At 32.6% G+C, this 144,179-nt stretch overlaps 9 protein-coding genes across 14 annotated transcripts; 4 read left to right on the top strand and 5 right to left on the bottom strand.

Moving 5' to 3' along the window:
* Positions 1–2,442: 2,442 nt before the first annotated feature.
* On the bottom strand, positions 2,443–16,301 carry LOC143046309 (D-erythrulose reductase-like). Of its 4 annotated transcripts, none has more exons than XM_076219409.1 (8): positions 16,205–16,301; positions 15,304–15,448; positions 13,738–13,835; positions 12,781–12,935; positions 11,739–11,781; positions 10,654–10,818; positions 3,829–4,046; positions 2,443–2,751 (listed from the first exon to the last, which is right to left on the bottom strand). In XM_076219409.1, exons 2-8 carry the CDS (start codon positions 15,353–15,355, stop codon positions 2,733–2,735), a joined length of 750 nt encoding a protein of 249 aa, XP_076075524.1. In that variant the 5' UTR covers positions 15,356–15,448; positions 16,205–16,301; the 3' UTR covers positions 2,443–2,732. The 4 variants fall into 4 exon arrangements, with proteins under 4 accessions (XP_076075524.1, XP_076075525.1, XP_076075523.1 ...); XM_076219410.1 differs by lacking the exon at positions 16,205–16,301 and adding an exon at positions 15,977–16,077 and having other exon boundaries at positions 3,938–4,046; XM_076219408.1 differs by lacking the exon at positions 16,205–16,301 and adding an exon at positions 15,977–16,077.
* A 9,641-nt stretch (positions 16,302–25,942) lies between these two features.
* Positions 25,943–35,733, bottom strand: LOC143046311 (D-erythrulose reductase-like). 2 transcript variants are annotated; one of them, XM_076219413.1, is made up of 9 exons: positions 35,689–35,733; positions 35,166–35,317; positions 34,050–34,147; positions 33,101–33,255; positions 32,598–32,640; positions 30,223–30,387; positions 26,875–26,983; positions 26,125–26,217; positions 25,943–26,063 (listed from the first exon to the last, which is right to left on the bottom strand). In XM_076219413.1, exons 2-9 carry the CDS (start codon positions 35,215–35,217, stop codon positions 26,053–26,055), a joined length of 726 nt encoding a protein of 241 aa, XP_076075528.1. In that variant the 5' UTR covers positions 35,218–35,317; positions 35,689–35,733; the 3' UTR covers positions 25,943–26,052. The 2 variants fall into 2 exon arrangements, with proteins under 2 accessions (XP_076075528.1, XP_076075527.1); XM_076219412.1 differs by having other exon boundaries at positions 25,943–26,217.
* A 7,475-nt stretch (positions 35,734–43,208) lies between these two features.
* On the bottom strand, positions 43,209–56,372 carry LOC143046312 (D-erythrulose reductase-like). The gene is made up of 8 exons (XM_076219415.1): positions 56,236–56,372; positions 54,002–54,089; positions 51,830–51,927; positions 50,808–50,962; positions 50,075–50,117; positions 49,031–49,195; positions 46,315–46,423; positions 43,209–44,296 (listed from the first exon to the last, which is right to left on the bottom strand). Exons 2-8 carry the CDS (start codon positions 54,051–54,053, stop codon positions 44,193–44,195), a joined length of 726 nt encoding a protein of 241 aa, XP_076075530.1. The 5' UTR covers positions 54,054–54,089; positions 56,236–56,372; the 3' UTR covers positions 43,209–44,192.
* Positions 56,167–58,845, top strand: LOC143046314 (outer membrane lipoprotein Blc-like). The gene is made up of 3 exons (XM_076219417.1): positions 56,167–56,414; positions 57,559–57,720; positions 58,413–58,845. Exons 1-3 carry the CDS (start codon positions 56,216–56,218, stop codon positions 58,652–58,654), a joined length of 603 nt encoding a protein of 200 aa, XP_076075532.1. The 5' UTR covers positions 56,167–56,215; the 3' UTR covers positions 58,655–58,845.
* Positions 58,846–60,763: 1,918 nt separating this feature from the next.
* Positions 60,764–86,326, bottom strand: LOC143046315 (5'-3' DNA helicase ZGRF1-like). Its single transcript, XM_076219418.1, has 23 exons — positions 85,336–86,326; positions 84,334–84,472; positions 83,702–83,794; positions 82,912–83,054; positions 81,379–81,567; positions 79,721–79,826; positions 79,156–79,302; positions 78,689–78,803; positions 77,782–77,866; positions 72,427–72,544; positions 71,703–71,862; positions 70,915–70,992; positions 69,797–69,883; positions 69,466–69,514; positions 68,773–68,850; positions 67,938–68,039; positions 67,460–67,543; positions 66,796–66,924; positions 65,684–65,895; positions 65,205–65,327; positions 64,224–64,333; positions 63,140–63,298; positions 60,764–61,442 (listed from the first exon to the last, which is right to left on the bottom strand). Exons 1-23 carry the CDS (start codon positions 86,062–86,064, stop codon positions 61,192–61,194), a joined length of 3,486 nt encoding a protein of 1,161 aa, XP_076075533.1. The 5' UTR covers positions 86,065–86,326; the 3' UTR covers positions 60,764–61,191.
* A 36-nt stretch (positions 86,327–86,362) lies between these two features.
* On the bottom strand, positions 86,363–106,109 carry LOC143046874 (uncharacterized). The gene is made up of 11 exons (XM_076219934.1): positions 106,055–106,109; positions 104,574–104,651; positions 103,425–103,634; positions 100,908–103,098; positions 99,972–100,367; positions 99,511–99,635; positions 99,221–99,296; positions 98,040–98,137; positions 95,733–95,814; positions 86,565–87,014; positions 86,363–86,385 (listed from the first exon to the last, which is right to left on the bottom strand). The coding sequence occupies exons 1-11, from the start codon at positions 106,064–106,066 to the stop codon at positions 86,363–86,365; spliced, it is 3,741 nt and encodes a 1,246-aa protein (XP_076076049.1). The 5' UTR covers positions 106,067–106,109.
* On the top strand, positions 88,088–89,761 carry LOC143046448 (uncharacterized). Its single transcript, XM_076219610.1, has one exon. The coding sequence runs from the start codon at positions 88,088–88,090 to the stop codon at positions 89,759–89,761; it is 1,674 nt and encodes a 557-aa protein (XP_076075725.1).
* A 970-nt stretch (positions 106,110–107,079) lies between the features above and the next one.
* On the top strand, positions 107,080–120,571 carry LOC143046316 (uncharacterized). Of its 2 annotated transcripts, none has more exons than XM_076219420.1 (6): positions 107,080–107,195; positions 110,449–111,771; positions 112,646–112,837; positions 113,793–113,912; positions 114,404–114,570; positions 114,901–120,571. In XM_076219420.1, exons 1-6 carry the CDS (start codon positions 107,117–107,119, stop codon positions 114,958–114,960), a joined length of 1,941 nt encoding a protein of 646 aa, XP_076075535.1. In that variant the 5' UTR covers positions 107,080–107,116; the 3' UTR covers positions 114,961–120,571. The 2 variants fall into 2 exon arrangements, with proteins under 2 accessions (XP_076075535.1, XP_076075534.1); XM_076219419.1 differs by having other exon boundaries at positions 115,003–120,571.
* Positions 120,572–129,991: 9,420 nt separating this feature from the next.
* Positions 129,992–137,694, top strand: LOC143046318 (L-xylulose reductase-like). Its single transcript, XM_076219423.1, has 7 exons — positions 129,992–130,122; positions 131,625–131,722; positions 133,717–133,871; positions 134,834–134,876; positions 135,498–135,662; positions 136,658–136,766; positions 137,529–137,694. Exons 1-7 carry the CDS (start codon positions 130,071–130,073, stop codon positions 137,630–137,632), a joined length of 726 nt encoding a protein of 241 aa, XP_076075538.1. The 5' UTR covers positions 129,992–130,070; the 3' UTR covers positions 137,633–137,694.
* The last annotated feature ends 6,485 nt before the right edge of the window (positions 137,695–144,179 follow it).

The raw sequence follows: 144,179 nt of genomic DNA on the forward strand, positions 1-144,179 counted from the left end.
TAGTCTTCAATGTTACAATAATAATTTTATTATTCTTACATTTCCATGTAACCATAGCTAGTGCCTAAAAAATATCAAGTTAATCTTAAATAAACTATAACCACAAATGATGTCTACCCCTTGCCTTAAATTAAAAACCATATATGCCTTACATATAAGGTAATATATACTTTGCAATGTAGATAATGTGAGTTCGTGGTCTAGTGGTTAAGACCGATGGCTACAGTGCTGAAGGTCCCGAGTTCGATTCACACTCGGGGTGCTAAAAATATCAGTACATCAGAAGGGTAATTTTCACCCTCTCACACACATCTCTGGTACCCAGACCGGAGTTTAAACTAGAATGGGTATTTTGGGGGCCTCGGTTGGTCAAAGTTGTCCCCTACTTTGACCAGGAGATCAATCTTCTGATATCTCTCTGGTTTGTCTGTTTCCACCGAGTGGCCCGGTGGTTCTCTCCGAGTACTTCGGCTTCCTCCACCATAATAACATTCTTCCCGGTGTCCTAGCACTCCCTTTGTGTTGGGTGGGGATTGATTGTCCTTGTAAAAATAATTGTCGTATAAATATACGTTAGTGACACATCTCCATTAATCCCGTTAGGGAGTGTACATGGATGCCACTATACCCTCGCAGTTTTCGAGGGGTTCTTCGGATATCGGAGGCATTTACCAGTACATACATTGTGTAGATACCTCTAATCTCCGTCTCTTTTCCTATGCTCTGGCATGCATGTCTATTCCTTTTACTTTGGCTGGCTCCCGGGAAAGGCAGAAGTCAGTTCCCGCCGACTTGTTATAAATCAACAAAAAGTTATAACATTAGCTTTCGGTCTAGTTCTGTTTTGATGTGAATTTCATTAACAAGGCAATCATTGTATCAATAAGAATTGATGAAAATCAGTGTTTGTGGTCATAATCTGGAATGCTTTGTTGAACGAAGTTTGCCTCACCACCTTTTGTGTCCAAATCTTTCGTATTTGTGGGTCTTACGGAAATGTAAACAAACATAATCCTTGACCTGACCTAGCATTACAGTTGAATGCAACACATAACACCATAGCCGGCTAAAGTTGTTTACAAGTGTACGTTCATAACAGTATTTCGATACCATTCTAACAAAAGACGCAAAATGGCGTCACAGTGAGAAGGAAATAAAGGGAGATAAACAAGGTCGGTATTTCACGCATTTTTCGACACTGATATTTACTAATTATTTTTAGTACCAGCGAGGTTTGGAATTATTGTATAACGGGAAAGTGTCCCTAGTACACGAATGCTCCATCCGCACTATCAATTCCTATGTTCAGAAGACCGTGAAAATGGGATAAAAACCCTTATTTGGCCTTAAAATTAAAAAGATCTTATCATTAGGAACATGTGTACCACGTTTCAAGTTGATTGGACTTCAACTTCATCAAAAAATACCTCGACCAAAAACTTTAACCTGAAGCGTAACAGACGAATGAATGAACGAACAAAAGGACGAACGAACAGATGAACGGACGCATAGACCAGAAAACATAATGCCCATAAATGGTGCATAAAAATATAATTCAACATTTTAAACCTAAATTCTTGCGATTTTCACCTTTTCCTCATAAAATCTTTTTACTTTTGCATTTCATCTTTAAAGCCTATTGCTATAGCGAAAACCTCTCACTTGTATGATAATAGCATCAAATTCCATTATATTGACAACTATGCGTGAACTAAACATACAGACATAAGAGGTAAAAGTGTCAAAAATACAGCAATCAACATTGTGTTATAATCTTAATAAAAATGAGAATGAAACATATTGAGAAGGATAAAAACAAGAAAACATCTATTTAGAATATCTGATATAATTCTAGTTTTGCGCAGTAGTTTTAACAAGTTCAAGACGTGTTTATCACTAGTATCAGTTCTTTGATGAATTAATGTTTTATATATAGCGGTCTAACTTGTATTGTCAATCTCTGAATTTAAATTGATTTTATGACATATCTGAATTGCTTTCATTGTTGCTTATATGCTTTTTCTATATGTCTTTTGGTGATTTTTCGAAATGTCCGTTTGTTTTGATCACGCATCGTTGTCAATATAATGTAATTTGATGCGACTGTCGTACAAGTGAGAGGTTTAGCTATCTATAAAACAAGGTTCAATCTATTATTTTCTTAATGAGAAAATACCTGTACCAAGTCAGGAATATGACACTTGTTAACTACCCGTTTGATGTGTTTGAGCTTCTGATTTTGCCATTTGATGTGAGGCTTTCTGTTCTGATTTTTTCTAGGAATTCTGTATTTTTGCGATTTTACTTCTTTTTTTTTTTGCATGTTCCGATATCTAATGTTTTTCAACTAACAAATAAAAGATGAAAATTAAAAATTTTGTGTTAAGAAGTTCCTTAAACCAAAAGTTCTCTTACTTTAAAAACAAAACTATGTAAAGCCTATTGCACAACTAGTCTTTACATTTTTTAACATGCTTTATTTGAAGTAATAAGACTATCTGTTTGTATCATATTCTTTTATCTCATTACGTCATAACTAAATTTCATTGATGTTTACTTGTGATTATAATTTAACATTACAGGATCTATGTATGTGACATGTTAATTTTAAGCATTGAATTGACACATGACTACACGTTATCAGTAATTAATGTACACCTAATCCTCCATCAAGTCGGAGACATTCACCAGAAATCATTCCACTCTGATCACTCAGTAAAAACACAACGGCATTAACTACGTCTTCTATCTCTGATGAAAAGTTATTAAACACGACATCAATACAGAAAAAGTGGACGAGAAGCCAGTGGGTTGATTTAAGGTGCGATAATTTTGGGTACAAAACGCGTTTTTTGACGGGTTATGACAAATTTACACTTATTTCGTTGAGTGTGTATCTATTGGTAATTCAATCTTGGAAATATAATTTGTTTATAAGGAGTAGTTGGTTTTTAAATTGGTACTTTATTTTTGTTTTTATGTCCACCTGTTACATCATTGTCCAATGCTAGGTTAGGACTTAAAGTTTATTATTGTTAAGCCCTATACCATTTTAAATATGTCGGTCCGTTCAGAATTCAGCAACTCAGAGGTTGTATATGGTTCCCGTTTGCCGTTGTTTATTTGCGGATAAATAGTTTCATTTTCTTGTTTGTTTCGCCATGCTAGAGCCTTTGATGGCCGCTTTCGCGGTTTGGATTTTGATGATTGTTGAAAGCAATGCAATAATCCTGCCGTCACAACACATAATATTGTTTTTTGCAAACCTCCATCTCCTCTCAAAAAAATTCTGTTGGTTCCTTTTGTGTCTTATCAATTAACTTAACGACACTCCACACCTGTTCCAAGTCAGGAATATGACAGTTCTTGTCCATTCGTTTTTGATGCGTTTTGTATTTTAATTTTGCCATGTCATTATGGACTTTCTGAATTGATTTTCCTCTAAGTTCAGTATTTTTTTGATTTTACTTTTGTCCACATTATAGTGGAATTGATAGTATTTATTCTTACCTGGAAATCTTCCAGTTGGTGTCAATGCAAGCAATGGCATTAATTCTTCCTTGTATTGTCGTGTCATATCTGTCCTCACTATAGAAGGGTAGATCGTATTTATTCTTACCTGGGAATCTTCCCATTGGTGTAAATGCAAGCAATGGCATTAATTCGTTCTTGTTTTTTCGTGTCATATCTGTCCACATCATAGTAGGGTAGATCGTATTTATTCTTACCTAGGAATCCTCCTATTGGTGTAAATGCAAGCAATTCGTTCTTGAATTGTCGTGTCATATCTGTCCACACCATAGTAGGGTATATTGTATGTATTCTTACCTAGGAATCTTCCCATTGGTGTCATTGCAAGGAGTGGCATTAATTCGTTCTTGTAATGTCGTGTCATATCTGTCCACACCATAGTAGGGTAGATTGTATTTATTCTTACCTGGGAATCTTCCCATTGGTGTCAATGCAAGCAATGGCATTAATTCGTTTTGGTATTGTCTTGTCATATCTGTCAACACCACAGTAGGGTTAACTGAATTCACTCTTATCTAAAATAAGAACATCATATTATTACAAAAATCTTAAAATATGCAAGAGCAAATTGCTTACTAAAAACAGTTTTTATTTAATGGCTGATAAAAAGTCAGAAAATATACATAATATTTTATATGAATACCTTTTCGTATTTGAAAAGAGAGAAGTTACTAAGTGGCAGTATAGAATCAAAGAAAAATAATAATAATTAAAAACCAATTGTTCAGAAGAACAATTGAAGGTCTTTCCACCAGTTAATATCTATTTTGATATTAAAATATTAAAAATCAGTCTAAAAAGACAGTTCACATGGCTTTATGATGTATAGATATGAATTTAAACCAAAGGTCAAAATCTAGAACGTCAAATTAACCTATGACCGTGATCTCAATTTCAAGGTCACAAACTGAGGATCTCAAATCTAAAGACCCTAGGTCTCTAATATGTATGGTTAATAAGTTATATCACTTTACACATAATTTTAGATATGATAGGGGCAAAAACTCCCATTCATTGTCTACGCACAATTTCAACTAAAATTATTAAGTTACGACATATCGCAACTAATAATTTAGTCAAAATAATTTGTCGATATCTTATACGGTTTCTGGAAATGAGTGGAAATAAGCTTAATTCAAAAATTAGAATATGACCTTGACCTTTGACCTTGACCTAATTTTCATTTTTTTGGACCAAGGACCTCAAATCAAAAGATCCTAGGTCTCTATCATTTATGGTGTTCCAGTTTAAAATACATTTCAAAATTTCAAATACAAAAGGGGAAATAACTCTCATATGGAGCATTCATATTGCTTCGGTCGAAATTGGACAAATCATGCGAAGGATATAACGAGTAATTTTATAAAATAAATTTGTCGTAATCTTTTATGGTTGCGAAGGAGTCGTGGACACAAGGAAAACAGTGTTTGGGGAGATAACTCCTACAAAGAAAAGTATTCGGTTACGCAGGGTAAATTTGAAAAGCGCATAAACTGTTCGATAAACCAAATATCTAAGCGACATACTGCGAAACAAATATTTATCGCAAGAACAAAATTAGGCGGAAGAAAAAAAAATAATCAGAGGAAAAACAATAGGTCTTTCCACAGAAAAGTGGAAAAACCTAATGATACTTTATTCAGAAGCAATACAGGTTATATGATATACATTTTTTACAATACCTTTTATCGTCACTGATGAGTCTTATGTAGACGAAACGCGTGTCTAGCGTACTAAATTATAATCCTGGTACCTTTGATAAATAATTATATAAAAAAGACTAGAAACGCAGTGGGGCTGATTTTAATAAGACTGAAATACAGGTAACACCATAGTCAATTGGAAATAAGATAAAATATCATTTCACACAGTACTACACAGTTACACCATGATAAAAAAAAAAAACATTTCACCTACAACTACAAAGATAACACTTTTGCAAAAAAAGGAAATATGACAAATGATAACTCACACTACACAACACAACACAGGTAACACCATAAATAAAAGGAAAGTGTTATGTTACCATCGTGAGAGGCCAATTGAATTAATCCATATAATTAATACATGTTTATTATAAGACTACATGATTTAGAACTGCATGTTATAAAACCCCAGTGTGTTATATATAGATAAAGTCAATGAACTTTAAGCACGTGTAACTATTATAATGTCACTCAAGATAAGATAGGCGGAGTCTCTATAAACGTAAACATTGACCAGATGATATAGCAATATCATTACAACCCCCCTCTTGAGACAAGCAATTAATTTAACACAGTTCATTAAGTCACATTGAAAGTCTAGCCAGTTTGTGTTGTATGTTGAATCTAATTAACTACGATAAATATTTACAAACAGCATGCAATTTAACGATCATACGAAATTACTTTAGAAAATCACATGTTGATCAATAAAGAAAATAGAGAAAATGTTTTCTAGAATAAGTAGTAAACGTATACTGAATTAAATAATTTTGATGAACAAATTTGAAGAAATTGTGATTATCTATTTAAAATAATTTCATACAAACGTAAGGTCAGGATAGACTCTCCTGCCTTTTCCTACTCGATAAATCTGAGCAAGGGCATTATTCTGTCCCTTACGGCACTACTCAGATTTCCTTAAGAATTTAACACTCCTCTATTAGTCGAGTAGGTTTTTTGACAGATCTTTCACTTCTTCTAACAGACGATGGTTCTGTAGATTGTTCATCGGTTATATTGTCGTTGTGATTGTTTTCATTTGCTTTTTCTAAAGATGTTTGTTCGATTTTGTCTTCTTTTGTTTTCATTAAATGTTTTCTGTTTCTTTTGAAAATTTGTCCTTCTGGTGTTTCAATCACATATGAGTTCGGAGTGTTATTATTTTTCACAACAGTTCCTTGGTCCCATTTTCCTTTCGGCTTGTGCTGGAATCGAATAGTGTCATTCGGTTGTAATTCAGGTAATGGTTTTGAACTTTTATCGTAATATTGTTTTTGGTTCATTTTTTGTTGTTTCATTTTGGTTTGCGTGTTCTTCAAATTACCGCATTTTGGTTTCAAACGGTTCTTTATTGTCGGAATAGTTGTCCTCAGTCTTCTATTCATTAAAAGTTGAGCTGGTGAGTCAAGATTTTCCAACGGCGTATTTCTGTATTTTAACATGGCAATATACGGATCTTTTCCGTCCTGTTTAGATTTGCTTAACATTTTCTTGACGCTTTGAACGAATCTCTCGGCTAATCCATTGGACTGTTGATAGTGTGGACTAGACACTGTGTGTGTGAATCCCCATGATTCTGCAAATTGTCGAAATTCAGCTGATACGTATTGAGATCCTGAATCACTTCGGACTTTTGTCGGTATGCCGTGTCTCGAAAAAACGGATTTCATGTGTGTTATAACGCATGACGCACGTATGTTCTCTAATTTCGCAATTTCAAAATATCTTGAGTAGTAATCGACAATGATTAGGTAATTGTTATTGTTCCAATAAAAAATATCGGTACCAACTGTCATCCACGGTAGATCCGGACATTCACTTTCTGACATCGGCTCTTTTGAGTTTGATCTTCTGCTTTCTAAGCACACACTGCATTTCGAAATAAAATCAGTAATCTGTGCATTAATTCCTGGCCAAAAGATAGAGTCTCTTGCTAATTTTCGGGTTTTTTCTATTCCCAAATGTCCTTCGTGTAGTTTGTTGAGAATATTCTTTCTCATACTCGCTGGTATAACTATCTTTTCTCCTTTTAGGATAATTCCATTTACGTTTGATAATTCATCCCGGAAATTCCAATATTCAAAAACCTCCTTGGGAACCTCATTTTTCTCATCTGGCCAGCCGTCTATTATTAGCCTGGTCAGTGTTTGTAAGGTACCATCCTTTGAAGTTTCTTCCGTTATTTGTTCAAGATTTCTATCAGACATTGATGTATTTCTTATGACCATGTTCACGAAACACTCTATATCATTTTCCACTTCATTATTTGTGTTGATCTTTATCGGCGCTCGCGATAACATGTCTGGAACTATTAAATCCTTCCCTGGTATGTACTTCAGTGAGAAATCATATTTTTGTAACCTCAGTAACATCCTCTGTAGTCGTGGCGGAGCACACCCTAGAGATTTTCTCACGATCATCTCTAACGGTTTGTGGTCAGATTCAACATTTATGTGTTTACCATACGTGTAATCATTAAATCTTTCCAATCCAAATAGTACACCAAGTAATTCTCTTTCTATGTTGGCATATCTGCTTTCGGCATCTGTCAATGACCTTGATGCATATGCAACAGGTTTATTGTCCTGTATCAACATTGCCCCTAGACCGCATTGCGATGCATCACAACTTACAGTAACTGGTTTTGACACATCATAAAAACTTAATACTGGATTCCTAGTAATAATGTCTTTTAGTTTCTCAAATGCTTGTTGCTGTTCATGTGTCCAAATAAATTCATTTTCTTCTTTTAACAGCTTTCTGATAGGCTCTGTAACTGCTGACATATTCGGAACAAACTTTGCTAAATAATTAATTGTCCCTAGTAGTCTTTGTATTCCTTTTTTGTCTGTTGGAGCCGGCATTTCTTTGATAGCCCGTATCTTTTCCTGATCGGGTCTAACTCCATCTGCGCTTAGAGTATGTCCAATGTACGTCACCTCTTTTACTCGAAACTTGCATTTTTCGGCATTTAACGTAAGTCCAACCTCTTGACATCTATTAAGAACTGAGCGAAGTCTATCATCGTGTTCCTTTCGCGTTGTTCCCCACACTAGAATATCGTCGATATCAGTTTCAACTCCTTTCAAGTTTTCAAACAATTGTGACACTCGTTTTTGAAATACTTCTTGTGCCGATTTAATTCCAAAAGGCATTCGTAAGAAGCAATACCTCCCGAATGGAGAGTTAAACGTAGTAAGGAGCTGGCTCTCTTTATCCATGCGTAACTGCCAATATCCACTATTGCAGTCTAGTTTACTTAGATATTTAGCACCTGTCAGTCGTGTGGTTATGTCCTCTATTGTTGGTAGCGCAAAATGTTCTCTTTTTATCGCTTTATTCAAATTTCTTGGATCTAAACAAATCCTCAACTTTCCTGTTTTCGGCTTTTCTACAACAACCAACGAATTCACCCAGTCTGTCGGTTCGTCGACCTTTCGGATTACTTCTTTGTCTTCCATTTCTTTTAATGTACCTTTGAGCTTTTCTCGAAGCGCGGCGGGTATCTTTCTCGGCGGGTTTATTACAGGATTGACGCTTGAGTCTATTTTGATATGGTACGGTTTTTCTAGACATCCTAAGCCTGTAAAGACTTTCGGAAACGATTTGACAGGATCGTCAACGTCTGCTTGTACCGTCATAATAACATGAATAAGACCTAACTCATTTGACGCCTTGAATCCTAATAGCGGAGATTGATTTGTGTCCGTCACAAAGAATTCACAGTTTTTGTCTTTTAAATACAACGAACATTTTCCTATAACTTTGAGTTTATCTCCTGAATAGCTAGTAAGAGAAGTGGAAGTTTTGCTTAATTTGACGTTTGACAATTTCTTGTAAATTGAAAGCGGTAAGATGTTGACTTGAGCACCAGTATCGATTTTAAATTGTACTGTCTTACCTTGCAATTTGAATGATGTAAAGCAAGCATTTTCTTTGATTTCCGTTTTTCTATTTACTGCTCCTACGAAGTAATTTTCACCGTCCGATTCGCATGAAGAATATTCATCTAATCCGTGAACACTTTTCGAAAACTTTGATTTACAGAACTTCTGATAGTGATTCTGTTTTTTGCATTTATGGCACTTTTTACCGTATGCAGGACAGTTTCTTTTCTCGTGAGTTGTTCCGCACTTTCCACAACTGAAACTCGACCCTCGCTTCTCGTGATCTCGTCTGCTCGGACCTATCTTTGAGTAGCCTTCATTGCGGTTATTTCTTTGGTTTTGAGTTTTCCTCCTCAAAGCGTGTACTTGTTCTTCCTCATTCAACGTTTTCATCTGTTTTCGAGATTCTTCGTCGGCGCGACAAATACCAACAGCTTTGTCCAGTGTCAACCCATCCTCTCGAAGTAAACGTTCTTTTACTCTGGAAGAGTTCGTACCACAAACTATTCTATCACGAATGAGTCCATCTTTTAAGTGTTCAAATTCGCAGTTTTTTGCAATTAACTTCAGGTCTGTTAAATACTGATCAATACTTTCGCTCGAATTTTGAACGCGTGTATTAAAACGATGTCTAATTACCGTTACATTCTTCTTCGGGATGCAATAGTCCTCGAATTTTTTCAACAGTACTGGAAGTTTGTCAGCCTCATGTTCACCGAAATTGAAAGTATTATAAATTTCTCGGCCGTCTAATCCGATAACATATAAAACAGCTCTGCACTGTTCCTTTTCCGTTTTTTCACTCATAGCTACTTCTAGGTATAAGCTCATTGTTTGTTTCCACCTTTTCCATTTCTCGGATAGGTTGTCTTCATGGGAAAAATCCATTTCTGGTGGTTGCTTAAAATGACCATCCATTTTTTCTTTTATCTTTTCCCCACCAAACAATAACGATAGCATTTGCTATTCTAACTTTTGTAAAGTCGTTTTCACATCTGACACCATGTTATGTTACCATCGTGAGAGGCCAATTGAATTAATCCATATAATTAATACATGTTTATTATAAGACTACATGATTTAGAACTGCATGTTATAAAACCCCAGTGTGTTATATATAGATAAAGTCAATGAACTTTAAGCACGTGTAACTATTATAATGTCACTCAAGATAAGATAGGCGGAGTCTCTATAAACGTAAACATTGACCAGATGATATAGCAATATCATTACAGAAAGAAGACGACCAACAATAATTTACACTTCACAGCAGAGATTACACAATGAATAAAAGTAAATAGGACCAACACCATTTTTCGCACTATTTTCAAGACTCAAGATTAAGCAACACATTACTACAAAAAAACTAGATTGACTCAAATGTTTCAGTATGAATAGCAGCTCCTTGGAATTTAATTGCAAAAAAGACTAGGTAATACTAATAGAACAAAGTCCAGGCGTGAGTAGAACGAGTAACACCCTTTTCATTAGTTTCCTGAACGATTAATTCATCAGTGAGCTATACCTACATTATGAGGTCCGAGTTCTAATGCCATACATTTAGTTAACATATCAATGGCTGATTTTGTTGTAGAATAGACACATCCGTCAGTTACTGCTTTTTCAGACATTATACTTGACAAGTTAACTATACTTCCACCTTTTCCTTTGTCTATCATTTTCGTAGCAATAACCTAAAAATAATCCATCTTAAAAAAATCGTCTGCTTTAAACATTACATCGTAAAATCTGTGTCAATCTAACTAGCTTTCTCATTGGTTAGTTTGATTTGTAATGTCTTCATAATGTTTGTTGGTAACAAAAAGTTCAGCAAACTTCCATAATGACAAACTAAGTACATTTTATATGTTTTAGCCTGTCGCACATTTCCTTAACAAAATCTTGTATTTCCCTCGGTTTTAGTTTGTAGCCCAGATTTAATTTTTTTCTCAACCGATTTATGAATTTCAAATAGCGGTATTCTGCTGTTGCCTTCATTTTCTAAAATTTGTAAGTTAAGTCATTCCAATTGATATTTTATAGTGTGTTTTTATAGGTTTTGATGATATACTATTGTTTCAGAAAAGGAAGAAGGTTTGGTACCATCAAAAGGTTTAATCCTGCTCCAATTGTTTGCAACTCTCCTAAGTTTTTATATAGATTATAACTAGAACGTTGGGTTTCCCGTTTGAATGCTTTTAAAATAGTAATTCTTAGGGCCCTTTATAGCTTGCTGTTCGGGATGAGGCAAAGCTCCGTATTGAAAGCCGTACCTTGACCTATAATGGTTTATTTTTATAATTTGTTACTTGGATGGAGAGTTGTCTTATTGGCACTCATACCACATCACTAGGCATATTTTGCATTTAGAGCCATAAAAAAGGTTTTGATATCAATTGCAACATAAATTAATCAATGTATCATTTAAACCATGTTATTGCTGAAGCATTTTAATAGTCATATAAAATAAGCCAGTTTTTATTTAATTTTCGTATTTTGGGCAAATTAAGGTTAAATCTAAAACATACGACAGAACAGATAACACATTCGGCAAATTAGAGAATTTTTCATTTTATGACAAATATCGCTCTTTATTGTTCTCTATTAAATTTACCTGAGACACATTGAAAATTCCTTTAAAGTTGATGTCAAATATCCTGTAATCGAAATTAGAAAAGTAGGATCAGATAATTATAAAGTTTCAATGGGATTTAGTTTATACTGGGCATATAGTACGATACATTGGATAACTCGCCAACATAAGAACTATACAAGCTAATTCATCTTTCTCTCACAACTTTTGTGAAACTTTTTCATGTGATACTTTAGTGTATACAGTGTTCTACAAATACCGAAAGCAATTGTATGTTTTATCCTAAGATAAGAGCCGGAATTTTAATAACTTTTCACATCAAATAATAATGTATTGATTACCTGCTGACATTATGCTAGTATTTTTGTTTCTAACACATCCTGTCTTAACCAACTAGATAAAACATTTGTACATTTCTGACCAATTTTTCATGACTAAGGGACACATATTCGAACGGTATACGAATACTAAGTAATGAAGTTTTTTTTATTATTTAACTATTATTTAAGAAAGCAAGAGGAATTAAAGAAACATTTTGTCTTTTTTCAAACTTAAAAATATCAAAATAAATGCCTAATAAAAAATATCAGATTCCATCAGTAAATAAGACCAGCTTGAATATTACGTTAACAAATAAGTATACTACGCATGAACCGATACAGATTGAATTTAAGCCCTATGATGTATTATCCAACCTGTATCATTTCAATTTATATTACAATGCAATAAAGTCTTTAAATGAAGGCAATAGTAGTATACCGCTGTTCGAAAGTCATAAATCGACTGAGAGAAAACAACTCCGGGTAACAAATTACACTTTAATTAGAAAACAACGAAACAACAGAAACATCAAAGCGTAATAAAAGCAAACGACAAGGCAACACACAGAAACGAACTACGTCATTCATATCATCTTATTCATGTGTTTCGATTCCAAAACTTTAAACCGTAAATTTCCTCAACCTTGAATCGTCATCTTATTAAGTTCTTTGAAATACAAGAATAAAACTTACATTTACAATAATATGTGAAATTTAGTTTAATAGAATACTTAATATCTTACATGTCAATGTTTTCCTTTGGAGTATCGATGAATGATGACTTCTTAAATACACCAGCATTGTTAACCAGTAAGTCTATGTGACCAATCTTACTGACTTCCTCTCTGGTTTTATCCCAATCTTGTAGGTCTACGTTAATAACTTTGATGTTTGGTACCTAAAACAATGAACAACAGTATTATTAACCATAAGGTTTATATGTCTAATCTTACTAGGTTCCTCTCTGGTTTATCCCAGTCTTTCGGGCCCATGTTTACACGTTGATGTTTTGTACCTAAATAAAGACATCATTAGTATACCGCTGTTCAATATTCAAAATTCATGATTAAGCAAACCCAAATCCATCCAGGTCACGAACAAAAAATGAGGAAAACACCTTGACTGTAAGAGGAAACCAACGGAATTATACAACCTCTGAGCTACAACAAAAAATATACTCCAACCTGCATAGGAACGGACTGTCTGATGAAAACTTTCTAACTCTTGACTTGTTACAGGACAGTTTGAGATTGAATGGTGGCTCGAACCTGGTTGTATGGCTAGCCAAACTTCCCGCTTGTATGGCAACGTTTACAAATACCACTAAAATGACAATATTCATGACAGGAATACAGAACAAATAAACGCAAGAGATTGTTCGTATATTAATTGCTATGAAATAACACTATTTTTCGATAGATCTTCTAATTTAATAGAATTGATCCTTTTTGTTTATAAAATGTGCCAGACGATTTATTAATTGGGCGGATTTTCTTCTTATTTCTGTATTTCCAAACGACTGATTAATAAAACTATTAGAAATATTTTTGATTTTTTTTTTTGTCGTTTCAGGTATAAGAAAAATTCTGTTATTTAAGTATAAAAACAAATAATTTCGGAAATTTATTCATATACATTATCTATTGATATTAAGTTACCTCTGAATCTATTTCTAATTATCTTTTCATCTATCTAATTACCTCTGATTTTAAACTATCCAAATCAGCCTGTGTTCTACTAAGTGCAAATGTTTCTGCTCCACATTCTGCTAATTTTTTCGCAATAGCTCGACCAAATCCTAAAATTTATATCGCAGTAGAATGTCATAGGTTTTGAAATAAAATAATATATAAGTTCTTACTGAAGTCTTCAAAATTTTAAAACATCAGATTTCAAATTTATGGACAAAAATAAATTTATCATAGCAACTTAAAAATCACGTGTCCTGTCAACTAATGATGAAACACAATAATGTAATATGGACAGAGCTTTCAAAGGCTGTGCTCAATGCTTTTCGTATCTAACTGAATAAAATAAGTTTAGAATCAAACACAACAGCATACAACTATTGTAATATCACATATATTCATATGAAATATCACATATATGAAATATGAAATATCACATATATGAAATATGAAATATCACATATATGAAATATGAAATATCACATATATGAAATATGAAATATCACATATATGAAATATGTTATCTCTTTTCAGCTCTTTCAGTAAAATATTTCTTATTTCGTCATTCCTTTCTTCATTGATTCTAATTTTAAACTTTACCTGCAGTCACTTTTTTTAAATAAAAGTTTCTAATTTTTCCATGATCGCGACGATTATTATTCGCGTTATTTTTATACTCGCAAAAAAACACGAAAAATGAATCGCTCTTGATTAGTTGATTTACAGTATACTATTGATACTAAGATTTGGCATTGAAAAAGGTCATGACATTCCAAAATCGTTATCAGTTGTAATTATATTTGAACTACCTTTAATAGTGAGCTCTGTAGCTTGTTTTTTTTGTGTCTTTTATTTTTTCTAACGAGTCAAACCGTTTTCAAAAACAATCGCGTTCTGATACCACTGTCTCGGATTTGGTTGAAAATTAAACAGTCGCATGCATGATTATCTCCGCCACATTGTCTTTGCCTATTGAAAGTCAGGAGTGTGAACTATATTTGATTGTTGTTTGTTTTGTATAAATATATTTGTTTCTCTTGTTATTCTGTTCATAAATCATGTTTGTTTAGCATGGCGGGGTAGAGCTTTAAGCTTATACTATCATGTTGAGTGTTAAGTTCATCATAAAAAAAATTACGATGACCTACATTTATGTATACATGCTACCAGTTTAAGCCTCCCGATCCCCATCCCAAATTTATATTAAAAAACACTAAAACAGTAGCGGAACTAAGTTTATGATACGGCAAATATATTTGTTAGGAGAAACCTGTATATAAATATAACAAAATCAAATCAAATCAAATTAAATATATTTTATTGCTAATCAAAGCGCCCCCAAGGAGCAGAACAGTCAATATTAATTACATACAAATGATAACAAGTGATTCAATATGATTAAGACACAATGTTATAAAAAAATATTAATGAAGACAAGCAGAAGAATACAACAAGCACAGTGTTTAGTAATATAACTAGGTTAAGAAAAGGGGAATCACTGGGCATTACTATGTATGACACTTTTTACGTATTTTTTTCGATTTATAGCCTCATCAATAAAGTTCAAAATACACTTACCTTTCCCAGCACCGGTAACGAGAGCTCTCTTCCCATCAAATTGCATCGCCATGTTCTAGTATTAATGTATCTGTTTCACACTTTTTTAACTACAAGAAAGGGATGACCTCAACACACTGTCTTCAAGGAAACCTATCACTTTTATCTACATATAGGGTTAAATAAATGTATGCTTTATTGTCTAACAATTTAATAACAAGTACAATACTAAATATATATATATGTCAACACACACTACATACTAAACTGATGGACGCTAATAAAAAAACCAGTTGTAAGTAGTGTCACCTTCCTTTCAATTTAATAAATCGACATATTTATTTTTTCATCAACGCCTAAAAAAATTTCATCCAGACACATCTAAAGACAAAGGCGATGTGATAAAATAAAATGCCCATAGTTGTAGAACTAATCAAATTCCGGAATCCTCTGAAAATTGTGTTAGTTAATTGTGTGAAATGTTTGTTATGATATGCCTATAATGAACAAGTATAAAATGTATGCACCTCAACTCAAAATTATTCAATACAATATTAATAGTGACCTTGATATTGGATTTTTTTTATTACAAATAACATACCAAAATGAATGAACAAATAAAAAATATAAAAAAATACGTTGAATTTCAAAGTGAAAATTATCTATGTATTATAATCATGCATATACTTATTACCTTGTCGAATACGGATATAACGTTCGTGATACATGTAAATAGTATTGGCAAACTTTTTTTTTATAATTACCACAATCGGAAAACAACGTGTAGTTTTGTCGCCTACTAACCAACTACAAAATGTTTTTTTTATTTTTTTTAATTTTATAAGATAAGATCGTGACACTTCTAATTCTTGATATCTTTTATACACTAGAGAAATCAAATTGAAATAGTTCTACTACTTACAATTGGGATGAATCAGTCCTTTCAAACTTTAATCATTCTTTAAACTAATATGGTCATGATTGTCTTTACTGATATAGTCTTTCATGAAAAAAGATATCTTTAATAATAACTTGTTGTTGTAATTTAATTCTCAAATATTCATACTACATTTAAATCATAGGTTAGTGTGTCACTGGGTGGTTATTGCATTGATGTATGTCTTAAATTCCTTTTAATCTATATTAAAAAGAACTTTTGGGACCATTTCTTCATTTGTTGACACCTCCTTTTATAATGATCTTTTAAACGGAGTCGGAAAATTTTTGAAGAATAAAAAAATTAACTAAACATTCGACTTACTGATGTTAATTTTGATTAATTTATGGAGAACATTAATGAGATCGCTACAATGGGTTGGTCGTACTAATAAGTTCTGCTTCAAGCTCAGTCTGCGTTGTTTCACTGTGCCTTGCATTAGTGAAATAGAAGTTTCATTGACGTATTCGGATTTCTAAAATTTATCAACTATTCATTTCCTTAACTTTGATTGGCTGTCAAAAGGAAAAACATGTGTGTCCGATTCAATACTCAAAGATTTGTTTGCAAATTCGTAATCAATCGGAAATAATTTATACATATGTTTTGAAGAGACCACTTTTACCTGGGTTTTTTTTATGAATAATTTGTCGTTTTCGAGGTTAATGGACTTTATTTCGAAACCCATTCTTTTAAAATCGGGACAAACAAAAATTCAGCAAAACGGTTAGAAGTGGTTGACGACACATTTACAGAAATATGGTCAACGGAAAACAAACGCTAATACAATAAAGGCAACAGTAGTATACCGCTGTTCAAAACTCATAAATCCATGTACAAAAACAAAATCGGAGTAACAAACTAAAACTGAGGGAAACGCATTAAATATAAGAGAACAACGACACACCTTTAAAATGTAACACACACACACACACACACAAACACAGAAACGCACTAAGCATTAGACAAAATTCTTTGAGAATAACAAATATAACATCTAAACAAAATACATGAATTGGGATAGATAAGTACCGTGACCCGTCTTATAGTAATGTGAATTCACACTCAAAAATAAGAGAAAACAAACGACACAACGGAAACACAACGTTAAAATGTAACACACACAGAAACGAACTATAATATAACAATGACCATATTCCTGACTTGGTACAAGACATTTTTAAAGGAAAAAATGGTGGGTTGAACCTGGTTTTGTGGCATGCCAAACCTCCCTCTTTTATGGCCATGTGAAATCTATAATACTAAAATTACGAGGTCCAATTTGTCAGCCGTCATCACGTAAAAACGACGAATCAAAGAATTCAACTTTATATATAGCTAATATAGTACAAAGGTGTAGATTAAAAATTACACCACTCCAGGCCCTTTTGTTTTCCACGTAATTAATATTGCCAATAATTAAGAAGTTCCGGGTCGAGTCCGATACCGATACCAATAGTATATTCACCTGTTACCTATTACCTTACCTGTACGTTCCGCATATCAGGCGCACCACCAAACGGTGTATTCAGGATTAATATGCTATATACACGGGTCATTATCACAGGGTTGACACTACTAAATTGTCAAATTGTAACCTATTGTAGTATTTTAATCAGTAAGATTTTCTAAGATAACAATACGAATATTAAAAATCTGTGACTAAAAATAAGGCGTATAGGTACAGTTTTCAATTTGTTAGCGGGCATGGCGTAAAACAGCGAATCAAAGAATTCAACTTTATTTAGAACCGTTAATAAAGGACAATGCTGTTGATTAAAAAATATTCCATTCCAGGAACTTTTGCTTTCTAAATAATTAATATTACCAATAATTGATAAGTTCCAGTTCGACGGGTTCAAACAGAAAGACTTTGATAGCAGAGAAAACTTTGTATCTTATAATCGGCATGACTTTATCAGTTGACCATTCTAATACTAAAATAAGGCTTGCGCATAGTTATATACTTTAATTCAGTCACGGACCCGCGATATCACGGGTGTGTTCTAGTATAACATTAAAATGACAACACAACATTACAGGACTACAATATCAATAAATAGGATAACACCATTGACAAAGAAACACACGAATAATAGCTAACAAAATATATTTTCTGATCCGTTTAAAAAGTTTAATGAATTTAAATCACATTAACTGCCATTAAAGTAAAACATTTATCAATTAGACATGGAATAACAATTCGACTCATAGCACACTCAAAAGGGTATTAGGAGAATGTACAAGCTTAAACTAGATTTAGGGAACTTCACTTTGACTTACAGAATGCAGATGTCTTTATTCATTAAATTATTCAAGTGGGCATGGATAATAGTTATCAAAGGTATCAGGATTATAATTTAGTACGCAAGACGCGCGTTTCGTCTACACAAGACTCATCACTGACGCTCATATCAAAATACTTATAAAGCTAAACAAGTACGAAGTTGAAGAGCATTGAGGATAAGGTAATCTATGCCATGGATAAGAAAATCCTTGGGTTTTTTTTCTCGAAAAATTCAAAGTTTTGTTAACAGAAAATTTATAAAAATGACTGTATAATTGATATTCATGTCAACATCAAAGTGATGCGGAGTGATTTTAACGGAGTCTTTCGTCAAAGGTAGTCTAATCAATTTCTCTCGAGTTTCATTACTATTTAACTTGTGTCAAATAATATGGGTGTATTAACACACTTAGTCTTTTCGGTGAACTAAAATGTGACTTGCTTTGGAAACAACCAGTATATTCAGCTATTAAAATAATATGGAATGATATGTCAATGAGACAGTAAAGGGGCAATGTCAATTGTTGAAAAGTAATTGAAAAAAATCGTGTCGAGTGAATCTTTGTCAACAATTATGTGCTAAGCATTAGTGGATACACAATAAGGCTGGTCCTGAGCAATAGTAGATATCCAATAAGGCTGGTCCTGAGCAATAGTAGATATGCAATAAAGCTGATCCTGGGCAATAGTATATATGCAATAAGGCTGATCTTGAGCAATAGTAGATATACAATACGTCTGGTACTTAACAATAGTGGATATATCCACAATAAGGCTGGTCCTGAACAATAGTAGATATGCAATAAGGCTCGTACTGAGCAATAGTAGATATGCAATAAGGCTTGTACTGAGCAATAGTATATATGCAATAAGGTTGGTACTGAGCAATAGTAGATATGCAATAAGGCTGGTACTGAGCAATAGCAGATATGCAATAAGGCTGGTTCTGAGCATAGGTGGATACACAATAAAGCTGGTCCTGAGCAATAGTAGATATACAATAAGGCTGGTAATGAGCATCAGAGGATATAAAACAAGGCTGGTCCTGAGCAATAGTAGATATGCAATAAGGCTGGTTCTGAGCATAAGTGGATACACAATAATGCTGGTACTGAGCAATAGTAGATATGCAATAAGGCTGGTACTAAGCAATAATAGATATGCAATAAGGCTGGTACTGAGTAAAAATGGATACACAATCAGGCTGGGTCTGAGCAATAGTAGATATGCAATAAGGCTGGTACTGAGCATAAGTAAATATACAACAAGGCTGGTCCTGAGCAATAGTAGATATGCAATAAGGCTGGTTCTGAGCATAAGTGGATACACAATAAGGCTGGTTCTGGGTATAAGTGGATACGCAATAAGGCTGATAATAAGCATAAATGGATACACAATAAGGCTGGTACTGAGCATTAGTAGATATGCAATCAGACTGGTACTGAGCATTTTTGCATACACAATACGGCTGATCCTACGCAATAGGAATAGTTGATACCCAAATGGCGGGTCCTGAGCGTAAGTTACTACGCAATAAGGCTGGTCATACGCAATAGTGGATACGCAAAAGGCTAGTCCTGAGCATGAATGGATACGCAATAAGACTGGTACTGAGCATAAGTGCCTACACAATAAGGCTTGTACTGAGCAATAGTAGATATGCAATAAGGCTGGTACTGCGCAATAGCAGATATGCAATAAAGCTGGTTCTGAGCATATGTGGATACACAATAACGCTGGTCCTGAACAATAGTAGATATGCAATAAGGCTGGTGTTGAGCAATAGTAGATATGCAATAAGGCTGGTACTAAGCAATAGTAGATACGCAATAAAGCTGGTTCTGATCATAAGTGGATACACAATCAGGCTGGTCCTGAGCAGTAGCAGATATGAAATAAGGCTGGTACTGAGCTTAAGTGGATACACAATAAGGCTGGTCCTGAGCATCAGTAGATATGCAATAAGGCTGGTACTAAGCATAAGTGGATACACAATAAGGCTGGTCCTGAGCATTAGTAGACATGCAATAAGACTGGTACTAAGCATAAGTGCATACACAATACGGCTGGTCCTACACAATAGTGAATACCCAAATGGCTTGTCCTTAGCGTTAATGAATACGCAATAAGACTGGTACTGAACATAAGTGCATACACAATAAGGCTGGTCCTGAGCATTAGTAGATATGCAATAAAACTGGTACTGAGCATAAGTGCATACACAATACGGCTGGTCCTATGCAATAGTGGATACCCAAATGGCTGGTCCTTTGCGTAAGTTACTACGCAATAAGGCTGGTCATACGCAATAGTGGATACGCAAAAGGCTGGTCATGAGCTTGAGTGGATACCCAATATGACTGGTACTGAGCATAAGTGCCTACTCGATCAGACTGGTACTGCGCAATAGTAGATATGCAATAAGGCTGGTACTGAGCAATAGCAGATATGCTATAAGGCTGGTTCTGAGCATAGGGGGATACACAATAACGCTGGTCCTGAGCAATAATAGATACACAATAACCGCTGGTCCTGAGCAATAGTGGATATGCAATAACGCTGGTACTAAGCACAATAAGCAATAGTAGATATTCATTAATTTTTTTTACATAAATAAGGCCGTTAGTTTTCTCGTTTGAATTGTTTTACATTGTCTTATCGGGGCCTTTTATAGCTAACTATGCGGTATGGGCTTTGTTCATTGTTGAAGGCCGTACGGTGACCTAAAGTTGTTAATGTTTGTGTCATTTTGGTCTTTTGTGGATAGTTGTCTCATTGACAATCATACCACATCTTCTTTTTTATATGCAATAAGGCTGGCCCTGATCAATAGTAGATATGCAATAAGGCTGGTACTGAGCAATAACAGATATGCAATAAGCCTGGTACTAAGCAATAGTAGATATGCAATAAGTCTGGTACTAAGCATAAGTGATACACAATGAGGCTGGTCCTGAGGTATAGTAGATATGCAATAAGACTGGTCCTGAGCCTTAGTGGATACGCAATCGTGGAACACGCAATGCGTGGATACGCTGGTCTAGTGCTTTAGTAGATATGCAATAAGGCTGGTCCTGAGCGATAGTAGATACGCAATAAGGCTGGTTCTGAACATTAGCGGATACGCAATAAGGTGGGTGCTGAACATTTGTGGAAACGCAATAAAGCTGGTCCTAATCATTTACGGATACACTGTATGGCTGGTCCTGAGCATTAGTGGATACACTGTATGGCTGGTCCTGAGCATTAATTGGTGCACTGTATGGCTGGTCCTGAGCATTATGGGATACGCAATAAGGCTGGTCCTGAGCATTAGTGGATACGTAATAAGGCTGGTCAAGAGCATCAGTGGATACGCAATAAGGCACTGTAATAAACTATTTTTGAAAGTTATGTATGCAAATATAACGGAACACATTTTGCCATATCTATTTGATCAATACAAGGGGAACTTTAGAACAAGCAGGTCAGGATTATGCCAGTCCGTTGGTTGATTTAGTAGAGAGTTTGTTTGGTTTAATAGATTCTTTTTCGAATTTATATTTAAGTTCGGTATTTTTATCATATCTATTCATTCCTAAACGTATAATGATATTATCTATAATCATGGTAGTTATTCATGTGTAATTTCTTTGAATGTGTACAAAGATGTCATATCCTCTATAATAAATTGGTAAATTAATAATTGCCTTCGTACAGATAACAATTATTTATGACTGAAATTGGTGAACGAATGCGTATATTGGGAGGTTTCCATTCATATTCTCAATATCTGTGTGTGTGGTTTTTTTTTCTCAAAAAAAATAACAACCAATGTTTACATTAAAAAACATGCGTTTGTTATGTATAAACAGATCAATCTAACACAAGAACTTTTTACACACTTAGTTAAATTATAATACGATAATTAAAGAAAGACAATAGTAGAATACCGTAGTCCAATAGTCATAAATCGATTTGCGAGAAAACAAATCCAGGTTACTTTTTAATACTCAGAAAAAATACTTTAACTATACGAGGGAAAAAACGGAATAGAAACACTATTAGCACAGCAAAAATAAACACCAACATACTGCTATGTTCTTGATTTTAAGACAAAATGACGGATGGAACCTGGTTTTGGCCAAATTTACCGCTTATATGTTAGTGTTTAACATATATCGCTAAAATGACAAACTACGTGACAGGAATACTGTACCGCAAGAACACTAACCACTTAGAATCGCATAAATATATGTTACACAGGTATATTACACCATGTAAATCGCAGTATAAAACCGGACATCCTCCTTTCACTACAAACAGAACACCACAAGTCCTGACAGGCATATATATACAGAATGTGGCGGGGTTAAACATGTTATCCTCCCATGACCTGGGACAGTGGTGTAACAGTACAACATATTACAAAGATCAGTTGAAAAAGGCTTGCATGTAACTCATCACATTGAAATGAAAAAGAAATACATTCAACATGTTCAACAGAAACACAGAGAGAACGTGGTCGGGTACTTGAATATACAAAAAAAAAAGACACAAGTACTACCAATACTACCAGCTAGTTCAAAATCAGTAACCACTAAAAAAAGTCTTTAATTTCTTTGAATCCAACTTTTTTGATGGGGTTGTTCATCATTTAAAGCTAGCCATATGGAGTTGGATCATTCTTAAAACCTTCAGACACATTGACTTGATAGTTGTAAACAGTTGTCAAGTTACATGTAATGTATATATATCTCATTCAAAGTTTTATATTGACATGTACATGTACACCAGCTAGGTAAAGTACATTGTTTATCATTTTTGTAATACAATATATGAACATGAATGAAACAGCAACCTATCTAACAGCAACTTATGTTTAAAATATTTTGTTTATTTCTGGTACATTGTACATACATATAGAAAAAGATCAGTGATTGACTTTTTAAACCTACCACTATTTTGTTATCAGTTTTGAAAAACATGAATTCGTTGCCTTTCATTCCTGATTTTATGTTCACCTCCGATTTCAATTACCAGCCTAAAAATACAAGTCAATTGTGGAAGCATAGGATGTTGACACTTGCCAACAGATTAAAACTGGTGGAAACAGTTTGAATTCAGATATTTTGTGAGCATAATTTCGTTCTTATTGGTGACAGTACATGCTCTATTGAACAGTTCGTCAAGTATTGATAAATAGTGCCATTGAATTAGTATTATTTTATTCACGTTTTTCATTCATTTTTCAGCTTGCCTCAATATTCACTATCCCAAATGTTTGAACGTTATTAACCTTTTCTAGTTGTTTTTCGGTAGTCTTTCGAAAAACGGTAAGACATCCTGAATATTAGTTTTATTATAATTATTATTAGCATCGTCTTGTTACTTATATTATCTAGTATATATATTAACTACAGAAGTATTAAGTGTAATAGATCTAGCATTCATTGCAGTGTTTAATGTAACAATAACGCAATGTAACCGTAGACACAAATATTAGTGTTACATTCGTATTTAATCGGTTTCTTCTCAAACGCTGCATTTCTGCTATTAGTCGTCGATGTAACAACAATCTTTTTTTATTATTGTTACATTTTCATGTAACCAGAGCTAGTGTCTAAAAATATCAAGTTAATCTTAAACAACTTATAACCACAAATGATTCCTACCCTGCCTAAAATTAAGAACCATATATGCCTTACTTATAATGAAATATATACTTTGCCATGTAGATACCTCTAATCTCCGTCTCTTTTCCTATGCTCTGGCATGCATGTCTATTCCTTTTACTTAAGCTCGCCCCCAAAAATGGCATAAGTCTGTGTCCGCCACTTGTTATAATTTAATGAAGAAGTTATAACATTTGCTTTCAGTCTTGTTCTGTTTTGATGTGAATTTCATGGACAAGGCAATCATTGTATCAATAACAAATTGATCAAAATCAGTGTTTGGGGTCATAATCTGGAATGCTTCGTTGATCGAAGTTTTGCCTCTTCACTTTTGTGTCCAAATCTTATTTATGGGTCTTTCGGAAATGTAAACAAACATAATCCCCGACCTTACCTAGCATTACAGTTGTATGCAGCACATAACACCATAGCCGGCTAAAGTTGTTTAAAAGTGTACGTTCATAATAGCATTTCAATACCATTGTAACAAAGAACGCAAAATGGCGTCACAGTGAGGAGGAAATAAAGGGAGATAAACAAGGTCGGTATTTCTCGCATTTATTCGACACCAATATTTACTTATTATTTTTTGTACCAGCGAGGTTTGGAATTATTGTATAACAGGAAAGTGTCCCTAGTACACGGATGCCCCATCCGCACTATCATTTTCTGTGTTCAGTAGACCGTGAAAATGGGATAAAAACTCTAACCTGAAGCGGGACAGACGAACGAATGAACAAACGGACGAACAAAAGGATGAACGGACGCACAGACCAGAAACCATAATACCCGTAAATGGAGAATGAAAATAAATTTTAATATTTTAAACATAAATTCTTGCGATTTACACCTTTTCCTCATAAAATATTTTTACCTTTGCATTTCATCTGTAAAGCATATTGCTATTGCGAAACCCTCTCAATTGTTTGATAGTAGCATCAAATTCCATTATATTGACAACGATGCGTGAACAAAACAAACAGACATAGGAGGTAAAAATGTCAAAAAATACAGCAATCAACATTGTGTTATAATCTTAACCACTAAATCAATAAACAAATGTAACAAAGAAGCACAAAATTACATATAGACCAAACTTATCAGCAAATATTAAAGGCAAGAATACACAAATTTACCTTAGTATAATAACACAATGACAGGATGTATAGGTACAGAGCCTTTTGACTTTCAAAACAAACTTAAGAAAGCTTTTGTGATGGACATGTGAAGCATATTGCACAACTCGTCTTTAATTTTTTCAACATGCTTTTATTTGATTATAAGTAATAAGACTATGGGTTGCACTTTGTAAAGACAGGTGTTTCTAAAACCACTTTTGGGGAGATATATAACATTCATTGATATGTTAATTTATTAACGTACTGGTTCTTATTTATAATCTATGTGTTTCATCTATAGAGACATCACTTTGGAATGTAACCAGTATAGAAAAACATGGCAGCGCCTAAATTTGCATTCTTGGGAGGTCCAAAAATAGAGGTAAGAGTAGTGCAGAATTTTAGTGTAAGTTTAAACTCTAAGAGGTTTAGGGCACATACATGTTGAAAAAATGCCACACAGCCCTATACTTTGAACCTTGAATAAAATAGTAGTGCCTTATAAACTTTCCGTTCTGGTATATTATTTTTCATGACACTTCATAGTAAAAGTGTCACAGTTTTAGTCGCAAAGAGAGTTCCTATAGAAAATTTAATTGTATATCTTAACAGAATTGAAACCGATATATGTATCTATTTATATATTTTTTCATTACAGAATAACTGGATTTCAATTAATTTTATTTGTGATTAAGATTTAGCATTACAGGATCTATGTATGTGACATGTTAATTTGAAGCATTAATTTGATACGTGAATACACGTGATCAGTAGTCAATGTACACCTCATCCTCCATCAGCATAATCAACTCGGAGACATTCATGTAATCAGTAGTCAATGTACACCTAATCCTCCATCAAGTCGGAGACATTCACCAGAAATCATTCCACTCTGGTCACTCAGTAAAAACACTACGGCATTAACTACGTCTTCTATCTCTGAAAAAAAGTTATTAAACACGACATTAATACAGAAAAAGTGGACAAAAAGACAGTGGTTTGATCTTGGGTACAATATATTTGGTACATAATGCGTTTTTGACGGGTTATGATATTGTTACACTTATGTCTTTGTGTGTGAATCTATTGGTAATTCAATCTTGGAAATATAATTTTTATATTCGGTGTAGTTGATTTATAAATCGGTTCTTTGTTCTTTGTCCTGATGTTACATCATTGTCCGATGTAAGTTTAAGTTAAGTTAGGATAAGTTTATTATTGTTAAACCCTTGACCATTCTTAATATCGGTCCATTTAGAATTCAGCAACTTAAATGTTGCATTTGGTTCCCGTTTTTGTTTCTTCTTTTTTTAAAGTTAATATGGCCGGTTTATTTTCGGATAAATTGTTCATTTTTTAATTAGTTTTGCCATGCTAGAGCCTTTGATGGCCTTCTTCGCCTTTTGGATTGTGATTATTGATGAAAGCAATACAATGGTGCTGCCGTCGAAACATATGACAGTGTTTCTACAAAGCATAACTGCGTCTCCAGATGATTTCTTTTATGATAAATATTTACTAGAAACTGAATGACATATCTTGTCGTCTTGTACGTTTCGTCTACACCATAATGGGATTGATCGTATTTATTTTTACCTGGGAATCTTCCCATTGGTGTCAATGCAAGCAGTGGCATTAATTCGTCTTTGTATTTCAGCGTCAAATCCGTCCACACCACAGTAGGATTAACTGAATTCACTCTTATCTTAAGAAACAAACAAAACAGTATATCATAACAAAACAATTTAAATATGCAAGAACTTTAAGACTTTTCTCTTATTTTTGAGTGTAAATTCACATTGCGATAAGACGTGTCACGGTACTTGTCTATCCCAAATTCATGCATTTGGTTTTGATGTTATATTTGTTATTCTCGTGGGATTTTGTCTGATGCTTAATCCGTTTCTGTGTGTGTTACATTGTAGTGTTGTGTCGTTGTTCTCCATATATTTAATGCGTTTCCCTCAGTTTTAGTTTGTTATCCCGATTTTGTTTTTTTGTCCATGGATTTATGAGTTTGAACAGCTGTATACTACTGTTGCCTTTATTTGTCGCTTACTAAAATTAATAACTTGCTTATTTAAAAAAAAACAAGTATTTGTTCCAGTGGCTGAAAACAGAGTCAGGCAATATACATAATATTTTGAATACATTTTGTTATTTGAAAGGAGAGACGTTAGCAATCGTTATCAAAGGTACCAGGCTTATAATTTGATACGCCAGACGCGTGTTTCGTCTACACAAGACTCATTAGTTACGCGCAGATCAAAATAAGTACAAAGTTGAAGAGCATTGAGGACCAAAAATTCAAAAACGTTGTGCCAATTACAGCTAAGGTAAATAATGCCTGGGATAAGAAAATCATTAGAATTTCGAAAAATTCATACTTTTGTAAAAGGAAATTTATAAAAACGATTATTAAGATATTTGACCTATCTAACACCAAAGGTGTAAAAATGACCATAGCTAGCTGTTAGTTAACGGAGAGTATTCTCAATTCTGTACCTTGATTTTTTTGTTGTTGTTGAGATGTTCAATACCCGGCCACGTCTATTTGTACTTTTGTCCATCTGATGAGTTAAGCCTTTTTTCAATTAATTTGTATAGTTCGTTTTTATTATATACTGTTATACCACTGTCCAAGATTAGGACATCAATAAGCCGTTAGTTTTCTCGTTTGAAATGTTTTACATTGTAATATCGGGGCCTTTTATAGCTGACTGCGGTATGGGCATTGCTCATTGTATAAAGCCGTAAGGTTACCTATAGTTGTTAATTTCTGTGTCATTTTAGTCTATTGTGGAGAGTTGTCTCATTGGCAATTATACCACATCGTCTTTTTTTATATATATATTTGATATCCATGTCAACATCGAAGTGTTGACTACTGGGCTGGTGATACCCTCATCATCGAAGTGCTGACTACGAGGCTGGTAATACCCTCGGCGACGAATTATCCAACAGCAGTGGCATCCTCCCACCGGTGTTAATAGTATCAAAGGTACCAGGCTTATTATTAAAGACGCAAGACTCGGGATTTTTCTACACAAGACTCACACCAAGTGACAATATAAAATTGTGAGTCAAAGAATAATGATAATAATAATACTTTACTAGTATTCCAAAGCCATACAGCTTATGTAATATACAATCTTTTTTAAATTAGAAAAACAACCCAGATAAGACTATACTCAATAGGAAATAAGAGGAAACAATATTTCACTCATAACTACACAGATAACACCATGAACCAAAGCATTTTAGACGATTTTTATTCCACCCAACACTAAACACAGATTTGAACAAAAGGACATCAGACGATCAACAATATTTCACAAACAAAACACTGATAACACCATGACCAAAAGGAAATAGGAATAACATTTTATACACACTACTTTCCAGACTCAAAATTATGCAACACATTTCTACATCAAAATCCGATTGAACTCAGATGTTTCAGAATGGAATGCAGTTTCTTGGTATTAAATGATAAACAAATATTAGATAAACAAATCAAACAAAGTCCATGCGTGAGCAGAACGATTAATACCCTTTTCAGTAGGTTCCTTAATGACTAATTCATCAGTATAAATGAGCTATACCAACATTATGGGGTCCTAGTTCTAATGACATACATTTAGTTAACATATCAATAGCTGATTTTGTTACCTACATTATGAGGTCCTAGTTCTAATGACATACATTTAGTTAACATAACAATAGCTGATTTTATTACTTACATTATGAGGTCCTAGTTCTAATGACACACATTTAGTTAACATATCAATAGCTAATTTTGTTACCTACATTATAAGGTCCTAGTTCTAATGACATACATTTAGTTAACATAACTATAGATGATTTTGTTACTTACATTATGAGGTCCTAGTTCTAATGCCATACATTTAGTTAACACAAGTACACAGCCGTGATAATATCGCGGGTCCGTGACTGAATTAAAGTATATAACTATGCCTAAGCCTTATTTTAGTGATTGGTATTGTCATCTGATAAAGTCATGTCGATTATAAGATACACAGTTTTCTCTGCTTTCTAATCTTTCTGTTTGAACCCGTCGACCTGGAACTTATCAATTATTGGAAATATTAATTATTTGGAAAACAAAAGGTCCAGGCTATCCAGGAATGGGGTATTTTTTAATCAACAGCATTGTCCTATATTAGTTATCTTAGAAAGTCTTGCTGGTTGCTGAATAAAGCTACAATAGGGAACAATTTGACAATGATTGAATTTAGTAGTGTCAACCCTTTGATTATGACCCGTGTATATAGCAAAATCCTAAATACACCGTTTGGTGGTGCGCCTGTCAAATGCGGAACGTACAGATAAGGTAATAGCTAACAGGTGAATATACTATTGGTATCGGTATCGGATTAGACCCGGAACTTGTTAATTATTGGCAATATTAATTATGTGGAAAACAAAGGGGTCTGGAGTGGTGTAATTTTTAATCTACACCATTGTCCTATATTAGTTATATATAGAGTTGAATTCTTTGATTTGTCGTTTTTACCCGATAACGGCTGACAAATTGGACCTCGTAATTTTAGTATTATAGATATCAATAGCTGATTTTGTTACCTATATTATGAGGTCCTAGTTCTAATGACATACATTTAGTTAACATAACTATAGTTGATTTTGTTAACTTCATTATGAGGTCCTAGTTCTAATGCCATACATTTAGTTAACATAACAAAAGCTGATTTTGTTACTTACATTATGAGGTCCTAGTGCTAATGACATACATTTAGTTAACAAAACTATAGTTCAGTTTGTTTACTTCATTATGAGGTCCTAGTTCTAATGCCATACATTTAGTTAACATATCAACAGCTGATTGTGTTACCTACATTATGAGGTCCTAGTTCTAATGCCAAACATTTAGTTAACATATCAATAGCTGATTGTGTTACCTACATTATGAGGTCCTAGTTCTAATGCCATACATTTAGTTAACATATCAATAGCTGATTTTGTTGTAGAATAGACACATCCGTCAGCTATTGCCTTTTCAGACAAGATACTGGACAAGTTAACTATACTTCCACCTTTTCCACTGTCTATCATTTTCTTAGCAATAACCTACAATGATCATAATATTCCATCTAAAAATAGATCGTCTGCTTTCAAACATTAAATTTTAAAATCTGTGTAAATTCAACTTCGAGATGTCTTCGTAATTTTTATTGGTAACAAAAAGTTGTATGAAAACTTCCATGATGACAAACTAATTACATTTTACATGTTTTAACTAGTTGCACAAATCATTAACATACTCTATATTTGTAAACCATCAGTCATGAGGTAACAAATCTTATCAGTTACATAAATGCTTTCTGTTTAACAAACTAATCATATAAATCGCCGTTGTAAGTCCAGTGCTTGTCTTTTACAAAATCTTAAAACATCAGGCTTTGAATAATTGACTTTCCAGTATAATTTTTTTTTTAAAGAAGTAGATAAACTATTAAGTTACTTTTGTAAAAACCGACAGGACTTTAACAAAACAGACTAATTTTGTGGTACTTGAGGAACTTTTGTTTTTATGCTCTTCAACTTTGTTCTTGTTTTGGCTTTCGAACTTGTTTGATCTGAGCGTCACTGAGTAGTCTTGTGTAGACGAAACGCACTTCTGCCGTATTAAATTATACGCCTGGTACCATTTGATAGCTATTATTTGTGTGTTTCTCTGTCCTAGATGTTCTCCCATTTATATGTATTGTAGTCCTGTCATGTAATGTCATTATTGCCATAAAAGCGGGCGGTTCTGTTAGCCACAAATCCAGGTTCAACCCACCAGTTTCTTTTCATTAAAATGTCCTCTACCAAGTCAGAAAAATGGCCATTGTTATATTTTTGTTTGTTTCTGTGTGTGTTACATTTTAGTGTTGTGTTTCCGATGTGTCGTTGTTCTCCTCTTATATTTGATGTGTTTCTCTCTGTTTTAGTTTGTAGCCCGGATTTGTTTTTACAGTGGTATTCTACTGTTGCCTTTATCTACTACGTTTTTTTGGGTCATTCCAATTGTTATTTTATAGTGTGTCGTTCTATGTTGTGATGTTATACTATTGTTTCAGAAAAGGAAGAAGATTTGGTACCATCAAAACGTTTAATCTCGCTGCAATTGTTTGCACCTGTCCTAAGTCAGGAATCTGACGCTTAGTGGTTGTCGTCTGTTTATGTGGTTTATAAGTGATTCTTGATTTTTCGTATTTATATAGATTATAATTTGACCGCTGGTTTTCCCGTTTGAATGATTTTGTTTTTTGTCCATGGATTTATGAGTTTTGAACAGCGGTATACTACTGTTGCCTTTATTTACACTAGAAATTGTTGGGTCCTTTTTAGCTTGCTGTTCGTTGTGAGCCATAGTGCCGTGTTGAAGGCCGTACCTATAATAATTTATCTTTATCATTTGTTACTTGGACGGAGAGCTGTCTCATTGGCACTCATATCACATTTTTCCTATATCTATAAACCCCACCAGGCAAATTTTGAATTAAGCAAAATATTTTGATATCAATTACAAACCTAAATTGATATATATAACTTTTGGACTATTTTGAATCTCGGTCTATTTCTGAAATTTATTCTTACATACTTTTGACGTTTTAACCCTGTATGCTAATATTGTCTATTTGAAATTAAAATTGTTTGTATGTACATTGAACGACAAATATATGTGACGTATATAATTTTCTGACGTCAGACACGCGAATCAATGAATGTGTTTGTAGATAGATGTTTTTGTGTTCTGTTAAATTGTTCCTTTTAAAATTGTTACACGATGATGACTGCTGTACCCATATTTTGACTATTTTATTTATTGTGTCTGTTTAGTTTAACGAATCATTGTAAATATAACGGAATGTGATGCGGCTGTCATCAAAGTGAGAGGGTTAGTACTATAAAACCAGGTTTAATCCACCATTTGCTACATTTGAAAATGCCTGTACCAAGTCAGGAATATGACAGTTCTTGTCCATCCGTTTTTTATGTGTTTTGATATTTGATTTTGCCATGTGATTATGGACTTTCCGAATTGATTTTCCTCTGAGTTCAGTATTTTTGTGATTTTACTTTTTTTTGATAAATGTATCATTCAAATCATTGACACTGATGAAGCATGTGGAAAGTCATATAAAATAAACGAGCTTTTATTGAAATTTTAGAATTTTCTCAAATTAAGGTTAAATCTAAAACGTACGAAAGAATAGATAATATATTCAGCAATTAGAGAAATTTTCATTTTATGGCAAATATGGATCTTAATTGTTCTCTGTTAAATTTACCTGAGACACGTTGAAAGTTCCTTTAAAGTTGACGTCAAATATCCTGTAATCAAAATTAGAAAAGTAGGATCGGATAATTATAAAGTTTCAATGGGATTTAGTATATACTAGACATTTAGTACGATACATGGGGTAACTCGCCACCATAAGAACTATTCAAGCTAATGCATCTTTCCATCGACAAGTCATAAATCGACTGAGAGAAAACAAATCCGGGTTACAAATTACAATTGAGGGAAACACATCAAACTTTAAGAAGAAAACAACGTAACAACAGAAACACCAAAGCAATATTAAAAAGCAGACGACAAAGCAACACACAGAAACGAACTACGTCATTCATCTCATCTTATTCATGTTATAATAACAGTGTTTCGATTCCAAAACTTTAAACCGTTAATTTCCTCAACCTTGAGTCGTCATCGTATTTTAAAAAGTGATTTGAAATACAAGAATAAAACTAGCATCTACAATAGTATGTGAACTTTAGTTCAATATCTTACATGTCAATGTTTTCTTTTGGAGTATCGATGAATGATGACTTCCCAGATACACCAGCATTGTTGACCAGTAAGTCTATGTGTCCGATTTTACTGACTTCCTCTCTGGTTTTATCCCAATCTAGTAGGTCTACGTTGATAACTTTGATGTCTGGTACCTAAAACAATGAACAGCAGTATTATTAACCATAAGGTTTATGTGTCCAATCTAATTAGGTTCCTCTCTGGTTTTATTCCAGTCTTTCGGACCTATGTTTTAATACGTTCATGTTTTGTACCTAAATAAAGATATCATTAGTATACCGCTGTTAAATAGTCAAAATTCACGATTAAGCAAACCACAATACATCCAAAACTGATGAAAACACCTTGACTATGAGAGATAACCAACGGAATTATAGAAACTCTAAGCTACAACAAAAGTAAACTCCAACCTGCATAGGAACGGACTGTTTGATAAAAACTACCATATTCTTGACTTGGTACAGGACAGTTTGAGATTGGATGGTGGCTCGAACCTGATTGTATGGCTAGCCAAACTTCCCGCTTGTATGGCATCGTTAAAAAATAAAACAAAAATGACGATATTACATGAAAGGAATACAGAACAAATAAACGCAAGAGATTGTTCGTATATTGATTACTATGAAATAACACTGATTTCCGATAGATATTCTTATTTAATAGAATTGATTCGTTTTGTTTATAAGATGTGCAAGACGATTTATTAGATGGGCTGGTTTTCTTCTAATTTCTGTATTTCCAAACGACTGATTAATACAACTTTTCGAAATATTTTGGATGTTTTTTGTCGTTTGGGGTATTAGGAAAATTCTGTTTTTTAAGTATAAAAACAAACAAGTTCAGAAAATTTATTCATATACGTTATCTACTGATATTAAGTTAACTCTGATTCTATTTCTAATAACCTATCTTTTATCTATCTAATTACCTCCGATTTTAAACTATCTAAATCAGCCTGTGTTCTACTAAGTGCAAATGTTTCTGCTCCACATTCTGCTAACTTTTTCGCAATAGCTCGACCAAATCCTATAATTTATATCACAGTAGAATATATCATATCTATTTGCAAGTTTTTACTGAAGTGGTAATAATTTCAAAACATCAGATTTCAAATTTGTGGATAAAAAATTTATCATAGCAAATCAAAAATCATGTGTCCTGTTAACTAATGATAAAACACATGGTAATTTTAGATCCTAGAATTTGTTCAGTTCTTTACATTAATTTTACCGAGTGGTAAAGTTATAGATCGTAGATTTGGTTCTACACTTTGAGTAAAATAATTATAATTTCGTCATTCCTTATTTCTTTGATTCTATTTTTGGACTTAACCTGTCGTCAGTCTTATTGAATAAATATAGATGGATGTAGTTACATTATGTTAGTTTATAATTCTTCCATCATAGCGACAATTTATATTCGCGTTATTTTTATACTCGCGAAACACTCGAAAATAAATCGCTCTCGTAAATTAGTTGCTTTACAGTATACTATTGATACTTACATTTTGGCATTGAAAAAGGTCATGACATTCCCTAACTGTTTATGGCGTCTTTAAAACTATATCATTTGCCGGATTGATACTTTTGACCGGAAAACACGATTAGTTTATCAGTTGAAAATTAAACAGTCGCAAGCATGATTATCTCCGGCACATTGTCTTTGTCCATTGCAAGTCAGGAGTGTGAAATTTGGTGATTGTTGTTTGCTTTGTATATATATATATATGTTTCTTTTGTTGTTCTGTTCATACATCGGACTGTTTGTTTAGCATGGAAGGGATGAGCTTTAAGCTTATACTATCATGTGAGTGTTGTTCATTATTAAAAAAATAACGATGACTTAACATGCTACCAGTGTAGACCTAACCGATCCCCATCCCAAATATATATATTAAAATACACAAAAACAGCAGCGGAACTAAATAAAAGATACAGCAAATGCTTTTGTTAGGAGAAACCTGTATATAATTATTACATTGTATTACTTTATACGTTTTATTTCCGATTTATAGCATCATCAATAAAGTTCAAAATACACTTACCTTTCCCAGCACCGGTAACAAGAGCTCTCTTTCCATCAAATTGCATCGCCATGTTCTAGTATTAATGTATACTGTTTCACACTTTTTAACTACAGGAAAGGGATGACCTCAACACACTGTCTGTTCACCTCAAGGCAACCTATCACTTTTATCTACATATAGGGTTAAATAAATGTATGCTTTGTTGTCTGACGATTTAATAAGAATTTAAGTACAATAATTGTCATGATTCGTGTGTACTTCATATTAACTGATTGACGCTTATACAAAAATCATTTGTGAAAAGGGTCTTCTTTCTTAAAACTGTTTAAATCGACACGTTTATTTTTCTATCATCGCCTTAAATAGTTTTATCTGGACAAATGTAAAAACAAAGGCGATGTGATAAAATAAATTTCCCATTGAAATTGTAGTATTATTTTAATTTAAATCTTCATACAAAATGAATGAACAAATGAATAAATAAAAATTGATTTTAAACAGAACATTATCTATATATTATAATTATGCGTATAATTATTACCGTGTCGAATACGGATATAACGTTCGTGAAACACACATGTAAATAGTATTGGCAAACTTTTTTTTATAATTACCACAATCGGAAAACAACGTGTATTTTTGTCGCCTACTAATTAACTATAAAACGATTATTTTATTTTAAAATTTATAAGATAAGATCATTGAAAGTCTTTATTTGGATAAATCAGTCCTTTCGCACTTTAATCATTCTTTAGATTAACATGGTCATGGGTGTCTTTACTGATATAGTCTTTCATGAAAATAGATATCTTTAATAATAACATTGTGTTGTAATTTAATTCTGAGATATGCATACTACATTTAAATCATAGGTTAATGTGTCACTGGATGGTCATTGCATTGATGCATGTCTTAAATTCCTTTTAATCTATATTAAAAAGAAATCCTTCGGGACCATTTCTTCACTTGTTCACATCTCCTTTTATGATGATCTTTTAAACGGAGAAAACATTTTGAAGAATAAAAAAAGTAACTAAAAATTTGACTCACTGATGTCGATTTCGATTAATTTATGCACATAAATAATGAGATCGCTACAATGGTTCGTCGTACTAATAAGTTTTGTTTGTTCATACTCAGCCTGAGTTGTTTCACTGTGCCTCGCATTAGTGAAATAGAAGTTTCATTGACGTATTCGGATTTCTAAAACAGATCAACTATTCATTTCTTTAACTTTGATTGTCTGTCAAAAGGAAAAATATGTGTGTCCGATTCAATACTCAAGATTTTTTTGTAAATTCGTAATCATCAGGCCGGAAATAATTGATACATATATTTTGAAGGGACAACTTTTACCTGTTTCTGTATTCTTTATTTTTTCTTTTGCGAGGTCAATGGACTTTATTTCAGGAGCACATTCTTCTAAATTTGGAAAAAAAACTTCAGCAAAACGGTTAGGATTGGTTGACGACACATTTACAGAAATATGATCAACGGAAAACAAACGCTAATACAAAACATATTCGCTGAACCGTTTACAAAATTATTTAATTGAAACCACATTAATTGTCATTAAAGTAAAACATATAGCAATTGAACGTGTCAAAACAATTCAGCTCATAGTACAATTGATAGTGTATTAGGAGAATGTAGAAAAAGAGGAACGACAGATACCAAAGGGAAAGTCAAACTCATAAATCTAAAACAAACTGACAACGCCATGGCTAAAAACGAAAAAGACAAAGAGACAAACAATAACACACATGCCACAACATAGAAAACTAAAGAATAAACAACACGGACCCCACCAAAAAATAGGGATGATCTCAGGTGCTCCGGAAGAGTAAGCAGATCCTGCTCCACATGTGGCACCCGTCGTGTTGCTTATGTGATAACAAATCCGGTAAATAGTCTAATTCGGTAGGCCACATTCATGAAAGGGAAGGGGATTGTAGTTACGACGTAAGGAAAATATCCGATATCATTTGTGAAACGGTTATTCCATAACGGTCAACCAACTCGTGATATCGTCCGTAAAATTAACGATGGTATGATTTCAACTTCACCAATAGTTGATACGCAGTAAGACTGGTCCTGAGCATTAGCGGAAATGCAATAAGGCTGGTCCTGAGCATTAGTTGATACGCAATAAGGCTGGTCCTGAGTATTAGTTGATACACAATAAGGCTGGTCCTGAGCTTTAGTGGATAGACTATAAGGCTTGTCGTCAGCTTTTGTGGATAGGCGATAACACTAGTCCTGAGCATTAAGGCTGGTCCTGAGCTTTAGTGGATATATTATAAGGCTTGTCGTGATCTTTAGTGGATAGGCAAAAACACTAGTCCTGAGCATTATTGTTACACAATAAGGCTGGTACTGAATATTAGTGGATACACAATAAGACTGGTCCTGAGCATTAGCGGATATGAAATAAGGCCTGGTCCTGAGCATTAGTAGATACGCAATTAGGCTTGTCCTGAGCTTTAGTGGATAGGCAATTATACTAATCCTGAACATTAGTAGTTACACAATAAGGCTGGTACTGAACATAAGTGGACACACAATAAGGCCTGGTCCTAAGCATTTGTGGATACGCAATGAGGCTTGTCCCGAGCTTTAGTTCATAGGCAATAATAATCACATTCATGAAAGGAAAGGGGATTGTAGTTACCATGTAAGGAACATATCCGATATCATTTGTGAAACGGTTATTCCATAACGGTCAACCAACTCGTGATGGCGTCCGTAAAATTTACGATGGGATGATTTCAACTTCACCAATAGTGGATACGCAATCAGACTGGTCCTGAGAATTAGCGGAAATGCAATAAGGCTCGTCCTGAGCATTAGCGGATAGGCAATAAAGCTGGTCCTGAGCATTAGTGGATCCACAATAAGGCTCGTCCTGGGCATTAGCAAATAGGCAATAAGGATGGTCCTGGACATTAGTGGATACGCAATAAGGCTGGTCCTGAGCTTTAGTGGATAGATTATAAGGCTTGTCGTGAGCTTTAGTGGATAGGCAATAACACTAGTCTCGAGAATTAGTAGTTACACAATAAGGCTGGTACTGAACATTAGTGGATACACAATAAGACTGGTCCTGAGCATTAGCGGATATGAAATTAGGCCTGGTCCTGAGCATAAGTAGATACGCAATAATACTAGTCCTGAGCATTAGTAGTTACACAATAATGCTGGTATTGAACATAAGTGGATACACAATAATGCTGGTATTGAACATAAGTGGATACACAATAATGCTGGTATTGAACATAAGCGGACACACAATAATGCTGGTATTGAACATAAGCGGACACACAATAATGCTGGTATTGAACATAAGCGGACACACAATAATGCTGGTTCTGAGCATTAGTAGACCAGCAATAAAGCTGGTTCTGAGCTTTAGTGGATATGCAATAAACTTGTCCTGAGTCTTAGTGGATACACAATAAAGCTGGTCCTACGCATAAGTGGATAAGCAATAAAGCTGGTCCAACGCAAAAATGGATAAGCATTAAGACTGGTACTACGCATAAATGGATACACAATAAGGCAGGTCCTGAGCATGAATGGATACACAATAAGGCTGGTCATGAGCATTAGCGGATAGGCAATAAAGCTTCTCCTGAGCATTAGTGTATACGCAATAAGACTGGTCCTAAGCATGAGTGGATACAACATGAGGCTGGTACTGACCATTAGCGGATAGGCAATAAGGTTGGAAATGAGCATAAGTGTAAACACAGTAAGGCTGGTTCTGAGCATGAATGAATACAGAATAAGACTGGTCCTGAGCATTAATGGATACACAATAAGGCTGGTCCTGAGCATTAGCGGATAGGCAATAAGGCTGGTCCTGAGCATTAGTGGATACACAATAAGGTTGGTCCTGGGCATATGTAGATACACAATAAGGCTGGTCATAGCATTAGCGGATAGGCAATAAGGCTGGTTTTGAGCTTTAGTAGATACGCAATTAGGCTGGTCCTCAGAATAAGCGGATACGCAATAAGGCTGGTCCTGATCCATAGTGGATACGCAATAAGGCACTGTAATAACCATTAAGGAAAGTAATGTATGCGAATATAACGGAACACATTTGGCCATGCTGTGTCTGATGTCTTTTTGATAAATATACAAGGAGAACTTTAGAACAAGCAGGTCAGGATTATTACAGTCCGTTGGTAGATAGTGGATAGTTTAATCTTTGTTTGATTTAATGGAATTTATTTTTAAGTTCGGTATTTTTATCATATTTATTCATTCCTTAGAGTATAATGATATAAAATGTGACAATTTACATCTGTTATCCGTAAACATGGTATTTATTTAAGATGTGTATTCTCTTTGAATGTCTACAGAGGTGTCATATCCTCCTTAATAAATCCGTAAATTAATTTTAACCTTCTTACAGATAACAATGTTTTTAACTGAAATTGGTGAACGAATCCATATATTGGGTGGCTTCCATTCATATTCTGAATATCTGTGTGTGGTTTTTTTTTCTTCAGAAAATTAACAACCAGTGTTTACATCAAAACACACATCGTTTAGTCATAAAAAGATAAATTTAGCTCAAGAACTTTTCGCAAACTTAGTTATAGTAGTAATACGATAATTGCAGAAAATCCAATAGTAGAATACCGCAGTTCAATAGTCATTAATCGATTGCGAGAAAACAAATCTAGATTAAAAATTAAAACAGAGAAAAATACTTTAACTATACGAGGAAAAAACGGAATGAAAACACCAGAGTACAGCAAAAATTAAACACCAACATACTGCAATATTCTAGATTTTAAAACAAAATGACGGATGGAACCTGGTTTTAGCCAAATCTCCCGCTTATATGGCAGTGTTAAACATATATCGATAAAATGACAAGCTACGTGACAGGAATATAGTACCGCCAAGAACACTAAGCACAGAAAATCACATAAATATATGATATAAAAGTATATTACACAATTTAAATCGCAGTATAAAAACGGACATCCTCCTTTTTCAACAAACAGAACATAACAAACCATGCATGGCGCATATATTATCCCGAAATTCACACAATTAGAGGGACCGAAATTAAAAAATTCACAAGTACTTCCACCGTACAAGTTAAAAGTAATTATCAGTATTATGACAATCTCGAATGCTATTTTAAATCATTGTTGTGACTACGTCATAATTATTTAGACTTACGCAACACTTTATCCATGTAAATGAGAGTTCAATCGACTATATTTACAAGAAGAAAAATGTGAAAGGTACCAAAATAAATAATTAAAACTACAAACGATAGGAAATATCACAATATTCAACTGAACACACAAGGAAACCTCATGACTAAGCACATGAATGTGATGTACAATTACCGAGACACGTCGTATAGCAATGGAAATTCACACTCGGCAAAACAGTCATTGTGTTTACATGTATTTTGATTTAGTTAAGCCTTCCAATTGATATCTTATATTCGATACCTCTGCTGGTGGACTAGTAGTCCCCGAGGGTAGCATCTTCTCAGTAGTCAGTGCTTCGGTACTGACATGATTTAACAAACTTACTAAATTGTCCGTTTATAAATTTTGAAATTATTATTAAACTAAGGTTTCAACTCCCCCAGGCAAAGATGACTTTAGATGACTTTGGCCTTTTATTTAAGGTACTTTTGACATATAGCTCTTCAACGATTTTCGCTACTTATCCATCTTCGAATTTCAAATGTTTGGCTTTGAGCGTTCCGGATTAAGGTAAATCCAGAAAAGCGCTTCGGACGCAATTAATTATTAAACGTGTTGTTTTCCATTTTATTTTTTATAGTGTGTCTTTCTATGTTGTGATGTAAACTATTGTTTCAGAAAAGGGAGAAGGTTTGGAAACATTAAAACGTTGAATCCCGATGCAATTGTTTGCACTTGTCCTAAGTCAGAAATCTGATGTTCAGTGGGTGTCGTCTGTTTATATGGTTCATAAATGTTACTCGTTTCTCGTTTTAATTTGATACTGGTATCTATGATGAGTTTTTTAATATAGATTAGACAGTTGGTTTTCCTGTTTGAATGGTTTGACACTAGTAAATTTGGGAGCCCTGTATGGCTTGCTGTTCGGTGTGAGCCAATGCTCCGTGTTGAAGACCGTTTACTTTTATAAATTGTTACTTAGATGGAGAGTTGACTCATTGGAAGTAATACCACATCTTATATCTATGTAAGACATAAACAAATGACAACCATTGAATTACAGGCTCCTGTTAGTTGAATTCCAACCCTTCTCTAACCTCGGCCAGTGGTGTAACAGTACAACAAAAGGACGAACTATACAAACCAGTTGAAAAAGGCTTGCATGTAACTCATCATAAGGAATAAAATAGAAATACATTTATTTAACAGAGTGGACCTGGCCGGGTTCTTGTATATCTCAATCAAAAAAAATTACAAGTACTCACAGTTACTGCAAGCGATTTCAAAGCCAGTAATAACTAAAAAAAAGTCTTTAATTTCTTTGAATCCAATTATCTTTTTTCTTTCTTTCTTTATCTTCTTTTTATTTTATTGGATGGTGTGGGGGTGTTCATTAGTACTCCTCTTAAATTTGATGCGTTTTACTCAGTTTTAGTTTGTAACCCGGATTTGTTTTTTTTTTTTTTCTCAATCGATATATGAGTTTCGAACAGCGGTATACTACTGTTGCCCTTATTTAAAGCTTGCGGTATGGCGTTGGCTCATTCTAAAAACCTTCAGACACATTGACTTGATAGTTGTATACAGCCTTGTTGTTTTGTTTCTGTAAATGTTGATCTTCTTTTCCTATGCTATACCATGCATGTATATTCCTTTTAGTTTAAACATATTTAATTATAGTACATTGGGAAACAAGTTTTGCTACTTATATTAATCCCTTTCCACTTTGAGTGTGCTGGTGCTGCCTTGTAGCGGCATTAGCCTACTCTTTTTCGAAATCTACAAGGGTGCCTTTAACGTGCAAGAGAATTGGCTCTCTCTTAACACGGGTCAGCCATTTATCGTCCCCTCCGACAGACTATCATCGTATCCTCAAGACCATACTCGCAAATGGTGTCAAGGAAGAGTCGATAATCAGTCCCTAAAATTTTCATCCCAGAACGGGAATCGAACCAGGAACCTTTGTGTTAGTATTCCTTTTACTTTGGCTGGTTGCCATGAAGGTCAGAAGTCTGTAGCCGCCAATTTGTTATAATTAAACAAAGAAGATATAACATTTGCTTTCAGTCTTTTTTCTGTTTTTCATGTGAATTTCATGGACAAGGCAATCATTGTATCAATAACAGATTGATCAAAATCAGTTTTTGGGGTCATAATCTGGATGCTTTGTTTAACTAAGTGTTGCCTCTTCATCTTTTGTGTCCAAATCTTTCGTATTTGTGTGTCTTTCGGAAGTGTAAACAAACATAATCCCTTATTACCTGACCTAGTATTACAGTTGTATCAACACATAATACCATAGCCTGTTAAAGATTTTTACAAGTTTATGTTCTAAGAGTATTTCGATACCATTGTAACAAAGGACTCAAATTACATCACAGCGAGAAGGAAATAAAGGAAGATAAACAAGGTCGGTATTTCCCGCATTTTTCGACATCAATATTTATTTTTAGTACCAGCGAGGTTTGGAATTATTGTATAAAATTAAATTTGAAAATTTAAACATAAATTCTTGCGATTTAAACCTTTTCCTTATAAAAAATTCTACCTTTGCATTTCACATTGAAAGGATATTGCTATAGCGGAAACCTCTCACTTGTATGAAAGTAGCATCGAATTCCATTATATTGACAACGATGCGTGAATAAAACAACTAGGCATAAGAGGTAAAACTGTCCAAAATACAGCAATCAACATTGTGTTATAATCTTAATCACTAAAAACGTAAACAAATATGTAACAAAGAAGCACAAAATGGCATATAGACCAAGCCTATTAAAATATTAAAAGCAAACACAAATTTACCATAGTACAATAACGCAATGACGGGATGTACAAGTACAGAGCCACGTCATATATGTAACAAAGAAACACAAAAAGGCATATGGACGAACTTTTTCATTTATTGCTTATAGTTTGAGAATAAAACATGTTGAGCAGGATAAAAACAAGAAAACATCGAATATCTGATATAATTTTAGTTTCGCGCAATAGTTTCAACATGTTCAAGGTTTCCGTGTTTATCAATAGTACCAGTTCATTTATTTTTTTTATATGTAGCGTTCTAACTTGTATTGTCAATCTGTGAAATTCCTATTATCTAAATGACATGTTCCGGTATTTGATGCTTTTCAACGCACAAATAGGAAAAAATAAAAAAGAGATGAAAATTTAAAAAATAAATAACATAGTTCTTTTACTATAAAAACAAACTTAAGAATGCTTTGTGACGTCTATGTGTAGCATATTGCACAACTGGTCTTTAATTTGTTTATTATGCTTTTATTGATTATTGATTTCTAAAACCACGCCTCTTTTGTGGAGATATTAATATTCATAGATATGTTAGTTTGTTAACGTACTGGTTCCCATTTATGATCTCTGTGTTATATCGCATAGAGACATCACTTGGGAATGTAACCAGTAAAGAAAAACATGGTTGCGCCTAAATTTTAATTTTAAGAAGGTCCAAAAATAGAGATATGGGTAGTACAGAATTTTAGTATAAGTTTAAACTCTTTAAAAAAGTTGAAAATATGCCGCACAGCCCTATATTTTGAACATTGAATAAAATAGTAGTGCAAATATAAACTTTCCGTTCTGGTATATTATATTTCATTAAACTTCATAGTAAAAGTGTTACAGTTTTAGTCGCAAAAGGAGGTCATATAGGAAATTGCATTGTCTATCTTTACAGAATTGCAACCTATATATGTATCTATTCATATCATGTATTGCTCATTACAGAATAACTGGAGTTTTTTATTTTATTTGTGATTAAGATTAGGGCATTACAGGTTCTATGTATGTGTCATGTTAATTTGAAGCATTTATTTAATACGTGAATACACGTGATCATTTGTCAATGTACACCTAATCCTCCATCAAGTCGGAGACATTCACCAGAAATCATTCTACTCTGGTCACTCAGTAAAAACACAACGGCATTAACTACGTCTTCTATCTCTGAAAAATAGTTTTTCTACTAGTACAATTAAGTATTAATTAGTAGTATAATTTTCACTGTTATTAATATAAGTTAAATAAGCATGCAAATCTAATCTTGAATTTCCTCCAAATTCTTTCTTAATTTTTGGAACACGTTTAGAAATTTACATGTGACGTCACTTTGGTCGTTGCATTGACTATGACTAACAGGGCTGTGATTCTGTAATGTATTCTTTTTTATTCTATAGCTAGTCACCACTTCAGTTTAATCATGTATATCTATTATATAGTCATTTTATAAAATTTACTGTTTGCAACACTATGTATTATTCTTGATAATAATGATGTTTTTGTCCCAAGCGGATAACCCTGGCCTCACAATTTTTTGGCGATCTTCAACTTTGTAGTTGTTATGGCTTTCAAACTTTTTACATCTGAGCATAGTTTTGTGTGGACGTAGCGCACGTCTGGCGTATAAAAATATTTGTTGACCTGTTACCTTTTGATGGCTATTATTCGTTTGTTTCTCTGGCCTATATTTTCTCACATTTATTTGTTTAGTTATTGTAACCCTGTCTTGTAATGTTGTGTAATGTTGTCATTTTAATGTTATAATTAACACTGCCATTAAAGCGGGAGGTTTGGCATGCCACAAACCAGGATCAACCCACCATTTTTTTCATAAAATGCCCTGTACCAAGTCTGAAAAATGGCCATTGTTACATTATAGTTCGTTTCTGTGTGTGTTACATTTCGGTGTTGTGTCTCTGTTATGTCGTAGTTCTCTTATATTTGATACGTTTCCCTCAGTTTTAGTTTGTAATCAAGATTTGTTTTTTTCTCTATCGATTTATGAACTTTGAACAGCGGTATACTACTGTTGCCTTTATTTTTCTAATATGACGTGCTTCTTTCGCTTTGTGAATAAACCCATGCTCTAAATCAAATAAAACTTGTTTGCACATGCGTATATTAACCACTGCAGAATAATGAATATTATCAAATTAGTATGCACTTGATATATTTCTTGATATATATCTCTTGAATGATGCACATGTTGTTACTAATTCATTTATTATGACTGTTATGTGTTGCCTTCCGAAATTGACATACATGTATTGACCTAGATACGACAACCTTTCATGCAGGCTGTTCAAAACTCCTCCTATTGAAAATTCACAGTGCTCGCCGTTTTCTTCTTTACACACAAAAAAGGGAAAATCATGAAAGAGCCTACACAAAGCTCTACACTTATACAGATCGGACATAGCAATTACCTGAATTGTTCTTATCAGAATCGAAATAATTTATGCAACCTATACTTTATTGTAGTTTTAACATGGTCACGCATTATATTCGTGTTATTTTAGCCCCACTATCGCTCGGGCAAATATAATCACGAATATAATGCCTACCCATGTTCAAACTACAATAAAGTATACCTTGCATCAATTATTTCTTAATTACGTCAAAACAGAAAATGTGGACGAGTAGCCAGTGATTCGATTTTAGGTGCGATGATTTTGGGTACATAATGTTTTTTTTTCTCGCTTTGTGACATGTTTACATTATTCCTTTGAGTGCGTACATATTTGTAATTTAATCGTGGAATTATAATTTGTTTGTTAGGTGTAGTTGGGTTTAAACTAGCTTTCCGTAACTGTGGGTAAATCGGTGTTTGTTACATCATTGTTCTATGTTAGGTTAGGATTGAGCCCCAACCTATTCTTAATGTGTCGGTATATACAGAAGTCAGCAAGTCAGAAGATGCATTTGGTTCCCGTTTTTCTTTCTTCATTTTTTAAGTAAATATGGCCGGTTTAATATCGGACCTACTTCGCGGTTTGGATTTTGATTATTGATGAAATCAACAAAATGGTTCTGCCGTCAAAACACATAACATTGTTTCAACAAAACAGACTCCGTCTCATGATGATGTCTTTTATGATAAATATTTACTAGAAACTGAATGACATATCTTGTTGTCTTGTACGTTTCGTCCACACCATAGTGGGATTGATCGTATTTATTTTTACCTGGAAATCTTCCCATTGGTGTCAATGCAAGCAGTGGCATTAACTCGTCCTTGTATTGCAATGTCAAATCCGTCCACACCACAGTAGGATTAATTGCATTCACTCTAATCTAAAGTATCAAACAAAATAATACATCATAACAAAAAATTTAAAATATGCAAGAATCTGCCGCTTACTACAAATCATAACTTGCTTATTTAAAAAAACAGTATTTTTTCCAGTGGCTGAAAACAGGGTCAGACAATATACATACTATTTTATATGAATACATTTTGTTATTTGAAAGGAGAGACGTTACAAATAGGTATCAAAGGTACCAGGCTTATAATTTAATTAATACGCCACACACGCGTTTCATCTACAAAAGAATCATCAGTGACGCTCAGGTCAAAATAAATATAAAGTTGAGGAGCATTGAGGACAAAAAATCCCAAAACGTTGTGCCAATTACGGCTAAGGTAAATAATGCCTGGGATAAGAAAATCCTTAGAATTTCGACAAATTCATACTTTTGTAAACAGGAAATTTATTAAAATTACCATAGTTAGCTGTCAGTTAACTGCGAGTACTCTCAGATCTGTACCTAGTGTGTTTTGGTTTGTTGTTGGAATGTACAAGTAACCGGCCACGTCCACTTGTTTTTTTGTCCATCTGATGAGTAAAGCTTTTTTTTAATTGAATTTTATAGTTCGTTCTCATGTTGTACTGTTATACCACTGTCCCAGGTTAGGAGAGGGTTCGGATCCCAATAACATGTTTAACCCCGCCAAATATGTATGAATGTATGTACCTGTCCCAAGTCAGTAGCCTGTAATTCAATGGTTGTCGTTTGTTTATGTGTTTCATTTTTGTTTTTCGTTTATTTTTCGTACATCGATAAGGCTGTTAATTTTCTCGTTAGAAATGTTTTACATTGTAATTTCGGGTCTTTGTTAGCTGACCATGCGGAATTGGATTTACTCATTATTGTAGGCCGAACGGTTACCTATATTTGTTAATTTCTGTGTCATTTTGGTCTATTGTGGAGAGTTGGCAATCATACCACATCTTCTTTATATATATATATATTATTGATATTTATGTCAACACCGAATGTTGACTACGAGGCTGTTGGTATCCTCGGGGACGAAACATCCACCAGCAGTGGCATCCACCCACCGGTGTTAATAGTATCAAAGGTACCAAGGCTTATAATTAAAGACGCCAGACGCGCGTTTCGGCTACACAAGACTCATACCAATGGAAAATAAAATCGTGAGTCAAAGAATAATAATAATACTTTACTAGTATTCTAAAGCAATACAGCTTACATAACATACATTTTTACAAAAAAAAAAAAATAATAAAAAAGGTAACACTAAAGTAAAAAGGAAATATGAGGAAACATTTCACTACACAGATAACACTTTGACAATACAAAGAAAATAAGACAAATGATATTCAATGATAATTCACACAACACTACACAAATAACAACATAAACAAAAGGAAATAACTCGATTTTTATTCCAACAAACACTACACAGATTTGAACAAAATGAAATAAGACGACCAACAATATTTCCCAAACAAAACACAGATAACACCATGACCAAAAAGAAATAGGAACAACATGTTGTACACACTATTTTCCAGACTCAAGATTATGCAACACATTTCTACACCAAAACCCAATTGAGCTCAGATGTTTCAGAATGGAATGCATTTCCTTGGTATTAAATGGCAAAAACATATTATATAAAACTAATCAAACAAAGTCCATGCGTGAGGACTTCGATTAATAACCATTTCAGTAGGTTTTTGAATGAATTATTCATCAGTATAATTAGTTATCAAAGGTACCAGGATTATAATTTAGTACGCCAGACGCGCGTTTCGTCTACATAAGACTCATCAGTGACGCTCATATCAAAATATTTATAAAGCCAAACAATTACAAAGTTGAAGAGCATTGAGGATCCAACATTCCAAAAAAGTTGTGCCAAATACGGCTAAGGAAATCTATGCCTGAAATTAGAAAATCCTTAGTTTTTTCGAAAAATTTAAACTTTTGTTAACAGGAAATTTATAAAAAAAAAAATGACCACATTATTGATATTCATGTCAACACCGAAGTGGTGTTGACTACTGGGCTGGTGATACCCTCGGGGACGAAAAGTCCACCAGCAGTGGCATCGACCCAGTGGTGTAAATAGTTATCAAAGGTACCAGGATTATAATTTAGTGCGCCAGACGCGCGTTTCGTCTACATAAGACTCATCAGTGACGCTCATATCAAAATATTTATAAAGCCAAACAATTACAAATTTGAAGAGCATTGAGGATCCAAAATTCCAAAAAGTTGTGCCAAATACAGCGAAGAAAATCTATGTCTGAAATTAGAAAATCCTTAGTTTTTCGAAAAATTTAAACTTTTGTTAATAGGAAATTTATAAAAAAAAAAAATGACCACATTATTGATATTCATGTCAACACCGAAGTGGTGTTGAATACTGGGCTTGTGATACCCTCGTGGACGAAACGTCCACCAGCAGTGGCATCGACCGAGTGGTGTAAATAGTTATCAAAGGTACCAGGATTATAATTTAGTACGCCAGACGCGCGTTTCGTCTACATAAGACTCATCAGTGACGCTCATATCAAAATATTTATTAAGCCAAACAATTACAAAGTTGAAGAGCATTGCGGATCCAAAATTCAAATGAGCTATACCTACATTATGAGGTCCTAGTTCTAATGCCATACATTTAGTTAACATATCAACAGCTGATTTTGTTGTAGAATAGACACATCCATTAGCTAAAGCTTTTTCAGACATGGTACTGGACAAGTTAACTATACTTCCACCTTTTCCACTGTCTATCATTTTCTTAGCAATAACCTAAATAATCAAAATATTCCATATAAAAAAATCGTCTGCTTTCAAACATTATATCGTAAAATCTGTGTTAACCTTTTCATTGGATAGTTTGATTTGTGATGTCTTCATAATTTTTATTAGTAACAAAAAGTTGTATGCAAACTTCCATGATGACAAACTAAGTACATTCTACCTGTTTTAATTTGTGGCACAGTTTATTAACAAACTCTATATTTGTAATATATATCAGTCCTGATGTTACAAATCGTATCAGTTAAATAAATGATTTCTTTAGTTAAACTAATCATATTAATCCGTTGTAAGTCCCATGCTGGTCTACAAAATATCCAAGCCACGAGACCTCATTTCATTGTTTTTTGTTTTTTTTTATAAAATGCCATTTGTTGTCACAAATAATACTAAGTTACAGTGGCTACATTATAGTCAATCATCGAATCTTAGCTACAAATAAATTGCTTCATAAAAATTAAGATTTATGATAATCCAAATTGTACATTTTGTAAAAGAGAGATTGAAACATTAGACCATTTATTTTGGTAATATGAACATACCTAATTATCATTAGAACAGATGGAAAATTGGTTTCTGAACAACGGAATTAGTGTTCTTTTTACAAAAGAAGTTTTTTTGTTTGGAAACATTGCAAAAATATCAAAAGGCAATGCAGGAAATACTCCTTTTTCTTACTATAAAAAAAACTCTCTCTCTCTCTCTCTCTCTCTCTCTCTCTCTCTCTCTCTCTCAAAAAGACGCAAAAAGAAAGTTATATTGATAAGATAATACCAATAGATTTATTTATTATATGTTGCTATTATATTTGTGTATATTATATTGTAAATTAGCAGTTATAAATAATAAAAATTTAAAATAAAACTTTACCTGAGACACGTTGAAAGTTCCTTTAAAGTTGACGTCAAACATCCTGTAATCGAAATAAGAAAAGTAAGATCACATATTATAAAGCATCAATGGGATTTAGTTTATACTGGGCAAATAGTACGACTAAAAATAAACAATAAATGATTTATTGATTAACTACTGATAGTATGAAAGGATTGGTACATTTGTGATCAAGTAATCCTGATCCAGGGAAACATAATTTTTATTTCGAAATACAATTCAAAATGTATACGAATACTAACTAAAAAGAAAAAAAATATATCTTATATCTTCTCAACTATTTGTATATAACATGAAAGCAACAGTAATTAAAGAAACATTATGTCTTGTTTCAAACTTGCAAATACCCAAAAGTAAATGGCGTATCAAAAAGTTCAGATGCCATCATTGAATAAATATAAGGTTTAGAAATACGTCTACTCCTCGTGAACCGATTGAATTAAAGACCTACAATGTATTACACATCATGTAACAATTACATTGATATTACAATAATTTAATTTTGGAAGTAAGGCTTCTTCTGATTGGCTGACGTTATTTTGTTATCAACCCATAGACATAATTTTGTCATGTGACCGTGACGTCGTCAACGTTTTTTCATGGTTTTCTACGGTTTAAAATGGAATTTAGAATTAAATTATAAGAAATGACTTCTTAAATGTAATACAAAATTTATTTATTCTTTAAACGTCATTCATGTTTGATATCTTACATGTCAATGTTTTCTTTTGGAGTATTGATGAATGATGACTTCTTAGATACACCAGCATTGTTGACCAGTAGGTCTATGTGTCCGATCTTACTGACCTCCTCTCTTGTTTTATCCCAGTCTAGTAGGTCTACATTAAGTATGTTGATAGTTGGTACCTAAAACAGAAAACACCAGTACCATGAGCGAGTAGATATATGTGACCGATCTTACTGACTTCATATCTGGTTTCATTCCAGTCTTGTAAGACTACGTTAATAATGTTGATATGTTATGTGACACCTAAAACAGTTAACACCAGTATTATAAAACATTAGGTATATGTGGCTGATCTTACTGACTTCATCTCTTGATTTATCCTAATCTTTTGGGTTCATGTTAATGACGTTGATGTTTTGTACCTTATTAAAGGCAACAGTAGCAGACCGCTGTTCAATAGTTATAATTCTAAAACAAATCCGGGTCACATACCAAAACTGAATGACACACATCAACTGTAAGAGAAAGCTAACGCAACAACAGACTAAACTGAACTACAACAAAACCAAGCGCAAACATATATAGGGACGGACTATTTTACAACTTCCATATTCCTGACTAAGTTCAGGACATTTTGAGAAAAAAATGTGGGTTGAACCTGGTTTTATGTCTAGCCAAAATTCCCGCTTTTATGACAAAGTTACAAATACCGCAAAAATGACAACATTACGTAGCAGAAATACAATACACAACTGCTCCTATACCAATTGCTAAGAAATAACCCCAATTTCCCTTTTCTTTTCTTATTCAATTGATTTTACCTGTTTTACGGTATGCAAGATGTTTGTTAGCTGTTGATTGCATTTCTTATTCCCAACAAATAATAAAAAAGATGAACTTATTTGTATATGAGGTATTGAGATATTTCTATTATTTAAGTATAAAAACAAATACTTCCTGAAAATGTACTCGTATACATCATATGTTAACATTAAGTTACGTCTAGTTCTATTTTTAATTATCTGCCGTTTAATCTATATATTTACCTCCAATTTTAAACTATCCAAATCAGCCTGTGTTCTACTAAGTGCAAATGTTTCTGCTCCACATTCTGCTAACTTTTTCGCAATAGCTCGACCAAATCCTAAAATTTATATTGCAGTACAATTTCATCTGTTTTTGAAACGAAATTAAAATTGTGTTCATAAATTTTAAATCTGATGTTTGAAACTTCTTAAGACTTCAGTATGAACTTAAATATAATTTCGGTTCAAAAACAGATGAAATTGTACTGCAATATAAATTCTAGGATTTTAAGTTAACGAATCGAGATGACGTTTGAATATATGTGATATTACGATACAGTATAATATGTTGTATTAAATGAGTTTATCCTAGCATGCAACTAAAAAATCAGGTGTCATGTTAAAAAAAATGATAAAATACAACATATTATACTGTATCGTAATATCACATATATTCAAACGTCATCTCGATTCGTTAACTTAAAATCCTAGAATTTGTTCAATGCTTTACATAGATTATACCGAGAGGTAAAGACATATCAGTGTCATCGATCTTAGATTTGGTTCCACTTTTTGGGTAAAATATTCATAATTTCGTCATTCCTTACCTCTTTGATTCTATTTTTGGAGTTGACGAGTAGTATGTAAACGTATCGATCATTTGATTAAATTTGACTAATACGTTAACATTTAATACTGGTATACGCTCTTTGAATAGTGCTTCGGTATTATCATTAATTATAAATAAATCATAACATAACTACATATGCATTCCTATAGTTATGAACACTTGTGATAATTATATTTGGCATTGAAAAAGGTCATGAAATGTCAAAAAAAAGTTATCAAAGGTACCAGGCTTATAATTTAGTACGCCAGACGCGCTTTTCGTCTACGCAAGTCTAAAAACTGTTTATGGCGACTTTAAAACTATTTCATTTGCCGGAGAAATACTTTAGTACAGAAAACACGATTTGTGTATCAGTTTTTGTTGGATTTAAACTAGCTTCGAGCTGCGAGCTCTTTTAGCTTGGTATTTTGTGTCTTTTGTCTATAGTAAGCTTTTTTTTCTTATGAGTCAAACTATTTTCAACATCGTTTTACAGTTTTTTCTACGATTGTGTTATGATACACAAAGGCAACAGTAGTATACCACTGTTCAAAAAGTCATAAACCGGGTTACAAACTAAAACCGAGGGAAACACATCAACTTTACCACTGTTCCGGATTCGGTTGATGATTGAGCAGTCGCATGTATGATTATCTCCGCCACATTGTCTTTGCATATTCCAAGTCAGGAGTCTGAAATTTAGCGATTGTGGTTTTATATATATATCTAAATTTGTTTATCTCCTTATTTTGTTCATAAATCAGGCTGTGTGTTTAGCATGGCGGGATAGAGCTGTAAGCTCATTCTGTCAGGTTGAGTGTTGTTCATTATTCCAAAAAATACGATGACCTTAACATGCAATCGGTTTAGCCCTACCCGATCCCCATTCCAAATATCTATTAAAAACCACTAAAACAGCAGCGGACATAAATTGATGATACAGCAAATATATTTGTTAGGAGAAACCTGATGTATTTATCGATCAATGTTATAAAAATCGCGTGTATTTGTTATGACATTTGTCGCATAAATAGATATACCGGTTTAAGGTATACTCTAGAGTAATGAGTATTTCACGAGCTAATATAAGCGGGAAAAATTGTAACGGTAAATCTGTGTGTAATTATGTGTGATTCGCTTGCATTTCGGACAGTTCAGTCTGGTCATTTACATGAAGCCAACCACCCACCCACCCACTTTTTATTTTGTCAATACTTCAAATTGATGTATTCATGCTTATGATTGATGGGGATGATTTTTAAGATTAAACATGCTTGAAAAGATTGTTAACAAAGATGTTTTTTTTGTAGATTGTGTATAATTGAAAAATGATATGTTGAAGCAGCAGCTACGGGCGTGCAGACAAATATTCATATATTGTAAATAAAATGAATAAAAATGCTTAACTGTACTGTTCAGTCGAGCTGATATCCCAAATAGTGTTTGGTTTTCTATTTATAAATATTTTATGTTCGTTTGAGTTGACGAACAAGAACATAATATATAATTATTACATTGTATTACTTTACACCTATTTTTTTTCTGATTTATAGCACCATCAATACAAATCCAAATACACTTACCTTTTCCAGCACCGGTAACGAGAGCTCTCTTCCCATCAAATTGCATCGCCATTTTCTAGTATTAATGTACTGTTTCACACTTTTTTAACTACAAGAAAGAGATGACATCAACACACTGTCTGTTCAAGGCAACTTATCACTTTTATCTACATATAGGGTTGAATAAATGTATGCTTTATTGTCTTACGATTTAATAACAAGTAGAATAATAAATATTCATATACTTACATATATATACAATCACAGAAATATGGTCAACAGAAAACAAACACTAATACAAAATACATTCGCTGAAGCGTTTAAAAAGTTTATTGAATTTAAACCACATTAACTGTTATTGAAGTAATATATATATATAAATAGGAAGTGTAAAAACAATTTAGCCTAATGTACAATCGATAGCGTTTTGGGATAAAGTAGAAGCTTCTTCAAGATTTGGGGAACTTCACTTTAACCTACAGAATGCAGATGTCGTTATTCATTAGATTATTCAAGTGGCAATAGTGTGAATTCAACCGAGTCTTTTGACAAAGGTCGTGTAATCGGTTACTCTCGAGTTTTATTGTTATTCACCTTGGGTCAATTGATGTGGGTGTATTGACACACTTTTCGATGAACTAGAATGTGACCTTCTTTACATCCATTAAATCCAGCCTTTGGAATACTATGGTATGATATATTAGTAAGACCGTCTTAGGCCAATTTTATAATCCTGGTACCTTTGATAACTATTGTTTTGACACTTCCAATTGATATATGTATTACTTCAATAATAGTAAATGAATATATATATGTTGAAAAGCTATTGAAAGGGCTAGTCATCCACTGAATCTCTGAAACTCAACACTATTTACATTCGTACTTTATTTGGTCTTTTTAACCTTTTTTGATTTGAGCCTCACTGATGAGTCTTTTGTAGACGAAACGATTGTCTGACTCAAATACAAAATCTCAATCCTGGTATCTACGTTGAGTTTAATAGGGGTGCCTGATTTATTCCGATTTTCCAGTACTCCACAAGGTCAGTGATGAACTTCGAGTTTCTCACATGCACTCGTTTTTTTATGATTGAATGGTGTTTGCACGTACTATTTATATATCTTGGTCTTGTCTTATCCTTCTATAATTCGATTAATGACATGTACCGGTATTTGAACTAACAAATAAACAAATTTAAATAAACAATCTAAAATAAATTATATTTTTTTAAGTTTCAAGTATAACGAAATCTATAACTTTAAGAACAAATCATGTGAAGCATATCAAATCATATCAGACTGTTATTGTCCATTCGTTTCGTGTGTTTGAGTTTTTGATTTTGCCATTAATTAGGGACTTTCCGTTTTCAATTTTTCTCAGAGTTTGGTATTTTTGTGATATTACTTTTTGCAACGCTCTAGGTAAAAAAGGCATTTGAAAACTGACTTTAATTTAAATATCATTTTATTTCACTAACAATTAAAACCATTCTGTCCATTTAATCACATCTCAATCTTAAAATAATGCATTGATAGACATGTTCAAAACATGCCTTTTATACATGTCACAAGTTAAGAACGATGCCGTTTTTCGTTTATCGGCTGTTTAACTTCATAAAAGGTTATCAAAGGTACCATGATTTATATTTTAATAAACCAGACGAGTGTTTCGTATACATGAGACTCATCAGTGACGCTCAGATCAAAATAGTTATAAAGCCAAAGTACAAAGTTGAAGAGCATTGAGGACCTAAACTTCAAAAAAGTTGTGCCAAATACAAGTTTTTTTTAAACAGGAGACCATATAATTGATAAGAGTGATATTGATTTAACCCAACGAAAGCTTATTTATTTAATTTCAGTCTGCCTTATAATCATGGGTGTGGATCGAGTAAATGCTGCATTCCATTTCTTACCTTTCTGATTAATTTATTGCATAAAACCAGCCGGCAACGGTTTGGCAGAAAAGGGAATAAATAAATGTGTAAAAACACGAACATCCTCTGATATTATCAAAACTCGTATATTTCTATAGCTGATCGTTTTCGCTAACTGTAATGACATCTTACTATTATTGTATTTCACAATTTTCCAAACATTTATGTAAGTTTACAATTCTTATCATCACGTTGTCAAAGACCTGTTAAAGACTCGTGTCAGGTGACATGACCCGTCCAGTTATTACACAACCAATACTATAAAACCAAACTGTTATACAAGACCCACACAGAACAAAATGTATACCATTCTACTTACAACTGTGTTATTGCCTGTAGTGTCAGGTTTCCTGCTGGGTTCGTTTGGATTAGGCTCTGCAGTAACTACGGTGACACAACTGGACGTGAACAAATATTTAGGAAGATGGTTCCAAATGTACGCTAGCCAATCTGTTTATGCTACATTCGAAAGAAAAGCCGTGTGTGTAACTGCGGATTGTAAGTTTTATTTTAGTTAATTGTTGTTTATTAAGCCTTTTCTTTTGTTTAAAATGGAAAAAAAAATATTTCCGTCAAAAATTTAATCTTATAAGAATTTATATCCGTTTTGAAAATACATTAATCCCAAGTTCTATTGTTATACTTTTTCTGAAACATTGAATAGATCTATTGTTTTGAATAACAATGGTTTTTTTTACCGCAGGGTGTTACGTGCAGCGTTTCTGGAAACCACTGCTTCTACCATGTCTACATCCTAAACATATTGTTCATTGTTATTCATAACAATAGAAATTGATTATTTTTAAAATAACATGTACACAAGAAATAACTTAAAGTGTTCACTACAAGTTTGTTTAGGATATAAAAAAAACCACATAAAGTAAATTCAAATAGCGGAAAAATATTAAGCATCTATTTTCAATTAAAAAAAAAAACACTTTGAATACTCCTTTGATTTGAGGTAAATTTTTTATCCTAGACATATGTCTCTTTTCTAAGGCATTGATCTAAAAAACAAAAGGGGGGATCCTAACTTTCCATCCTTCTTGATTGCCCCCCAAAAGTGAGTTCTTAAATATTCAAACTTTATTTTTGTATGTTGAGCGTGTCCGGTATAAGTGTTTCTAATCCAGACACACCTATTTTCAATTAAAAAAAAACACTTTGAATACTCCTTTGATTTGAGGTAAATTTTTTATCCTAGTCATATGTCTCTTTTCTAAGGCATTGATCTAAAAAAACAAACGGGGGGATCCTAACTTTCCCTCCTTCTTGATTGCCCCCCAAAAGTGAGTTCTTAAATATTCAAACTTTATTTTTGTATGTTGAGCATGTCCGGTATTCGGGTTTCTAATCCAGACACACCTATCCCTCGGTATGTCATAAAAAGAATGTTTATTTATTCTTGAGAAGTGAAGGGGGCTTGTAGTAAAACCGTAACATATAAAATACAGTTATTATTACCTTCATTAAACTGATACAGGAAAGTACTGTATATAACAATCCAAATCACCCAAAAAAAGATCTATGCTCCTATCGGCGTCAGTGGCTCAAAATTCGAATTAATACAAATTTTTGATCACACTTTTAATTTTTTCATACATGTAAAAGTAGCCTACACATTGTATTTATGTTTCTTCAGATACAATGTCAACAGATGGAAGTGGACATATTAATGTCCTTAACTCTGAGAGACTCAGTGAAGCTAAGGGAGACCTGAAAGTTATACATGGATATGCTACACCCACCAAAGATGTCGGAAAATTAACCGTCCATCTAGAAACAGTAGGATTTAATGCACCTTGTAAGTAGAATATATAATAACAACTGCAGCTATTATGATTGTTCTGCTTTAAAATGTCCATATTCAATGTTTCCGTTGAAGCAATACCACTTCTTATCTTCATTCGTGATTTGACAAATATTTGCACGTAGATAAATCATTGTCTATGAACTATCCTTCAGACCAACAATTGGTCACTAAACTGCTCAACAATAGATAAAACCCGTATTTTGATTTGTGATAATTTGCAGAGAGGTGGCACAAGAACATTAAGGGAGCTGGCTTCTCAGTTTCAAAGTAATTAACTTTTCAAAACACTAGCATATATTGATATGGGATTAATAAAGGAATCAAAAGAGCAAAAAAAATATATAGGTCCTCTCTTGACTTTTCATAGCATAATCATTGACAAGTTTAAGTCCTCAAAAATTATTAAAAAGTAATTAAAATTTTATAAGACTTTAACAGACAGCTTATCATAATACGTGTAAAAGAATTATAAAAAGAAAAATGGGGGTCACCGGGCAAATTTTGTTCAGGCATTCAAATGGATAAAACCAGAGGATTCCGAAAATCTTACCAAAATTCCAAAAGCTTCCTTAAGTAATTTTCAGTGAATCACCAATTTCTTATTCGATACAATACGGGACTCGACATGTGCATCTTTTTTATATTATCATTTAATTAAAACTAAACTGTTGCACTTGTTTCAGACTGGGTGATGAAACTTGGACCTGCAACGTTTGGACCAGACAACAAATATCAATACGCTCTAGTGTCTGACAATTTGAAGGCCACTTTATTTGTTCTAGCACGTGACCCCGTCGTCTTCAAACGAGATTATGAGGCAGAGGTTATGCAGTTTCTGAAAAGTGAAGGATTTACTTCCATTATAAACAAACCTATTAGTACTTACCATGGGGCGGACTGTACCTATAATAGTGATCACGTCTAGAACAATTTCACAATTATCATCATACTTCACATATGTGTTGAGCCAGCAAATGACTCGCGGTTATAAACTATAATGCTTACATGTATCAAAGCTTAATGTTTATTTGCGGCTTTACAGATTTTGTGGTGATGAAATCATTTCTGATCAAGATCAACTCTTCAGTATAAGTGTAATAAATAATATTTTTTATATTTTAATTCTATTTTATACTTGATCAAAAATTAGGTGAAGATGAAACATACCAGTCAGACATGTACACCTTACCATTACTACATACACCAGATATAGTGGTCATATTATTTAAAGTATCCAAGAACCAGACCAAACCACACAAATTTAACATTGAGCAATAAACAAAACAAAAGTCCAATGTCATACAGAAACTGCTAGACAGACATTTACACTAGAAAATCATACCATGCATGAACTATGGTTAAAGAACTGCTTAGTGTCTGATAAAAGAGGGGCGAAAGATACCACAGGGACATTCAAACTCACTAGACAGAAAATAAACTGACAACGCCATGGCTAAAAAAGAAAAAGACAAACGGACAAATTATAGAACAGACCAAAACTTGGAAAACTAAAGACTAAGCAATACAAACCCCACCAGAAACTGGGGATTATCTCAGGTGCTCTAGAAGATACTTTGCCCTACATAAGGCACCCCTCGTGTTGCTCATGTTATTACAACCCGGTAAATAGTCTAATTCGGTAGGTCACATTCGTGAAAATGGAACAGGATTGCAGTTATGACGTAAGGGACATATCCGATATCATGATCCTTGAAACGGATATTCCATAACGGTCAACCAACTCATGATGGCGTCCATAAAATAAACGAACAGCAGATTTCAACTTCACCATTTGTTTTAATAGCTTCTACGTGTGTAGCAACCCCTATCAAGGAAATCATGATAGGAAAAATAATAAAATATCGTATCAATTGGCAGATATATATTTCATATGCAGGCGCTGCTTGAATGCTACTACTTAGAAATTGAAAGTTCACAATTGGGTACCTGAAATCATCTCTTTGTCGTAAAGTTTTGTTTTCAACCGACCCTCATTGTCAATTTCTAGTTGTAAGTCAAGATATGATACAGACTTAAAGAATCTGCTTGCTCTACAGATGATTACTGAATGTATGTTTCAGACAAAGTTAAATAAAAGTATCATATCAATTTGACATTATCAATGATCAATATATGGACACATGCCAGAAGAACAGAAATGCACACATTCGAATTATTTCAAACACTCAATACACTTTAACTTCTGCTAAAAGTATCAAGGACGCAAACTTAACCAAAAAACTTCATTGTAACTAAACCATAAAAATTAATTTACGGTCAGATGATCAGTCATGAACACCATACATTATATATAGTTAACATGTTGCTTATATAATCTGTTTTGTTCACACATCATTGTCAATATAATGAAACATGATGCGACTGTGGGAGGTTTAGCTAGCTATAAAACCAGGTATAATCCAATAAATTTACAACTTAAGACGTTGCCTGTACTAAGACAGGAATAAAACAGTTGTTATGCATTAGTTTGGTATGTTTGAGCTTTTGATTTTTACATTTGCTTAGGGACTTTCCATTTAGAATTTTTCTCAGAGCTCTGTGTTTTTGATATTTTACTTTCTATTACTCATCAGATAAATTCACTTTCCGAAAAAACATAATTTAAGCAGTCACTGAAATATGAAAATGAGATGAAAGCTAATGGACATGTAACAGATGAAAACTGTGTCAAATAAGGTGACTGTTTTTCAAGGATATAATGCATCAATTTTTTCAACCTTCTGGAGTATAAAGGCTTTATTATATACATAGTAAACACCATTGTCATGGAATTCATGCTATAGTGGGAGAAACTAATGAATCAACATTATTTGATGGAAATCATCAGAAGAATGAAAAATACAAACAGATGCTGACAGCACTAACTGTACCTTGGCCAATACCAAATCCTCGTATTCAAATTTAATTTAATTCTTTTTTTGGCCATTTTAACTGTTTTTTTAATTGAAGCGTCACTGATGAGTCTTTTGTAGTTGAAACGCATGTTTGGCGCAAATACCAAATCTCAATCCTGGTATCTTTGATGAGTTTATTTTCTCCAAAATAACAATATGTCAACTGATTCAATTCAACTGTTCATTAAATTCAACTTGAAATTGGAATCTGGTTTATTTCTGAGCATTTGGGACTAAACAAAATGAAAAATATAAATATTGTAGATTTTTTTCAGAATCAAAATTATACTTTTCTATAACAACAGACTCATAATTTAATCTTATACAACAATAATCCATTTAAAACAACATAAATGTACGATTATCCTAATAAATATCTCTTATACAAAACTTCATATGTATAAGATATGACCTTTATGGAGCTCAATCTCAAATTTCATAACCAACCTGGCTTATAATACAAAATATCTGTGTACAAAGTATGTACTGTCTACCCTGTATTTCTAGACTAAACAACATGTACTGTTCAATAGAGAATTTAGTTTCGTCAGGAATTAAATACATTAGGCAGTTCTTCATCATCACTGTTAATGTTTTCATCCTCCTCCAACAAAGACGGGTCTATTTTTCTCCTCTTTCTCCTTTGTCTAAGACCAGCAGTACCTGGTACCCGATAAGTCAGATCTTTCTGAAAGTCCATCTCTTCTGACCAATGGTCCCCTTTCTCTAATGATACAGATTCAGGGACCAGTTGCTGTATATTAGGACTATCTGTCGATAATGATGATTTACAGGAATCTATAAAATACACAAAAATACTGAACTCCAAGGAATATTCAAAATGGAAAGTCCTTATCAATTAATATAATATTTAACAGAGGGAAAAATAACAAGAGACAAAACCTATGAACTATTGTTTTTGTTAACCCTAGTACTGCAGGACGTCGATATAGTGACGACCTGTTTAACTTTACTATACTGCCGGTCGTCGATATATATTGATAACTTCCGGTAGTTTCATTAATTGCCGGTCGTCGATATATTGACTTTCTATACAAGGTAAAAGAGGGACGAAAGATACCAAAGGGACAGTCAAACTCATAAATCTAAAACAAACTGACAACGCCATGGCTAAAAATGAAAAAGACAAACAGAAAAACAATAGTACACATGACACAACATAGAAAACTAAAAAATAAACAACACGAACCCCACCAAAAACTAGGGGTGATCTCAGGTGCTCCGGAAGGGTAAGCAGATCCTGCTCCACATGCGGCACCCGTCGTGTTGCTTATGTGATAACAAATCCGGTAAATAGTCTAATTCGGTAGGTCACATTCAGGAAAGGGAAGGGGATTGTAGTTACGACGTAAGGTTTCGAGTTCTAGCCAATCAAATCACGCAGCTATTCTTATTTTTAGTCAATATTACATCAGGAGAAGGATTTCCCCGTAGAAAGATGTTTTCATTGGTTGCTTCCAGCATTCCATTCTAAAATTATTTTGATGACAAAATTGACCTGTAGTTTGTTTACATTCGAGTTTGAAACAATGGAAGTTGTCAAAGAAGTAGCGGATGGAGATGCGTTTTTATAGCAAGTAGACCCTGAAAATTGTAATTTTGTTGAAGAAATAATTCTAAATGATGATTGTAATAAAGGATTTTTATGTTTTGATGAGGATGATCTAGAAAATGATGAAAAAATAGCGATGTTTAACACGTGGAAACCTGGATACACGTGGTCTCGCTTTTGATTCTGTAAAGAAGTTAAAACTCTGCCGTTTGACAAAATCCAGTGATGATAGATTTCTTTAGTTTAATTATTGATTAAAATTTCATAAATAAGTTAGTTGAAGAAACAAACCGATACACTATAAACTTTTTTTTTCGTCAGAAAGGACAATAACATTGAAACCACACTCGTGGTTCATATTCAAATTACCAAGGTTGACATGAAGTCGTGTTTCACGAAATAATGAAAATATAATATTGAAACAGCTATTTGACTTTTAAGTGCTAATTAAATAAGATAAACAAATATGTTTAATGATCAAATAAATAAAAACATAATTTTTCTACTTTTATTTGATTTAACTAAATAATTTCATAATCCACTGTCACTTATTTTACACTATGAAATTCTGCATTCAATTCTGCAAAACAAATACATTCAATGCTATTTTCTAAAATGTTCAGAAATCAAAGAAAATTAACAAAACAATAACATTAGCATTAGGCTAATTAGCATCATGGCACTGCAGTGAACTGATAATCTATTTATAGCTGGCAGTACTAGGGTTAATAGGAAACAAACAGTATTTAAAGCAACAGAGAACATAAAACACTTCTGGATAACAGCAGTAAGCATATTTTCATAATACGTCTGTCGTTTCAAAATGATGGTAGTTGGTAACTGGCTCTTGACTAGGACTGAAATATAAACAAATTTCACTTCCCATTAATAAACTCAATGAAGTAGCATTCTAAATATATACCTGTAAGAGACATTGGTGGACTACTGGAAGCATCATCTGTTAACATTTCTTGGTTGTTATGGTTACGTTTTTTCTTCTGTGAACTTTCCGTTGGTTTAGGTTCTAATTTGAATCTTTCTCGTATAGTATCTGCACTCTGTAATCCTTGGAGACTGGAATCTATTAAAAATAAAGTTTGTCAAGTTTTTAAATATGTTTGATGGCCTATTTAATGTAAACAGGCTGCAATATAAAGACAATACATGTTTTGGCATTGATATTGATGTTCTGTCAGGGGTTAGAAGTGAAGGACTTCCTGAGAGGGACTTTCTGAAAACAACCTAAACAACTGCTGGGTCTGTTTGTCTCCAATAGAGTATTGTCTGATTAAAAATTATTCAACATCTTATTTTTTTTATTTAATTGGAGAGTTTTGACAATAGCAATCATTGCACATCTTCTAGCTTTTATACAAATGGTATCCAAACTATTGTTCAAAATCAGGTTGAGCATGCCCCCAGAAAAAATCACCCATGCTAAAATGATTTAGACAGCTATAACGAATCTGGACCCTTTATATTTTCATGTCATGGAAATAGAAATGCTTCTGACAATAACATATATTTTTGGAAACAATAAATGTTTTATATTCAAAATTTTTCAATTGATTGTATATAGCTCTGAAAGTATGAATGCTCCATTTATCAATTTTCAATTTCTAGATGCATTTCAAACTTTTAAAGGCATACAAATTTTCAGATAAATGCGGGCCAACTACCATTACTTAGCCTGGATTAAAAAAAACTTTTGTGAGCATCATCATATATCCCATCCCATCTCCCAACATTCTCCCTTGGTAAACAAAATCTTACTTAGATTCCTAAGTTCAAAGTCTTATAACTCCTACAAAAGACAAACTGTGCCATATAGATATATTTAAATATTTAAAAGGTGACCCATTCCAGTGGCACGTCTGTGTACACCTTCACCAAAAGAAATCCCTCCCTTTCTGATACTGGTATCTGTATGTGTGTACCTTCATATGTAGGTTTTTGTGTATAAGTGTTTGTTTACGTAACAAACACAGCTGTACAGTGTATCTTACCTTTACATTGCTGTATAATTTGATGCCACAATTTATTCTTGGTCAGGTTATTTTCATTACCAACAATCAACAGATGATGTTTGGCTCTAGTCAAGGCAACATTGGTTCTCCTGTGAAATCATAGTATCTCATAGAACATTTAAATTTATTTTGTGTTACAAATAAAACTTCTGTATATGGTCATGATTTTTTCTTCATTTTAATATCTTTAAAAAATATTTTCTTCATTTTAATATCTTTAAAAAATATAAACTGTTAACACAGATTTATATCTTGTCTTTTTGTTATTAGATGGTAAAATGCAAATGTTGAAATTAAAATAACAATATGATCAAGTTATGCAAAATATTTAAAGTCAATGAACCATAACTAAAGGAACCAGGCCAAACAATCTCCATGGAAATGAAATGCATCAATGCTAAAACAACTACATTCCAAATTTCATTGAACAAACACTAGTGGATTCTAATAAAGTTGAACTGACCTAATCACAAACCTATACATGTAAAGTTCATCAAGGCAAGATGAAATGCGGTCATCTCAACCGTACATAATTAATCCTTATAACTTATTTATACAGATTTACATGAAGGATCACAGAATATAAAGAGGATTTGCTCCTTCACAATATGTCTTATCCTACCCTTACCAACAACTTAAACTGAATTTAAATATTCAAATTATTACATGCTTTATGTGAAAAAGAAGATGTGGTATTATAGCAATTAAGACAACTCTTCACATGAGACCAAATGATAGAGAAATTTTCAACTATAGGTCACCGTACAGCTTTCAACAATGAACAAAGTCAATACCATAGTCAGCTATAAAAGGCGACGAAATAACAAGTGTAAAACAATTCAAACGAGATAACAAATGGCCTAATGAATTGATATCTGTTTTCACCGGACTGGTTTTAGGCAAAATGGTTTAAAAATTTCAACTGATAAAATGATTAAATATTGTTGGAATCCAGCATACTTTTCATTATCAATAAATCCCACATTTCTGGTTCTGACACAAGACAGGAGGATCACATCTCTCTCTCCTCCTTGGAAAGCATCAACTGTAGAAACCATTACACCCTTCAACTCTTTACAGTTTCTGTCAAAATAACAAGTTAATTCACAAATCATAGAAAGGTATCACAAATGCATTAACTTTGTCCATGTGGATTGACAACAGCTTTTCTTAATTTTGAATCCTTGTCACTTTGTATGTTAGCTAGTAGTTACTGCAAATGTCAGCTTAGCAAACCTATACTGAGACAAATCTTATAACTTTTGTAGCTTTCACTTACTACCAGTATAAGTCACTGATATGAATTGTTTTCAATTTATTTTGTTCGTTAGTTAAGTCTTATGTTTGATTTTGTTCCTTTTTATGGACTCCTTCTTTTTTTCAATACTTTTGTAATACCATTTTTCAGCAGTCTAAGTAAAGGTTTATTTTATACTTACTTATTGCTGCCTAGCAAGTTTGTAATTTTATACATCTGAGATTTATAGAGGGAGATAACTCCAATCCTGACAGGATCTACATCTCGGTCAACCAGTACCTCAATCAGAAACATTATAAACTGGGCCTCTTTGTCATTGTAAAAGCTGCCATCTCTGTCATTGATTTCTAGGCCATCACATACATCATAAAAGCAAAGGGCAGGTAACTCATCCTTAAAAAGGTATAGTAATCATTCAACATTGAATTTTAAAAATTTCAAAGTGACTTTTTGTCCCTAGTTAACATGGCTATATAGGTTTTATAAGTATAAAGAAGCAAATAAGCAACATTAAAATATATTTGAAGGTCCCCTAAAGGTTTTGTAGGACTATGAGAGCCATATTGCACATAAAACCTCCATGTCCATTTTAAACTGTTGGCAGGTATTGACCTATTTTTGTGTCATTTGGTCATATCTTCTTTTATTCAGATTCATAAACTAAACATAGAAAAATTTTGTAGTCTATAATTTTGATTAATTTTGATATTAAGGGGGCTTGCGGGTATAAATCATTTTTTTTTTGTAATATAGGATTTCGCTATATTTTTTCAAAAATAAACTTTATCATATACTAATAGGAAAATGAAATATAAAAATGGGGTCACCTTTCATTTAAGCTCACAATCTGCCTCCAAAAGAAGCATACATTTTTGTTAATGTCCTTTTTTTCTGTAGAACTAATAGGAGAAATAAAGGTAATATTGAAATAAAAAAAGAACTAAATTACAGAAATTGCTTAAATTTTACAATTATTTAGTTTATGTAAAGCTTATTTGAAAACAATAATAAAAAATATAGGTCACCGATGAGTTAAAGAAGATATTTCAATTCTAATGCCAAAAAATGGCATTTTTGTACAAAAGGGAGATAATTTGGAGCTTTTTCAATAATATAAACATTTTAAAAGTCATCTGGGGCCAAACTGAATCTATTTTTTAGATGATTTTAGTACCATATCATAAAGTAATAACTAATAGTGTAATAAATAAAATTTGTAATAAAAACACAAATGTTTAATTTTTTGCCGACATTTTTGTACCGACGAGCCTCCTTCAGTATACATATACTAACCATGACTGGGTCCCTGTCCTCCACAGATATCCCATTCCTCAATACATTATCATAAAATAGAGAGTTGGAGACTTGACTGATATATGGATGACATCTGTACTGTGTGTGTAACATAACAGGACTATGACCCTACAAAATATTCCTTATATATTCCCTCACATGAAATTCAAGGCAAGTTATTTTTATGAGTAGCAAATATATCTATTCCCTCACATGAAATTCAAGGCAAGTTATTTTTATGAGTAGCAAATATATCTATTCCCTCACATGAAATTCAAGGCAAGTTATTTTTATGAGTAGCAAATATATCAATTTTCACAGGATCAAATATTTGGGGTTTTAATGCAACCATTTTTTTTTAATTATCAACTTCGATGGAAACAGATATCAAATAAACCTTTCTATACTCATGATACTGTTTTATAAGTTACAAACATTAAAAAGAATTTGCATGCAATCTCATGCTAGCATACTCCCACTGGTAATTCAGTATTGACAAACAAGAAGTATATAGATTTGAGTAACACTCACATGTTGCATCTCATTATAGTTAAGCTGTTGACCAAATACAAAGTCATTTTTTTAAAGTTTGAAAATTAGGTTATTGCAATTTAGTCTAACTTCTTAAAAGGAACAAACTTAAAAAAAAAAACCCAGTAATTACCATTAGTGTAATTCTATCAAAGAGGGTCTGTTCCAGTCCATGTACTGTTGATGATTCACTGCCTTGTATTGTAGGATCTAGTTGCTGGAAAAAAACTTCCATTTGAATGGGTACAATATAGGCCATTTGGAATTGATAACATACACATGCAAAATTTGCTCACATGAATTTCACATGAATCTCACATGAAATTCACATGAAAAATTTCACGTGAGATTCACCTCAATCGAGCTTATACATGAAAATCACGTGAAAATTTTGAGATTCACATGAATTTGATGTGAAATTTTTCAAATTTTTTTATTATTGTTATTTGAAATACTATTTTTTTTAAATTCATGTGATTTCTAATTATTGCAATACTCAACCAGTTGCATTATTCAGATTAAGAAAAACCTTACAATAATTTTAATGAATTCACAGTATTACAAATGTTATAGAAGATTGTATATGAAGTTTTATGATTGAAATTATCTACCTTAGGGTCACCAACTAAAACCAATTTCTGACATTTGAACTTTGCCACAGGTAACATAGAGGCTGGCTCAGTCATCTGTGAACATTCATCTAACAACACTATCTAGAAATAAAAATAATTATCAAATACATATTTTTTTGTGGCTTCTTTTTCATTTTAAAGTTACTAGTCCTAAAAAAATGTAAATTAATACACGTCTAACCAACAAATAAAATGTGACAGTGGCTATGAGTTACAACTTCTCAGAACAAGTACAGGACACAATATATTTTCACATTTGTTATCTCATGTCTTGAAGTTAATGTAAAAGCAGTTAAACAATAATAAGGTTAAGGTGGTACCCAACACTTTCACTAAAATTAATTTGGCTCGTTTAATTTTCATAAAATTTGGACAATGTATTTACTTTGACCCTCTAACAAAAATATAAAAATTTCAACAATTTTGAACCAACCGTTTTGTCAGAAAAATTACACTGGTTATATAGCAGTTTGACAAACACCTATTTTGATCATTGAGAAGCTTAACATTCCCTATATAACACAACATAATTAAAACCTTTAGCTGACTTTACAGAGTTATCTCCCTGTAGTGTTAGGTACCACCTTAAATGATGATTTAATTTTTTTTAATATTTTTCTCTTTTTTTGTTTGTTTTTGAAGATATCAGTGTGTATCAGAAGAACTTATAGGATATGTCAATGAAACAGAATAATTTTATCCTTTCTACATACAAACTGATATATCGTTTTACAATTTTCATGTTAGATATAGAAATACAACTTGTATGAACCGTGTGATTATTCCTGTATATTAAAAGATTTAACAGACTTACAGGAAACTTCATATCTTTGAGAGTATTAGCTGAACAGGAAGCACATGTTACTCCAACCACCCGCACTTTACTCAGTTTCTGTGAAACAGAATACAATGGATTAAATGAACCTCTTTTATCTGCTGGTTTCAAAAATTCTTTACTATTAATGGTACTTTTCATATCGTTTCACAAACCCCTTATCACTGTTTGGAGATTTGAGCCTGTTGACGAGAGAATCTGCACCAGTTGAACTTTTGACGTCATATAAAAATCACTCTTCAATTGTGGTGTCAGATATTTTCTATTGGGACATCAACATTTGTGATGTCCAGTAATGGCTGACAAATAGCGATAAAGTGTATTTGTCACTATGGCAATTTATCACTGAATGCTTTACCTCTATTCTATTTTTGACAAATATTTATGTCACAGAAAAAATATATCTGAGATTCATCAATTAAGTAAAAAAACAAAAATTTTCCTAGTCTTATCATTTTAATATGTACACAATATAAAAATAAGGAGATGCAATAAGCTACCTACTAAAGTTTAAATGAAGTTGATGTAAGCAATCATAGCTATAGGCAACAGTACAAATTTCACAATTTTTACTTAGGACAATAAAAAATTACTTACAGCTCTGGACACCATTGGTGTGTAGGCACTAGGGCAGCAACAAACTTATTTCAAAAGTAACAAAGATTAAAATACCTTTTTATTTTCTCCAAGTTTGTGTTTCTCGATACTTTGTTTTACATGTCTGGAAAAAAATATTTATAAGAAATAAATCATTTATGAATCTGCATTAGTCATTATAACCTCACTGGGGTAAATGTGATATCTTCAACTGTTACACTGAAGAATGTAATATTATGTACCAACAAATTTTTAACACCTCTTTACAAAATACTAAGATTAATACAACAAATAAAAATTCAGTGATTATTCTTCCCTAAATATTCTTTGCTTGGTTATCCACTGCTTTAAAGCTACAGAAATTATTAATGTTTCACTCTATGACTGTAAAATCCTATTTACTCACTGTTTCTCTGTGGTGGTAAGTTCACCACTACGTAACATCATTTGTAAATCTTTCAGTTCCTGACTGTCTGACCCTGTAGCATGTACACTATAATGTAAAATAATTATATGTACACTATAATGTAAAATATTTATATGTAACGTGACGGTACCCAAATTGCACCTATTTTGACAGTTTTTTCATCTACGTTTTTTTATGATGAAAACAAAAATGTCCATTCTGTGTTTATTTTGTAGCTCTATCCTTCTTTATTATAAAGGTACACCAATTTGATTTTTATTCCATATGGAATCATAGAAAAATTGGTCTAAACTGACCTCCAAACCATCAATGATTCTGAAATGAGGAGTACCCAAATTGCTTCCATGCTTAAATTCACATAGTCAAAAGTCTAATAACAGAGCTTTTGTTTAATTTCTTTAAATATTTTGAACAACTGGATATTAGTCCATGCTTACTCTTCATTATTTTTTAAATGGATACTTGTAACATATTGTATTTGCTCATTTTAAAAAGATGACGTTTTGATGACGTCGCATGGCGACGTTTCAGTACATTTTGCTTTTTCAGTAAATACTTCATCTGTTGATAGATACTGTGAACGTTTTGTGCATATCTAAATAGTTTTACCCATGTTGAAAGATGTGCTTAGTATCAAATCATATAAAAACAAATTGTTTAGTCTCTAGAAAATCTTGTAAGATTTTCGCTGCTAGTTTGCTAAATAGGTGCAATTTGGGTACTCGGTGCAATTTGGGTACCGTTACGTTACACTATAATGTAAATGTTTATATGTATGTGTGCACTATTATGTAAAATGTTCATAATTATAATCTTCTAAAACTTCTGGCAACACGGCATCATTACTAGACAAAAAATCTTGAAAATGAAGAGGTATCGTTCCCATGTTTTTGAATAGTGTTGTATGCACCAATAATATTTCTACTTGCAAATAAATGGAATGAAGAATAGATCTAACACAATGGCTTGCTTTAAAACAATTAAAATATAAAAAAGAAAATCATACTTCAATTAATGTATTTTACACAATAAAATTTATGTTTTACTTTTTTCTACTTTTTTATAATGTGAAATTGAAAATTATGAAGATTACTTACCTGAAGGGTAATATAGGTTTGGATATTTTTTTAACACTACCAACTCTTACAAACTCCTCAAATCCTATGGCTAATAACCTATAAATATATTGTACGTTTTAGTACATTATCACAATAAACTAGGCAAAGTGATAAAAATCAAAACCTCATGTACACCTTAAAATTATGTACAAACAGCTCAACTATCTCCCAAAAGGCAAATATTAATAAAAATTAAAATCCTGACCACAATGCACACCTTTAATTAATGTACAAGCAGCCAGCAAAGAGAAAACTTCCTAGCATACAAACTGTAGGAGGAGTTATGCAAAATAACTATATACCTATAATTGGACAGACGGATGGAAGGACAGACAGATGGAGGGACAGAGGGATGGATGGACAGGGGTAAAACAATATGTGCCCCAACTTTTTGTTGCTGGGGTATAAAAATGTTGAAGTTATAACAATTTTCTGTAGCATGAGTTCTAATTCTGGCCAGGGAGGAACAAAATTTGCTTCCACAAATTTACACATCTTACATTGTTGGGCTGATATTTAGACGAAACTATATATACAGAATGTGTTTTCAGCCTTGTATCACAATCACTGATGATCCAATGGATAAAACCTATCGTAGAGTTATCACTGGTTCACCATACTTATTATATATTCTATATACAACATTACTTTTCTGAGACAATTTATGAAAAAAAATTTGAATTATAATCGTAATGTTTTTTTCTACAATAAATTGACTTAAAACTTGACAACTAAGTAGTAAACTTGAGAACTAAGGAACTTCTTACCCATTCAGAATTCTGTCTACAGCAACATTAGTGGTGGAGGCTATTAAAAGTTTCCATGGAAAGGGAACTCCAGGGGTGTATGTATCATTCCTCTCAAACAACCAAACTAAAAATACTACGACTACTGACAATAGAAAACTTTTACCGGCTCCAAACACACCTGAAAATGTAAAATGGTATGATAAATATAGGAAGACTGTGTCAAAAGTCACAAATGATCCAGCTCAAGATTGCTTATAATATGTTAAATATTTTTTAATCTTTGGTCAGTAAACATTCTGGCAACTTTAATTAATGCTCCTTAACCTTTAGAATAGACATACAAGGTATAAGTAAGATATATTTTTGTCGGTCAGTAACCATTCTGGCCACTCTTAATAAATGTTGTAGACCTTGCAATCCCTGACCATTAGTTAAGACATACCATGTATAAGTAATATATCTTTCTCTCGGTCAGTAAACATTCTGGCCACTATAATTAATGCTGTAGACCTTGCTATCACTAACCATTAGTTAAGACATACCATGTATAAGTAATATATCCTTCTGTTGGTCAGTAAACATTCTGGCCACTATAATTAATGCTGTAGACCTTGCTATCACTGACCATTAGTTAAGACATACCATGTATAAGTAATATATCCTTCTGTTGGTCAGTAAACATTCTGGCCACTATAATTAATGCTGTAGACCTTGCTATCACTAACCATTAGTTAAGACATACCATGTATAAGTAATATATCCTTCTGTTGGTCAGTAAACATTCTGGCCACTCTAAGTAATGCTGTAGACTGATCTTCATTCAATTTATACTGGTTTATAAGTTCTTCTACCTTCTCATCCTAAAATGAAGTAAACATACATAAATAAGTCCTATTAACATTCTTTTAATATGCATGTTAATAAGGAAACTATATCATGATATATTATCAAAATTGAATATCAATTTCATTGTTACTATGTTTGTTTGCATAAGCCATTGTACAGAATTTGGCTGTACAGAATTTGGCACTGATATTAAGTTAACACATATATTTTGTCGCTCACCTTGGTCTATGTGAATATTAAACAATGGACACAGATGGATTCATGACAAAATTGTGTTTTGGTGATGGTGATGTGTTTGTAGATCTTACTTTACTAAACATTCTTGCTGCTTACAATTATCTCTATCTATAACAGTACTTTCTGTGGAAAATGTTATTGAAAATCTTCAAATTTTAAGAAAATTGTTAAAAATTGACTATGAAGGGCAATAACTCCTTAGGGGGTCAATTGACTATTTTGGTCATACTGACTTATTTTTAGTTCTTACTTTGCTGTACATTATTGCTGTTTACAGTTTATCTCTATCTATAATTAATATTCAAGATAATAACAAAACTAGAGGCTCTAAAGAGCCTGTGTCGCTCACCTTGGTCTATGTGCATATTAAACAAAGGACACAAATGGATTCATGACAAAATTGTATTTTGGTGATGGTGATGTGTTTGAAGTTCTTACTTTACTGAACGATTTTGCTTCTTACAATTATATCTATAATGAACTTTGCCCATTAGTAACAGAGAACTATATTTGGTAAAAATTTACATAAATTTACCAAATTAATGAAAATTGTTAAAAATTGACTATAAAGGGCAATAACTCCTTAAGGGGTCAATTGACCATTTAGGTCATGTTGACTTATTTGTAGATCTTACTTTGCTGAACATTATTGCTGTTTACAGTTTATCGCTATCTATAATAGTATTCAGATAACCAAAAACGGCAAAATTTCTTTAAAAATTACCAATTGGAGGGCAGCAACCCAACAACCAGTTGTCCAATTCATCTGAAAAATTCAGGGCAGATAGATATTGACTTGATTAACAATTTAACTTCTTGTCAGATTTGCTCTAGATGCTTTGGTTTCATAGTTATAAGCCAAAAACTGCATTTTACCCCTATGTTCTATTTTTAGCCGTGGCGGCCATCTTGGTTGAATGGCCAGGTCATCGGACACATTTTTCAAACTAGATACCCCAAAGATGATTGTGGCCTAGTAGTTTCAGTGGAGATTTTGTAAAAGATTACTTAGATTTATGAAAAATGGTTAAAGATTGACTATAAAGGGCAATAACTCCTAAACGGGTCAACTGACCATTTTGGTCATGTTGACTTATTTGTAGATCTTACTTTGCTGAACATTATTGCTGTTTACAATTTATCTCTATCTATAATAATATTCAAGATAATAACCAAAAACAGCAAAATTTCCTCAAAATTACCAATTCAGGGGCAGCAACCCAACAACCGATTGACCGATTCATCTGAAAATTTCAGGGCAGATAGATCTTGACCTGATAAACATTTTTATCCCATGTCAGATTTCCTCAAAATGCTTTGGTTTTTGAGTTATAAGCCAAAAACTGCATTTTACCCCTATGTTCTATTTTTAGCGGTGGCGGCCATCTTGGTTGGTTGACCAGGTCACGCCACACATTTTTTAAACTAGATACCCCAAAGATGATTGTGGCCAAGTTTGGATTAATTTGGCCCAGTAGTTGCAGAGGAGAAGATTTTTGTAAAGGATTACTTTAATTTACGAAAAATGGTTAAAAATTGACTATAAAGGGCAATAACTCCTAAACGGGTCAACTGACCATTTTGGTCATGTTGACTTATTTGTAGATCTTACTTTGCTGAACATTATTGCTGTTTACAATTTATCTCTATCTATAATAATATTCAAGATAATAACCAAAAACAGCAAAATTTCCTCAAAATTACCAATTCAGGGGCAGCAACCCAACAACCGATTGACCGATTCATCTGAAAATTTCAGGGCAGATAGATCTTGACCTGATAAACATTTTTATCCCTGTCAGATTTCCTCAAAATGCTTTGGTTTTTGAGTTATAAGCCAAAAACTGCATTTTACCCCTTTGTTCTATTTTTAGCCGTGGCGGCCATCTTGGTTGGTTGACCAGGTCACGCCACACATTTTTTAAACTAGATACCCCAAAGATGATTGTGGCCAAGTTTGGATTAATTTGGCCCAGTAGTTTCAGAGGAGAAGATTTTTGTAAAAGATTACTTTAATTAACGAAAAATGGTTAAAAATTGACTATAAAGGGCAATAACTCCTAAACAGGTCAACTGACCATTTTGGTCATGTTGACTTATTTGTAGATCTTACTTTGCTGAACATTATTGCTGTTTACAATTTATCTCTATCTATAATAATATTCAAGATAATAACCAAAAACAGCAAAATTTCCTCAAAATTACCAATTCAGGGGCAGCAACCCAACAACCGATTGACCGATTCATCTGAAAATTTCAGGGCAGATAGATCTTGACCTGATAAACATTTTTACCCCATGTCAGATTTGCTCTAAATGCTTTGGTTTTTGAGTTATAAGCCAAAAACTGCATTTTACCCCTATGTTCTATTTTTAGCCGTGGCGGCCATCTTGGTTGGTTGACCGGGTCACGCCACACATTTTTTAAACTAGATACCCCAATGATGATTGTGGCCAAGTTTGGTTTAATTTGGCCCAGTAGTTTCAGAGGAGAAGATTTTTGTAAAAGTTAACGACGACGGACGCAGGACGACGACGGACGACGACGGACGCAGGACGACGGACACCGGACGCAAAGTGATGGGAAAAGCTCACTTGGCCCTTCGGGCCAGGTGAGCTAAAAACAGCAAAATTTCCTCAAAATTACCAATTCAGGGGCAGCAACCTAACAACCGATTATCCAATTCATCTGAAAATTCCAGGGCAGATAGATCGTGACCTGATCAACAATTTTACTTCCTGTCAGATTAGCTTTGGTTTTTGAGTTATAAGCCAAAAACTGCATACCCCCGTGTTCTATTTTTAGCCATGGCAGCCATCTTGGTTTGTTGGTCGAGTTACCAGACACATTTTTTTAACTAGATACCCCAATGATGATTATGGCCAAGTTTGGTTAATTTTGGCCCAGTAGTTTCAGAGGAGAAGATTTTTCTAAAAGATTACTAAGATTTACCAAAAATGGTTAAAAATTGACTATAAAGGGCAATAACTCTTAAAGTGGTCAACTAACCATTTTAGTCATGTTGATTTATTTGTAGATCTTACTTTGCTGAACATAATTGTTCTATTTTTAGCCATGGTGGCCATCTTGGTTGGTAGGCGGGGTCACGCCACACATTTTTTAAACTAGATACCCCAATGATGATTGTGGCCAAGTTTGGTTTAATTTGGCCCAGCAGTTTCAGAGGAGAAGATTTTTGTAAAAGTTAACGACGACGGACGACGACGATGCCGCCGGACGCAAAGTGATGGGAAAAGCTCACTTGGCCCTTCGGGCCAGGTGAGCTAAAAAAGAACAGTGAAATGATTTTTTCAGTACACCATAATAAATTTAATTTCTGCTAGAGCCATAAATGTATGTTTGCCCTCTAAATGTCTTTTGGTTAGTTTGATAATTGCTTTGCTGTCTTATTGACCTTTACCCAACATTTCCTTGTATATGTACTTACCACATAACCTTCTGGGACATAAATATTGGTGTTCTCTGACATTTTTATATGTACTTACCACATAACCTTCTGGGACATAAATATTGGTGTTCTCTGAGACTTTTATATGTACTTACCACATAACCTTCTGGGACATAAATATTGGTGTTCTCTGACATTTTTATATGTACTTACCACATAACCTTCTGGGACATAAATATTGGTGTTCTCTGAGACTTTTATATGTACTTACCACATAACCTTCTGGGACATAAATATTAGTGTTCTCTGAGACTTTTATATGTACTTACCACATAACCTTCTGGGACATAAATATTGGTGTTCTCTGACATTTTTATATGTACTTACCACATAACCTTCTGGGACATAAATATTGGTGTTTTTATATGTACTTACCACATAACCTTCTGGGACATAAATATTGGTGTTCTCTGACACTTTTATATGTACTTACCACATAACCTTCTGGGACATAAATATTGGTGTTCTCCGACACTTTTATATGTACTTACCACATAACCTTCTGGGACATAACTATTGGTGTTCTCTGACACTTTTATATGTACTTACCACATAACCTTCTGGGACATAAATATTGGTGTTCTCTGACACTTTTATATGTACTTACCACATAACCTTCTGGGACATAAATATTGGTGTTCTCTGACACTTTTGTATGTACTTACCACATAACCTTCTGGGACATAAATATTGGTGTTCTCTGACACTTTTATATGTACTTACCACATAACCTTCTGGGACATAAATATTGGTGTTCTCTGACACTTTTATATGTACTTACCACATAACCTTCTGGGACATAAATATTGGTGTTCTCTGACTCTTTTGTATGTACTTACCACATAACCTTCTGGGACATAAATATTGGTGTTCTCTGACACTTTTATATGTACTTACCACATAACCTTCTGGGACATAAATATTGGTGTTCTCTGACACTTTTGTATGTACTTACCACATAACCTTCTGGGACATAAATATTGGTGTTCTCTGAGACTTTTATATGTACTTACCACATAACCTTCTGGGACATAAATATTGGTGTTCTCTGACTCTTTTTATATGTACTTACCACATAACCTTCTGGGACATAAATATTGGTGTTCTCTGAGACTTTTATATGTACTTACCACATAACCTTTTGGGACATAAATATTGGTGTTCTCTGAGACTCTGTATACCCCACATTTTCCTTTTATATGTACTTATCACATAACCTTCTGGGACATAAATATTGGTTTTCTCTGAGACTCTGTATACCCCACATTTTCCTTTTATATGTACTTACCACATATTGGCACATAACCTTTTGGGACATAAATATTGGTGTTCTCTGAGACTCTGTATACCCCACATTTTCCTTTTATATGTACTTACCACATATTGGCACATAACCTTTTGGGACATAAATATTGGTGTTCTCTGAGACTCTGTATACCCCACATTTTCCTTTTATATGTACTTACCACATAACCTTCTGGGACATAAATATTGGTGTTCTCTGAGATTCTGTATACCCCACATTTTCCTTTTATATGTACTTACCACATAACCTTCTGGGATATAAATATTGGTGTTCTCTGAGACTTTTAAAGGAGCAGTAAATGAAGAGGAGCTTCTTTCTGTATTGCTGTACAAATAAAAAAAAAAATATAATTAAAAAAAAATTGTTCAACTATTACTCTTATAATCTAACCTAACTAGATGTGAATTAATGAAACTACATAACTGAAGAAAAGTTTCCTTAAATTGTGACATTAGTTTCTAACTATCAAATGTGTGACATTCCCAAACATAATGCAAAGCATTTCTTAACACTTATAAAGACTAAAGACTTGTCCTTTTTTTTTTCCTTCAAATACTAAAGTCCCATTTAAAACTAGTCCTATTGTGGAAAAATTGATAAAGTAATAATCAAATCCTGTAAGCCAGGTGAGCATAATCCCTAATAAAATCAATTCCATATTTGTGTTGATGATGTGTAAATTTTGACATGATTTACCCTTTGTGTTTAATACGTTTATTGTCCACTAAGACTAAAATCTTATACTTATTGTAGGCCAATAATTCTATGTACTTAGAATTTTCTCAAGCACCAATCTGTTGCACAAATGTTTTATAGAATATTTTAGAGGAATTAATTACTGTTTATTGATAGACTGCTGCATGGCCCACCATCAAACATACAAAGTATATTGAGTATGATATTTTTATACTTTTCTGACATGCTAACTCTAAAACAGTTATACAAGAAGACTAGTCACTTAACCATACCCAGATGTCAAATCATTCTGATTTAGTCAATACATGTAGTTCTAAGTCCTGAATGCCCTCTGCTTGACAAGAAATTAGCTAATACCATTGATTTCAAGTTTTAGATGGCTTGGTATGTAACCTACCACCTTACTCAATCAAAGCATCACCCTTCTATCAGATCACTGAAGTTATTTACCAAGCCAGTAAGGACTGTAACACAGGAACATCTGTAATAGTCACATTCTCCTCTAAGTTCACCAGATAACTTAATTCTCCAGACACATTCCCTCCTAGTATGGCATGACATTTCTCTGAAATAATACAAAAGATATTGCTGTTGGAACATAAAACTGGAACTTCTTGTAGCCTAGTAAAACACTACTGTACAAGTGTAGCTGATACCACCTTGATTTAAAATCAGGACATACATTTCATTCTAAGGAGATCTTCTTCAATCAGAATTCATAAGTGGTACATACTAAGGACCATATTGTTCAAATTTTTCCTTGCAAATATCGGAATGCATTTATAAAATGAAAGGAGGCTGATAAATTAGAATTGGGTTTGTTTAATATTTATTTAGTGATTACTTGATATCTAAATAAAGAAATTTATTTTCCTATAAAAAAAAATTAAAAAAAAACTTTGTAAGTTAACATATACCTCCATTTGACCAGTTAGAGGGACAGAAACTGGCTATAGGTTCTATCTCCACTTCATTCCCTGATGTTGGTCCATAATATGTACTCTTACACAGAACTGTAGACGAAGGTCTGAAGTCAAGATGTCTGGATATTATCCATAAATCATCTGTAATAAAATATTATGGTGATATATATTTCTTCAAACAACATAGATAAATTTGTTGTCAGTAACTCTTCGTCTGTGCTTTATAATGAGTCTAAAAAAAATAATATTATTAGTTGTTCTACTTCTTAAAATTTAGCAGCTTGTATTAATCATCCATGTCATCTAAACTCTGGTGGAAAGTTGTCTCATTGTTTATCATACCACATCTTCATTTTTTCAGTTCGAGTAAAGGATGTTACCTCTTTACTCATTGAATAGTATATAACTTAAACACGAAAACAACCAAAACAGTTATATAAAGAATACAATATCATCTTTGCAATAACAGAATATATGTATCTCCTTTTATTTTCTTTACTTCTCACTATAATCCATGGTTATCTTTCCATCATAATTCTATATGCCTCTTTGTTTTTACCTTTTGAGTATAAACCTGAGTTATCTTTCTTTGATAATTGTATGTACATCTTTTTCTTGCCCATGTTGCCTGTAATATCCATACCCATCCTCTGTTTTACCCAATTCTGCAAAAAACAAATGTAAGTTTTCTTTTTGATAAGGTAAATATTGTGCAAGGAACACACACATACAGGTTCTTTAAGTAGAACTTCTTTAATAAATGCACTTTGAAAATTCAAAATCTACAAGTACTTACTGGTGTGTTTCTTCTGAAATATGTCATAGTGGTTTGTCTGATTACCTCCCAATGTACTTTAAATACTGGTGTGTTTCTCCTGAAATGTGTTATTTTCTATTGATTACCATCCCTAGTATTTACTGGTGTGTTCCTTCTGAAATGTGTCATGTTTTCTGTTGATTACCTTCCCTGGTACTTACTGGTGTGTTTTTCCTGAAAAACGGTGTTTTTTTTGTTGATTACCTCACTTGGTATCTACTTGTGTGTTCCTCCAGAAATGTGTCATGTTGTTTTTTGTTGATTACCTCCCCTAGTACTAACTGATGTTTTCTCTCTGAAATGTGTCATGATGGTTTGTGTTGATTATCTCCCCTAGTAATTACTGGTGTGTTCCTCTAAAACATGTCATGATGTTTACTGGTGTGTGTTATTTTGAAGTGTGTCATCTTTTCTGTTGATAACCTCCCCTAATACTTACTGGTGTGTTTATTTTGAAATGTATCGTGATGTTTTCTGTTAATTACCTAACCTAGTTCTAACTGGTGTGTTCCTCCTGAAATGTGTCATGATGTTTTCTATTAATTACCTCCCCTAGTACTTACTGATGTGTTCCTCCTGAAATGTGTCATGATGTTTTCTGTAGATTACCTCCCCTAGTACTTACTGATGTGTTCCTCCTGCAATGTGTCATGATGTTTTCTGTAGATTACCTCCCCTAGTACTTACTGGTGTGCTTCTCCTGAAATGTGTCATGATGTTTTCTGTTGATTACCTCCCCTTGTACTTACTGGTGTGCTTCTCCTGAAATGTGTCATGATGTTTTCTGTTGATTACCTACTGGTGTGTTCCTCCTGAAATGTGTCATGATGTTTTCTATTAATTACCTCCCCTAGTACTTACTGATGTGTTCCTCCTGAAATGTGTCATGATGTTTTCTGTAGATTACCTCCCCTAGTACTTACTGATGTGTTCCTCCTGCAATGTGTCATGATGTTTTCTGTTGATTACCTCCCCTAGTACTTACTGGTGTGCTTCTCCTGAAATGTGTCATGATGTTTTCTGTTGATTACCTACTGGTGTGTTCCTCCTGAAATGTGTCATGATGTTTTCTATTAATTACCTCCCCTAGTACTTACTGATGTGTTCCTCCTGAAATGTGTCATGATGTTTTCTGTAGATTACCTCCCCTAGTACTTACTGATGTGTTCCTCCTGCAATGTGTCATGATGTTTTCTGTTGATTACCTCCCCTAGTACTTACTGGTGTGCTTCTCCTGAAATGTGTCATGATGTTTTCTGTTGATTACCTACTGGTGTGTTCCTCCTGAAATGTGTCATGATGTTTTCTGTAGATTACCTCCCCTAGTACTTACTGGTGTGCTTCTCCTGAAATGTATCATGATGGTTTGTGTTGATTACGTCCCCTAGACTAGTACTTACTGGTGTGTTCCTCCTGAAATGTGTCCTGATGTTTTCTTGTGATTTCTTGATGAATGTACAATCACAGTAGAAATAAACATGATGACTTTTTATAAATGTAGAAATGGATGTTGGGTCAGACATTGTTTGTTTGTCTATTCCTCCTTTCTTATTGTGTCCACCTCCTTTCTCATCTGACCACTGGAAAAACTGAAGAAAAAAATCAATGACATATTGTACTTTTTAATCGTTTGTCATTTTAACAAAAAAATATGCAAAAATAATAAAATCATTTAAATATAATTATCACAGCTTATATACAATGACTCTTAAATGAAGTTTTCTGACACTAAAGACATAATTGGCGTTAGGTAGATCTTGGTCATCTAAGCATCATGATCTTGCCAAGGTTGTTTCTGTTCTAGAAACCTTTTTTTAACCTGTGTGGTCTATTTTAAGCTGTACAGGACCAGTTACAGTCAGTTACCAAGTACCCTCATCTGTCATTTAATTTCATTAAACAAGTGTTGCATAAAAATAAAATGTTGAAATCTTTACTTCATTGATAAAAACTCTGTTTTGTTTGATCTGATTAAGATAGGGAAATGCAGAATTTTCTGTTAATAAAACTTGTTGTGGAAAGTTACATATGTAGGGACAGGACTTCATTGCTTTATGACAAATTCAACATTATTAGGCAAAGCAATATCTAATCTTTATTTTGAATATAGTTTCTTTCAAAAGAATTTAAAAAAAATTATAATTTTCAAAATTAAAGGCTATACATCTCCTCAATATAATGTGAGTGGTTGATTTCAAGTTAATTGTTTAAAATGGCTTTCCAAATTAATTGTTAAAATGGCTATGTGTTTTGTTCAGTTGAAATACTTTCTTCTCTTCTTGTTATACATATAATATTAATGTCCTAATTATATGTAAGTTGTATCTTTTATTGGCAAACTGACGTTAACTGGTCAACAAACCTATCAAATTTCTAACAAAATTTGGCATTCTAATAACCATTTTTTTGCTGGTTCTAAGTAAAAATGAATTCTGAGTCTATGGTATTATGCCTAACTTTTGGTACACATTTTTATAAAGGAACATTTTCCATAAGGGTTCCTGTTACTGTGGATTCTTTTAATTTCGTAGGTACCAATTTTCGTCGATTGAGAAAAACTTCCACTTTTCGTAGATATTTGATTTCTTGGTTTTGCTAATGTCTGCATACAAGTCTATGGAAAATTTGTAATTCTTTGATCATTCAAATTCATGGTTCACCTGTACCTACATATCCACAGAAATTGGTATCCAATATCCACAGCAATTTACTTTGAGCGAAACAGTGAACTTCTGATGGTGACTGGTGTTTGACCAGTACAGACGTTATTATTCGTTCCCAGACAATATCTACAACTTCATTTAACAAGAATTAAGACCAAATTAAATGTAAATTTCCCTATTCATTTCTCAAAAGATTTTTTTTAATGATAAAAACATCAGAAGACAAGGATGAGAACAGGCACCTAGAACTGGCAATGACTTTCTTTTTACCTTACATTGACTGTTCCTAGCAGCATTACAAGCATAGAAGAATCTGTTATGATTGGGACCAGATTTTTTAACTTGTATCATCTTTGATGGAGCTCCACATTTACAGACTGGGTTACTGTTTACTGTTCCTTTATTCTCTGTTCCTAAACAAATATATCATAGTGTTTATTTTAAAAAGTGTATGACATTATATATCTAAATCTTTCTCCTTCACCTTTTCATTTTTCCTTTAGGTTCATATAGAGGATCATAAAATGGCAGTGTTTCTAATTTTCTTCGAAAATCGTTCTCAACCCAACTTTTAATCTATTCTATATCATTTCAGTATCTACCTATATGAAAAGATATTAATACTACTATTAAATTTAATCAAAATAACATAGACAAACAATTAAATTAAAGGTCCATCAACTCATAAAATTCAGCTTCATATTCTAGATATCTTGCTAAGAGTTTTATTTTTAAGTTTTGTAATTCTTGACATTTCACAAAATAGGACAAAATTAACACTTTTTATCTTCTATTGTATCTACAAGTTTTTTCTGCAGAGCTAATTTGTGACTTGAAATTTGAGCTTGGAATTGAATAGATATCTTAGTATTGTTAGACATGAGCATCTTTGCAAGTTTGATAAGGACTGAATTCTTGAAGTTCTGGTTCTGTCAATAATGTAAATCCCTATGTATCTTCAGTCCAAAAGGAAAATAATAACAACTTCATGTTTCAAGTATACATGCATTTATATACTTATTCCTAACCCTTGATAACTTATTAACATACGTAACTATACCTGGCACTGTTGGCAGATATGAGGTGGTATCTATCTTAGATAATGCATGGTGATACTTCACTCCAAGGTCAAACAGGATAATGTTCAAATGTTCTGAAAATATATACACCAAGGTCAAACAGAATAATGTTCAGATGTTCTGAAAATATACATGATATATGCACCAAGGTCACAAACATGACAAAGGATAATGTTCAAATACTCTAAAATATATACAAGGTCAAACAGAATAATGTTTAAATGTTCTGAAAATATATACACCAAGGTCAAACAGGATAATGTTCAACTGTTCTAAAAATATATACACCAAGGTCAAAACAGAATAATGTTCAAATGTTCTAAAATATATACACCAAGGTCAAACAGAATAATGTTCCAATATTCTAAAAAATTATACACAAAGGTCAAACAGGATAAAGTTCAAATGTTCTGAAAATATGAACACCAAGGTCAAACAGAATAATGTTCAAATGTTCTGAAAATATATAAACCAAGGTCAAATAGGAGAATGTTCAAATGTTTTGAAGATATATATATATATATACCAAATATTATAGAATATATATCTATGAATACTTCCACTAGATCCAATTGGATAACCACATAAGGTGAATATTTGTCTATCATCATACCTTTAAGAGCAGCTGTAAAGACTTGCTTGTAGTTACTAAGGGAGGTAAATCTTGTAGGAATCTCCATCTCTCTAACTAGTTGACTATTTTCTGTTATTTCTTGTATACTTGGGAACTGTAAGTCTGATCCTAAATTTCTCTGTTGAAATGAAGTAATACAAATTATATAAAGCAGGGGTTACATGTGGAAGAAGCAGTCTGTTGGTCATGTGTCATCTGTTTGTAACATCATTCACAATGTAAACAATGAAATGATGTTTTATCGTATTTAATTATCATCTAAAAAAAATTCTAACAAATTATAACTGCATCAAAAAAGGATAATCATTTCAACATTTTATTTATTTGCAAATTTTTTCTTCATGTTCACCCTCCAAAGAAATCAGCACAGCATATAGTCCTTTGTATTTTACAAAAAAAATCACAAAGAATTACTATTACTAACAAGAATGTGTCCAAAGTACACGGATGCCCCACTCGCACTATCCTTTTCCATGTTCCATGGACCGTGAAATTGGGTAATAATCTAATTTGAATTAAAATTAGAAAGATTATACTAAAGGGAACATATGTACAAAGTTTCAAGTTGATTGGATTTCAATTTCATCAAAAACTACCTTGACCAAAAACTTTAACCTGAAACTCCCACTTTCATTTTCTATGTTCAGTGGACCGTGAAATTGGGGTCAAAAGTCTAATTTGGCTTTAAAATTAGAAAGATCATATCATAAGCAACAAGTGTACTAAGTTTCAAGTTGATTGGACTTCAGCTTCATCAAAAACTACCTTGACCAAAAACTTTAACCTGAACGGACGCACAGACAAACGGACGCACAGACGAACAGACGAACGGAGCCACAGACCAGAAAACATAATGCCCATCTACTATCGTAGGTGGGGCATAAAAATATATTGAAATATCTTGTCTGAATGAAAAATAAACCACCTAGACTAATTTAAATAGAAATACTATTACTTACAAGTAGTAGCTATAATTATTACCTTTGTTCCTTTCAGGATACTAGAAGTAAGTTGTTGTACAGGACATTTAAATTTCTTTCCTGTATTGATGTTATCTGTTGGAGTAACACATGCCACTGATGTAGATTCTACATTGGAAGGATTTCCATGTGAAAAGTTTGGACTATTTGTTATAGTAATTGTGGATTGTGATATATGTTGGCTTGCAATCTGATATCTGTTTGATCTTGAAGATGCAATTGCTGTAGATAGATATTGCTGTTCTGATATATGCCTTGAAGGATTTCCATGTGAAAAGTTTGGACTATTTGTTCTAGTTATTGTGGATTGTATATTTGGGTTACAATTCTGATTGTTTGGAGATAAATATTGCTTTTCTGATATATTCCTAGGCTGAAATTGCTCCTTATTGTTTTGAAAAGTGCTTTGAAATTTTTGAGATGTAGCATGAATGAGTTCGTTCTTGCTAAAGGACTGACTTTCTGTAATTGTATCTAAGGAACTCGAATCTGAACAATCTAATTTATCACTATGTCTCTTTGCAGGCTGTAATGAGATAGCGTGTTTCTCTGCTTGATCAGGCATGCCATGTTTGACATTACATTTTGTCCATGGCCGTAAGGAGATTACAGTATTTTTTATATGGTCCGTAAATTCTGGAACAACTAATGACTCATCAATATCAAATGTGTCATTGTGTTTTGTCCAAGACCTCAATGAAATTACAGGTTTCTCTTTCTGTTCAGTCATTTCTGGAACAACTAATGACTTGTCTCCATTAAATGTGTCATTGTGTTTTGTCCATGGTCGTAATGAAGTTGTAGGTTTCTCTGATTGGTCAGTCACCACTGGGACACTAAATGACTGGTCAAAGGTTAAAAAGTCATCATCCTCATCATCAAAGTCAGCATACTTTCCCCAATTAGATCCTGTATTTTCACTCTCACTTGTTTCTGTTTCATTAGTAACAGTTGAAGTTTTATCAAATGAATTTCCTCTAATATTTATTTTATTAGATTCATTCCCTTGCTCATCATAATGTCTAATTTTATCTCTGTGTTGCACTTGGTTCTGTGTAACTGAGTTACTGGACCTGATTATATCAAAATTGAATGGACCACTATTATTTTCATAATGGTTTTTACATTGGATATTCTCTGTATCATTTCCATAATTATATTTATCTTTTGTCTCCCAATTCTTACAGCTACTTTGCGATGATTCTTGATCATTCTTTATAAATATGTTACCACACTTGTGTCTTTGTATCAATTTGTTTTCCCAGTAAGTTAATGACGGTGAACTCATATCACTTTCACTGGAGTTTGGTGCCTCTACCACATTATTACAACCATTGTCAACATCTGACCTATCTTGAATTAACTTTCTATCAAATAAAGCCGGTTTTTCACCTTCATCATGTGATTTTGATCTGGAAACAGAATTGTTATCACCATTTTCTGTCAGACTATCCTCAGGTGCTGATACCAAAGGTATTTTCACTTTTCTCTGTTGACTAACCGTACTTTTCAAAAAATGATTTTCATTTTCCACAATCTGTTGTAATGAACCTCTTTTTAAGATCTGATTACTGTAGGTGAGATATCTGTGTGACTTGTCAGACTCAGAAAGGTTGTCATAGTCCAAATAATCTGTATCTCCTGACACTACCAGTTCTTCTTGAGAAGACTTTCCTGATGCTGAAAGATGAAGAAGAAAACCTGTGTAAATATAAAATATAATAGGAAACACAGGCTTATTTTTAATTCAAATAGCTTTATTAATTTAAGAATAGCAGGGAAAATGAATAATCCTTTGTAAGAGCTACTTAGAGCTGGTGTTACTCTTTGTTATATGCATATACATAATAAAATTAACTTTTTTCACAGTACCAGATGGACAATATGATTCAAAATAATAAGTAAGAAGAATGTGTCCATAGTACATGGATGACCCACTCACATTATCATTTTCTATGTTTAGTGGACCCTAAAATTTGTGTCAAAACTCTAATTTGGCATTAAAATTAGAAAGATCATATCAGACGGAACATGTGCACTAAGTTTCAAGTTGATTGCATGGACTTCAACTTCATCAAAAACAAAACACTTTAACCTGAAGCGGGACAGACAGACGGTCAAACGGATGGACAAACAGATGTGCAGACCAGAAAGCAGTGTCCATGAATGGGGCATAACAAAATATTGACAGATGTTTAACATTTCCTATTATTCATATTTCATCTCTACATGCATCTATTTGGTCAAACACAAATAAATAAATTCAATATACTCAATCCTTAGAAGATATAAGAAATTACCAAAAAAATGTAAAACTTTAAACTTCAATTTTGGAAATTAAATAACATGATAACAAAATTTTAGTAAAAAAAATAAAGAATCCTGAACTACATTTTGACCTTGTAAAGTGATAGGTTCAGATTTAATTTATAGAACAAGGAAGTAAAACTGTTTACCTAGGATCATTCCATTTTTACCTTTGACAGGTAAAGTTGTTTATATTTTGTCCTTTACTTAACAAAATATATATCAAAATCAACTATTTTAGTAGATTTTTTTAAAATATACAACAAGGGCAGTTCTGAAATAATCCATACTAAAGTAAAAGCAAGTTGAACACAAATTTGTTATAAAATAATTTACCCTGTCATACCTATTACAATAATTTATTGTAATAGGTATGACAGGGTAAATTGAATAATAACTCAAAGTAGATCAATACTGAAAGTTTAAAGAACTACTTATTCAGAAATATGGCACAAAATTTTATGACTTGTCAATTTTGCGAAACATCAAATGAGACAAAATGGAAATGTATCAATTGTGATCTTATTCTATGTCAGGAATGTAAAATTAAAATTCATACAAAACTTAAGAAAAATGAAAATCATAAGGTGATTAGTTTGAAGGAATTCAGTAATTTAGGAGTAAGTGAAACTATCCGTGATGTTGATCTGAAGAACATTCAGTGTGCAACTCACAAAAACGAACTCTGTTTTATTTATTGTCAGGATTGTCAAGTCTTGTCATGTGCAGTGTGTCTATTGGAGTCACACCAAAATCATAAACTGGCTAAGATTGATGAAGTGTACAGTAATAGAGTGAAGGAACTTCAAGAACAGGACAATAAAATCAGTCAGAATTTACCTTATATAGAAAAGTGGGGAAGTAATCTACAAGCAATTAAATCAGATGAACAAACCCAATACAATGAATTAAAACAAACAATTCAGAAACAACAAAGTGAGCTGAAAGAAAGAATCGCTAAAAAGGAAAATATCATTACAGAATTAGATAAACTGTGGATCCCCAGAGAAAAAGAAATTTCTAAACACCTCCAGGATATCAAGATAAAGGGGGATGATCTCAATGATAAGAAAAGTAAAATTCAAAAGGCATTTCAATCCCATAATGCATCTACCATCTTCAACACATCAGTTCAAGTGGGCACAGATCTACCTGATATACCAGACAATTTATCATCAAAACAACAAATCATACTGTCGCAAACAAAAGATGAGAAAATTGGTATAGATTCATTGGTGACAATTCCAATGCTTAAAGTTACAAGAACATATACCCCAGACATCCCTGACATTCATAAAATTAAAACCTTCAGAAAGGATATCAATATAATCTATTCTGCAAATTATGGAACCATTCATACATTCATTATCAAGGATAACAAATGCATAACTACAAAAATAGCAAAGGAAATTGGTGATTACATTATAGACATGACTGCAACTGATCGAAACAAATTACTTTTTACAACCTCTTCAAATTCAAAAATAAAAAGCTTGTCAACATTCACACTTGACAGTAAGGTGGAAGTATTCACTTTTATATCACCACTTCATGCAAGAGGTATTCATGCAACTTCCACAAATATTCTAATAGGATTTACAGATAATGTAGAAGATTGTTTCCCTTTAACAAAGGCTAGCAGAAGAGGGATAATGATATATGACTTTAACCATAGACATGTGAGAACAATTGAACGCGATCAAGATAATCAACTTATATTTTCATTACCAGAAGCAATCACTACAAATATAAATGGAGATATTTGTGTAGTAGATAATACAAGTATTGAATCATGGGAAGGTAGGGTGGTTGTTTTAGGGAAATGGGGGGACTTTAAATGGGCTTATGGTGGTCATCCTAGTATTAATACTAAACATAACTTTACACCCTTTGACTTAGTAACATCAAAAGGTTTAATATTAGTGACAGATAGAGAGAGCAATGCAGTACACATCCTGTCTGTGGGTGGTGATCTAGTCACATGTCTCAATGAAAGTCATGGTATTGAGAAACCTCACTGTCTCAATTTTGACCACAGCGGTCAGTTGCAAATTGGTTGTGAGAGTGTAGGAACAAAAGATAAAATTGCAAAAATACATATAGTAAAGATGTCTTTTTGATTAAAATTTTCAATTGTATGTAGACAAACATCAAGTGAGGACAACTCTTGTTTATATAAAATTTTTATGAAATCTTATTTATAGGTTGATGAGAAAATGAAAATAGATCTCTTCTTTTACAGCCTGCTCCTGCATGGGAGCATAGAATCTCCCGCTTACGGATATCTAGACCTGCAATAACCATGATAACTTGGGTCCGTAATTCTCTACCTTTTTCATTACTTTCAATAGAATTAAATAAACAATCTGCGATCATTTGAAATCTTTGGTCAATAGTTTTTTTGTTTGATATAAAAGTAATGTAGATTGATTTATTTTCTTGGATACCAATTTTCATGGATTGAGGAAAACTAGCATTTTTGTTGATATTTAATTTCTTTGTAAATGGCAAAGTCTGCATTCATTCCTTAGAAAACTAGAACATTTAAAATTGTGGTTCACCTGTACCCAGGAAATCTGCAGAAATTGGTATCCAACGAATATTAATGAATCCATAGTAATCAAGTTCTGCTTTGTCAACTCCAACAAGATAGAGGTCTTTGTCAGGACCAACCAGTAGTGTTGAAAAGAAGAAATAACGTCAAATCGAAATGTCAAGCAAATTTAAGTGAAAGATTTATAATTTTTACAACCAAGTTTGCTTGGCAATGATTTTTTTGCACATCAGTTCAAACAACTTTTCAATTTCCTCTGGTGGTCTGTACAATGTTTGAAAGCATGCTTAGTGTGGCGCACACAACTAAATGAAAATATGGAATGTCAGGAGTTATTAAACTAGGCGGTATTGAAAAAGGCTTAAAAAAACTTGGATAGATTATAACCACAGTATATTTATTAAATCTTTTTGTTGTTTTGTAGATGAATATATAAACTAGTCATACATTTAAATTGAAAATTTCTTTAGTGCAAAATCTCCCTCTTTGACGTTTTCAGAGGTTGGTATTTATGATCAACGTTATCATTATCATAACAAATATGTAAATCAAAATTTAATCAATTGATATCAATATCTGTATTGTAATATAAAAAAAAAAGATGTGGTATGAATGCCAATGAGACAACTATCCACATAAGACCAAATGACACAGAAATTAACAACTATAGGTAATCATATGGCCTTCAACAATGAGCAAAGCCCATACCACATAGTCAGCTATGAAAGTTCCCAAATCACAAATGTAAAACAATTCAAACAAGAAACTAGCATCCTTATTCATGTACAAAAAAATAACAAAAAACAAATATGTAACACATCAGCAAACAACAAACACCAAATTACAGGCTCCTTACTTTGGACAGGAACATACATACAAAATGTGGCGGGGTTAAACATGTTAGCGGGATCCCAAAAGAGGGACGAAAGATGCCAAAGGGACAGTCAAACCCATAGATCGAAAATAAACTGACAATGCCATGGCTAAAAATAAAAAGACAAACGTAATGTTAACAGACAAATAATAGTACAGAAGACACAAAACTAAAGACTAAGCAACATAAAACCCACCAAAAACTGGGGTCATCTCAGGTGCTCTGGAAGAGTAAGCAGATCCTGCTCCACATGTGGCACTCGTCATGTTGCTTATGTTATAACAAATCTGGTAAATAGTCTAATTCTGTTGGTCGCATTCATGAAAAGGGAAAGGTTTTGTAGTTATGACATAAAGCTTTACTACAACTATCACATTAACTTAACATGTACACCTTACAACTATTCAATACACTAAATATAGTTGTCCTATTGCTTATAGTTTCTAAGAAGCAGAACGATGAAAATGTCTCAGGTCAAGGTCCAATAAACCATGCCAGGCTGACATGTACAGCTTACAATTCTTCCATACAACAAATATAGTTGACCTTTTGCTTACAGTGTTAGAAAAACAGACTTCTTATATGTTCAGGTATTTCACATCCAATTTTTTATGGAAATATTCTTTATAAAGCACAAAGGTGTCAGTATTCACCTCAGAAACTAACAAAACCTTTGAATAGACTTTTTTATCCATATTATGAATAAGGTACTATATTTTAGATCTTTAAAAAATTTCCGTGAATTTCGCTCTTCGTATAGTAAAAGTGAATTTGCGTTTGGTGTACTTTACCTAGAATTTATTTTAAGCACGGAAAGTTTGACACAAGTATTTCTAGTCTTGATTAAAATTAATGAAATATTTATAAATATAAAATGAATTATAAAAAAAAAGTATAGTTCATCATGTGCATGTAAAGTTTTGTGGCATTTTTCTTTTCTTCAGATGATATATATACACTTTTAGAAAATTAATTATTTGTATATAAAAACACTTAATGGCTGTGTTGTTCAGTGTAATAAAACACCTAATGACTGGTTGTGCGGGTAATAGGTGTATACTAGCTATTACATCTTTTATAGATAACATTACCATACCTGCTAACTTTCAAAATCTCCAGGGGGATTTTAAGCACAAGAGGACATAATAGTGTCATAACTGTATAAATCTACTACTATATTGTTTGAATGAGTATTGTTAACTACCCTTTTAAAAAATTTGAAACCTGTTTTGAAGCTTTAAATTTTGAATATTGACAGGTCTGCATTACATACAAATGATTACTTGTCAATGATATTTAAATTGGTTTTAAAATTTTTGTTCTTTTACTTTTAAACATAATTTATTGGATTTATGCCAGTGTTGCACACTTCAAATTTGTGAAAATATACCTGTATTTTTAACTGCATATCCATATATACCAAATACTGATTCACTGAGACACAGACCAAATCAATACAATCTATTTGTACCACTATAAAGCATGGTCCTATCCTATCATTTTTGTTATTTTACTTTTTATCATAAGCACCCGAAATACATATCCAACTGTTGTATTAATGTATTGTAATGGAATAGTGAGCTAAAAGTAACTGTCTCTTATCATTTAGAAGATGTGACAATGTATTTTGTAACAGTGGATTGATATCAACCCTATTTTAGATTTTTTACAATAAACTATTTGATTTGATTTTTGTAAGTTGATACATTGTACTAGTGAATGAGAGATTAAGAATAAGATATAAAGGTATTTATATAATATGATAAACAAGATGTGTCCTAAGTACACGGATGCCCCAATCGCACTATCATTTTCCATGTTCAATGGACCATGAAATTAAGTAAAACAAGAATGTGTCCACAGTACACGGATGCCCCACTCACACTATCATTTTCTATGTTTAAAGGACTGTGAAATTGGAATAAATTCTCTAATTTGGCATTAAAATTAGAATGATCTTATCAAAGGGAACATGTATACTAAGTTTCAAGTTGATTGGACTTCTACTTTATCAAAAACTACCTTGACCAAAAACTTTAACCTGAAATTTGCACTATCATTTTCTATGTTCAGTGAACCGTAAAATTGGGGTCAAAACTCTAATTTGGCATTTAAATTAGAAAGATCATATCATAGGGCACATGTATACTAAGTTTCAAGTTGATTGGACTTAAACTTCATCAAAAACTACCTTGACCAAAAACTTTAACCTGAAGCCAAAAACTTTAACCTGAAATTTGCACTATCATTTTCTATGTTCAGTGAACCGTAAAATTGGGGTCAAAACTCTAATTTGGCATTTAAATTAGAAAGATCATATCATAGGGCACATGTATACTAAGTTTCAAGTTGATTGGACTTCAACTTCATCAAAAACTACCTTGACCAAAAACTTTAACCTGAAGCCAAAAACTTTAACCTGAAATTTGCACTATCATTTTCTATGTTCAGTGAACCGTAAAATTGGGGTCAAAACTCTAATTTGGCATTTAAATTAGAAAGATCATATCATAGGGCACATGTATACTAAGTTTCAAGTTGATTGGACTTCAACTTCATCAAAAACTACCTTGACCAAAAACTTTAACCTGAAGCCAAAAACTTTAACCTGAAATTTGCACTATCATTTTCTATCAGTGAACCGTAAAATTGGGGTAAAATCTCTAATTTGGCATTAAAATCAGAAAGATCATATCATAGGGAACATGTGTACCAAGTTTGAAGTCGATTGGACTTCAACTTCATCAAAAACTACCTCGACCAAAAACTTTAACCTGAAGCGGGACAGACGGACGAACGAACGGACGAACGAACGGACGAACGAACGGACGAACGGACGCACAGACCAGAAAACATAATGCCCCTCTACTATCGTAGGTGGGGCATAAAAACTAATTTGGCATTAAAATTAGAAAAATCATACCATATAGGGAACATGTGTACTAAGTTTCAAGTTGTTTGGTCTTCAACTTCATCAAAAACTACCTTGACCAAAAACTTTAACCTGAAACTCTAACTTTCATTTTCCATGTTCAGTGGACCGTGAAATTGGGGTCAAAAGTCTAATTTGGCTTTACAATAAGAAAGATCATATCATAAGCATCAAGTGTACTAAGTTTCAAGTTGATTGGACTTCAGCTTCATCAAAAACTACCTTGACCAAAAACTTTAATCTGAAACTCCCACTTTCATTTTCTTTGTTCAGTGGACCGTGAAATTGGGACCAAAAGTCTTTAAGCATCAAGTGTACTCAGTTTCAAGTTGATTGGACTTCAGCTTCATCAAAAACTACCTTGACCAAAAACTTTAACCTGAAACTTCCACTTTCATTTTCTATGTTCAGTGGACCGTGAAATTTGGGCAAAAAGTCTAATTTGGCTTTAGAATTAGAAAGATCATATCATAAGCATCAAGTGTACTAAGTTTCAAGTTGATTTGACTTCAGCTTCATCAAATACAACCTTGACCAAAAACTTTAACCTGAAACTCCCACTTTCATTTTCTATGTTCAGTGGACCATGAAATTGGTCTAATTTGGCTTTAAAATTAGAAAGATCATATCATAAGCAACAGGTGTACTAAGTTTCAAGTTGATTGGACTTCAGCTTCATCAAAAACTACCTTGACCAAAAACTTGAACCTGAAACTCCCACTTTCATTTTCTATGTTCAGTGGACCGTGAAATTGGAGTCAAAAGTATAATTTGGCTTAAAAATTAGAAAGATCATATCATAAGCAACAAGTGTACTAAGTTTTAAGTTGATTGGACTTCAGCTTCATCAAAAACTACCTTGACCAAAAACTTTAACCTGAAGTGGGTGAACGGAGGCAAGGACGGAGGCACAGACCAAAAAACATAATGCCCCTCTACTATCGTAGGTGGGGCATAAAAATAACCTGAAGTGGGGCGAACAAACGCACGGACGGACGAGTGGAGGCACAGACCAGAAAACATAATGCCCCTCTACTATCGTAGATGGGGCATAAAAATAAATATACTCTGTTGGAAAATATACAACTTATTTGTACAAGCTTTAGAAATAGGAAGAAAAGCAAGACTTGCCGAGCTTTTCTAATGTTTCAAAGCTATTATAATTAAATTGAATATTTCTGACTATGAACATAACTATATTGATTTTATCCTGCCATATATATTCAGTACTTTTAATCAATGTTTAAATCCAAATAGATTTCTAATTTTTCAAAGAGTGTGACATAGTTTTAAAGGGGACTGTGAAGAGGCCCCAAAATGAACTGTCACTCAAACATTTGTCAATATGGTATCAGCATATCAGAGCACCATAATAAGCAAGTACAAATAAAGCCAAACATTATTTGTGTACCTGTTATTTAGTTGAATGACTGCAAGATAAAGTTGTTAATACTAATGTTACCTCCAGGAAGAATTATGTTCAACATAATAGGCAAATCTGTAAAATTGTTCAAGGGAAACTGTTCACAGGCTTATTTAAAACAAAGATATTAAGATGAAACTCCAAGGAGAACATAAACGACTACAGATTTCCAGCTTATGGCAGATTCATATTAATAAATTAAAAATAAGGATGGACATAACATTTACTCAAAACAGAAACCCTTTGCATTTACACCATTTGTATCAATCAATGCTACAAGAAAATTCTTTACTATTTTGTCTACTTACAGTTTTGTGATGACCCTCTTGTCTTTAGTGATTTGAGGAATTCTGGTGTGTTAGGTACAAACTGAGCAGGGGAAGACTGAAACTGAAAACTTTGTACTTTATTTTTTTTTGCCAGAAAGGGGTTTCAGTGGCCTATTGATATCAGTGGTAAATATCAATACTATTAGTATGATTAGTATACACAAGTCACATGTTAGTTGGTGGCTTATATGGCCATGTTGTCTCCCAAGCAATATATGAAAAGAAGTAAGATTTCTAACATAAAGTTCATCTGTATCAATTTAAAAAGCTGTTATGCTCATAAAAACTACATCTTTTAGTACCAACATGCTATTCCTGCAGCTGTATAGCCAAATGTACATTTTAGGAAATTAATTCATACAAGTGTAACACTATATTCATAAAATTATGGTATGGCATATATGGAGAAAATGTGAAATCTATAATCTAAATATAAGAAGATGTGGTATGAGTGCCAATAAGACAACCCTCGATCTACTCAAAATTTGTAGAAGTAAACCGGTATTGATCAAAGTACCACCTTCAACACAGAGCTATAAAGGGCAGGGAAACCAACGGAATAATCTTTAACAAGAATGTGTTCATAGTACATGGATGCCCCACTCCCACTATCATTTTCCATGTTCAGTGGACCGGGAAATTGGGGTCAAAACTTTAAATTGGCATTTAAATTAGAAAGATCAAATAATAGGGAACATGTGTACTAAGTTTTAAGTTGATTGGGCTTCAACTTCATCAAAAACTACCTTGACCAAAAACTTTAACCTGAACTTTGCATTATCATTTTCTATGTTCAGAGACCCATGAAATTGGGGTCAAGACTTTAATTCGGCATTAAAATTAGAAAGACCATATTGTGGGGAACATGTGTACTAAGTTTTAAGTTGATTGGACTTCAACTTCATCAAAAACTACCTTGACCAAAAATTTTAACTTGAAGCGGGACGAACGGACGCACAGACGAACGAACCACCAAACAGACGGACGGACGAACAGATGCACAGACCAGAAAACATAATGTTCCTCTACTATTGTAGGTGGGCCATAAAAAACGAGAAACGTAAAACAAGAAACACTTATGGAACTTTTTGGGATTTTGGGTCCTCAATGCTCTTCAACATGTTCAGCTTTGTACTTGTTTGGCTTTATAACTATTTTGATCTGAGCGTCACTGATAAGTCTTATGTAGACAAAACGCGCATCTGGCGTACTAAATTATAATCCTGGTACCTTTGAGAACTATTATGAACCACATCTAATAACGACAACCACTGAACATCTATTATATACCTGATTAATGAGGAAAAGAGAAATATAGTACCTTACAAAATTATCTTTGGAATGGTGAGTATACAATGATTATATATAATTATTAAACTTTAGAGCAAGAAGAGTTGTATGTCAAACAAATACTGATTATAAGAAATATTTAGTATCAATGCTCTGAAAGCTCTGTAGACAGGAGCTAATGAGTGATGAATTTGAAAATGCATCACATGGTATAGCTGACTTTAATAAACCCTGAAACCAAATTTCAGTATCCTTATGATGAAGTTCCTGAGAAAAATGTGACAAAAAATATTCATGGAACTGATGGATGGACTGACAGATGGACAGACAAATGAATGGACAGATGAATGGATGGACTGAGATGAATTGATGGACTGACAGATGGACAGATGAATTGATGGACAGACGAATTGATGGACTGACAGATGGAAGGACAGAAAAAAATAAGGTAAAAGGTAAAAACTTTTTTAAAGCAGGGGTATCATTAAGAAAAAATGTGTCCATGGGACACAGATCCATGGACACAGATGCCCCCAATTGTAAATATATGGTAGATTTAGCAATTTTCAAGGACTGGTGAAAGTAAAAACACCCAAATTAAAACTTGATCAGTACATGTGTGGTGGACAATTTGCATTAAAATATGCCAAGGACTCCTACTACAAATTTTTTTTTGAAACAGTTCCCACAAGATCATGTAATGCACTACCAAGTTTACAAAAGTCATTTACTAAGAAATTGAAAAAATTGCTAACTTTAGAATATTTTGGGTAATTTTGATTTGGGTGATATCTGATTTTACAAAATTTGCTTGAGGTAAACTTCAGATAGAGAACAGGAAATTATTTGAAATTTGGAAATGATGCACAAATGGACACACAGACAAATTAGTGTAGACCTTTGTTCCATCATTTTTGTTTTATATATGAAGTTCTGGGAAACATTTATACAAGATCATAAAAGCACATATGAATTCCCTTATAGGGATATTTTTACCTGGAACATAACTGATGACATTTGTTGACTTTTTAATCTTGGTTTGTCATCATTCAAGTCAATGTAGAAACTCTCATCTTCTGCCATTGGTTCTCTCACTGTAAAACAAATGATATTTTCATATAAATTTCATGAAAAATGGACACAAAAAACTGAATTGTACATCATATAGTTAACTCAATCCTACATGTCCTAATTTATTTTTAAAAATAATAAACAGCTGCACCAAGAGCACAAAATATGTCAGTCGTGTGCATATTGAAATTATTGCAAAAAAAAAATATCTAGAAAGCATCTTATCCAAATTTAATAAAATGGCTCTGCAGACATACTAAACTAAAGCAATGTAAATATTGCCTTAAATATGACTTTTAAAAGTTGCAAAACTCTTGAATGACAAACCAGAAAATTCAATAAATTCAAACACAGGCCAACATTCACCAATCCCAATGACCTTATAAAGTTTGCTTTAATTTGATCCAACCAAACTAGAGCTAGTGCATGACAGCTTAAAAATAGCAATCTCCGGATTTTTACAAGAAAGGTTAGACTGAGCAAACTGTAAACATGTCGGAGAAAGGTTGGCTGGAAGCCAACAATTAGAAAAAAGTACATTTCTTCAAAATTTGACAAATTAGAGAATTTTCTTCAGAAAAGAGCTTACGTATTATGTTTTATAACAAATGATGTGTAAGGGTTCTCGCCTACTTTATGAAGCTAATAAATGCTTCTGTCCAAGTTTGGTAAAAATCAAGGATACTTTTAGGAAAGTTATTAAAATTTTTAAAACTTTAACCACAGAGTAAATGTTATGTTAACTGGCAGAAAAACTAAGTCCATTTGTAAGTAAAATATGGATAAACAGGATTTCTGTTTACAAAATTTATTTCTGGATACTATCTTATGATTATAAAGTAGCTTCTTATCAAGTTTGGTAGAAATCCAGGATAGTTTAGGAAAGTTATTATAACAACAGAGTGAATATTTGTGGTAACTACTGCCGGAATATAGGATCACTACGTCTCACTTTATCAACAAAAGTGGAAGGCTCAACAACTAGACATTGGGTAATATAAAAACATATGCAATTGAATAACAACAAACCACAATTATTTAATCCCAGCAACAGTGTATAGTTTGACTAAAGGATAAAGATAGGAAAATGATTAGTTTATATTTACCATTGCCGTCTTTCCTTCTGACTGCACCACTTGTGATACTTCCTCTCATTATATAACTCTCCAGTTTCTCTGAGGCCTGCGGAATTACAATTGCATTGCTAATTTATTTCAATTTACTCTGTTACAGGTTTAAAAGTACAGCATATAAGATCATCAACTCTAACAGCAAACAACGTTCTAATCTCTAATTCATTTTTTTTAAATTTCTGAACTGTATAAGTTTTTTGCATAGTTTATTTCAAATTGCAAGTCTTTTTTAAACTTTACATATAATTCATATCTCTACTTACAGTACATCTCAAGTCACTTTGATTCTGTATCTGACAATTTATAGGTATATCTTCACTACCTTCATGGTTTGGTCTTATCATCATCTGGTTTTTCTTTGCAAAAATATCATCTGGATGTTGTAAGACTAAAAGATAAAATTAAGATTATTCAACCTATTAACATTTTTTATCATATCCTTAGAATATATAATTTCTAATATTTACAGTATGAGTAATAGCATTAATTTACAAGAATTCAATACTTTTGGAAACGGTGCTTACAAAAAATATGAAAAATTTATCAACTTCTTCTGGCTATCATCCCATACCTTTTGTGGCAGTTTGAAAAATATACATTGATATATATCTGTTATATTGAATAAGGTCAGGTTAATAAATTTATCAACCATGATCCATATGCAACCATGTTATTATCCATCAGCAGACAGTGTCCATAATTACTTATGTTTACTTATACTTACTATGGTCACTTTGACCTTGAACTGAAGGTTCCATCTTGTTCATTTTATTCATTGAACAAGTTTCTTCTGGAGAAAAATCTTTCCTTTCAGAGTTGCAGTCTGCAAAGTAATATCCTCTTGCAGAGCTTTCCCTATAATCACCATTTACAAAGTTTTCACTATAATCTGGAGAGTAATCTTCATTCATAAAGTTCTTTGATTCTGAAGAGAAATTTTCCCTTATAAAGTTATTCCTACAGGTTTGTGAGTTATCTGCCCTAATAAAGTTCTCACTCTCCAACATCTCATATTTTCCTTCTTTTCTAGAATGCTTTAATTGGTTTTCATTTTCAAACTGACTCTCAAATTCTGATTCATTATTATAATTGTCTAACTGGCACTGACTGTCTGTTAAAGCTGTGACAAGTGTACTTTGTGACAAATTATCTCCCTTGTCACTTGTTTGTGAAATATTATCAGTGATGTAATATTCTTTTTCACTACGTATACACTCCTGTACACTTGCATTCTGATCAACTGATTCCCATGTATCATTTAGCATGTATATATTGTCCTGTTCATTTAGATTCTGTTGTTGAAAAGTCCCGATATTATCAGCGGATTTTAAACTGCTTCCAAATTCAGAAGTTAAATTAATTTTCTCACAAATCTGTTGACAATTTTCTGATGTAAGATTCATATTTACATTGGAATGATCAAAGATCTTATTTTCGGTCATCTTTTCTTGATAAAGCTGATTTTCAGAAAATGAATTCCTTTCCATGATTTTTTGAGATAAATATAATGCAGAATCTTTGATAAAACTTTTTTGTGTACGAGTATTCTGACTTGTACTTTCATCTGATAAATGAAACGAATCAGGAGAAAAATTCAGATCATTTAAAGATTTAACAGGTAAGTGCTCATCTGGCAAAGTATCTTGTTCTCCTATCTTACATTGTTTATCCATCTGTAAATCCTTAGAAAAATAACAACTTATCCTTTCATTGTTGTCAGGATCTTTCACATTTAAACTTTTAAATAAACCCTGTTCCTTAGGTGATAGTACAGTATTATCGTCTAACTTTGTAATATCGATGCTACTTTCTGCTACATCCTCAATTATGGTGGCAGATTTAGTGTCTTCCTGCTTCATATCTGAATCAACACTGTGATGAATAGATAAATTACCCTCAATTGAATTGGAATATTCCTGTATATCAATACTGTCATAAATTATATTATTGGTCACTGTTGATTCAAAATGAGATTTCAGTTGATCATCATTTGAACTTGACAAATATGATTTATTGATAACTTTATCATCAATGTTTATGTCTGTGTTTTCAGTATATTTAGGAGAACACCCATTAGGAGTCATGTTTGTGTTTTCTCCACTTTCAGCAGGATTACTATTTTTATCAGAATCATCAAAGCTGTCTTCCGTTAATTGAAATGTTTCACTCTTTTTATCAATAAACTGTTCTTTCATATTAATTTCAATGGGGTTGTTAATTTCACACACATTACTACTATTATTTTCCAGTTTAGAATAATCACCATTGTTATCTACCACTGTAGTTTCTGGCTGAGACAAGTCTGTTGTATTACCTACAGTTGACTGTCCCTCGGCAGAGTCAGAATCAAACACATTAGACAAGGGAGAGAAATTAATATCAAAGCTCACGGCAAGATCATCATTTACATCCAGCATATGTTCATCATCCATTGTAAAAAGATCATTCTTATCAAGTTCAGAACTACCATGTAAAATATCCTGTCTTTTGTTTTGTTCATCTGGACTTGACTTAGTTTGAATACAACCTTGCAATGTAGTTTTAGGTGGTAGCTTGTTATTAAGTGGAACTTCAGAGCTTTTATGGAATGGAGACAATACCTCAGAGCTATTATTTGATAAAATCCCTGCCTTACTGTCATCTTGTGTCACTTGTTTAGAATAAGTGGAAAAGTCTACATTATTGAGATAAATTTCATCTTTCAACTCATATGCCATTTCTTTTCCTGTTCTCTCTTGATTTTCTAAAATAACATTAGGTGTAAGGGGAGATAACTCTATTTTTACAGAACTCCATTCCTGACTAGATCTGACTGAATCATTCAAACACTGTATACTGTCCTGTTCTTCTGTAGATACTTGTTCATTATAAATAGGTGACATTTTACTAATTGTAATTTCTGTATGATCTAATTCCAATCTTTCTATCTGATTTTTTCTATGTTCCTCTTTAATGATGTTGTCACTAAAATCTTTCTTTTCTTCACAGTACAAGTTATTGCTCTGATTTTTTATGTTATTTGAGTTGGAATATTTAACTTCCTCTTTGTTCAATTCCATTACATGTGACAAAGTTGAAGTTGTAGATTTATTCATTCCATTGTTAATTTCCATATCGTGTGACAAAGTTGAAGGTGAAGACTTTTTCTTTCCAAGCAATGCCATTATTTGTGTCATCGATCTTTTACAATTTTGATCCTCTGATGTAGTTTCATTACATAACTTTAGTCCTCCACTTGCTGACTTCTCGTATTTGTTAACATTAGTAATTATTGTATCATTTTTTATGAAGTTAATATTTTCTGATATTAAGTTTTTTGTTGGCAAACAAATATTTGTATGGTCAGGTGATTGCAAGCATTTGTTATTGTCATCCATAGAAGGAGAGGCCTCTTTTACAAAATTTTCAACATTTATCTCAGAGCAAATCTGTTGACTTGTTCCTGGACTATTGAGTGACTTTCCAGGACTAAGGAATGACTTTCCAGGACTATGGAGGGATTTAAGTTTATTTCCATATGATGACCATGGTGAAAACTGATTACTTTGTGCAGAAGCATTTTCATCAGACAAGATTTTGTAATCTAATGTTTGCTCTGAAATTTTTGGTATAGAATTAAAGTTTTCTGAAAATGATTGCTGTCTTGATGGTGCTTGCAATAAAGGTGTTTCTGTGTTATGTGGTGCTGAATTGAAACAATATTTATCTGAATTGTTTGCTGATCCATTTTGAAAGCTTGCTCTTTTCTTCCTTAGAAGTTCCAAATAAGTTTCACCAGAACTAGGTTCATGGGGTACCAGTTGGTTCCCTTCATTTTCTGGTTGTTTTACAAGTCTTGGTGGAACAAACCCCTGAAAATAAAATGTAAAATCACATATGTTATTTTTCAAATTTTGTAGATAGTTTTATCTCCATGACTTCCTCTAAATTTTATGGGGGATGGATATTGAACCGGGTTGCACAAACATTAATAAATTTTCAGCATCAGTTAATCCTGCAGTGTTTATTATATTTGTTGTAAATGATTTCAACATGTAAATAAACATTTATATCAAAACTATGCGAATCTGGAATGCTAATGTGTCTATAAAAAGCACAGACTTTTGAATAGCAGTATACTATTTACTTCAATTATTCAAACTTCTAAGGGTTCTTAACTGTAGATATCTCATCTTACTGTTCTTTTTCTCTTCAGACCAGTCCTTACTGGTACCCTAATAGGACAGGTAACAAGTTTTACTGGTTCCACAATAGTTTGTACTGTTGATTTCTCCTCCTCTATCAGTATAAAATATCTGTCACTCTCTAGTTGTTCTCCCTTTACTATAGCCTCAGGTTTAATGTACATAGAATCTAACTTGGTCTTCTTGTCATCATATAGAACAGCCTAAAATAGTCAAACATCATCATATAGAACAGTCTAAAATAGTCAAACGTCATCATATAGAACAGTCTAAAATAGTCAAACGTCATCATATAGAACAGTCTAAAATAGTCAAACGTCATCATATAGAACAGTCTAAAATAGTCAAACATCATCATATAGAACAGCCTAAAATAGTCAAACCTCATCATATAGAACAGCCTAAAATCAGGAATTGAAGTTAAAATTTTGGCATGGTAGCCCACAGCTTAAATTTTGTAGCCCACATATATAGTCCTGTATAAGGAAAGTAGAAATTTAAGTAGCCCAAACCAAATTTTAAGGGCCATTTGCGAGTGGGCCCCTACTAATTCAAACCCTGCTAAAATAGTCAAACTTTTCGCATGTCTCTAGACTGGATCATCATTGTAACCTTCCATTGATTATGTGCTATGTTTACAATGCTTCAAGATCTTACAAAATCTGATTGGGTTACAAATTTTTGTGGTAGTGAAATTCTTAACCAAATAAGGACAATGGAGTTTCTTTCAAACAGAACTGTATAACTGAAAAACTCTCTTCAGAGATTGTGCTTTGTAGTTTAGTAATTCTAAATTTCGGTCCCAATGCTCTTTAACTTTGTAGCTATTTTTGCCTGTAAACCTTTTTTTATTTCCCCTATCACTGATGAGACTTTTGTCGACTGAAAGTGCATCTGGCGCCCAAAATTATAAGCCTGGTAACTTGTCTAGTTTTTTTTCAATTGTTAAGGAACTTTTATTACTTTTGACATGTTTGATAGATAACTGTTTAAATAACCATTCTTAATATTAGTACATTGAAATAGGTATGGGTTCTAAATAATTCCTTGTTTGTAAATCGGTTGAAAAGTTTGATACTGTTTTATATGATTTTATAAACTTTATGCTGTATAAAAACTGTAAAATTATAATTTATCCAAACCTTGTTGGCAGTGGTCACTGACAGAACTCCATCATGCCAAGTCTTAGCTTTTTTAGTTTTTTGATGTGTATATAGCACCTATTAAATAAAAGGAATGATAATTAGATTAGTCAGATGTTTATAAAATTGAGATTGGAAATAGCTGACAACAGCTTAAGGCCACCAATGGGTCTTCAATGCAGCGAGAAACTCCTGCAACCAAAGGTGTGCAACAGCTGTTATCAATTGAGTCAGATATTTATGTATACATCAATTTTATTATCTGTTGAAATATGTGACTTTTTCAACAGCTACTTAAAATTAACAAATTCATTCCACAGAATGAATTAAACAAGTTTGAACTTTAAAATCAGGTTCAAATAATAACTATTCTACCTTCACTTCAGCTTCCTTACAATGTATGTAATTAAAGTAACATTCTAAAGTTTTAAGAACTGCCACAGAATTTTAATGAGATTACAAAATGACATATATCCCAATATTCCTATCTAACCATTAAAGGTTTTATGAGTGAGAATTAGATTTGGCTTGATAGATCAACTTTAGGTTAGTTGATATTAAACAATCCTTCAACAATTTAAATCAAATCATAACAAGAGTTGATATCAAGTGATATTCAATTCTCACAAGTTACGGTAAATCTATTCCTCTTAATGTCAACCCTTCATTTTGTTAATACATAAAAATTTTGCTAATTGTTGATGTTGTTTTTTACACATGCAAGTAGGACATTTTGTACGACATATGTCTTTATCTAGCATCAAACTCTAACATCAGATCTTTGTAAGCATTATTTGACAAAAAAATTTTAAGGCGAAAAGCGTGAGCCTTTTGTAGATTATTGAAGAAATAACATACATGATATATAGATATAGGAAGATGTGGTGTGAGTGCCAATGAGACAACTCTCCATCCAAATAACAATATACATGTATATATATATATGTTCCTTGCACCAGACAAAATGTACAATGCACATAGTCTTAATCTTCGAAAGTCATCAATGACCTAACAAATATTGAAACCTCCTTATATCATCTCATCGTGCTAGATAAGCCAATCATATCAATGTAAGAAATATATATCAGTTAAATTTCATTAAAAGTATAAATTCAAAGAACCAAACTATAAAGCTAAGACATTGAACTCTAGCTATATATTTATTTAAGGAATGACTGTAAAATTTTTTTGGTCTATGAAGAAATAACATTAAAATATGGTGCACACTGAATAACACATGTAGCTGGTTATTTAACAGTGTGCACCACATTTTTATGTTATTTCGAATAGACAGAAAAAATATTACAGTCATTTCATAAAATTTAATTCTAAATTTCATTTTCAACCATTTTCAACCATGAAAAAACATTGATGACTTCACAGTCACATGACTAAATTATGTCTATGGGCTCATAACAAAATAATGTCAGCCAATCAGAAGACTTGTTACATTCAAAATTAAATTATAACAATATACATACCAAATATTCCATTCTAACATTAAGTGACCATCAAAGCATTTCAGTCATCTGTAAAATAAAATAAACAATTATATAACTTTGACAACAATGATCTTCTGTAGCTCTTTTTTGTATATACATTGAGGACATGTATATATTGCAACCTTCGTAAGTTTCAGTTGGACAGGATACATGTTTCATGCATATAATGGCCTGGGTTAAGTACTGAAGTCCAAACAATTATGGCACCTTGAAAGGCTATAATATATTTTTTCAAATGACACCTAGGCCAGAAAAAAAATAAAATAACCATATTTTTTATGTGATTTCGAATAGACAGAAAAAATATTGCAGTCAATTCTTATACATGTAATTGTTATAATTTAATTTTAATTTCCATTTTAAACAGTAGAAAACCATGAAAAAATGTTGATGACGTCCCAGTCGCATGACTAAATTATGTCTATGGGCTGATAACAAAATTACGTCAGCAAATCAGAAGATGTGTTACATCCAAAGTTTAAGTATTGTTGTATGACATCATAAGTTTAAATGGCATAGATTAACCGGTCAAGCATCACAGATTTCTAAATTTATAGCAATAAAGTGCTGTATTGTCAATGAAACTTCTGATACGCACCACAACTCACGGGCATTGTTTTGTTTATAAACACTGAGTTGAAAGACATAATTTATTAAGGTTGCCGAAAATTATAATCTGGTCTCGATTTGAAGACGGTGCCGATGTGACATGGGCAGGTGCCGAAGTGACAAGAGTTCTTGGGCTTGTGGTCACAACATTGAATTGAAGATAGGGGCAACATAATCAGTTTTACCAATAAAAATAAAACACATATATTCTTTTCGTCCTGATATTGATTGGATAAAGTCTGTGATCACTCACTCAAATTCAGTTCAGACGATACGCGCTCTTTTCAACGTAAACAAAAAAGTTACTTCCCCTGTGCAATCGTTTCCGAAAAGAAAACCGACGACGTCACTCGAGGTCGTGCAAATGTTTTATAAAACGTAAATAAACAAACAGACAAATCACATTGAAAATACAAATCAAAGAATATCGATATGAAGACGTGGTTGATTTTAGTTATATTTCTTGTTCTCAAACTCAATGAATGTAGAGAAATTATCAATGAAGAGAATGGTAATGATATGAAAAAAACAAAAGAATCAAAGGGTGTATATTCTAATGAGTATTGATGAGACAGCAACCCAACGAGTCTGAATGACCAAAAAAAAACGTCTGTGACAATGACTCATATCACGACATATGAGGACAACTGAACATACATGTATACACCTTATCGCTATTTGGAAAACTGTCCAGCATAACCAGAGAATCTGTTCCGCTTGAACTTTTTACTTCATATACGCCATTGTGGCGTCAGATATTTTATTGGAACTTTATGATGTCCAGTTATACACCTTATCATATTCCCAGCTGACTCAAGAATCTGTCCCTGTTGAACTATTGTCGTCATACAACAATCACTTTTCCTTAATGGCGTCAGATATTTTGTCATCAAAATTTTACAGGACCTAGAGTGGGGTGATCATTTTCGCCATATCTTTCCATGTTTTCTTCAGTTTATGTTTAGGTCTTTATGTTTTTGAAGTATACTGATATTTCTGTTCGAAGATAAACTTCAAATGCAAAATATTTTTAGCTTGAAAACGTGTTTGTTTTGAGTAAAATCTTCTGAAAAGTTGGATTAAAGGGTGTTTGAAATTACCTATTTTTTTGTCAACGGGGGACACATATTCGCCGGTTTTACATGTCTATATAAAACCAAATAACTGCATCTTTAAACAATATTTATTGAATAAATTTCATTATAGACAAATAGCAATTCAATTCAATTCAATATTTTATTGGAAAGAGCACAATAGAGGCGTGATCCAAATACAGACAATTATAATATTAAAACAACATATAAATGAAATAAAGATTCATGTAACAAGTCATGAGCCAATTCTATGTATACAAATACATTATAGACTGATATTGATACCATAGACTTATATTTCAGTATTATTATAGATTTTCGTATATTTACTTAAAACACACAATACAAGATATTTATATATATATATATGTATATGCACAAACTACTGTAAAAGATTATTATCTGATGAAACGGTATGGTGGTCTCTCAAATCAAGAGCTTCTTCAATATACATACAAATAGATTTTAATTCCTTTTCAGACATAGGATTTAACATTTTGGTAAAATTTTCATCCAAATTATTTGAATTAATATCATTTATTTTATATTTAGATCTAATGTTTTTATATTGCGGACATTCAATCAAGAAATGAATCTCATTTTCAATTTTTTCTGTGCAAAATTTACAAAATCTCTCATTAGATGGTATTTTTGGTCTTGCATACCTCCCAGTTTCTATTGCTAATGAGTGTGCACTTATTCTTAATTTAGTTAGTTTTTTTCTAAGGTATTTAGGAATATTAAAATTTAAATATTCTTGTTGTTTAAATTTAGTATAAATTTTACTAAAAAATAAAAGTTTACCACAGTTTCCATCTTTTATCTTAGAGAGTTCAAAAATAATTTTATTTTTGTAAAAATCTTCTAGTTTCTGTTTGAAATTAATATTACAATGCTTGTTAAAGGATATTCCAATATATTTCATTAATTCAGATAGTTTATAAGACCATGAATTTTCTTTATTTGTGAGAGTTTTGTCCACTTCAAAAGCAGCTTTGAGAATTTCATGCGGACCACCAGACCGTTCACCAATATTACTGAGACGCTCATAATATTTAAACATAAGTTGATAACATTTAATGCTAATGGGTAAAGTGCCCAATTCACACCGCACTGCTAGATTGGAAGACTTTCCATGAACCCCAAGTATGTTTTTAAATATGGAGTTTTGTGTTTTTTCTAATTTACTTTTGTCTAATGCTTCAAAATTTGGTTTGAATTCTGATATCCAAATAGCAGACATTTGAAAGGTTTTAAAAAAAACTGAAATTTAGGGCATTCAGTCAAAGAATTACTAAGGAATGCTTCTTTGAAGTCGTTTTTGTCATTCAGAAAATTGGCTGAAAATCGTTGTCCATTTTTCGGTCCTTTGCCGTAAGTGCCGAAATTAAGTCTCATTTTCAAAAATAATCATATTTGTTATAAAAATATAATTTAACGGTATATTTCTTCCATTTCAACCATCCGTTGACGATTTTACACCTCAAAATCTTAAAACGGCGAAATTGTGTCCACGGCGAATATGAGCGCCCCACTCTACATGTGATGTCCAGTAATGGTGGACTAATAGCCATTAGGTGTATGCAGAGGAATAGTGATAAGGTGTAAACTGATACATGCACAGTCTAAACTTAATCAGATAAATGAGTGGGGTAGGAGGGGTACTGATCCCGAAATCTGGGCTTAAAAACATGAAATCCTGAAATCCCTGGCTTAAATTTAAGAAATCCGGTGGTCACGAAATTCAAAATAAAGAATTTCCGGATCCCGAAAGGGTCAATCCAGAAATCCTGAGCTTAAAAACACCTGATCTGTGCGTCCCGATAATGGTCCTATCCCCCCTCATGAATCAAACAAACTTAATTACTTTGTGGTAGGACATCTGGTACTCTATCATTGTCTATGAAGTAAGAGCATAATTTTATGTTAAGTAGTATATTGAAGCCATTCAATTAGTAATAGTTTTCTAATATTACAGATTGCCTGACTGATGCTAACATTTATTTTACGGGATTTTGGCAAAAAAATAGGGTTATTTCAGATAATACATTTTGATTTATCTTTTTAAAAACCACAGTCTTCAGTTATGCACTTCTCTTCCCGACCACCAGAAATGAGATCATGTGCAATGAATTTGCTGGATTGTCTTGGAAGCTGCACTGGCCATGTGCAGTTTTGTCAATGTTTATGTTGTGTGTTTAAAAGTTTTATGGTTTAAAGCGAAAAGTAGGAGGTAGGTACACACTAATGTGCATGTAAGACTGATATATATATATACACCTCCGGGTGCGGGAATTTCTCGCTACATTGAAGACCTGTTGGTGACCTTCTGCTGTTGTTTTTTATTTGGTCGGGTTGTTGTCTCTTTGACACATTCCCCATTTCCATTCTCAATTTTAATACTTATTTTAACAACCAAATTAGGTTCTGCATAATATAATATAAGAATATCTTGACTTTGTGTTGATTGTTGTCTGTTGTATGTCTTTGTTTGAAATTTATGTCTTGATTTTTAGCTTTAAAAACAATACTATTGACCTTTGTTGGTAGAATAAAATAGAAACTGATTGCTATTTATATATATCTAAAATGGTCTGTGGATGATGTGGTCTTTTTTATTTGTTAGTTTTTAAAGTAATTGTTAAATAGCATTAAAATTTTATGTTATAGAGGTCAGCAGTCTCCAAGGTGAAAAACAAACTGGAGGAGATCAATTAGAAGCTGAAAAGCAACAAAATCTTCAGATTATACAACCAGTCCCAAATACAGACATCAGAAATGTACATAACAATCAGACTATTACACATAAAGAGGTGAATTTGTCAGAGCAGCATGGAGCACAGCAACAACCAAATCAGCCCCAGACAAAAGTAAACCCAGTACAGCAACTTGATATTCCTAAGCAACAGGATACTCAGTTTCAACCACAAGATAAATCTCTGCAGACAAGCTACTCACAAGGAGCTCAACCTCAACAAATGTTGACTAGTCAGCATCAAAATGTGTTAGATCAAAAGCTAGGAAATCAGTCTGAACAACCAACCAAATCTCTTAAAGAAGTGACCCCTTCTCAAAAAGTGATCCCTTTACAAAAACTGACAACTCTTTCACAACAGCAGGCAACTGCCAAGCAAAAGCAGACAACTTCGTCACAACAGCAGTCAATTACTGTACAAAAACAGGAAACCCCTTCACTACAACAGGCAACTCCCTCTCTTAAACCAATAGTTCCTTCACAAAAACAAGCAGTTCCTTCTCAAAAACAGGAAACCCCTTCACTTCAAAAGGCAACACCATCACTTAAACCAGCAGTTCCTTCACAAAAACAGGAAAAACCTTCAAAACAAGAGGCAACTCCGTCACTAAAACCATCAGTTCCTTCACTAAAAGAGGAAACACCTTCGCTAAAACAGAAAGTTCCTTCACAAAGACAGGAAACCCCTTCACTACAACAGGCAACACCATCACTAAAACCGGCAGTTCCTTCACAACAACAGGAAACCCCTTCACAACAACTGGTGTCTCATTCTCTTCAGCATGAAAGTCAGTTTCAGCAGCAGGTTGCTCCAGCAATAGATCAATCTCAACAAGTATTTCTATCCCAAAAGGAGGGGTCGCAGCGTATACCTCAATCTCAACAAGAGACAGGCAAATTACAAACATCAAATGTCAATACACAAAATACATCAATATTGACACAGATAGATGTACAGCCAGTTAATCAGGAAACTAACCAGGAAGTAAAATCTTTGTATCATGAACAATCACAGAACTTTGATCAAGAAATGAAACAAAATGAAAATAATATTGAACAAAAAGAAACAAAACAGCAATTAATTCCAGTCACAACACCAAAACAGGATACCAGTGTGACACCAATACAGCTGGACTCCAGACAACAAGAATCTAATTATAGAACAACACAACAGCAGATATTGAATAGATCAGAGTTTAGCTACAGAACTACAGTACAACCAATAATCAGTACAACAGGTAATATGTACAGTAAGACAAAATGTAACAAATTACAAAACCATATTTTATGCTATGCATAAAATACTCTCTGTTTGACTTAATTTAGTCTGGAAATAGATTATATTATAATCAATGTTAAATTAGCACAAAACAAAAGCTTTAAGCTGATAATTAATTTCAAACAAATGCTATCTAGAAAATGATCACTTATATGTCTAACAAATGGTTTTTAAAACTACATAATAAAAAAAAACAATCAGAATAAAATTGAGAAAGGAAATGGTGAATATGTCAAAGCGACAACCACTCGACCATAGAGCAAACAACAGCCGAAGGCAACCAATGGGTCTTCAATGTAGCGAGAATTCCCGCACCCGTAGGTGTCCTTCAGCTGGCCCCTAAAAATATGTATAATAGTTAGTTAGCTTAAGTTATGAATTTAGGAACATGTATATGAACTTTAACTGTTGCTCATTTTAAATGCCATTATGACATGTATGAGCCTGCTGCAATCAGTCTTGCAACTGTGTGGGTAAATTATACATTAGGTTTTGTCCCCTAAAGTTTTAACAAGTGTTACAAACAGTGTTTTGCTTTATTAGATTTTGTCAATGTCAAAAGTAAACCTGGTTAGTACTGTAGTACTAAATATGTCTAACGAAACACATAAGAAACATTGATATAACAAAACAACATTAATTTGTAGTGTAATTTAGGAAGTATTTACATATTGGATATTATCCATGCTCTCTGAATTACAATTGAGTTTAATTTTTATCAATTATTCATAATCATGGTTAGAAATTTTTACAAGAAGTAAAATTCCAAATGAAAATGATACCCCCCTTCAACCTGAACATTATCTTCATAATCTTTGTCTTCTTTTTTACAGAAAATACAATGGATAATGATGATTATTTAGTTGAGTGGGATAAAGATCAAGATTCTGATCCATCTAATGACCAAAAAACTGATGATGATAGTTTGGTTGAGGAAAATAAAGATGTGTGGGATGATACAGATCCAGACCCATGGGAGAAAACTATAGATTTAAATGTAGATAATAATGAAGAAGAGCTAGAAAGTATGTATTGTAGTTACTGAAAATTGCTGCATGTAGTAGAATTACATTTAGTTTCCCCAACCCTGGTGCTGTTAATGGTTGATTGGTTGGTATATGACCTGGATGTCTAGGAACAAAAATGTCAGTATGAAAATAAGAAATTGTGGTATGATTGCAAGTTGCAATGAGAGAACTCTACACAAGAGACCAAATGACACAGAAATTAACAACTAAAGGTCACTGTTTAACTTTTAACATGAGCAAACCCCAAACCACATATTCAGCTATAAAATCAACCAAGAAAACTATACACCTTATTTATGTACCACTGAATTTGTACAAGCTCCTAATTATAACTTGGGAAAGGCATATACAACATGTGGTGTGGTTAAACTGGTTTGTAGGCATCAAACCTTCCCCTTAACCTGGCACAGTGGTGTAACAGTACAACATGAGAACAAACTATGCAAAACAATAATTGACAAACTAGTATTAGAAATAGCAAAAAACGACAACCACTCAATTACATGCATGTTCAGCAGGTTCATAATGAGAACAACTAACACAATATATCTAACACAAAGCCACACAGATAAAAGATCTTAGTGTATGTCTACACCCTGCTGTTCAGACTGAAGTATACAAGAGTTAATATGGATGGGGATAATGTAAGGCTGTTAAGGTCAAAAGTTAGGTTAAAAGAAAATGGGGGAGGTTAACATTTTATCAGACATTGTCCTGATCTACCAGGTTTGCCATGCTCCAGTATTTAAAAATAATGATTTAATATCTGTCTATATTGAATTGTATAAGATAGTATAAATTACAGTTATCGTCTTACAAAATTTGCAAAACTCAAATTAGCTAAAAAGATATTTAACTTACAGTATAGGCAAACATGTGTATATTATTCAAAATTGAAAACATTATCTAAACCACTGGAACTTATATTTTTGTTTTTAAATGGATATTGTAGATGAAAACAACGATTTTATAGAGGATACTAAGAAAGTCATTGATGGTCCGGAGGATGGTGGTTATTTTGATGAAGATGATTTTAACAGTGTTGCTGATAAAACAGGAGACTTCTGGGATGGTAATAGTTTTTATATAGTAATGGCAGTTATCAGAACAACTTATTGATTTTCTATGTCTGCATTGCATAGATACCATCTCACAACTACCACCTTTGATAGTGTAAGCGTAAATCACTACATGAAATTAAACCAGCAAAAATATAAATCACAAGTAAAGGGTTTTATTTTTTTTTGCTGAAAAAAGTAAAATCACATAAATACTGAACTTCAAAGAAAATTGAAAACAGAAGGTCCCAAATAAGATGGTAACCAAAAGCTCAAACACATCAGACAAATGGACAACAACTGTCATATTCCTGACTTTCGTTCAGGCATTTTTTTTATGTTGAAATGTGAAAATTTATACGAGTTCCTATAGCTGTAAGATGGTGAAGTGATACATATTAGATGATGACTAACTATCAACAACCAATCCAACAAACACCTATCTAAATGATTCCATAAGCAGTTTAATCAAATGTTGATTGTTTATATTTTTATCTTCTTTCAGAACCAATGTTTAACAAGCATCCTTTGATAAAAGACAAGTTTGTAACAAAGAATTATAGAAGTCCCGTAGCAGACGAGACCAAATTAATGGGATTCTATAGCTGGGTTCTATTTGTGACACTTTTGTTTCTTATCTTGTTTGTCTTGTTTACACAACATCGACCAAGGGTAAGTCTATAAATAGGTTAAGTTCTCTCCCAATTTGTCAAAATTTCCAAAAGTTTCTAATATTTTTAACCAAAATTCTTTAATGAACATACAAAACATTTTTTCCAAAATACCATGAAAATTCCTGATCTAATTTTGAATAAACTGCAATGGTTTTCTGTCATTATGAAGTAAGAAAAAATACATTTATTTCCTTTTCATTTTGAGATTTACCCTTTTTTACAAAACCTGATAAAACATTTGCTGTTATACTATGAAGACAGTAGGAACTGTTTAAAATTCAGTTTAGTTTGGTCTCATATTTTCAGACGTTTATTTTATACTTTTCAGTCGAGATGGTTTGGACTTGGAAGACGATATCGATCATCATCAAAATCTGTTGCGTATTGATGTTGGAGGGAGTATTAATCACCATATTGTTTATGATTTCAGTGTGGACTTCTATATGGATCAAGAACCAGACACAGGAGACCATCTGTTTCTGCTGAAGAAGGAAAAAGTCTCATGAAAAATATGTATACTTAATTATTTATTCTTCTGCCAAAAGGAGTAAGGAACTACTTAATTTTGATATTTTTTCTGTATACTTGTTTATCTAAGTGATAGAGTAAAACAATCTGTGCAATTATATCATTGTATGCTTATTATTCCTTTAGGATTGCTTTCCTGAGATTATTAGTTTTTTGACTGAGATAAACAATACATTTGTACTTCAGGGAGTTCGCCTCTCAGTTTCAAATGTTTCAAAATAATTAACTTTTCAAAGCTTTACCATTGACAAGTTGAAGTTCTCAAAACTGTTAAAAAATGATTAAGATTTTATAAGTCTTTTACAGATGGCTTATCATTATACATGTAAAAGATTCACAAAAAGAAAAACGGGGGTCACCGTGCAAATTTTTTCAAGGCATTCAAATGGATAAATCCAGAGGATTCCGTAAAATCTGACTAAAAATCTAAAACATGACAAGCCAGCTTTCTTAAAATTAATCAAATAAAACAAAATTAACAAAGAATTTTAAAATCATTATAGATCTCATATTTTATTGTTATAAGTTAACATTTTAAGGTCTGCAAGTATCACTTGGGTTCCTTTACACTGTGAATTCAGAATTGTTTGCATGTATTTATTATTGCAATTTTTGAAGACTGAACAAAAATGCTATATTATTTGATAATTGTGATTTTAAGAAAAGTTTCTTACAGATATCAAAATATCAAATCAGATATCAAAATGTGAGTTCTTACTATTTCAAAAATGACTCATCAAGTTGCATTAATGGACACCTTTAAATAATTGCTGGATTTACAGCCTATTGTTTGTTGGATATTTTATTTTGGTAGACTTAAGTCAATCTAATTGATATTACTGTGTCCATTTTACAAGGACAGTTAAGACCATTAAGTTTTGAATCCACAAGCCTGAAGCTTAATTTTACAAAATTTCTAGTTGAACTCTGTTTGCTTGTAGAGAAGAATTTTACAAGACCAAAGCAATTTTACAAGCCTGGGCATGTGGACTTGTGGTTAAGCAAGGATCTGACAACACTCTGATTTCTGAATTCTGGTTCTATTCTGTGTTTTAATAAGATTTCAGGGTCCTCTGGTTTTATTGTAATGTTACACACTTGCAAAAATTCAAAAATAAAAATTTCATTGACTAATGCAATAGTTGGTCCGAGTACACAGTTATTTCGTAGTGCATTTCCTTTAGACAATAAATGGAAATAAAAAAAATTCCACCTGCGCTTTCTCCATAATAATTTTACAGTGTGTTGTACTACTTTTGGGACAAATTATATCAAAATTATAGAAAACTTCATCAGCTCTAACTCAAAATATGGACAATTTTATTTGAAGGGGGTCTTGAAATCTTTTGACAGCTTCCGAAATGCTAATTTTTTACCTTTTTCAACTGGACCAAATCACTACTTTACATTACAATTCATGAATCAAATTTTTTTACAGTGTAATTTTATCCCCCTTCTTGTTACTTGAGGCATAAAACATAAATAAATAAATTTGGAAGGGGTATAAAAAAAATTGACAAGTAACACACTGTCCACACTAGGGACTATATTCGTGGACAACGAAAATCAAGGGACGATAACTGTGTACTCGGACCAGTTATCAGAACGAAAAGTATAACAGAGTGTTTTCTGATTATTTAAAGTAAAAATGAACATTGGCTCTCTATTTTATTCAGATTGGACTCTTGTTCCTTGTGAAAATATTACCCTTGAAGCATAAATATAGACAATGAAGGAGTTAAATTTTAGATATAAATCTTAATTGTGATGAAATTGCAATAAACCAAAGGTTGTCTTTATCAAAATCACTTCTTACTGCAATAAGCTCTGCAAAAAAAATGCATTGGAAGATGCAGTTGATGAGTGAGTGATATTTTTTTACTTATAATGTATTACAATGTTGTCTTATAATGTATTACAATGTTGTCTTATAATGTATTACAATGTTGTCTTATAATGTATTACAGAATATGACAGTTCTTGTCCATTCGTTTTTGATGCGTTTTGTTATTTGATTTTGCCATGTGATTATGGACTTTCCCTATTGATCTTCCTCTAAGTTCAGTATTTTTGTGATTTTACTTTTTACAATGTTGTCTTATAATGTATTACAATGTTGTCTTATAATGTATTACAATGTTGTCTTATAATGTATTACAATGTTGTCTTATAATGTATTACAATGTTGTCTTATAATGTATTACAATGTTGTCTTATAATGTATTACAATGTTGTCTTATAATGTATTACAATGTTGTCATTGTTTTCTAGTCAGGGTTGATTGAGTATCTTTTCATGAAGCTAATCACAAAGCGACAGAATCATAAATAAGATTCATGAATGATTCCAAGCCACCATTCAGCATGTGTTTATTAATAATTGTAAGTTATTGATTCATCATTGGTTATTTAATAATGATAGAATTTAGGTACATTGTATTGGGAACATGGATTGTGATGTACATGTTGTATTTCAGTAGAAATATAGTAGTTCTAGTTTTATCCCAACATATTACTCAGGTGATTAATGATATAAGTTGCACAATAATAAAGAAATTATGCCATTTTGAATAATTTTAGATGAAAAGATAAGAGATTCTTAAACCAATATTGTTGTGAAATTTAAGTTTGCAAACAGCAGTACTTATTTTATAAATTTGCACTGATTTCTACATGGAAGTGCCTGTCAAACTTATCCTATTTAGCTATACAAGGGTAGGTGGCTATTAATACATGTTTTTTTTTATGACTAAGCTACTATAATTCTACTGTTGAGTAATGTATTTTATTACTTATATTTTTGTTGTTATTTATTGATAGAGTTTAGCACTTGTTTTTTTTTCTTGCACTTATTTTATGTTTTATATTTTGAAGACACTTATTACATATATATTGAGGGAATAATCTATAGATGGTATCATTATTTATCATTAATAATCACAATCATTATCATTATACAGTCAATTTCACTATGTATTTTTGTGATATTTTATGATCAAGGTGTAAGGAAATCTACAATTTAAAAATATTTATCTTCTTGTGACACATTAAATATGCATGTATTGTTAGCTTTCATCATATAATACTCATATATATAAAAAAATATATATATCTTTTTGTTATTTTCTTTTATTATGTTCTTTGTTAAAAAGATTCAGACTAGGAGTGAAAAATTAAATATTTTCGACATAATGATAGATTTTAATTGAAAAGGATCTGGATTTGCTTTTTTAGCTATTTTTAACTCAATATTTTTTGTCAATTGTGTTTGTAAGGTCATTATTTCTCATATAAACATAAACTTTTAGGGCCCTTTATAGATTGCTGTCTGGTGTTAGCCAAGGCTCTGTGTTGAAGACCATACATTGACCTATATTGGTTTACTTTTATAAATTGTGACTTGGATGGATAGTTGTCTCATTGGCACTTATACCACATCTTCTTATATCTATGAAATGTATCAAACGTCCTTAAAATGTGCCATTTTCTAAGATTTGCAGCTTTCTTTGAGAGTGCCATTATATATACATATTACACACAAGAGTTGTAGTTATTATATAGTAAATTACTAGTCCCTATTATAGAGAGAAGTTTATTTAAATATGAACAAATGTTTCAAATCGAACGAGATGTTGTTTCAGCAATTACATTTTCTAATACAAGTTGATACACTATATATATATGCTCTAATATTATAGCCAAAAGAATTATTCCCTATGTTGAAATCTATCAATATTTTCACAAAATCATATTTTTACAGTATTAATATATATATAGCAGGCCAGGGTGCTTTTCATTGAATTTATCTATGCAAAAGGGCAGTATTATCTATATATTAAGGTGTATGATCAAATCTTGTGAATATATTTATACCATTTATATGTTTATTGAGAAGGTTCATTGAAAAGATTTACTGTAAATTCAGAAATTATTACGAGATTTTTAATATAATTTAAATTCGCTTTTTGAATATTTTTATACGAATTTAAGAAGATTTTTCTTGAAATCACAAAGATTAAAATCACATTTATGTCTAAAATGACACAATCACAATATTAAAGGGGCACTAGCTACGAGATATATAAAAAATCTAAAGTATGATTTTTTTTGTTGTTCAATCATTAATGAAAGTGAAATAGTAAAATAATAATTCACTTTTACCAGCTAGAATTGTTCATTTTTGTCAAATTAAGCAAAGAAACATTGATTATGAAGTATTCACTTGCAAGTGAATAATTCGACCTCATTAAATCCTTATTCATGTGAACTTCAATTTAACCCCTACAAAGAGATAGAATAACGCATGCATTGTCCATGTACGGTTATTTGAAGCAAAAGAATGTTAACATTGAAAGTCGGATTCACTGATTCGATCCACAAAAAAGTCATTCTTATACAGGTAAAGTCAATTATATACATATATTTTAATCAAGGATTTGAATTGTTAGACTATACAAATCCTTGTTTTAATCTATAAAATGAAATTTAAGAGATCTATCAAAATCCAAATGCACTAGTTGCTTAATCTATTTATATCTATGTTTATGTTTACATCGCTTATATGGTCATAGGAGGTCAACTCAATATTTAATAAGATGGTGTCTAGACTAAAATACACAATAAACAAAGCTAAATATTTTTGAGACCACGTCCTGTAAATTGTTTATTTTAGACCTTTGATAGTTTGATAAAATGTTTTACATAGTTATAAATAGAATATGAGAATTTGAGTCAAATTGGGGACATGAATTTGACAGCTAATGCCCCTTTAAATGCACACAATATTTTCTGAATATACAGTTAGTTTTGAGTCGACTAATGTGACATTGTTTGATTATAAATTAGAATGTAAACCAAGATTTATGAATTTTATATTCATGATTCATGAAGCTGAGTTTCATTATTTACATGCATGACATATTTGCCACTGGACATTAAGCAACCATCAATCATTAATCAGTCTATGATGAGTGAACTGTAGTATTTAGATAAATGACACAGTTCATTCTAGTGTTCTTGACATGGGCTACTACTTCTTAAATATTAAATAACGATAACTATGTCAAGAAAAAAATATGTAGAAGTACAGATAAGTTTTGATATTGTTACACATTGTTTAAAAGTCTACTTTATATGAAACAGTTTGAGTTTATGCATTGAATATTTATTTGACTTTAAAAAAAACAGCAATAACATGTCAAGGCAAATCTTTTACGAATTCAAGTGTTAAATAGAAAAAAATCCTTTATAGTGTACTTGAAAAAAATTTAACCCCAACTGTTACATACATGAATTGTCTCCAAAATAGATTTACAATATTTTACTGTCTAACTGGTACTTATGATTAATGTAATGTGAAGTGATGAATATAAGAGAGAAAGAGAAGAAGTGTTTCATAACCTCTGTGACTGGCTGGATCACAAAGGTCTTTTGTTAACAGCAAAATGAGGTGCAATAAAATTTAATTTTGTTGTTTTTGTTTATTTGTTTATGACCACTGTTTATATACATTTTAAATGGTAAATTTGAGTTAGCTCACATAAGCTGATAGTATATACAAGCAGACAGTCCTTAAAAGCATGACCTTTTTGGATGTTCATGAAATTCCTCTTTTAAGTGTCTCTCCCTTAGAAGTCGTCGTATATTTTATTTACTGTTCAGCATCTGGCTGTAATAAAGATGTTTCGAAACTGGTGTAAAATTGTCAAGAAACTCGCTGGTGTAAAGATGTTTCGAAACTGGTGTAAAAGTGTCAAGAAACTGGCTGGTCTAAAGATGTTTAGAAACTGGTGTAAAATTGTCAAGAAACTGGCTGGTGTAAAGATGTTTCAAAACTGGTGTAAAATTGTCTAGAAACCGGCTGGTGTATTGATGTTTGGAAACGTGTTAAATTATCGAAAGTGGTGTAAAGATGTCTAGAAATTGCTGGCGTAAAAATGTGGAGAAACTGGTTTAAAGTAGTCAAGACACTGGCTGGTGATAAGATATTTAAAAACTGGTGTAAAATTGTTTGGAAACGTGTGTCAAGATTATATCAGGTTATTTAGAAGCTGGGGTATACATTATCCCTTTTTTGTGTAAGACAACTTTGCAAAGTGGATAGGCACGTTAAAAGGCATTTAATCGAACTTGTTTCCATTGAAGATCAAAGGTTCAATCCGAGGATATGCTGAACCTAATTTTGTAGCCGACGTTTGTTGCTATTCCACTTATCATTTTGAGAATAGGTCAAAGGCTGGAAGCGTGACTGATATAGTCCAGTACAGTGACATGCTTTGCCACGAACATAACTCTGTCAGTAGAATTTGTTAAAATGATATTGTGATTGTGTCTGCTCTAGATCAAGATTAGATATAACCATATGTTTGTCATTATATGATGAAATAAGGAAATGTGATTATTAGACATCTTTCAAATTGAATTTAAGCAGATTATGTCATTATAAGGCCTTCAACAATAAGCAAGACGATTACCATATAGTCAGCTATAAAAGACCCCAATATGACAATATTATGTGGAACAATGTAAGTAACACAAATAAAAACCTAATTTAGGACAAAATACTAAATGAAATACAAATATGACAAGCGACAAACAACGACAACTACTTAAGTAAAGGTTAACAATTAACAATTCACTTAAAAGACAAAAGACATAAAAGACTGATCTAAGAGTATTTGCAATTGCCTAAGGCTACTTATTTGTGTAAATGGTAATGTGTGCACACACAGTACATGCTGTGTTAATGGTAATGTGAACACACAAAGTACATACTGTCTTAATCATATTGTGTACACACAAATTACATGCTGTGTTAATGGTAATGTGTACACACAAAGTACATGTCGTGTAAATGGTAATGTATACATTAAAGTTCATGCTATGTTTATAATAATGTGGACCCACAAAGTACATGCTGTGTTTATGGTAATGTGTACACACAAAGTACATACTGTGTTAATGATATTGTGTACACACAAATTACATGCTGTGTTAATGGTAATGTGTACACACAAAGTACTTAAGGTTCCTGTGGACCCTATGGCTAAAATGGCCGTATTTTCACCTCAAAATTTACTCTGAGTACAGACAAATCTGCGCATCTGTAAAAAAAATCAGGCATAGCATGCCCTAGATAAATAGATTTCAAATATGTTTTATGTTTTAGAAAAATAAAAACGTACCAGGATTTTGCCGTGCACTTTTTTTCATTCCTCCAGAAGGTGCCAAAATAAACTAAGTTGGGAAACAGGTTTGAGAACTTCCCCACAGGTAATAATTGAAGTGAGCTGTATTGCTTGACATGGGCATGAGATGGACAATAGATACCTGACAATAATTGGTTATTTAAACTGTGTACCTGAGTGGACCATATCAAGGTAAACTCAACTGTTTGTTAATTTTATCATCTTCTGCAGGGACGAAAAAAAGTGTACGGCAAAATCCAGTTAAGTTATGAATTTTCTAAATCATACATTGCATTTGAATTCTATTTATCTAGGGCATGCTATGCCTTAAAACTTTTCCAGATGCACAGGTTTGCCTGTACTCAGAGTAAATTTTGAGGTGAAAATACGGCCATTTTAGCCATAGGGTCCACATGAACCTTAATGGGATAATGGTAATGTGTACACACAAAGTACTTAATGGGATACTGGTAATGTGTACAAACAAAGTATATGCTTTGTTAAAGGCTATATTAACACACAAAGTGTATGCTGTGTTAATGTTATATGTACAAACAAAGTACATGTTGTGTTAATGGTAATATATACAAACAAATTGTATGATGTGTTATTGGTAAATATATACACAAAAAAATATAGGCTATGTAAATGGTAAAATGCACAAAAAAGTGTTTGCTGTGCTAATGGTAATATTAAATTAAGAACATCCTGTGTTACTAGTAAAATGTAAAAACAAACTACATAATCTGGTCATGGTGAAATGCTCAAACAAAGTACATAATGTGTTTATGGTGAAATGTACAAAAAATCTACATTATCTGTTAATGGTGAAATGTACAAACAACGCACATAATATGTTAATGGTGAAATGTACAGACAACGCACATAATGTGTGTATGGTGAAATGTACAAACAACGGACATAATGTGTTCATGGTGAAATGTACAAACAACGTACATGAGGTGTTAATGGTTAAATGTACAAACAAAGTACATAATGTGTTAATGGTGAAATGTACAAACAAAGCACAAATGTGTAAATGGTGAAATGTACAAACAATGTACATATTGTGGTAATGATGAAATGTTCAAACAATGTTCATAATGTGTTAATGGTGAAATGTACAAACAAAATGCATAATGTGGTCATGGTCAAATGTACAAACAACCTAAATAATGTGTTAATGGTGAAATGTACAAACAACGCACATAATGTGTTAATGTTGAAATATACAAACAACCTGCATGATGTGTTAATGGTGAAATGTACAAACAAAGTACATAATGTGTTAATGGTGAAATGTTCAAACAATGTATATACTGTGTTCATGGTGAAATGTACAAAAAACGTGCATAATGTGTTCATGGTGAAATATACAAACAACGTACATAATGTGTTAATGGTGAAATGTACAAACAAAGTACATCATGTGTTAACGGTGAAATGTATAAACAACGTACATAATGTGTTCATGGTGAAATGTACAAACAAAGTACATCATGTGTTAACGGTGAAATGTACAAACAACGTCCATAATGTGTTCATGGTGGAATGTAATGTAAATGGTGAAATATACAAACAAAGTACATCAATGGTGAAATGTACAAACAATGTGCATAATGTGTTAATGGTGAAATGTACAAACAACCTATATGATGTGTTAATTGTGAAATGTACAAACAAATTACATGATGTGTTAATGGTGAAATGTTCAAACAATGAATATACTGTGTTAATGATGAAATGTACAAACAATGTACATGATGTGTTAATTGAGAAATGAACAAACAAAGTACATAATGTGTTAATGGCGAAATGTTCAAACAATGTACATACTGTGTTCATGGTGAAATGTACAAACAACGTCCATAATGTGTTCATGGTGAAATGTACAAACAGAGTACATAATGTGTTAATGGTGAAATGTTCAAACAATGTATATACTGTGTTCATGGTGAAATGTACAAACAACGTGCATAATGTGTTCATGGTGAAATGTACAAACAACGTACATATTGTGTTAATGGTGAAATGTACAAACAAAGTACATCATGTGTTAACGGTGAAATGTTCGAACAAAGTCCATAATGTGTTAATGGTGAAATGTACAAACAAAGCACATAATGTGTTAATGGTAAAATGTACAAGTAACGTACATGATGTGTTCATGGTGGAATGAACAAACAAAGTACATAATGTGTTAATGGTGAAATGTTCAAACAATGTACATGATGTGTTAATGATGAAATGTACAAAAAAGTACATAATGTGTTTATGGTGAAATGTACAAACAACGAACATGTTGTTTTAATGGTGAAATGTACAAAAAAAGTACATAATGTGTTCATGGTGAAATGTACAAACAATGTGCATAATGTGGTAATGGTGAAATATACAAACAACCTATATGATGTGTTAATTGTAAAATGTACAAACAAATTACATGATGTGTTAATGGTGAAATGTTCAAACAATGAATATACTGTGTTAATGATGAAATGTACAAACAATATACATGATGTGTTAATTGAGAAATGAACAAACAAAGTACATCATAATGTGTTCATGGTGAAATGTACAAACAACGTACATAATGTGTTAATGGTGAAATGTTCAAACAATGTATATACTGTGTTCATGGTAAAATGTACAAACAACGTGCATGATGTGTTCATGGTGAAATGTACAAACAACGTACATAATGTGTTAAGGGTGAAATGTACAAACAACGAACATGATGTTTTAATGGTGAAATGTACAAAAAAAGTACATAATGTGTTTATGGTGAAATGTACAAACAACGAACATGATGTTTTAATGGTGAAATGTACAAAAAAAGTACATAATGTGTTCATGGTGAAATGTACAAACAATGTGCATAATGTGGTAATGGTGAAATGCACAAACAACCTATATGATGTGTTAATTGTGAAATGTACAAACAAATTACATGATGTGTTAATGGTGAAATGTTCAAACAATGAATATATTGTGTTAATGATGAAATGTACAAACAATGTACATGATGTGTTAATTGAGAAATGAACAAACAAAGTACATCATAATGTGTTCATGGTGAAATGTACAAACAACGTACATAATGTGTTAATGGTGAAATGTTCAAACAATGTATATACTGTGTTCATGGTGAAATGTACAAACAACGTGCATGATGTGTTCATGGTGAAATGTACAAACAACGTACATAATGTGTTAATGGTGAAATGTACAAACAAAGTACATCATGTGTTAACGGTGAAATGTTCGGACAAAGTCCACAATGTGTTAATGGTGAAATGTACAAACAAAGCACATAATGTGTTAATGGTAAAATGTACAAGCAACGTACATGATGTGTTCATGGTGGAATGAACAAACAAAGTACATAACGTGTTCATGGTGAAATGTTCAAACAATGTACATGATGTGGTCATGGTGAAATGTACACAGAATGTACATGATGTGTTAATGCTGAAATGTACAAAAAAGTACATAATGTGTTTATGGTGAAATGTACAAACAACGAACATGATGTGTTAATGGTGAAATGTACAAAAAAAGTACATAATGTGTTCATGGTGAAATGTACAAACAACGAACATGATGTGTTAATGATGAAATGTACAAAAAAGTACATAATGTGTTTATGGTTAAATGTACAAACAACGAACATGATGTGTTAACGGTGAAATGTACAAAAAAAGTACATAATGTGTTAATGCTGAAATGTACAAACAAAGTACTTAATGGGTTCATGGTGAAATCTACACATAAAGTACATTTAGAGTTCATGGGGAAACGGACTAAGCGTATAATGTGTTATTGTTGAAATGTACAACTTTAATGATGTTAGAAAAAATTTCGAAAGACTAAGGATTTTCTTATCCCAGGCATAAATTACGTTAGCTGTATTTGACACAACTTTTGGATTTTCGGATCCTCAATGCTCTTCAACTTTGTTCCTGTTTGGCTTTATAAATATTTTGATATGAACGTCACTGATGAGTCTTATGTAGACGAAACGCACGTCTGGCGTACTAAATTTTAATCCTGGTACCTTTGATATACAACTATTAGATTCTAAATAATGATTTTTCCTATCTTAAATATCAATATAAATTACCTGCGTTTTATAAACTCAATTAAAGTCTTCATTGTCAATGTTCTATAATAATTAGGTCACATGCCAGACAGACACGTTCATCTTTCAATCATTCCATACACCAAATGCATTGGTCCTATAGCAAATAGTACATGTATGAGAAACAAATCAAACCACAAAATCTTAACATGGACCAATGAACCATGAATGAATAAAGGCAACAGTAGTATACCGCTGTTCGAAACTCATAAATCGAAAAAGAAAAAAAATCCGGGTTACAAACTAATACTGAGGGAAACGCATCAAACATAAGAGAACAACGACACAACAGAAACACAACATTAAAATGTAACACACACAGAAACAAACTATAATATATAACAATGACCATTTTCCTGACTTAGTACAGGACATTTTAAGAAACAAATGATGGGTTGAACCTGGTTTTATGGCATGCCAAACCACCCGCTTTTATGGCAATGTTAAATATAACATTAAAATGACAACATTACATGACAAGAAAACAATACAACTAAATGGGAGAACATATAGGACAGGGAAACACACAAAAAATAGCTAACAAAAGTTACCAGGTTTAACGCCAGACGTGCGCCTCGTCCATACAAGACCAACCAGTGACGCTCGGATGAAAAAAATTTCGAAAGCCAAAACAAGTACAAAGTTGAAGAGCACCGAGGACTAAATGTTCCAAAGAGTTGTGCTCAACACGGCTAGGGTTTTCTGGCTGGGATAAGAACATCCTTTTTATTTAAAAATGATTCATACTTTTGCAAATAGTAAATTTTATAAAAAAATTACTATATAATAGATATGCATGATAAAACTGAAGTGGTGACTAACTACAGTTAAAAACGGACACATTACATAAAACAACCTAATCCAGCACATACGAAAACACAGCTGAGTTAGCCAAAGCATCAACGCACATAGTGACGTCACATTTGAAATTCTAAAAATGATGTCAATGTCATATGAACCCTTTCAGACAGAACAAACATGAACACATTACAACCATTCTATGCACCAAATATCTTTTATCTATTCTTATAGTATTTGATAAACTGACAAAATTACGATAAAAAGAACTTATCATTGATCAATAAACTATGAAATAAGATCAAAGTCATATGAACTCTGTAAGACAGACAAAAATTAGCACCTTAAAATCTGTCCATACACCAAATAGAATTGACCTACTGCTTATAGTATCTAAGAAATAGACCAAATCCCAAATTCTTAACATTTTACAAAGCGCAATGAAAACGATGGCATGTCAGATGAATATTGCCAGACAGACATGAACCCATCACATTCATTCCATACTTCAAGCATAGTGGCTTAATATAGTATATTAGAAATAGACATAACCATAAAAACTAATCATTGTCTTATGAACCATGAAATTAAGGTGAAGGTCAGATGAAGCCTGCCAGTCGGTCACATGCACGTTACAATCATTTTATTCACGAAATACAGTTGACCTCATTATATGGACTTTACCACGTATCTTTAACTTTGTTTACTGATCCATGCAGTGATGCCGAGTTCAGGTGAACCATATCTGATGGACACGTAGGCAGTACAAGGAACACATATAAGATAAAGTTATGATATTACTCTTGATGAGTGAGTATGACATATGGAAACTCCGTATCTGTTTAAAAGGAATGAAGCATCCAGGTCTTCTACCTTCTGAAATATGAAGCTTAATACAAATTTGAAACGCCGTCGTCGGCGTTGCCGCCACTGGAGTGTAATCTATATGTCTCTAAAATTCTTTTCGGACTATTGCTCCATATTAGAGAGGCTATGAATATTTTATATTATCTTTTATTTTTTTTATTATTCGCAAAACTACAAGCTAAACAGGAGATGGTATCATCTTCTGATTATGCTGATTCTATTGAAATTATGTCCTGATGGCATTTAGATATCATCTTAATAAAGGTTGTAGCACTTCTATGTATACATATACAGATTATTTATAATAGTTATAATTGTATATAATTATCAACTTTGACGTTCATATGTTGTTCTTTTTTTTAGCCCAAATGTGTGTCATCGCATTTTAAATAAATGAGTAAATAATGATAAGTGATATAACTAACAGTTTGTATAACATTAGAGACAAATAATACCTAATGTAAATAGTTTTTTACTAGTCATACATGGGCAATCAAATTGGGATTACCTTCTCTGCGGTCCTGTGATGGAGTGCCTGTCTGCGATATTTCTTTTGGTTCGATTCAGTTCGACCGGATCAAATCAATGACTAATTGACCCGATGCTTGTATTTGCTGCGTTACCGAAAAGCAAGCTACAGGAGTCGGTTGGATACAGCTGTATTTGTTTAATGCACGTGTTAACGCGAGGTTTGGCTAGCCACAAAAACAGATTCAACCCACCATGTTTTCTTAATACGTCCTGTACCAATTTAGGAAAATGGCAGTTGTTATCAAATAGTTCGTTATTATGTATGTCGCATTGTCGTTTGCTTTCTGTTTTTTTCCACTTATAGTTGATGTGTTACCCGGTTTTGTATTCTCTCAATCGATTTATGAATTTTGAACAGCGGTATACTACATACTGTTGCCTTTATTAAGCATAATTTCACTAACATGAACGACCTGCTATTCTGGTTAGAGAATAACATCTTCGTAATCATTTTTTATCCCCTTTAACATGTTTTACAGGACCGAAGAGAAGGTCACACCAATTTGATTGTCCATGTATAACCAAAACAAATACAAATCATGTATCTGCCTTTCCTGCCTTAGCTAATATGAGTAGAAAGTCTCACAATACACACGTGTAACTACACGAACCTAACGACGCAGATGTATAGCTTAAGTTTTTTCAGGATTTTTTTTTAAATGGTGTTTCCTTTTGGTCATTTTACATTATTGGTAAAGGTGTTGTCACTTTGTCTTCGACTTACTGTTTGGATATTCATTTTTCATTTGGTAATTTCCACCTCTTCTAGTATATGCAATTGTAAAGTACGTATAGGATTATATTAATAAACAACTCTGAATAAAGGGACGACGCTTTTTATTAATCGTATTTGAAAACACAGTTATTCGCAAAATAATAATGCCATCTAGTTTTTATTAAAAAACAAAAGAGTGCAAGCTCCAAGCATACCCCAATTTAGAAAACAGTTATTCGCAAAATAATGATGCCATCTAGTTTGTATTAAAGAGTGCAATCTCCAAGCATACCTCAATTTAGTCATTTGACGTAAGTTATCCTAACTTTTATTTACATATTATAAAAGTTAATAATTTGTAATATGATTTTTTGCATTGTTCATCGACTTTATAAAGCAGTAATTTGCATTGAAGAAACATGGTTCATATCGTTTAAACTTATATTCTATTGATATATTCGAAATATGTGTGAAATGCTATTACTTTGTTGTACTACTTATATTAAAATTTTCCCTGTGGCAATTCATAATTTTGTACTGAAACAATTATATCAATTGCAAAAGAAAAATACATTAATTTACATATTTTATATATATGGACTTTGACCCAAATTTGTTTTTTTATCAGCTAAAAAATTAATTGACATTTTTCCGTTGTAGGGCATGCGTGTAACTAACAAATCTAATATTTCTGTGTGGTTTACAAGTTGAATATTGGGATAGTTTATCAAAATGGAGGTCAAACTTGATGGCAAAAGAGCTCTCGTTACAGGAGCTGGAAAAGGTTTGTAGATACATTACTTAGTTTTCGAATATATTTATATATCATGTTACGGGAAAAAAAGGAACTGGGAAAGATATCTGTACATACATGTATAAAGCATTTAATTTCCTACCAGACTGAAATATAGGGCTCGGGAAAGATTTATAAAGATTATTAGTTACAGGCTTAGGAGATTTTATAAATTATATAAACAACTGCTTTATTCGCTTGAGATGGTAAATTACAAATTATGTTTTATAAATCATATATACTTTCTTTAATTATCGATTGATTGATTTCTGTTTGCTTTACATCTAGATCCTCTATTTTATATATGTTCAGGACGATAATAAATACAAATTAACAATAAGTACACAGTAGGTAAATTCGTTTGTTTGGGGGTTGACCGGGACGAAGAGGGGAAGGATTTCAAATGCCCTTGGAAAATACCGGTTATTGTTAGGAACAGAAAAAATTCCTTGCATTACCCACCTTCAGACCTCTCACACAGGTATTCTGGAACAACCTTTATTTGGTATGAGACCAAACGCCATGCTAGAAAAATGTGTAAGGGTTCCGTTGAACCCAATGTATCGCCTCCTTTGCTGTCAGTCGCAGGCTCCAAAAAAAGGAAGGAACAGTTATTAAAAATTTTCCTCTAGATACTAAGATGTTTAGATTGTAAGAAGCTTCTGTCATAGTTTGTTAAAAAAATATATGCCTGATGGTTTGTGAATGGGTTGTTTTTAATGTCCATTTATAAGTAAATACGGATAAACAGAAAGTAAATTTTTGTAAAATTTCTTTCAAGCTAATAGATTTTGATCATTATCAAGCTTCTGTCCAAGTTTCGTAGAAATCCGGGATATTTTAAGAAAGTTATTTGAAAAATTTACAAAAACTCTAACCACAAAGTGAATATTTGTGGAAGCCGCAAACTATTGAATGTAGGATAGCTATGTCTCGCTTTTGCGACAAAAGTCGCAGGCTCGCCAAAAACGGTTTCCGCAGCCAGACAAAAACAAGTCTTCCTGTGTTAGTTTTTTTAGTAAGTTTTTTTTTAGAAAATGTTCAAAGATGGCCTCTTTTTAAGGATAATAAAAAAACCAATGTTAAGCGCAAATGTGCCCTAGCTCAATCGCGGTGTCAATTTAATTTATTTTTTCTTGTGTTGTGCTGTTGCACCGCTATTCTAAGAATCAGAATATCGTGCTAGGAGACACTAGTCCTTTTTTCGGTGGTCCTTTATAGCTTGCTGGTTGGTGTGAGCTAAGGCTCCGTTTTGAAGACCTTTTTTTAACCTAGAATGTTTAACTCACTTTTACAAATTATGACTTGAATTGAGAGTTGTCTCATTTGCACTCATACCACAACCTACTATATTTATATAATATAACTTCGTATTATCATGATTATACACCAGCAATATACATCATCAAATTTTGATGTTTAAGATAATCTCGACTACATATATGATTAGTTTATATATTTTATCCTAAAAACAATTATTTACTATTTTGCAGGATTCGGTAGAGAAATCGCAAAAAGAATAGCTAAATGCGGCGCTGAAACATTCGCACTAAGTAGGACACAAGAAGACCTCGACAGTCTGAAATCAGAGGTAAATATATAAATATTCGCATTAAGCATGTTAAGTATGACGCAAGACGGCCTCTAAAATTTGATAAAAGAGATAATATACGTAAACAATCGCATTAAGTAGCACAAAGAAGACCTATATCATCTGAAAACAGAGATGATATATAGAAAGTTTCGAAGTATAGGGATTTACACAAAGTTTGAAGTCAGAGGCGAATTAAAGTTGATCTGGAAAAAATAATGCAGGGGTTAAAAGATAATCTTGAATCAGTGATAATATTCAGTTATTCTAGATAAGACGATATATACGCAGACAAAATTTATTCACGTGCATTTCAAATGAACAATTTACCAAGTAAAGAGGGAAACAAAACATCAAGATAGGTTTTTATTACTTTGAAATATTTATGAAATAATATCCAGCTATTTAGCAGTAAATTTTGGTTCTATTTTGTCTAACTATGCTAACAAACATCGTTGATGTGTTGTTGACTTTTAAGCAACTATTCAAAATAGTTTGAATCTGTATTCATGCAACTTTTAATTTGAACTGAAGAGGAGCGTAAATAATCATCGGTAGTTTTAGTAGGTCTACTGAATCGATATTTAGATGTCGATAATTATAAACTACGCACGAATTGCTGATATATTATTACAATTCCATGTTTTGTAATTTTTTCTTTTGGACTTTTAGCACTTGCGTTTTATGTTGTTTTAAACAAAGTTTGAGAACTTGGGTACACTGTTGAACATTAATTTGATGGTTTGCCCATTTAAGATATTTAGAGATCTCTGATATGTATATTGCTATTCATTTTACCTCCTATACATATTTAGCAATATGATTTGTTAAAATTAACAACACGGAGAACGTGTATAGTTCAAATGGGGTCAATAGGCGTGGTTTATTTCAAGACACAGTTATTGATGGTGTAACGTCCCATTCTTAAAACAACACGGTTTTGAGGAAAATTCTGTCAAAATTTCAAAAGACGAAGAAAGTGATGATGAACGATTGAAATGAATCATAAAACTCATTTAAAGTTAACGAGTAGTTATTGTTGCCATTTGTTTTTGTATGGACTAATGTAAGTAAGGTCTTAATATTAAATATTTAAGGCTTGACCACTTTGATAGGCCACTACTACAAATATCACATGTTAATTAAGATAGTCCGTAATATAAATTCATTACACAAGGAAGCTAATAGTATATTTCTGTTCCAATGTATACCAAGTGGCAAATTGCCCAGTAATTGTCCGGTACTGGCATGAAAATACGGATTTTTTGTGTTATTAAATTTGCTGTTACAAAATGTTAAAAATTATTATAAATTAAGGAATGTATCTCACTCATGCAAAGCTCTGATTCCTTTCACCGATTTGGCTATACTTTTTGGAACGTTTGGATTATAGCTCTACATCTTTGATATAAGCTTTGGATTTTGCACATTTTGGCCACGAGCATCACTGAAGAGACATTATTTGTCGAAATGCGCATCTGGTGCAGAAAAATTGGTACCGTTAATGTTATTACTACCACTGGGTCGATGCCTCTGCTGGTGGACTGTTAGTCCCCGAGGGTATCACCAGCCCAGTAGCCAGTACTCCGGTACTGGCATGAAAATACGGATTTTTTGTGTTATTAAAGTTGCTGTTACAAAATGTTAAAAATTATTATAAATTAAGGAATGTATCTCCCTCATGCAAAGCTCTGATTCCTTTCACGGATTTGGCTATACTTTTTGGAACGATTGGATTATAGCTCTACATCTTTGATATAAGCTTTGGATTTTATATATTTTGGCCACGAGCATCACTGAAGAGACCTTATTTGTCGAAATGCGCATCTGGTGCAAAAACAATGGTACCGTTAATGTTATTGCAATCAAAGTAATAGCATACCACTAGAACAAAATAGTATCTTAATCTATTGAAAGCACACACCTTATATTACCCCAATCGACCATGCTTCAATAACATTCTGTTTGCTAAACAGTTGTTCTGTTGATGCCAGGTACCAAATATCAACATAATTAACGTGGACTTACAAGACTGGGATAAAACAAGAGAGGAAGTAAGAAAGGTTGGTCACATAGACTTACTGGTCAACAATGCTGGTGTAATCTGTAGAATTCCATTCATAGACACACCAAAAGAAGAGATAGATAGGTAAGAATATATAAATAAATAACTATACTTGTGTCTTAGTTTATAGTCTAATTAAACATAGTTTGTTACATTTTCATTGTACTCCAACGCAAACTAACTGCATTATAGCCCTATCCTCGAAATCCTAAGTTATATATGCACATTGTCCTACACATGTTTCTAGTTGACTACAATGTATGGGTTTTGCTGATATTTGAAGGCGTATGGTGACATAAAGATGTTATTTTTTCTCTTTTTGATGTCTTTTGTAGAATTGACTCTTTGGCATTTATACCACACGTGCATCTTATTATCATATATAAATTCCACATTGTCATAAGATAAGTAATATCATCCACATTGTCATAATTAAATTTAGATTATCCACATTTTCATAAATTAAGTTTTATTGTCCACATTGCCCTAAGTTTAGCTATAATAATCTCATAATCTCATGCTAAATAGTTATGAGACAAACTGTTGCATATACAGTTTAAGCCGGTCGATCGCATTTTTTTTTTTTTTTTTTTTTGTAAATTCAGTTAGAAAGTACGATATTTGTAAAGGTTTGTTCTTTGTTTCTGTGTTGATGGCAATCAAGATTAAGAATTTTTAGACATCAACTAGAGGAAATTGCATCTTTATTTTCAAAGGCAAAAGATACCAAAGGTACATTAAATTCAAACCAACAATTCGGAAATAACTGACAACGCCATAGTAAAAAGCAAACAAAACATCAAAAAGTAAACAACAGTATATAACTCAAAACATTTAAAAGACTGAGCAACTCGAACCTCACCAAAAACCGAACAACACACATGCTAAAATTAAATTAGGAAATCTTATACTGAGTGTGAAATTTCTAATTTTTGTTAAACTGGCAAAGTGTAATTGACGACTTTCAACACATTCATTTTTTATTCTGTTATTCATATCGATATTAGAACAAATTGCAGTTAAAATGCATGTTCGCATTATTTCAGGTTATATGATGTCAACGTTAAAGCAGTGTTCAATGTTTCACAGGTAATAATAATGACCCACCAAAGATGATTTACTTTTGATTTTGCCATTTGATTAGGGACTTTTCGTTTTGAATTTTCCTCGATGTTTAGAATTTTTGTAATTTTATTTTTTACATTTCCAGGCCTGTCCGTACGTTACTTTGTCCGTCTCATATCAGATTTAAAGTTTTTGATCGTTGTAACTTACCAAGAAGCTTGCATCTCATCAATTTGAAACTCGGCACTAATATTAATTATGATTCGATCCCTCCAAATTAAAATTTGCATAATGATTGAATTATTTTACAATATATGTCAACTTGGTCTTAAACCTTCATGTCGTAGTTTGATGATCATGGGTTAGATATAATGCGTCGAGTGTGTAATATTGGCATCAACTTATGTCTTTAATTAAACTAACACAGTTTTGCTTGGTTTGAATACTACTTGGACTTGATAAGTATATGAACATTAGTAATCTTATTACTTTTGAATGACAACAAATCTTTATAACAGAGGTTACTTTGAAATGCGATTAAAATACATGTTTGTATCCCTAATGAAACAAGTGAAAAGAGTATGGACAAATGTCTATGTCTATGTCTATGTAAATTGTGTAACTAAGATTCTATTCCTGTTTGAGGTAATTGCTAAACGGATGATAGAAAAAGGAAAAGGAGGCTCCATAGTAAATATCTCAAGCATAGCGTCAAGAACAGTTCTTCCTGGTGCAAGTGCTTATTGTTCAACAAAAGGTGCCGTCGATAATATCACCAGATGTATGGCTCTTGAACTTGGACCACATAATGTAAGCTCAGTAACTGTAGAATATACCGGTTTTTTTGTGTATAAAGTAAAACAATTTTTGCATTGAACCGATAAAATAATGTTTAAGCGGTTTTACAGAGCGCGCAGATTTGCTTTTTTTCAAATCTCCAAAAGATTGTAAAATTCCTTTATTCTTTTTACACACAAAGCTTATTGTAAGCACCAGTAAAGTTATATGAATCTTATTTCAATTAAATAGCTATACATCCTCTATAGTTAATATAGATATGATGTGATATTCCCTTTAATTTGTAATTATATCATTTTTTATGTTGACACAATCAAACTGCAAAACCTGATTTTTACATCTTTGAAAGATATTGTGAAGGTTTAATTTTTTTTATAAATTTCCTGTTTACAAAATTTTAGTTTTTTTTAAACTACGAATTTCCTTATCCCAGGAATAGATTACCTTCGCCGTTTTGGTGCAGCTTTTTTTTTATTTTAGGTCCTCAATGCTCTTCAACTTTGTACTGTTTGGCTTTATAACTAGTTTGATCTGACCGTCACTGATGAGTCTGATGTAGACGAAACGTGCGTCTGGCGTATTAAATTATAATCCTGGTACCTTTGATAACTATTAAGTAATATGTAATACCAAAATCTCTGTCTCATTCAGTAGTCAGTAATACATAAATCACGTTAAAGTTGAAAATTTAAAACATCCCTGTAAACCGAGTTGGTAAACACACATATCATAAAAACTAAACACCACTGTCTATAAGAAAAATAAATTACATTGAATATGAAAATTAATTGTTTTTCTTTTGTAAATTGCAGTATGGTGTTTTCAGCGTAAAACTGAAATAGAATAAACCATATTTGGGTCTTTATCATGTTTTCTAAAGTCAGTTACCTGAGTATATTACCGGGAGAACATTAGTAACTATTTTATTAATCAATCAAGATAATAAAAACTACTTCATACTGTAGTGTCGTAGTTGACGATATGTGTTTTCTTTTGTATAACCACAGATAAGGGTTAATTCTGTTAACCCAACTTTTGTGATAACAAACATGACAAAAGGACAAGAGCATACAGTGTCGAGTATACTCGAGAGAACACCAATTGGGAGGTTTCCTGGTAAGTATACTAAACAGAATACCTCATGGAAAGGTTTATTTTGAGTTCCTAATATTGTATCTATTCAAGATACAAGAACAAAATATAAGTAAAAGCATACCTCTTTTTTTTTGCTCTTTTAAACTTTATGATAATTTAGAGAAATGCAGGTTTCAGAGTAAATGAAATGTTATCTAAATAAAAGTTGTCATTGATTTGAAATTTGAAAACCATTTCCATTTTATATTCTATGTCATATTCTATTGTGATAGATTTCATATTCATCGTTCAATTTATGACCCATAATTACGATGAATTTTAGACATTCAACAAAATTTTGGAATGGTTCTTTCGAGTATCAAATACCTCCATTTTATTGTTGATCTTAAACACCATTTAAACATTGTATTAGTGCGTTTGTGTTTTTATAGCTATTTTTGTGTGAACCTTTTCTAGATAGAAGGCACTTCAGTTTTGATGTTTACCTTGCTTTGGGGATTTATGAGGTTTGACCACCGGTAAACTATTATTGATTCTAATTTATCCATTAAATGTGTTTAAAGGAATTATCCCGATTTAATTTCGAGAAACTGTTATACATGTTATTAGCATACATGGTAAGCAATTTTAGATCTTAAAAGGTTAGCATAACCGTAACTTTAAACTGAATCCTAGTAGGATCGATTTATTGCCGTTAGGTAATTATTTTCTTTTTGGGTACTTTCAACTTTTTTTTAGCTATTGACGACTTTTTGTATTACCAAGCTAATATTCTTATTGCAGAAATAAAAGATGTTGTGAACGCCGTAGTATTCTTACTGAGTGACGAGAGTGGCATGATAAGTGGCGAGTCTCTTCGTGTCGATGGCGGAGTAGGAGTATACTGAACCAAGGCTATTTATTCTGCATTAACTTAAAATACCAATGAATAAAGATACATCTTACAGTATTCGTTTTGTTTTCGTTTGCATTCGTTTGATGCGTTTAATGTTCCAAATGAGGTCGCATGCATCCACCTTTTTAAAATAAACTAAAAGGACGCTTTTAAACTCGTGATTTAAAATGACTTATCAAATCCAAGGGGATATATATTACAGCAATCAATGATAACCACTGAATAAGAGGCTTCTGACTTGAAACAGGTAACTATACAATGTTGCAGGTTGAACATGTTTACGGGCGCCTACAACCCTCTTTCCAACATGAAACAGTGATTTTAAACAACAAAATAAGAACATTAGAACAATTTATAAATATAGATAAGGATTGACTTATCAGATCGAAACAACACATTTATATATGACAAGTTTATTATGTAAATGTCGTCTATATAAAACATGCGCTAGAGGTTTTGATCGGAATAATAAATATTCTATAATTAAATCTGACAGTGACCCAAGACTTTCCATTTATTCATCTTCTCTAAATAATGAGATAATGAGACATGTCGTAACTATTACCTTGTCATATCTCAATAAGAGAATATATTTCCAATGTCACCAGCGTTGCACCTTTTTTGTCTATTACAGGACAATAACAACAACAAAAATCAATTTGTTTTTTTTTCCCACAAACGATTTATAAATGATCAGCACTTATTTTCAAAAGTGTCAAAGACAATGCTGATATGAACCTATTATATCATTTTTATAAAATTTTGCAAGGATTGTACACATTAACAAATTAGTTGGACAAGAGGGGCAACAGATACCAGAGGAACGGGAAGAAATCTTACCATAGTTGGATAAAAAAGGCTCCAATGTGACAAATTAGGACACAAATCAAATAAAAAACAAAAACAATAAAAACTGAATGATAAATGAAATATATGATACTCAGCAACCAATAACCACTGAAGTACAGGTTCAGAGAACAACAGAAACACAACATTAAATTGTAACACACACAGAAACAAACTATAATACATAACTATGACCATTTTCCTGACTTAGTACAGGACATTTTAAGAAACAAATGATGGGTTGAACCTGATTTTTTGGCATGCCAAACCACCAGCTTGTATGGCTCTGTTAAATATAACATTTAAATGTTAACATTACATGACTACAATACAAATAAATGGGAGAACATATAGGACAAAAAAGATACCAGGTTTAAACTTTAACACGCCAGACGTGCGCCTCGTCCATACAAGACCAACCAGTGACGCTCGGATGAAAAAAAAATCGAAAGCCAAAACAAGTACAAAGTTGAAGAGCACCGAGGACCAAAAATTCCAAAAAGTTTTGCTCAACACGGCTAGGGTTTTCTGGCTGGGATAAGAACATCCTTTTTATTTAAAAATAATTCATACTTTTGCAAACAGTAAATTTTTATTAAAAATGACTATATAATAGATATGCATGATAAAACTGAAGTGGTGACTAACTACAGTTAAAAACGGATACATTACATAAAACAACCTAATCCAGCACATCAGAATACACAGCCGAGTTAGCCAAAGTATCAACGCACAAAGTGACGTCACATTTGAAATTCTAAAACTGATGTCAATGTCATATGAACCCATTCAGACAGAACAAACATGAACACATTGCAACCATTCTATGTACCAAATATCTTTTATCTATTCTTATAGTATTTTATAAACTGACAAAATTACGATAAAAAGTATAAAAAAGAAGATGTTGTATGATTGCCAATGAGACAACTATCTACAAAAGACCAAAATGACGCAGACATTAACAACGATAGATCACCGTACGGCCTTCAACAATGAGCAAAGCCCATACCGCATAGTCAGCTATAAAAGGCCCCGATAAGACAATGTAAAACAATTCAAACGAGAAAACTAACGGCCTTATTTATGTATGTAAAAAAATGAACGAAAAACAAATATGTAACACATAAACAAACGACAACCACTGAATTACAGGCTCCTGACTTGGGACAGGCACATACATAAATAATGTGGCGGGGTTAAACATGTTAGGGGGATCCCAACCCTCCCCCTAACCTGGGACAGTGGTATAACAGTACAACATAAGAACGAACTATAAAAATCAGTTGAACCAGGCTTAGGTAGCACTCCACAGTTAGGTGTGTAGTTTCGCATTTTGGCCCCTGTGGATTTTTCAAATATGAGAGCTAGTGTGCAATAAAATTCATTTTTGGATAGCTGAGTATTAAAATAGCCTTTATATTGGGTTTATATGAACATCAAGATTATGTAATGTATGTAATATAGGCTGTTTTCTGTATGACAGTCCGTATTTGCATGTCCCTACCATACATTGGTCCGGCAATTATTGTAATGTTTTTTTCCAACTTTTTATCGCACGAACTTTGTGATTGGATTTTACGAAAAAATGAGGCGAAAGACCCCCATTTTTTATTTGATCATTAGGAAGATTTATAAAAACAGTTTCTAAAAAGGTATCACTCAAAGGCATTGAAATTCTAGTTTGATCCAAATTTTGGGGGGATATGTGACATGTCCACCCCCCTTTCTGCAATATTTTATGGTAAATAAATGCAGAATGTTGCCATGGATACACATAAAAGGAATTAATTTTCACTCTTTTAACTTTTGAAAATCAAATCTATGGAAAATACTGATTACATACATATGCACATGTACAACACAAACAGTTAGGTTAATGTATAAGAAATCCAGGAATAGGAGATGATAAAACATTTTGTGGCTCATTTTTAATTTTATTTTCAAACTGTGGAGTGCTACCTTATGGCACATCAGAAAGCACAGAAATGCACTTTTTAAGATAAAATTTACCACAAATCTTTAGTCTTTTATGTTCTTGTTTTAGTTCTGAAGGTAAAAAATCTGCTAGGAATGCAATTTATGTTTATTTTATTGTTTACTGTCCTTAGCAACCAAATATACACATTTTGACAATTAGACATGTTGCGGTCTTAAATTTGTACTCCATTAGCTTTGCCAATGTAACCAAAGATTGCGCTTTATATGATATCCTCAGAATGTATCGCTTTATATTTTTGAATGCGAATAAGTCAAATAAACATTTTTAGCAGGATTTTATATTATAATTTTGCATTAATTGAATTTAATGATGCGAGTACTGCTAGAAATTTATACCCTGCTTGAGAGTTTCTAAACCAAGGTTAGGTATGCTATTTACAGCAAAATTGACTTATAAGTGCTTTCAAATACCTAAAAATTGCACAATTTGTCCTCTTTTAAGGTAATTTTATGATTTTAAATAAGATAATGGGAAAAGTTTTAGAAATTTACCCCAAAAATGAGACAGACTTAAAGTTTTTCACTATGATCCAGCATTTATTTTTAAATCACTTTTTGTCGCGTTTCAACATCAACTGTTAACCTTCATAAAATCTTTATTACTGAACCAATTTTAAAAACTAAGGTACCATTTTCATCGTAACAGCCAGTAGAACATAGAAAATATAATAAAAATTGAGGCAGGAGGGGGAAAATTTTACCTTATGGCACATCAGAAAGCACAGAAATGCACTTTTTAAGATAAAATTTACCACAAATCTTTAGTCTTTTATGTTCTTGTTTTAGTTCTGAAGGTAAAAAATCTGCTAGGAATGCAATTTATGTTTATTTTATTGTTTACTGTCCTTAGCAACCAAATATACACATTTTGACAATTAGACTTGTTGCGGTCTTAAATTTGTACTCCATTAGCTTTGCCAATGTAACCAAAGATTGCGCTTTATATGATATCCTCAGAATGTATCGCTTTATATTTTTGAATGCAAATAAGTCAAATAAACATTTTTAGCAGGATTTTATATTATAATTTTGCATTAATTGAATTTAATGATGCGAGTACTGCTAGAAATTTATACCCTGCTTGAGAGCTTCTAAACCAAGGTTAGGTATGCTATTTACAGCAAAATTGACTTATAAGTGCTTTCAAATACCTAAAAATTGCACAATTTGTCCTCTTTTAAGGTAATTTTATGATTTTAAATAAGATAATGGGAAAAGTTTTAGAAATTTACCCCAAAAATGAGACAGACTTAAAGTTTTTCACTATGATCCAGCATTTATTTTTAAATCACTTTTTGTCGCGTTTCAACATCAACTGTTAACCTTCATAAAATCTTTACTACTGAACCAATTTTAAAACCTAAGGTACCATTTTCATCGTAACAGCCAGTAGAACATAGAAAATATAATAAAAATTGAGGCAGGAGGGGGAAAATTTTACCTTAAGGTAGCACTCCACAGTTAGGTGTGTAGTTTCGCATTTTGGCCCCTGTGGATTTTTCAAATATGAGAGCTAGTGTGCAATAAAATTCATTTTTGGATAGCTGAGTATTAAAATAGCCTTTGTATTGGGTTTATATGAACATCAAGATTATGTAATGTATGTAATATAGGCTGTTTTCTGTATGACAGTCCGTATTTGCATGTCCCTACCATACATTGGTCCGGCAATTATTGTAATGTTTTTTTCCAACTTTTTATCGCACGAACTTTGTGATTGGATTTTACGAAAAAATGAGGCGAAAGACCCCAATTTTTTATTTGATCATTAGGAAGATTTATAAAAACAGTTTCTAAAAAGGTATCACTCAAAGGCATTGAAATTCTAGTTTGATCCAAATTTTGGGGGGATATGTGACATGTCCACCCCCCTTTTTGCAATATTTTATGGTAAATAAATGCAGAATGTTGCCATGGATACACATAAAAGGAATTAATTTTCACTCTTTTAACTTTTGAAAATCAAATCTATGGAAAATACTGATTACATACATATGCACATGTACAACACAAACAGTTAGGTTAATGTATAAGAAATCCAGGAATAGGAGATGATAAAACATTTTGTGGCTCATTTTTAATTTTATTTTCTAACTGTGGAGTGCTACCTTAACTCATCAGATGGACAAAAATACAAGTGGACGTGGCCCGGTACTTATACATCCCGACACAAAAAGACACAATGAACAGATCTGAGAGTACTCGCAGTTATCTGACAGCTATTTCAAAGCCACTAACAGCTAATAAAAAAATCATGCATCTAAGACTAAACTATCAATCCGTACACATCCAAAATCCAATGGATTTAGTGTAAAGACGTCATAAACAGCCAGAGAAAAAACATGACCTTGTGCAATGCCAAGTTACAGGTATCGACAGATTGTAGATCCATGAATATGTATATGCATATAACATACTAGTAATATTTCGTTAGCTTTTAATTTACTGATAACAAAATCAATATTGAACTTATCATTGATCAATAAACCATGAAATAAGGTCAAAGTCATATGAACTCTGTCAGACAGACAAAAATAAACACCTTAAAATCTGTCCATACACCAAATAGAATTGACCTACTGCTTATAGTATCTAAGAAATAGACCAAATCCCAAATTCTTAACATTTTACAAAGCGCAATGAAAACGGTGGCATGACAGATGAATATTGCCAGACAGACATGAACCCCTCACATTCATTCCATACTTCAAGCATAGTGGTTTAATATTATAGTATATTAGAAATAGACATAACCATAAAACCTAATCATTGTCTTATGAACCATGAAATTAAGGTGAAGGTCAGATGAAGCCTGCCAGTCGGTCACATGCACGTTACAATCATTTTATTCACGAAATACAGTTGACCTAATGCTAATAGTATCTGAGATATGGACTTCACCACGTATCTTAAACTTTGTTTACTGATCCATGTAGTGATGCCGAGTTCATGTGAACCCTATCTGATGGACACGTAGGCAGTACAAGGAACCTATATATATAATAAAGTTATCAAATACAAATTTCAAACGCCGTCGTCGGCGCCGCCGCCACCTGAGTGTAATCTATATGTCTCTAAAACTCTTTTCGGACTATTGCTCCATATTAGAGAGGCTATGAATATTTTATATTATCTTTTATTTTTTTATAATTTGAAAAACTACAAGCTAAACAGGAGATGGTATCACCTTCTAATTATGCTGATTCTATTGAAATTATGTCCTGATGGCATTTAGATATCATCTTAATAAAGGTTGTTGCACTTCTATGTATACATATATACATATTATTTATAATAGTTATAATTGTATATAATTATCAACTTTGACGTTCATATATTATTTTGTTTTTTAGCCCAAATGTGGGTCATCGCATTTTAAATAAATGAGTAAATAATGATAAGTGATATAACTAACAGTTTGTATAACATTATAGACAAATAATACATAATGTAAATAGTTTTTTACTAGTCATACATAGGCATTCAAATTGGTATTACCTTCTCGGCGGTCCTGTGATGGAGTGCCTGTCTGCGATATGTCTTTTGGTTCGATTCAGTTCGACCGGATCAAACCAATGACTCATTGACCCAATGCGTGTATTTGCTGCCTTCCCGAAAAGCAAGCTACAGGAGTCCGTTGGGTACCGTTGTATTTGTTTAATGCACGTGTTAACGCGAGGTTTGACTAGCCA

The sequence above is a fragment of the Mytilus galloprovincialis genome, chromosome 9 (assembly GCF_965363235.1).
Source record: "Mytilus galloprovincialis chromosome 9, xbMytGall1.hap1.1, whole genome shotgun sequence".
Classification (NCBI taxonomy): Eukaryota; Metazoa; Mollusca; class Bivalvia; order Mytilida; family Mytilidae; genus Mytilus; species Mytilus galloprovincialis.

Excerpts from the sequence above, each read along its gene's own strand:
- LOC143046309 (XM_076219409.1), bottom strand. The coding sequence starts at position 15,355 with ATGGCGATGCAATTTGATGGGAAGAGAGCTCTCGTTACCGGTGCTGGG. Across the intron at positions 11,782-12,780 it reads CCAAAGGAAAACATTGACAT|GATATTTGACATCAACTTTA; the intron begins GTAAGATATTAA and ends TTTCGATTACAG. Across the intron at positions 10,819-11,738 it reads GAATTTTCAATGTGTCTCAG|GTTATTGCTACGAAAATGAT; the intron begins GTAAATTTAATA and ends GATTATTTTTAG.
- LOC143046311 (XM_076219413.1), bottom strand. The coding sequence starts at position 35,217 with ATGGCGATGCAATTTGATGGAAAGAGAGCTCTTGTTACCGGTGCTGGG. Across the intron at positions 30,388-32,597 it reads GAACTTTCAACGTGTCTCAG|GTTATTGCTAAGAAAATGAT; the intron begins GTAAATTTAACA and ends TGATCATTGTAG. Across the intron at positions 26,218-26,874 it reads ACCAATGGGAAGATTCCCAG|AGATAGAAGACGTAGTTAAT; the intron begins GTAAAAATAAAT and ends ACTTTTTTTCAG.
- LOC143046312 (XM_076219415.1), bottom strand. The coding sequence starts at position 54,053 with ATGGCGATGCAATTTGATGGGAAGAGAGCTCTCGTTACCGGTGCTGGA. Across the intron at positions 51,928-54,001 it reads CGTTACCGGTGCTGGAAAAG|GATTTGGTCGAGCTATTGCG; the intron begins GTAAGTGTATTT and ends TATAAATTTTAG. Across the intron at positions 44,297-46,314 it reads ACCAATGGGAAGATTTCCAG|AGATAGAAGACGTAGTTAAT; the intron begins GTAAAAATAAAT and ends ACTATTTTTCAG.
- LOC143046314 (XM_076219417.1), top strand. The coding sequence starts at position 56,216 with ATGTATACCATTCTACTTACAACTGTGTTATTGCCTGTAGTGTCAGGT. Across the intron at positions 56,415-57,558 it reads CGTGTGTGTAACTGCGGATT|ATACAATGTCAACAGATGGA; the intron begins GTAAGTTTTATT and ends ATGTTTCTTCAG. Across the intron at positions 57,721-58,412 it reads AGTAGGATTTAATGCACCTT|ACTGGGTGATGAAACTTGGA; the intron begins GTAAGTAGAATA and ends CACTTGTTTCAG.
- LOC143046315 (XM_076219418.1), bottom strand. The coding sequence starts at position 86,064 with ATGACTGAACAGAAAGAGAAACCTGTAATTTCATTGAGGTCTTGGACA. Across the intron at positions 81,568-82,911 it reads CTAGGAACAGTCAATGTAAG|TTTTTCCAGTGGTCAGATGA; the intron begins GTAAAAAGAAAG and ends TTTTTTCTTCAG. Across the intron at positions 70,993-71,702 it reads GTAGACAGAATTCTGAATGG|GTTATTAGCCATAGGATTTG; the intron begins GTAAGAAGTTCC and ends ATATATTTATAG.
- LOC143046448 (XM_076219610.1), top strand. The coding sequence starts at position 88,088 with ATGGCACAAAATTTTATGACTTGTCAATTTTGCGAAACATCAAATGAG.
- LOC143046874 (XM_076219934.1), bottom strand. Across the intron at positions 100,368-100,907 it reads TTTACAGATGGATAAACAAT|CTTTAACAGACAGTCAGTGC; the intron begins GTAAGATAGGAG and ends CACTTGTCACAG. Across the intron at positions 87,015-95,732 it reads AAGAGGGTCATCACAAAACT|CATCAGGAAAGTCTTCTCAA; the intron begins GTAAGTAGACAA and ends TTCATCTTTCAG.
- LOC143046316 (XM_076219419.1), top strand. The coding sequence starts at position 107,117 with ATGAAGACGTGGTTGATTTTAGTTATATTTCTTGTTCTCAAACTCAAT. Across the intron at positions 111,772-112,645 it reads ACCAATAATCAGTACAACAG|AAAATACAATGGATAATGAT; the intron begins GTAATATGTACA and ends TCTTTTTTACAG. Across the intron at positions 112,838-113,792 it reads TAATGAAGAAGAGCTAGAAA|ATGAAAACAACGATTTTATA; the intron begins GTATGTATTGTA and ends TGGATATTGTAG.
- LOC143046318 (XM_076219423.1), top strand. The coding sequence starts at position 130,071 with ATGGAGGTCAAACTTGATGGCAAAAGAGCTCTCGTTACAGGAGCTGGA. Across the intron at positions 131,723-133,716 it reads TCGACAGTCTGAAATCAGAG|GTACCAAATATCAACATAAT; the intron begins GTAAATATATAA and ends TGTTGATGCCAG. Across the intron at positions 134,877-135,497 it reads CAGTGTTCAATGTTTCACAG|GTAATTGCTAAACGGATGAT; the intron begins GTAATAATAATG and ends TTCCTGTTTGAG.